The sequence below is a fragment of the Equus asinus genome, chromosome 7, assembly GCF_041296235.1.
Source record: "Equus asinus isolate D_3611 breed Donkey chromosome 7, EquAss-T2T_v2, whole genome shotgun sequence".
NCBI classification, from domain to species: domain Eukaryota; kingdom Metazoa; phylum Chordata; class Mammalia; order Perissodactyla; family Equidae; genus Equus; species Equus asinus.
Genome location: NC_091796.1, coordinates 59,590,458 through 59,692,294, shown reverse-complemented (window position 1 = coordinate 59,692,294; position 101,837 = coordinate 59,590,458). Strand labels below are relative to the sequence as shown.

General features: G+C 39.6%; 1 protein-coding gene across 6 annotated transcripts; it reads right to left on the bottom strand.

The window, feature by feature from the left end:
* Positions 1-16,519: 16,519 nt before the first annotated feature.
* Positions 16,520-92,141, bottom strand: PPP4R1 (protein phosphatase 4 regulatory subunit 1). 6 transcript variants are annotated; one of them, XM_044773443.2, is made up of 21 exons: positions 92,000-92,141; positions 91,800-91,844; positions 91,223-91,276; positions 61,267-61,402; positions 60,231-60,337; positions 52,894-53,036; positions 52,245-52,391; positions 48,799-48,906; positions 48,595-48,660; positions 47,783-47,941; positions 43,699-43,826; positions 36,593-37,116; positions 30,658-30,830; positions 29,254-29,349; positions 27,492-27,677; positions 25,651-25,812; positions 22,405-22,505; positions 19,555-19,675; positions 19,323-19,457; positions 18,474-18,615; positions 16,520-17,566 (listed from the first exon to the last, which is right to left on the bottom strand). In XM_044773443.2, exons 1-21 carry the CDS (start codon positions 92,004-92,006, stop codon positions 17,403-17,405), a joined length of 2,904 nt encoding a protein of 967 aa, XP_044629378.2. In that variant the 5' UTR covers positions 92,007-92,141; the 3' UTR covers positions 16,520-17,402. The 6 variants fall into 6 exon arrangements, with proteins under 6 accessions (XP_044629378.2, XP_044629379.2, XP_070369650.1 ...); XM_044773444.2 differs by having other exon boundaries at positions 61,267-61,351; XM_070513549.1 differs by lacking the exon at positions 91,223-91,276 and adding an exon at positions 68,800-68,946 and having other exon boundaries at positions 61,267-61,351; positions 92,000-92,024.
* Positions 92,142-101,837: the final 9,696 nt, after the last annotated feature.

The following is a 101,837-nucleotide window of genomic DNA, read 5'->3' as shown; positions in this document are numbered from 1 at the left end:
CAGCTATGTACTGGGGGACTTTGGGAAGAAGAAGAAGGGGGAGAAAAAAAAGATTGGCAACAGATGTCAGCTCAGGGCCAATCTTTAGAAAAAAGAAAAAAAAAACGATTTCATTTCTGGGAGAGCTGAAACTGTAATTAAGTCTCTAATTACATAGTGATGTGGGTTTAGCATAAATGACTCTGTCTTGGGCTGTTGTCTCTTTTAACAATTCCCCCCTTTTGATCAGACTCTCAGCCTAACTGAGAGAGGTGATCAAAATTTAAGGCATTAGAGCTACTCCCAGCTACTGCTCTGTAGTTATCGTAGTTTTTGCTGAATTGCTGTGTGGCATTCACAGGTCATGATGTCAGGCTGACATTCTTCTAAGTCAGTCCTTGTCTTTGTTCCTTTTTGACATTCTGTTCTCAGGGAGATCATGTGCGTGTTGGGTAGTGGCTGCAAACATGCCTTTAAAGCTTTTGCGAGAATACAGCACACTAAGACTACTGTGACTAGAACAGGCTATTTCCCAGTGTCTGGAGTGGACTTCAGAGCCATAGTCCTCAAGACCCAAACCAACCAGCAAAGAAACACACTGCTGGAGAAGTCACTGTTTAAAGCCCAGTGACGGGGCTGGCCCCGTGGCCGAGTGGTTAAGTTCACGCTCTCCGCTGCAGGCAGCTCAGTGTTTTGTTGGTTCGAATCCTGGGTGCGGACATGGCACTGCTCATCGAACCACGCTGAGGCAGCGTCCCACATGCCACAACTAGAGGGACCCACGACTAAGAATATAAACTATGTACCGGGGACTTTGGGGAGAAAAAGGAAAAAATAAAATCTTTAAAAAAAAAAGAAAAAGCCCAGTGACTTGTTCAGTGCTCTTATTTAGCTGAGTCACAACTTCCCCAGAAGTGTTCATCCAAGTGCAGCAAGTGGTATTGGCCGCCTCCCAGCTCTGCTAAACGCAATCAAGGGATATGCTGTTATCAAGAACTTCGGCGAGAGAGTCAAGGGACTTTTTGTTGGGCAGCTATTGTTTTAGCAGCAGGTTCTGCAATGTCTTCAAGAGTTAAGGAGAGGGCCCTTATCATGGCCTCATTTGCACTTACTCCTAGCCAGAAGAATAGGAGTCTGTTGAACCAAGTGAATTTTGAATCGCGAATGCCTCCTAGTAATTCCGGTTTGAGTCTGTGACTCAGGACTAGGTGACAGCCAAGGAGGCCAGTAAGATTTAAGGGTCCGTAGATTTACCCTTACCTTGTGTCCCTTTCTTTGTACAGAACTTGGATGCAAAGTTTCCTGGGTCTGGGGTTGTTAACCAGAGACAGGGAAATAGACCCTGGGGTTAGTGTGCCTGACATGATAGAGATGGGGCTGAATTTGTTCCAGAAAAACTGAGGCATTGGCAATCAGGGAGAAGTTGGTGATGAGCAGAACTGCAGGATCACCAGCATCGATAAATGAACAGTTGTTCAGAGGTTGGATTGCCCACTCCCTTGCGATGGCCTCAGATGGCAGTATCTTGCTGGGCCAGAGCAAGGCAAAAGAGGAAGAAAAGGATCATAAAGACGTTCATGGTGTAAGGATCACTAGAAGGAGGAATGGAAAGAAACAATCGTGATCTGACATCTTGGGAGAAAGCACTCTATTTCAGTGTCAGCTCCTTTTCTAGCCAGTTTGATTCGGAAGTCACCAGCACTTGCCAGGTGGAGTCTTCTTCAGTTGTAAAATATGCACGCAGGTTTCCACACTTTGTAATTTGGCAGCAGTGTCAATGTCAAGGGTACTTGGTAGGGTCCTTTCCATAAATCTCACTTGGAAAAAATCAGAGTAAAACAACTATCTGTAAATGACAAAAGACTTAAAAACGCCCATAGTCAAATAGCCGATGAGAGCTCATTTGATAAGGAAATGTAGTTATTCGTGTGGCGTACAATGATTTAGGATAATAATTGGACAATGAGAGTATTGACAAATTTCTAGAAACTTCAATTTCTGGAATACCTATATGTTAGTAACATATACCCATATTTATATATAACCTAAAAAAGTTTATCATCACTTCTTATTTGACAATGCTTCCCATATATTTTAACATGCCAAATAAACTTAATTAATTTAGCATCTCTCTTTTACAACATGAGACAAATCCTTTGAGATTTTCCAGGAGCCCTTTGGGAAATCTCAAAGTTAGTTTGAGGCAAAAAAAAAAAAAAGCTTAAGACTTTGATTTTGAGAAAATGTCAAAAGGTTTGAACATTTGATTAAATAGGATCACAGATCATTATGAAATAATACTTAAATTGTCTATGTAACCAGTGAAAATAGAAGGTGTTAAAGGCAAATACAGAAGGTTATATAGTTGTGAACAAAAGTCAGTTTTCTGAATATTGAGAAGACTGGGGTTTCTTAAGTAATCAAGGACCTGAGAAAGACACCATGAAGCACAGAAACTTATTTTGGTAAGACAGAAAATCTTCGCTGTCCAGGCAGATTACTTAAAAGGTAAACAAACAAACAAACAAACAAACAAAAAACTTTGACAATTTCTTAAGAGCAGACCGATAATCTAAGAAAACTTTGTTGTTTAACAGAGAGAAAACCAAATTCTAATTTTGCACCAGTGTACGTTGAAGTTAAACTCATTTTTTAAAAACACCTTAAATCCATTCCAATCTTAGCCAGCTTGACTACACATAAAATTCCTTTCACAAGATTCTCTATCTACAAGCTTACAACTTTTTTATATCCATTCAGATTTTGTCCGATGTTTTCTCCTCTTTCTCATTCTGGAACAAACAATCATTTTACTTTCCTCACCTACTTTTCATACACAGTTGTTTCCTTTCACCCTTATGATTTCTAAGTAGTTTTAATTACTTATGTTGATTAGAATTCTTAACCTTTAGAATCCTTAATTTCCAGTGAAAACTAAGAAGTAAGCAATTGTGGACTGTTACACTAGCATTCTGTGGATTGGCAAATTTATACATACTGTGCATTTCATAATTTCTAGAAGCATATTCTTCTTCATAGGAAATTTTCCAGTGTGGCACAAAATATATTTATTTACTGATACACCCAAATATCTTTAGTTCCTCTGTAAAAGGAAGCCAAAAGTGGATAAACCTGTGTTCAGTAATCAATGTTTCAGTATTTTATCTTATTTGGAAAAGATCTATATATTCAATGAATATCCATCATTTAATTTGTCTCTGTGTAACTTTAAGGTTTCAAGTTACCAAAAAGATTTTGGAAACTCTTTTAAGTAGACATATAATTATTGTTGAAAAGTTCATTTATAAACTTTTATTTACAGCTACATAATTCACTTGTTCTTAAGGTTATGCTTAGATTAGTCATGACAATTTCACAAGACGTTAAACAGCTAAAAGTTATCTTTCTTGCTGACAAATTCTGTAACGTGAGCTTATTTGATTTTTAGTAAACCTAAGTAGAATAAAAGTTGTATGCTTGCATTATATTTAATGCTGATAACTCTAAAGACATGCCTGTTTTAATTAAACCAACAAACTTAAACTAGCTTTTATTTATTGAAGATTATGCTAGATCATGTAAACTTGAAAAACATTTGGGTTAGTTCCTATATTTCTGAGAGTATACTTGATTTATATAACACTTACTTGTCTTTAAGCTAATTAAATAGAGCTCTTTACAAATTAATTTTGGCACTGCCATCTAGAGGTAGGAAAAGTCACACATTTAAAACTTACATACATAGACACATACAAACATACGGGCAGATGCAAACAGAGATCTTGTAGCTTTTGTTTTAAAATTTTAGCCTTGAGACAGGTATAATGCAAAACTCACTAGTTTATAAAAGAACAGTTGGATCTAAATTATGTTTCTGGCAGATGGAAGAAGTTAAGGTTAGCTACTCAGATGGCTTAAACTTTTCACTAATATATGTGGCAAAGATTTTAAAGATTTTTCATAGGCTGAGTTTTCAATGGCCTTTCCTTTTATAGAGAAGACTGGGTAGAATACTTAGATCTCAAAAGGCACAGAGAAAGAATGCAAGTTCCTCCAGAAAGGACTATTGTTCCCTAAGTCTGGATCTTTTACAATACCGACAAGCCTTTTGAGATGAACAGGGGAGGTTTCACCTTTGGGTAAAAAGGATAGGTGAGCTTTGGATTGTTTCTAGAGACACATTTCCATTCTTGTGAAGACTCAATTTGTAAGTCAAGTATATATATATATATATATATATATATATATATATATATATATATAGTTTTTTTTTTTCTTTTTGATGAAGATTAGCCCTGAGCTAACTACTGCCAGTCCTCTTTTTTTTGCTGAGGAAGGCTGGCCCTGAGCTAACATCATACCCATCCTCCTCTACTTTATATGTGGGACGCCTACCACAGCATGGCATGCCAAGCGGTGCCACGTCCACACCTGGGATCTGAACCGGCAAACCCTGGGCCACCGAGAAGTGGATTGTGCGAACTTAACCTCTACGTCACCGGGCTGGCCCCAAGACAAGTATATTTTTTAATTCCACAAAGATTTGGCTTGGGGCCGGCCCTGTGGCCGAGTGGTTAAGTTTGCCCACTCTGCTTTGGCAGCCAAGGGTTTCACCAGTTCAGGTCCTGGGCATGGACATGGCACCACTCATCAAACCATGCTGAGGTGGTGTCCCACATGCCACAACTAGAAGGACCCACAACTAAAATATACAACTATGTACTGGGGGGCTTTGGGGAGAGGAAGAGAAAAGAAAAAAAAAGGAAGATTGGCACCAGAGCCAATCTTTGAAAAAAAAAGATCTGGCTTGCAACCTGAATGATATCAAGAGGCTGACCTACCCATCCAACTACATTATCTTCAATTTGCTTCTTTGTATCAGGAAGATCTTCAACTAAGATGGAAATCAAAAGATTTCTATGTTCTCTATTTAGAGCTGTGTGTCTTTGGGATATTTTAGTAAATCCTTCCATAAACACTTAAGAATATTTTCCTTTCCTTCTGGGCACATAGTTTCATTTTAGCTTTGGAGAAAACGCCTTTAAAAAAAGTTTCTGTCAGCTCTGAATGTTAGTTTCCAATTTGGTCAACTTCTGATCATAGAGCTAGTTAAAAAAAATCTTTTCATATATCTTGTCAAGTTTCAGCCTGGACAAATTGTTAATATTCCTGGCAGTATTGAACAACCCCTGGATGCAAGAGGCATCCCCAAAGAGGGTGTAAAAGATACTATCCTCTCAAGATTCAGAGCCACTCCTAAAGATAGCTAATAAAAGGAAAGATTTAGAAAATTTCCCTGAGAGCTGGCAACAGTTGGTAGGACCCTAGCTGCAAATGAAGAGCGCAGCCCACATTTCCGTCCAGCCATGTCTAGCAAATGCAGTGCAACTCACATTTCCCTCCAGCCATGTCTAGCAAATGCAGTGCAACCCACATTTAGTCTGGCCATATTTTGGTACCCCAACCTGACAGTTGCCAAGCTAAGTCCTCAAGACACAAAAGGAGACAAATAAGAAGGCAATACAGATGTCAGCATCATGGCAGAGTGAGTTGTTCCCTTTGTCTCTCTTCTCTAAGTTACAACCAATCAGACATCCACTGACCAACAGATTCCTTACACAGCACAACAGGATGCCTAAGGGATCCATGCATCTATACATCTGAAGATGGGTGGACTAGACCTCCAGGAGGCAGCGGAACTAGGGGAGCAGCCTCCTCTCCCTCCCTTCGCAGCAGCAACCTAGGGCATGGATCCTCACACTGGCCTGCATACCTGCAAGAAAACAGGTGGGTCTTGTTCCCTGCCCATCTCCCAGCAGACCCAGCCTGCTCATCTGGTAGCAGCTGTGGCAGAGGCAGGAAAAGTTGGCTGGCTTGTTCCTTGCCCATCTCTCAGCAGATCCAGCATTTGCTCCCCCTCCCCCACCCCTGCTGCCAGTGGCCAGGTCTTTCCAACAGTGGGGATAGTATACAAAACTCAGATTTTCCCAGCTGGGGTGGCACACCCTGACCTGAATTTTCAAAACACTCTGGCTAGCACCACAGACCAGAGGCTGTACAGCGAGCAACAACAAAAACTTCTCCCTGCTTAGCCCCTGCTCCCACCAGCAGTGGCAGGACCTTCAGGAACTACAGCAGAACTGGTGATCCAGCTCTCAATGGCAGCACCTTCAACACCAGCTATACCAGCAGCAGGGGCTGCATACAATTCCCCAGGTCCCTGGGGCCCCAGCAGTGATGACAAGACCCATGAACCTAGCACCCTTGGCAGTGGTGCAATCCGCACCCCCAGACAAACCAGGAAGAACAGCCAGTGCACAAGGCAGCAGCATCTGAGCCCATAGAGAGCCCATGGGGAGCCAGTGGAGGAACACGAGACCCAGGTGACCCCGGAAGCAGAAGTGCTCACAGCCTGGTGATCATGGGGGCAACACCTGAGGCTGAAGCGACATTGCACGCAGCAAGGCACTAGCAAACCCAGAGGCACAAGCAGCACAAGGAGGGCACTGGCAATGCCACTGGCAGAGGCAGTGGAGAGTGGAAAGTGCAGGCTCTCAAATACAACCAGATCAGCTCAGAACCAAAGTAACCAAAGCTTTACGCAAATAAGAAAGGTGGTTCCTACCACACCTGTGCCGGCAGAGGATCAATTCATCAAACACCATGAAAAACTACAGTAACATAGCAGAATAGTAGAAGAATGACAGCTCTCCAGAAACCAAGCTTGAAATTACAGAAGATTACAATCTGACAGAGAATTCAAAATAGCTGTCGTAAAGAAACTCAACAAGTTACAAGAAAACTCAGAAAGTTCAATGAGCTCAGGAATAAAATTAACGAACAAGAGTACTTCACCAAAGAGATTGAAACTCCAAAAACAAACCACACAGAAATTCTAGAGATGAAAAGACAATTAATGAGAGGAAAAATAGTGTAGAAATCATTAAAAATCAAGCCGACCATAACGAGAGGAGAATTAGTGAGCTCAAAGATAGAAATCTAGAAATGATTCAGGTGGAGGAGAGAGAACTAAGATTTTTTAAAAATGAAGAAATTCTTCAAGAAATATCTGGCTCAATTAAGAAAAGTAACATAAGGATTATAGGTATCCAAGAAGGAAAAGAGAGGGAGAAAGGAACAAAGGGCTTATTGAAAGAAAAAATAGCTGAGAACTTCCCACACCTGGGGAAGGAACTGGACATGCAGGTACATGAAGTTAGTAGAATTCCTAATTACCTCAATACAAAAAGACCTTCTCCAAGGCATATAATATTAAAACTTTCAAAAGTGAATGACAAAGAAAAAATATTAAGGGCATCAAGACAGAAGAAAATAACCTACAAAAGAACCCCCATCAAGCTTTTAGTGGATTTCACAGTAGAAACCCTACAGGCTAGGAGAGAGTGGAATGATATATTCAAAATACTGAAAGACAAAAACTACCAACCAAGAATACTCTATCCAGACAAATTATCCTTCAGTTATGACAGAGAAATAAAAGCCTTCCAAGACAAAAAACACTGAAGGAGTTCATTGCCACTAAACCTGCCTTACAAGAAATGTTGAAAGGAGCCCTCCTATCTGAAACTAAAAAGCAAATGTTTACAAAACCTTGAGCAAGGAGATAGACAGAATCAGAAAATTGCAGCTCTGTATCAGAATAGGATAGTAAACACATAATTATAAAAGATAAAGGGAAAGAAAGCATCAAGCATAACTATAACCACTACAATTTGGTCACAAAGTCACAACACAACAAAGAATCATTGTGACAGCCAAAGCATAGAAGGGGAAGTGGAAAGGGATGGAACTTGCATAGGCTAAGGGAGAGAAGAGGCTTATCAGAAAAAGGACTATCTCATGTATGAGATCTTTTATACAAAGCTCATGGTAGCCACAGAATAAAAAAATCAGAGCAGAATCACAAATCACAAATAAAGAGAAAATAGAGAAAAACAACACAGAAAACCACCAAACTGAAATGGCAGACAGAAATACAAGGAAAAAGAAACAATGGAAACATAGAACAACTGGAAAACAAAAGATAAAATGGCAATATTAAGCCCTCACATATCAATAATCATTCTAAATGTAAATGGATTGAATTCACCAATCAAAAGACACAGAGTGGCTGGATGGATTAAAAAATGAGACCCAAGAATATGCTGCCTTTTTTTTTTTTTTAAAGATTGGCACGTGGGCTAACAACTGTTGCCAGTCTTCCTTTTTTTTTTTTAATGATTGACACCTGAGCTAACAACTGTTGCCAATCTTTCTCTTTTTTTTTTTTCTGCTTTATCTCCCCAAACTACACAGTTGTATATTTTAGTTGCAGGTCTTCAGGTCCTTCTAGTTGTGGGTTGTTGTGGGACGTCACCTCAAGGTGGCCTGATGAGCGGTGCCATGTCCGTGCCCAGGGTCTGAACCCTGGGCCGCCACAGCGGAGTGGGTGAACTTAACCACTCGGCCACGGAGCCAGCCCCATATGCTGCCTTTTAGAAACACATCTCAGCTCTAAAGACAAACATAGGCCCAGAGTGAAAGAATGGAAGATGATACTTCAAGCAAATGGCAAGCAAAAGAAAGTGAGCATAGCCATAGGTACATTAGATAAACAGACTTAAAGATAAAACAGATAACAAGAGACAAAGATGAGCATTATATAATGATAAAAGGGACATTCCCCCAAGAAGACATAACACTTATATAAGCACCTAACACAGAGCACCAAAGGGTATAAAGCAACTATTAACAGAACTAAAGGGAGAAATTGACAGCCTTAACACCCCACTTATGTCAATGGACAGATCATCCAGACAGAAAGTCAATAAGGAAACAGTGGATTTAAACGAAACACTAGACCAGATGGACTTAACAGATATACATAGAACACTCCATCCAAAAACAGCAGAATATACATTCTTCTCAAGTGCACATGGAACATTCTCAAAGATAGACCATATGTTGGGAAACAAAGCAAGCCTCAATAAATTTAAGAAGATTGAATTCATATCCACCATATTAGTATGAAACTAGAAATCAACTACAAGAAAAAAGCTGGGAAAGTCACAAACATGTGGAGACTAAACAACATGCTACTGAACAACCATTGGATCAATGAAGAAATCAAAGGTGATGTCAGAAAATACCAGAAGGCAAATGAAAATGAAAACACAATATACTAAGTTTTATGGGATGAAACAAAAGTGGTACTAAGAGGGAAATTTACAGCAATACAGGCTTATCTCAGGAAATAAGAAAAGTCTCAAAGAAGGCAATATAGCTGCCCCTGGGAGAGAAAGCATTGACAATCAATGGGTACTTGAAAGCAAATTCACGAGTTGCAATTCAAAGATCTAATTCTTAGAAGTGTTTCCTCTGTCACCTGAATTTGGAAAGGGACAACATGAAATTTTACCTTCCTTTCTCGACCAAGCATAACAGACAGAGATCTAGGAGACGAAACTTTGGTAAGAATTCTCTCCCATTGCTGGCTTCTCCCAGTTTTCCCACAATCCTGTCCGCAGACTGTGGAGAGAGTGGAGGGTCCCAGGTCTCATCCTGGCCACCAACGTTAGAGGAGGAAAAATAGTTTTCCCTCCACCCTTTATGATAAGTGCTTGGCTGAGACCCCTTTTTCTCTAGGGTCCCTTGTAAATGAATAAGCTTATCTAGGTTAAAAGTTCTCCACTGTGGCCACTATAATTCAAGATTATCTTGAATTATAAAACTCAGGTTTCAGTTTAACCTGTTTTTTCAGTCTTAAAATTTTATTCACTTGAGGCCTCATGCTGGACCCAATCCTGCTTAAGTCAGACTCAGTCTGACCCCAGACCCAGTCTGGTGTCCAGGTTGGACCAAGTCTAACTCTGGCTGGTTTCTGCAGAGCAGAAAAAGAAATGCTCAAATAAAGTCTGAAAGCTCATAATGCAAAAGCTGCAGAGCTGGGATCTGAGAAACTTACCCAGGACCTCCAGAGGCAGCGAGAAAGCAGCGAGCTCAAATGGCTCAACAGTACTTATGCCTGGTTGCTTATTGCTCTTGTGGCCACTTGGGGTTCTCCTCAAGCCCACTTCTGACACCACAACTGTTAAAAGACAAACTGAGGCATAGTAACAATTTTAAGAGTTTATTTGAGCAAAAATAAATTTGACTCGGCCAGCATCCAATCTAGCAGATAGAAAGGAGTTCCAAGGAGCTGTACAAAATGAAAGACTTCTATAGGCAGAAGGGAGCAGGAATAAGGAGGTTATACTAGGCAAAGAAGTGAGTTGGTTATAGTAAAGTTATTTTCCTTTAGGGGATGGCAGGAATCTATCAGGAAGATTACCTAACTAGGGCTGCTCAGATTCCTGAGTGACCGGTTTACGATTCCACTTCTCGGAGAGCTGAAAGTGTAATTAAGTTAAGACTTGGTTTGGTGACGTGGGGCTTAGCACATGTGATTCCATTTTGGGTCTGTTTTGTTTTCAGCAATAAACAGGAGACTGAGGCTCAAAGCAGTGGTGTAATCCACAGTTGGTTGTTGCTGCCTACACTGTCACCACACATCCCTGAGACCAAGAGAGAGTGAACGGCATGCGTGCAGGCACCCTGGGCTCAGAAGTCCCGATGAAGTCAAAATAGAGGGACATCGGAGAGGGGATAACAAGTGTGACTCTTGTCTGAACCAGAGTGCCTTGACTCCAATAAAAAGCAAGAAACTGCTAAAAATTCCAGCTACAATTACAGAAAGCAAGAGCCATTTCTTTGAGAGTGTCTGTAGCCTTCTGAAAAAGGTCACACCAAAAATTGAGTTTCTCACACGGGGATAAAAAAGTATATCATTTACTTCAATTAAGATTGTTCTGGGGCCAGCCTGGTGGCGCAGTGGTTAAGAGCACACATTCTGCTTCTCGGCGGCCGGGGTTCACCAGTTCGGATCCTGGGTGCAGACATGGCACCGCTTGGCAAAAGCCATGCTGTGGTAGGTATCCCACGGATAAAGTAGAGGAAGATGGGCATGGATGTTAGCTCAGGGCCCGTCTTCCTCAGCAAAAAGAGGAGGATTGGCAGTAGTTAGCTCAGGGCTAATCTTCCTCAAAAAAAAAAAAAAAAAAAGATTGTCCCAATGACAGCTGCTGTTGGCTTTCATAAGCAGGGGGTAGAGGTAGACAAAGAATGGTAAGTTTTCTGGAATGAAACATTAACTCGACCCTGGCAGGTGGGGCCACCCAGGCACAGCCCTACAGGCAACTCTTCCAGGGGCGAGGAGTCCAGAGGAGAAACAGTGCTGTGTGGCTCCCTGGGCTTCAATATGCCAACTTAGGTTGACCTTTCTGTGAGGTTGCCATGTAAAACACAGATACCCTGCTACATTTGAATTTCAGATCAATGGTGACTAATATTTGAGTATAATCCTTATTTAACTGAGTATCATGTTTGGGGTTTTTTTTTTTTTTTTTTTTTGAGCTTTTTTGCCTAAAGTAATGAGTGACCTCAATAACATACCCATTCCTGGCTTTTCTCTCCTTTTCCATATTTTTATTTTTTAAGTCTGGCCAACCTACCTGAGTGTAATATCTACTACAAAAGGTCAAAGTGATGCTTCAGTACCGTACAAATCAGAGCTGTAATTACTTGATGGAAGCAGAAGAGGACCCAATGCAACCAAAAGGAGGACAAAACGCATGAAATGCTGACAGTATCAAGTAGATGTAACTGGCGGGTGCGTGCAGGGGGAGGACGGCTTTAGAATTGACCAGGTTTGGTACTTTGCCTTGAACGTAAAATTGTAAGACACTTGCTAAGCAACTGCATATAGTCTGATCCCAACACCTCTGAGCCGTGTGGTATTGAGGCACAAAAGGAGGCAGCTCTCCTCTAAAAGATGGCAAACTGGGGGAGGCAGCCACACTGATCCCATGACCCCGTACCTAGCTGGCCCTCACTGCTCCAGGTCACCTGTAGGAAAGCTGCCCCTGGATATTTCTAGGCTTTCGGCTCCCACACCAGCTCAGTGGCTGGTGCTGCCATCGTAGCCGCTGGGTCATAACCACCTGTCACAATGGCCAGTCATCATGCGGGTGTCTACTCTGAACTCATCTTAAAGCATTGATTTGTAACTGAGGAAATGAAATATAAATATTAAATGCTTAATATTTTTGATTACTGTGCTGTTGTAGTTATCAAAATTACAGACAGAGTGTTAACCTGGAAAAGGTAAGATGCCACACCAACAGATTCGTCTAGGGCCTTGTTATTCAAAATTGTCACCTTGATTCTTGTTACGAGTGCTAGGTCTCAGGACCCACCCAGTCCTGTTGGAGCAGATCCTGCATTGTAACAAAATCCCAGGTGAGTGAGATGCACCTTAGTGATTGAGAAGCTCTGTTCTCAATTACCAACTGTTGGCTATAGATATTTAAAAGCCAAAACAATGGGCCGGCTCCTTGGTTGGGTTCCCACGCTCTGCTTGGGGGGCAGGGGCGCCCAGGGTTTCGCCGGTTCGAATCCTGGGCGTGGACATGGCGCCATTCATTGGGCCATGCTGGGGTGGTATCCCACATGCCACAGCTAGAGGGACCCACAACTAAAAATACGCAACTGTGTACTGGGGAGCTTTGGGAGAAAAAGGAGAAATAAAATCTTTAAAAGCCAAAAGAAAAAAGCTCAGAAAAATGACCATCCAAGTCAGCGTATACACACAGGCTTTGCACTACATTGTTCCGATTCTGCCTGAGCCATTAAGAACCCTCTTGTGCACTGGCAGTGGCCTGCTGTGAGGAGCAAATCCCTAGTCTGGTGGCCTTGGCAGTTAAATGTCAGCAGGTGTGGCCTCTGGGAAACAGCGGCGTGAGCCCAGAGAGGCTGTTTCCATGGCCCTGTGAGCAGCTCTTCCCTCAGCAGCTGCCTAGGGAATGTTTCCTAACAACTTCCCTTCTTCCAGTATGTTCATTCCCAAACTTGAACTTTCTTGGGGTCCTAGGCTAACACTGGACTATCAGACAAAGCAGAGTCTGGGGGTGCTCTTGGCTGTGAGAGCTCCAGGGCTGGAGCGGCAAGAACCCACTAGGCAACACGGCAGCTCAGCTCAGGAATCTCTAGGCGCTGCCTCCAATGTTCTCATGAAACATCTGAAAATACTACCTAATAGATGTTTTGTATCCAATTAACAACTATTGGTATCATTAAAACTAAATACAGCTGATCAGGGTTAAAGATTCATATGGTAAAATTATGGACTAAAACTCCAAGTTATCAAATCTTGCCAGACTTAAATCAGCAAAATTTGACTTAAAAAATAAGAATTGGCAGCAATAAACGTACAACAGCGCTGTAAAACGTCGCATGGACTAAAAGCTGGTCTCTGAATGGAACTTGTTGTCAAGTTTCCAGGAAATGAATTCTTAAGGAAAATAATTTCTGTAAGAAAACTAAGACTAGTTTATTAATTCCGTATAGAAAACGGATGCAGGAATAAAATTGGCTTAATGGAATCCACTGCAGAAAATGTCTTCCACAAAAATACATCACTGTTGGTATCTTTGTGTTTACAGCCAAAATGTTCCCAAGGTCAAAACCACCATTAGGTCAAAACATTCAAAGTATCACAAAATTACCTGTTTTGGAGTTTCTGGTGGGAGGACTGGAGGGCTGGGCCCCCTTCCACCCTCACCTGAAACACCATCTGGTTTTCTGGTGGGAAAGAGATACGTGAATTCAGCAGGCTCTGCCCCATGCAGGTCACTTAAACACCAGGAAGGGCCAGCCCCCTCTGCTTGGGCCCCCGCCTCCCCGTCGGCCAGCTCTAGTGCAGGGTGCGGCCAGGCTCCTGCCCCCACTGGCATCTTCCTCCAGCAGCCAATTCTTCCTGGTGGCCCTGATCTCGAGTTCTCCATCTAGCTTGACGAGTTTATAGAGCCTTAGGCAAGAATTCAAAAATACCACAAAGTCCACCAAGTCTTGCTTATTCCCGAGTATTTAGACTCAACTTCTTTCCCCAGGTTGAGTCAGAGGACCAGTAAAGAGGCCATTGGCTTGGTTGGAGTTGCTGAGTTTCCCTCTTTTCCTCCTTTCACTCAGTTTCTGCCTCCTGGAATCTTTCAGAGAAACCTTACCATACAAGGAAACCACGGCGTGTCCGGAGCCGGGGCCGCAGCGCTGCTTCCTGCAGGGGGTCAGTGGAGAACCTGCTGGCCCTCCTCCCCACTCCCCGAGGCCCTGAGCTGCACGCCTGCGGTTTCTGGCGTTCCACAGCCCCTGGAGAGCTGAGCTTGGAGTGGGCATGAGATTCAGGGCACGCTGCCTTCAGCACATTCAGCTTCCAGTATGCCAGGAAATCTATCACCCCGATTTAAAGCGGGACCTGGACCTAGCAAGTATAATATGACAGGCAGCCGCCCCAAGCGCCACCCAGGGACTGAGAGCCGGGGAGGGGCTCCGTGAGAAGACCAGTAGTGTGGCCAGCGCTGAGGGCGTTAGCATCGGGGCTCTCCCAAGAACTCAGCACTTGCCAACTCAGAGTTAGAGGGTTCCAGAAAAACTAAAGTGTTCTGGCACCACAGAAATATCTGCAAGACTTACGGACAAAGACCACTGGCAAAACGGAGACCCCCAAGCCACTCCACTAAACAGTCCAAGAGGGGGCTGGGTAAATTCAGAGGGACACTGAAAACTCAGGAAAGCTCACACATTCCTGCCAGCCCAGGGGAGGGAGGCAGGGATCGAGCAGGGCGGCAACTTGGAGGCAGGCAGGCTGGGGAGGAAGCTTGCCCAGGTGGGAGGGCGGGCAGGAGCAGGGAGAAACACCTGGCAATGACCAAGGACCCCCACGGAGCAAGAGCTCTCATGTTTGAAAAATAGTTTTCCTCTTCACCGTGGTCATTCAAAAGTCCTAAGACATCACAAAGTATCTTCTGAGATTAGCTACCCAATATTAAAAACCTATGAGGACATAATTATTACCATTTTCTTCACTTTTCTATTGTGAAACTAATACTTTGAAGACCAAGTGGTTTGCAGTGTTTGCCTCCTGGGGGATTTCAAAGAACAGCTGAATCATCAATTTTCTACGTTTGCTTGGTTTTGTACCGCCTTTGGAAGCTCAATTTCCTCCTTTTGAAGATCCTGTGCAAGGAGAGGCTGCACTTTAGACAGGACCCCACAGCCCTCACGTCCTCAGGATTTGGCTGCCACTGCTCTGTCACACACTGGAAAAAGGGTCAGCCACACCTCCCCAGCCTTCTGCAGGGAGCCACACAAGGACTGCCAAGGTCACTACCAGACAGAGCTGAAATTAAGAGGCGACGCTCCCATCTTTTTCTTATTTTGCATTTCACTGGAGATTATTCAAACTGGGACCGCCTTGGTTGAACTGTATTAAAGCTGCTGGCCAACGCAGGCGCCTTTGTGTGCACTGCTGGCAAGGTGGCTGAATTCTCAGGGAGGACCTGGAGCACTTCTCACCCAAGGGGGTCTGAGATGTTCCTCAGGAGGATGCAGGCAGCAGCAGGAGGGCTAGAGAACTGGCCAGTGCATTTTTAAGTTTACAGGTGCTCTAGCATACCCTAAATTCGAGTTCTTTATCCCAAAAAGTACTGTTATCATTGCCATGGCTTTAAACAAAAAATGCAGCTATTAGTGTATAATTCTAATGTAATTATGGAACTGAAATTTTGGGGGGCAAAGTGTATCATAATAACTTTATAGCAGAGAATATGCACCTCAAAAATTAGGCTAAATTAAATCAAGAGACAACCTCCTTCAATCTCTGCTCTGACGCTCCTTCACAGAGTCCCCCCCACCAGCCACCAGACCATCACCTTTCTATTCTCCCTGGCCCCGCCCTTACCTTACTGCCCGCCTTACACCTTATCCACGGTCTTACTGATTCACCTGTCCCAGTGGAATCTGTTCACGCTTATGTTCCCAGTGCACAAATATCTGGGTTATGATGCAAGAACAAGACACCAATGGCTGACTTGTAATAGTTTGTACTGGAAGCAGCCTATATATTCCCAAATCCACACGCCAAGGTTCAAGCAGGGCTACTCCGCGTACTGCAACTAGGAGTCCCCGCTAGCTGAGTAAAGACAACCGGAATGCACAGAGGCACCAAGCACCGAGGCCGAGGCCTTTCAACCTGGCTCTAAGCACAATCACCTTTGATGCACAGCCCTTCGCGAAAGCACTTTCACATCTGACTGCAAAACCACCCTGTGAGACAAGGCAGCCTGTACTTGTTCCCATTTCACAGAGGCGACTGAGCTGAGCCGCTCTCCTGTGAACAAAGAGCTCCGGACAGGCGCTGGCCCCTGCTCGCCCTCTGGCAGCTGCAGGAGGATGCTCGAGGAGCCTGGAGCCAGGACGCCCCTCCCGTCAGCCAAGAGCAGGGACTGCGCAGGGGCCACATGCAGATTGGGAAGAAATTACTAAACCAGTTAAAAGACAAATATTTTAATCTAGTTTTCCCATTTTATACTAAATCATTAATACAGGTCACAAATTGCATTTATTCGCAGACATCTAGAAAACAATCAAAAGTGTATATATCTCTCTATATAGATCTTATTAATAAATTTTATTTGGACAAGAGAACTTGTGCCACAACAGTTTTAAACAGCATGATGAAAGACTGCAACACTCCCAAGAGTGGTCAGACACGTACAATATGTGAAGAAAAAGCTGCACCTCCGAGCCGAGCATGATCAAGTTAAAAACACCTGACATACAGGATACGTGCTAAGAAATTCCTTCAGGTCATGACCAGCATGAGAACAAATCAGGACGCAGATACTCAGCAAACGTTCTGTAAATGTGTACAGCAATATGCTGCATTTAAGAGTTAAAATCAGATTCTACTTTAGTGTTAGCATCAAGCCCTTAGGAGAAATCCAAAAAAATTCTCCTTTCCCATTTACACACATCGAAAACTATTCACACTTAGGGCCGAACCGGGCAGCTGGCCGCAGAACCCAACAGGTCCTTGCCTGCACGGAAACAGTGAGGGTAACACTGAAGGTCTCTTTCACATCCTGGCTCACAGCCGCCTTCTGGCTATAATTCCATCTATCAGTCGTTAAATAAAACCAGCAGAAAGCAATGCAGGTCTCTGGGAATCTCATCCCTTCCATAAGAAAAATGCTCTGCCAATTCAAGTTTCATTCAGTCAGGAAGACGGAAGGATTTAAGGCTTCGGTGACAATTATAATCCTCTGAGAAATTATTTTCCCTTAAAGTCAAGATAAGATAATAGTGTTTACTGTACTTTCTCTTGACTCATAAAACCCCTGCTATCAGGGGAGGCAGCTTGCACCTGCAATCAAGTCTGCGAGAGAGGACGGCCTCTCCCCCTCCCAAAGGCTGGCCCAAGACCACACATGCGGGGGCGCTGTGCAACCTCGGCCACCGAGGAAGCCGGACAGACACCAAGGCTCAACTCTCTAGTAGGTCGAGGAAGCTGTACTCATGGCATCTTCAGAGATTTTGGTGCTGGCAGGGTGGATGCTTGCAAAGTACTTGACGTCGCTGTCGCGATCCATCTGAAGAGCCATGATGGCCTGCTCCACGGCTTCCTGATGGCAGCTGGCAGAGGTTAAGAAACAGTCTGGAAGTGACAAGTGTCAAGTACAAACAAAATCAGTCCAAGAGTTCAGAGTTGTGTCAAGTACAAGCATACAGAGTTCTCAGTCATTATAAAACATGATTTCCTTACGAGTATAAACACCAGCTATGTTGAATATAACTGATTTGTATTGTATGAAAAAAAATTCCCAAACCTAAGAGAACTGTAAGATTTACCCTGAATGTAGCAGACTAAATCTCACAGTATTCAACAGCAGGGAACCTAATAAATACATTAAAATTTATACCTGTTATAGCTATTAATTAGCTAGCTCAGTAAGGGGAAAAATACTTCCAAATACCAACCATACACACACTGAAAACCAGTCTTCTCTAGCCACTCCATCATAATTGCTATTAAAAAAAATTTAAGTGAATTCCAAAGGAGAAAAGAGAAGCAGCATTTATCTCCTATTTTTTGAAGTCTATTACAAACTCCTTTCTGTGCTTCATCCATCAGTTTATGCATTCAAATAATATTTACTAGGAATTTTGGGGGGATTACAATAAATAAAACCAGCTGAATCTTGAGGAGCTTGTAATTTGCAGCAAAGCAAATAGTATGGGGCATTTGTCTGCTGCCTGACACTTTATGAAAAGGGGGAGGAGACACTCATGCCACCCAAACAGCAGTACAGCCCCAAACAGCAGTACAGATGTCAAGCAAGGCGTGCCAAAGGCAATACCTTTCCATAGTCTTAAGAGAATATCCAATTTGTCAGACTACTAACTTGTGAATTACAAAAACAAATTCAACTAGAAGAGCAGGGCGATAACTGAAAGTCCCTGTCCTCGTCCTTTAATTTTCTGTGTCCTCTCCATGTGCGCACTCCAGGAATAGGAAGCTCCCCCACACCAAAGACGCATCTCCCCAGAGAGGCACCACCCACCTTTTTCTAGCAGGGTTTGTCTTAACGTCTTTGCAAGGAGCACTCTAACGTTTGGAACCCTGTCATTTGCTAAAGTCAGCAAATGTGGCATCAGATGCACAGCAAACTGGTCCATGGGGAGGCACTCGTCTTCAATGACAGTCTGGGAAAAGAAACGACTGCTTCAGACTTGCCCATGTCGCCTGGGTACCACGCCATAACACTAGCTCAAGAAATCTTTTAGTAACAACTTAAGCGCCATAGATTTCAGTTACTGCTTTTTAAACCAATATTCCAGGCAATGGGGACTCAACACAAAAGCGACATTAAGTCCCCACAGAGACGCACAGTTTCTAAACTGCTCCGCAGAGACCTGGGCGTTCACAGTCATGTTCATTTTCACACTTGTGCTACAGGCCAGGCCTCGAGCAACCTCTAGAGGATGGCTGCAGGGTGTTAGCTGTTTTTATTTTTTTGTGAGGAAAATTGGCCCTGAGCTAACATTCGTGCCAATCTTCCTCTATTTCACACGTGGGACGCAGCCAGAGCACAGCTTGATGAGTGGTGTGCAGGTCTGCACCCGGAATCCGAACCCGTGAACTGGGGCTGCCGGAGTGGAGTGCACAAACTTAACCACTACGCCATCAAGCCGGCCCCGGGTGCCAGCTTTTAAAGAGCTAGGTGGACTGAGGGAGAGAGGATGAACTAGGCAGACTGACACCCAGCTCTGAGGGAGCAGCTGATCCTACAAAGAGCCAGAGGGCAAGTTCTGTTCCTTAAGATAAGAAAGACGGTGTTGAGAGAGGCAAGGAGTGAAAGAAACAGTTCTAGATAAAAACACGTGTCACAAATGGGTAAGTCCTCGCCTACCTGGCAGACAAAGACGAAGGCCTGCCGACCAGACCACTTGGGACATCTACCGAAGCTTTCCACGAGCTCGTTGATGAGATCCACGCCAAACGTCGGCGGGGTCGCCATGTGCAGCTTCTTCACCATCTCACTGACCTGGCAGAGGGAGCATGGAGAAGTGAGACACGGCTTCTACTCTATGATCTTATTAAAAAATGTGCTGATCTAAAATGGTAACAGCTTTAACACATACCAACTTGTAGGAAATCCAACGAACAGAAGAAACTTTATCTGCACACAGATTCAGGGCAATGGGGCGTAAATAGTCATAAACATCTCTCGGACTATATAATTCTAGAAGTAAAATCAGCTGTCTACAAAAATGAATTATAAAAATAAAAATATAATTAAAATTTAAAAATAAATAGAAATGAAAACAAGTTAATCACCTGAATGATGTGTAATACCGAATACCATCTGTGAGATGAACACGCACAGACTAGTGATTGACCTGGTCTCTCATGCAAAGATTTACCTCCAGTCTCTGTGTATCTGGAAATGCACTTAAACATTATACAAGTTCAAGTCTCTCTTCCCCTCAGAATGTAAGGAAAACAAATGCTGTGGAATGGCGTCCACAGGGACTGAGACAGAGCAAAGTACTTCCTAGTATGTTCAGCTGGAACATGGAACACATTTTTTCCACAGTAACTGTTCTGAAAGTGCTGAGAAAATTCCATCTACAAATTGGTTATCTAAATAAGAAAGTTCTAGCAGTTTTAGGTAGCCTGGAGTGTATCTGTCAAGGCTATGAGCAGCTTCTAAGGGAATGCTCCATTTACCAGGGATAACTAAGAGGTTAAGAGGTCCTCCAGCAACTGTTCCGACGACACCTGAGGAGATAGGAAGACTAACAGATCCACCAGGCTCACCTGAGTACAAGCAACAATGCCCCTGAAGAAATAACTTGGATATGAATGAGACCTTTGCTTTTCAGATTTTATGGTTAACATTATTCACACCTGTAATCAGCAGGAAGTGAACTATACACATGAATATAATAATGTAGCAACAACAAATGCACCTGCATATATACACAAACATAAATCCTCAAGGAGAGAGGCACACTTATCAACTCTATTTTCTGACACTGTGAACTTTCTCACCGGCCTCCCCTGGGTGCACACGAGAAAGCCTGGGACCAGAAAAGCAAAGTGGAGAAAGGCCCCTTGGCAGGCAGTAAGTGACTGCCACATGTTGGGGGACAAATGTGAAACCCCACGCATTCCCCTGGGCCCTTCTCGCATACAAAGCAAAAGCCGTAAACTGCTGGTGCAGGGCAGCAGAGCCTGTCCACCCACGGACACAGGCAAGGACATACTGCAACTGGGGACAGAGAAGAAGCTATCCCGGGGTGGGAGGGGAGCAGGAAACCTTCTTGAGCTGAGACCCTACACGGATACCAAGCAGAAGTCTGCTCTGCTGGGGAGGGGCAGGAAACCTGTGCCCACACTGACCATACAAGGCAGAGACTAGATGCCACAGGGAGGCGGCGGGGATTCCGAGAAAGCCCAGGCACAAAGGGCCTCCCAAAGACAGACGCACACTCAGAATTCCAGAGATTCTCCCCTCTCTCAGGGAGAGGGTAGGCTACAGCTAGGGGAGAAGGACGAGAGCCACCTGCTTTGCAGGGTACAGGAGCAGCTGAAAGCTGAGGGTGGAATACTGACACACGAAGGGCCCACGAGCACCCTAGCTCCCACCCTCAGCAAAAGGCAAGAGCAGCCCGCAGCTGGACGAATTAACGCTCACAGTGCACACAACGTAACCGCAGTGACCCAAGCCAGCTTGCTCCTGACTAGACGGACTCAGCCCTCCACGCGAACGGCAGAAGCAACATGTCCACTTCTAGTCAGAAGCCAGGAAGCTGGAACTCAATGGAGTGACATCTTTAACATACTACAAGAAACACTGTCAGCCCCAAATTCTATACGCAGCAAAGATACCTTTTAAAAATGCAGGTTTGGTCTAGAATCCAGAATATATAAGGAATTCTTACAATTCAACAACCCAATTTAAGACAAACAACCCAATTAAAAAATGGGCAATGGACTTGAGTAGACATTTCCCTAGAGAACATACATAAACGGTCCTCAAGCACATGCAAAGGTGCCAACATCACAGTCATCAAGGAAATGCTAATCAAGACCACAATGAGATGCTACTTCACACCCACTATAATAATGGCTATAAGTGAAAAAAGGGAAAATGGAAAGTATTGGGGAAGATGCAGAGAAACTGGAACCCTTATAAATTGCTGGGAGGAATGTAAAATGGTGCAGGTATTGTGGAAAATGGATCGGCAGTTCCTCAACAAGTTAAACACAGAATTACCAGATGACCCAACAAATCTACCTCAAAAGAATTGAAAATATGTGTTCAAAAAAAACTTGTATGTGAATGTTCACAGCAGCACTATTCACATCAGCCAAAAGGCAGAAACAACCCAAATGTCCATCGATGGATAAATGGATTTTAGAAAGTGGTAGATTCATGGTGGAGTATTAATTATACAAAGTAATAATGTTCTGATACATGGTACAAGATGAACGAATCTTGAAAACATGCTAAGTGAAGGAGCCAGACACAAAAGGTGACACGTTACATAATTCCATTTATACAAAATGTCTACAACAGGCAATCCACAAGGACAGGAAGGAGATCAGTGGTTGCCAGGGACAGAGAGGGATGAGGAGTGACTGCCCAAGGGCATGGGGCTTCCTTTGGGACGATGAAATGCTCTAGAAGTAGCTAATGCCAATGGCTGCCCAACACTGTGAATGGGCTAAATGTCACCTATGGCAAATTTGGTTATATGTATTTAACCACGATTAAAAAAAACCCGAAGGTGAAACAGACCAAAAAAAAAACCAAACAAAACAAAAAATTCACTCCCGGCAAGACCCGCATGACAAGAAATGTTAAAGGAACAGGATACTAGAGAGAAACTCAGATCCACACAAAGTACTGAACAGACGCAGCCCCGGGACTGATGAATGCATACATACCCCTCCACACGGTCTAACACACGGTGAGAACTTACTCAGCCAGCTCAGCTCGAAAGCGCCAATTTCTACTATTATCCGTCACCAAAAACTCCTGAAGTTGATAAAGATATTCTCTTCTTTTGTCAATATGAAGGAGCTGAAGTAACAAAATAAAAATATTCACTAGAACAAGGTATAGACATTACTTCTTTTACTAGACTGCTTAGAAACGACTATACATAATATGGTTAGCTCTTCCGAAGGATAACCATTTTAAGAATTGGTATTAAGTTCATTTCCCCCTGATGATCCCATTTACCTTCAAGAGTCATTATCCTCTTTTGACATATTTACTTCTGGAGCCAGTGAGGGCCCTCTGCCGCCCTCTCCAGTGCCTTGGGCACAGCCTTACTATAGCACTCACCCACTCTGCTCATCTCGTTACCAGGAACTCCTTGAACACAGTCATTATGCTCAATAAATAATTTGTTGAGTGAAAAAAAAAAGAAATTTATCCCAATAATTGCTCTATAAATATTTAAAAGCAGGTTTATAGTCAACAAGGGGGAAAATCCTAACATTTGATATGAACAGAAGCAAATAAACATTAACTGTGTGAATAGGTAAGAATCATACAGAAAAAAAAGCCTCAGTTTTAACTTAGTACTGTAATCACACACCTTCAGGGGGTGTGCTCTACAGACAGAAAGTGCTGAAGGAAATCTTGAACATTACTTAGTTGACTTGATGTTGGAATTATTATTGGTGAACTAATTCTGAAACTATTTCATGTATGTTGTAGAACTGAGCAAATGACTAAACATATTAACGTTGTTAAGAACAGAGTTTTTACCGTGAGAAAAAATATGAGGTGAAGAAAAGAGAGGAATTGCTATTGGATTAGAAGTAGGGATATCAATATGGATTAAATAATTTAAAAAAACTCAAAAAACAAAAATCCTGGCTCCTCGGCCGAGTGGTTGAGATGACACGCTCCGCTTCGGTGGCCCAGGGTTTTGCTGGTTCGGATCCTGGGCGAGGACATGGCACCACTCACCAGGCCATGCTGAGGTGGCATCCCACATGCCACAACTAGAAGGAGCCACAACTAACAACATACCACTATGTACCAGGGGGCTTTGGGGAGAAAAAGGGAAGAAGAAAATCTTTAAAAAAATCCCCCTCCCCAGCTCCTGTCTTCCCTGAAAAGGCCTAAAAAAAATTACCCCCAGGAGAAATGTGCACATCTAGTGCCTGGATCTTGGCTTCTAAACACCATTCATCACTAAAAAAGACCAGGGCTCCTTGAGAAATAGCTGATTCCAGGCTGGGGCTGAGAAAGGAGAAGGTGGGCCTGAAGGTAAGGATGTGCTTTAAAATGAGGGGACAAATCAAAATGACACAGGAGGCAGCCGTAATGGCTCCCATTAGCCAAATTTGACGTTTAAAACAAAAAAACAGAAATGGATTACATTACACTGAATAAAAAAATAATTATAGAGTACACACTGATACTAAAAAAACTTCCAAAAAGGGGGAGGGAGAGAAGGGAAAGGTTATCTTTACATAAGAATGCCAGCTAGTAGGGCCGGCCCGGTGGCGCAGTGGTTAAGTGCGCGCGTTCCGCTTCTCAGCAGCTGGGGGTTAGCCAGTTCAGATCCCGGGTGCGGACACGGCACCACTTGGCAAAAGCCATGCTGTGGTAGGCGTCCCACATATAAGGTGGAGGAAGATGGGCATGGATGTTAGCTCAGGGCCAGGCTTCCTCAGCAAAAAGAGGAGGATTGGCAGCAGTTAGCTCAGGGCTAATATTCCTCCCTCCACCCCCCCCCCCCAAAAGAATGCCAACTAATAAATACAAGGAGGAACCGTAAAACAGAAAATCAGTATTTGACAATGAACACAGAAACAACTGATTCAGGCAAGAACCCAGTATAGATGCACAGATGCAAAAGCCTTGGGTGAAAGACTCGTGCAGGAAAGATGCTCAAGGAGTTTGAAAGCATCACCCCACCAAGTGGTTATTAATTACAAAGGTGAAAGGTAGTTTACAATGGAGAAAGTGAGCCAAAACTACCACAACCAAGCGACCAGACGCAGCACCACTGGTGATGAGAAGGCAGCATCAGTGACCCCTGGTGTGATGCACTCAGAACAACAACTACGTAGATGGTACTATTCCCGCAAAGAAAACCTGTTCAACCTGTGTCTAGCTGTGCAACAACATGCAGACAATTTCAAACTGAGGGTGTTCTGTGAAACAACTGGCTTGGCCTCTTCAAAAATGCCAACGACATTAAAGACAAAAAGTCAGGGAAACTGTTCTCAATTTAAGAAGACTAAAGAGACATAATATTTAAATTCAATTTGCAACTCCTGATTGGACTCTGAACCGAGGGGGAAGAAGCTATAAAAGACGTTACTGGGACAATTTAGAGACATTTCAATGCGATCTGTATAAAATACAATATGGTATCAATGTTTTTTAAAAAGATTACAGTACGTCTGTACCTGAAACCTTAGCACTATGTGAGAGCCAATTTCAAGGCCAAAGTCTAAAAACAATAGTGTTCCAGGACTGAACAAGCTGCAGAGTCACGGCTGTTCACCTTAGAGATCAGAGATCCCACAGCGAAGGAGCAAGGACTGAAGGTCAATGCTCAGCCCCCGGACCACCACATAAAGCCTCCACATTCCATGTTCACGCAAAGTTTTTACATATATTTAATTTGATAATTTTGAGAAAAGGTAGAGATGTTTGTAACCATGATCTCGTATCATTTAAAAATGAAAATTAGTGTAATTATTTCTAAAGTAAAAATTACAGGGGCTGGCCTGGTGGCATAGTGGTTAAGTTTGCACATTCCACTTTGGCGGTCCAGGTTTGCGGGTTTGGATCCTGGGCACAGACTTACACACTGCTCATCAAGCCAAGCTGTGGTGGCATCCCACATACAAAATAGAGGAAGACTGGCACAGATGTTAGCTCAGGGACAATCTTCCTTAAGCAAAAAGAGGAAGGTCGGCAACTGATGTTTGCTCAGAGCCAATCTTCATCACCAAAAAAAAGAAAAAAAGAAACAAACCAAAAAAACGAAAAAAAATTACAATGACACCAGCAAAACTGATCAGAATAACACTATTTCTTTTTTTCTATTTAAAGTCATATCTCACCAGCAATTCGTGACTACATTTTCTTACATAGAACATACAGAAATCCATCTTGGTGGTAGCAGAAAATCAAAATTTTAGATCTACAGGGAATTTAAGTGTGTTTTTATGTAAAAGAATTAAAAAGTTACCTTCAGAAAATCATGCAAGTGTTTAAGGACACCTATCCTGACTTCATCGAGGTCTTTTAAAAATCCATTAAAAATCGGAACCAGATCTGCAGCCGTCAGCTGGTCTCCAAGAATGACCGCCAGCTCGTGAATGGAGAAGGCCAAGGTCCTCCGCACCTTCCACTGCAGAGACGAACAGACTCAGTGAGGGAGCTGCGCACACAGCGCTCAGGGCTCTGACTTCTACAACGCATGGAGGCGATTTATATCTGAATGGTATTCATCTCAAAACATTAAATCAGAATAAAAGTAACAGTAAGCAGATTTAAACATGCCTCCTACGTAATAAAACCTGGAGGAAGAAACGTAAATCCCTGCACAGTCTGTATCATCTCCTTTTCATTTAGGAGGAAAATAATGCTTGGAAAGCACTACGTAGCTTCCGTAGCTCTCTGAACACTGGCTGCCTGGTTTACCGATGCCCCACATCAATCAAGGCAGCCTAGTGACATCCTCACGTCACTGTTCCCCTTCCGCTTCCTGTACAGCCTATCCTGGACTAAAAAACAACAAAATTTGCTTTTAAGGAATTGGCAATTAAAGAAATGAAAAATAGGAAAATCTTTTGCAGAGAGCCCTGAAAAAGAACTCCTAAACAGAAATGGCTTGTGTTTACAGGCAAACTTTACATCAAAAACATCTTTTTCTTCATGTTGCCTTAATTTAAAAATCTTTACTTTGTTACTCGTAAGCTTAGAGCTTTGCCTGCTAAGAAGTGTTGTGAGCAAAGGTTTTATTCTTGCCCGCAAACATCAGAACCCGTTCTCGAAATAAAATTTTATACCCACGTTTGTTCTATCAAACAGATGAAGGCAGAGCCGTTCCGCTGGAGGGGAGGGCACGGGGAAGGCAGGGAGCCCTGCCATTCGGAGCCTCCCTCGTCATGAGGAGCCCTGAGAGCTCTGAGGAGTAAGACTGCAAATCCACCAATAATAGAGAAGGACTATAAGGAAACTGGGCTTTTGTGGTCCCTGCCCAGTTCCACTGCTGAAGAAGTGCGTGAACACTGGTTACCTAACCTCATAGGTCCATCAATTATGCTCTCTTAAGATTAATTTCAACTTCTAACTTGCTGAGTCAATGGCACTGATTCTTTGAAAAGCGCAGTAATTACTAAGACATTTAAGGGAAAATCATTCATATCTCCATATAAATTAATCTAACCAGACTGCTTTCTTAATAACTGAGAGATTAATTTTGCTGCAGGAATAGGCTTTGTGGAAGAGTGGAAAAATTCCGGTATACAGAAACCAGACCATAACAGCAGGGGAAGTTAAGTCAACAAAGCCTAGGAAAAGAACCCTCCCAAAGTCTCAGATATGCAGGCAAAATGACGTACAGTCAACACTTCACATCTGTGTTCTTCCAAGGGCTGGGGGTGGGCACAGGGCACTCAGGGCCCCAAGCCCGGCAGCGCCAGTCCGGCCACAGGACCATTAAGGTTTGAAAAAGCCCAAGAGGCGCCGATAACACTGTTTCTAGGGGGGAAACGAAACCTTATATTCCCAAGAATTAATCCATACATAAACTCTAGACAATAACACATTTGAAGTTAGGAACTTTAGGCATGTCAAATGTGATGATAATTTCTAATACTTTAGATAAAAAACAAGCCACAAAACTGTGGACCTCGAACCATGCCAAAAGAAAGCTTTGTTATTACTTTTAAACTCTTCTGCACATAATTTCCTGTAATACCAAGTACTTGCTAGAACATGAACAGAAATTCTACTAGGTTCTGAAAGGTGAAACACTGTGCCTTCCCTATGCACGTCGGTTAATTCCTCAGCGGCCTCGCTCACCTGCATGTCTGACGCCAGTGTCTCGTAGGTCTCTCTCAGGCAGTGCCAGTTCTGCCTGCCGAGCGTCAGGGCCACTCCCGGAAGGCTGTATGCGCAGTGCTTAGCAATTTCTGTGTCGACCGTCTGTGCACGAGAGGGGTCCGTCATAGACAAATACTGATCTAAGAGAGCCTGAGGAACAACATCCTGAGGAAGAGAGGCATGACAGTGACGCATTAGGAGCAGTTTAGACATAAATTAGTCTTATTTTTAAATATATGGATTTAAGATAGCATCTCAAACAGGGGAGAAAAACCAATCTCTATTTTTCAGGTATCTAGTAACTGAAAAGAGCCAAGAAAAATATGCTAAGGGAAAAATATATATAAATAAATAAGCAACTCTAGGAGAAAAATGATGACTCAGATGCTAAAAGAGACAACAGCTAAACAGAGGATTAGAACTGATTACTAAATGTAAAAGATACACTAAAGAAAAGAACAGCAGCTTTTCCTGTTGGCAAAGACCACAGAGTTTAGAGTTTGATGGAACCCGGAGAACATGGGAAACAGGCACACCCGTGCACTATTATCAACACGTATTTTTAGAAAACAACACCCACCTTTAGATGGAAATTTAGCAATTATTATAAAAATTTAAAGCGCATGTATCTCCAACCATTTGTATAAACGTGAGGGAAAAAAGAACGTATGTATAATATAGCTTGGGAAGGAGACACACAAGAAAGGTAAAACTGATTGCTTTGGGGGAAGAAAAGTGGATGGTGGAGGAAAAAAACAGAAAAAACATCACTGAATGCCTTTGGACCTTTTGAATTGTGAACTATGTAAACTTATTAGCTATTAAAAAAATAAACTAAAATTGAAATAAACTCATTCACAGAATAAGACAATCTTTATGTCTCGACTTGCAAAGCTGCCTACACGTAAGTGATAACAGCATGTTTTATGACATCATGAATACTGGTTCCATTTGTAATAAGCAGATCAAATGTAAAGAACACATGCCATCTGACCTAGCAAACCTTCTTACAAAAACATATGGTCCCAGAAGCAAACACCGCACAGAATGATGATGAACGGAGCACCACGTGTAATATCACAGCGAAGCTAAACCCGGATGCGCACAGCGCTGGGGAAGCGCGGCGCCTCCTCAGAGCAGACAGCACACGGCGCCGGCGGCTGCTGTGCTGCTGAGGGGCAGGGAGGCCTCACGCACTCAGGGAGAGACCTCCAAGAGAACAATTCTTTAAAAAATAGAAAAAACAGAGAGGCAAGGTACAAACGATCATATTCCAGTGATTCCAAAAGCATATTTTCCCACATTAAAAATCTCTGAAACTGCAGTTCAACTTGTCTTGATGCACTTCATAATGGCTCTGAGCTATTTTTTCATGTTTTCATCTGAAATCAAGCTGTATCATACTTCGTGGCAACTTAGGCATGGTGAAATATCTGTATGATGGGATGATCCTATTTGTCTTCCAAAGACAAAGTGGGGTACATAGGCACCCACCAAAAAATTCATGAAGAAATACAGAAGGCACGATGATCCGAGGGGACTCTGACCAAGGTGTGAGAAGTGGAACGTTTCTGCTTATATTTCACTACCCTATTATTTGAATTTTCTTATCACAAGTATGATACACTGAGTCTTAATTTCTAAAAAACTTCATTATAAGAAGGACCAAATTCAGTGAGAAATGGGTTTCAAAGCAGAATTAGCAACATCTACACAAAATAAAGGACTTTTTGTCACTTACCTGTACTTTAGATCTCCTCTCCTCATCAGGACTAAAACTGCTATTGGTGCTCAAGTCCGAATCATTGTGGATATAGCAAAGGGTGGAGTCCATATTCTGTCAGGAAAAAACATTTACTTAAAGAACTGTCCTGTCTGCAGGTTTCCTTCATTTAACTATCTTATCAAATGACTTACCTTTCAAGACTACCAAAAGATACAAATTCAGATAAATTCTTCACACTTTTAAAAGTTTATAAACCTACCTAACCTCATAAGAACTTCTGCTGCCTTAAATCAAACTTGCCGATTAGGTTGCTAAACATGTGAAAATGAATTCCAGAGTGAAACTTACTAAAGAGTAAATTTAGAAGTAATTTTGAAACAGTTCAGATATCTAAAATTACCTTATTTATCAAACAGTATCTAGAAGGTGCTTTCAGTCAACTGTTTTAATAAAGGCCACAAGATGTTACATACAGTTTTTCTTCTATGTTTCTACTCTTGGCTATTTCTAATTTTACAAATATATTTTTTAACAGCCCCCAAAAAACCCCACAACAAAACACTTTCTAAAATGCAATGGTATCATAGTGCTCAAATCTCCAATGATGACAAGCGGCCACTTTCATCCTGATGCCAGTGCATTCTACAAGATTTCCAACTATACCAGATGTCACCTCTAAAAAGCAAAACAGAAATCCACTACCGTTCTAAGAACCCTCTTGCCATCCCCATGTGTACACAGCCACTCTTTCCTGAGCTTATCATTTAAGCCTCTGTGATCTGCAACCATTTGATCCTGGCAGTCAGTGGTGTATTCCTTCTCCCTGTTTATATAAACGAGGGAGAAGAAATACTGATACCAAACAATGCTGCCTTGGCGGGATGTCGTGGGAAATCAGGGGAGGATCATACAGAACAGCTCCAAGTACACAGCGAAGACAATGCTGGTGACAGTACCCACCCTCACACTCCAGAGTCCAGATATGCCACTGGCCCTCCGCAACATGGCCTCAAGTCCCGATCTTCTGCTCAGAACACTGTGTTGCTTGCTGCAGTGAAATGGTCCGATCAGAAACAAAGCACCTCTCCAAAAAGAAAAGGGAAGAGTTAATTATTCTTGATAAAGGGCTTTGTTTCCAGTAAGACTATTTCACTGCAGTAAGCTACATTATCGTTGCGGCTCCTCAACTGGTCATGTAGACAGGAACGGGATTTACTTTTCCAAGCACTGAACATGACACTTAATGTCACACAGATAGGATGTGGTGACAATTACTTTTATTTTATTTTAGATGCAAAGAGAAAATGAGCAAGAAACAGAAGGTACTAACTAGACAATGATTAGCTACAACTATTCCCTAACAAAAAGACCTCTGATTCAAACTGCTCTCACTTGATACACACTCCATGGAGCCCTTACCTCCACAGCACTGCTGGCGAAAGGCACAGAGGCATCGGGACTCCTTCTGCAGTTTGCTAGTTCACTGACGCCCAGCGCGTCCTGCGCATCACTTCTCTGTTCTGTACTGCTGGCCTCTTCAGGAGCATCCAGACTGGAAGCACGCAGTGCAGCAGACAGCACGTCCACTTGAGCTGTGGGGAAACGGCAAATGAGTGGCAGAATTACAACAAGCTGACAAGTTTTCTTCCCTTTGCATTATACATTATCAATGAAATGTACACTTTTTTGACACTGCCATCAAAAAGCTGGAAAAAAACTCTACTGTGGTGAATCATTAGTTCTCCAGGAGAAAAAGTAGAAAACTAATATGCTTTCACGAGATTAAAAATGTTTGTCTACTACTGTACATTATTCTGCGTTAGTATGAAAAGAGAAATGCTATCTAGTTTTGAAGGTGCTTCCAGTTTATTAAAAGAAGTCAATTTCAGTATAAGTTAACTATGTTTTGGTAGTGCATGAATCGAACTAACAAGGCTTACTTACTAATCTATTTTAGCAGAAGAGCAGTCACACAAACCCTGCCAACATAAAACAACGGTAATTACAAAGATTTTTGTTGCAGTTACATTTAAACATCTCATATCTTACTCTAGTTTATTTTATTCTTCTCTAATTCTTTTTGAAAATGAAATGAGTGAAATATCTCAAACATAAAGATCCCAAATAAGCAGTGTGTTGCTTGCAGCAAGCCAAAATGACAACTTACCAAGGCGTGGTTCTTAACTCAGGCAAATAGCATTGTCTATGATTTGAGTTACTCCTTCATTATAGAAGTGATTCAAAACTAGGATTCTTCCTTCCCCCAAATAAATGAGAAATTCAGCAAAAAATATTGCTTAGCATTACTTAACAATCCAACTGGATGTTGAAAATAAAAAATTCATAAATTTTAACTTCAAATTTATTTAATACAAAGATTAGAAAGTGTGTGCCTACTCCAGTTAAAGATTATAAAAAAAGCAATCAGAGTAACTGTTTTATTAAGATAAGCTATTACTAAGCTGCAGCATTTATAAAATTCTAGTCTAAGTTCATTAGTTACTTGGCAATAGAGATATAAGAAACATACAGGATGAGGCTTTATTCTATGAGGTCATTATTTGCTAAATTAAGTAAGTAAACTGAAGGTCTTAATCATGAAAAGTATCTTCATTCTTTTGAGAATTTCAGCTGCAATTTGTACTAATCCTTTTAATCACTTTCACTCCCCCTTTTGGAATCTTTTAATTTTCCAAAACGAAATCAAAATCGTACTAAAGGAGATTGCACAATACATAAAGGTTAAAATGTTTTGTCTCCCACAAAACGTACGGGGGGGTGTGTGTGTGTGAGTGATTGCTGACGCATCTCAATTCTGTAAATCAGAGCCTTTCACAGAAAATGCCTTTAAATAGGTCATTTATCTCTAAACAGATTACATACTTCTCTTTGTCTACATTAATTTTTATTTTTAGGTTTGTACCTTCATAAAAGTTTAAATGAGTTCATTGTGAAGTTACCTTCTTCAAAAATTGATATAAAGATCAAGAAGAGTGAGCCTAGTGCTGAATGCCGAGGAAAGCTGATGCTTACATTCTCCAGCCAGAGAATGAGGTAGAACCTAGCGCTTGACTAATACGGAAACTTCAGCAGGATATACCACCATGCTGAATTTAAGAACGCTGAACACACAGGTCTTCACCAGACCCGCATTTTACTTACAGTGTGGACTGAAATCCCAGCACCAGAGCTCAGTGAACCATGGATGTGAGAAACACAGTCCCTAGTGACTCATGCTCAGAAACAGGGACCACCTGGAAACTGAATTTTACACCTTCCCTGAACAAGCTGGTACAGCTGAGCTAAACCTTTATAATCTCTAACTCTTCCACAAACTAAACTGGTGGTTAGTCGCAAATTCCTAACAATCTGTTGATTTCAATCAGTGAACAATATGATTTTTTAATCATGACTGCTAAAAGGGTCTAATTCTTCTATTGAGCCTAAATTGGAAAGGAATCTGTGTTTTGTGAGCTTGGGCAGTTTTTCTTTTTGTAGTCTATGAACCTACCTACGGTAAATCAAGCTGGCATCAAGAACTCTACTGAGCCACTGCTCAGGTGCTCAGGTCCACTCCTGAAGCAGCCTGGCAATTCCAAATGCCAGGGACTCTGAAACTGCTCTAGAGGAAGACGGGAAAACCTCAAATTCCCTAGGTAAGTATTTTGGAAAAGGGGATCTTATACACCTTCATTTTTACTACTTCCCTTTCTGGCCTTCCATGTAGGATCTATTTCTGTTCTATAACCAAGAAAGGGCTTTCTTTTTCTGACAGGAATATCTCATTCTAGTCCCTGGAAACACTTAAAACTTTTGACCAAAAATCTGCACACAAAAAAACCCCCTATCAAAGCTTCGAGGAAGGTAAGAGTTAAATTACAGGAGTGTGAAGCAAAGCCTGCCTTAAAAGAGAAAAAACAAGTCTTACTATTGTTTCCCACGGCACTGAACGGCAACATGGGCAAGCCCAGGTGAGCGGAGGCTTGGGAAGCTGGCTCGCGCTGCAGAGGGTACGCCCTAAGGGGGTCCTCTGGGCGGGGCCTCCCCACAGCTCACCGCCCAACTGTCAAGAGAAAATGTACACATGCAACATAATGAGTTTAGTCCCCAGTCAGAATTTAGTTTCCAATTTTGGATTCAAGTTCTGCCTTTCAAAAAGGTAGATATTTTCTGACAGTTCGAAGGAAATGACTGCCCGCAATGGCAGAATTAGAAAAGGCATCCAAACTTAAGCTATAACCTTTAAAAACTCAAATCACCTTCCAGCACTACAGAAAACTAAGGCAGCATTACTGAAATTAACATACCCTCAGATTTCAATAAAATCAAATGCTTGAGAATTCTGCAGCCTAAGCAGCAAATGCCAACACGGCCCAGCGATGCTGTCCAGCAGCATGCGTGACGCACAGACAGTTTAGCACTGCCTCACCTCCTGGGCTCTCTGAGGCTGCGATTTCTGCCGGGGTCACTGCTGCTCTACACCTAGTGCCTAGGAGAGGATCTGGCACATAGTAGGCCCTGCATAAGTAATGCTGAATGAAAGCCTTGGTCAACAGACATGTTATGGAAGGATCATCATCATGAACAGAAAAAATATCAGGACAAATTTACATCATGGCACATTTAAGAATTGATTAAATCAAAATAGAGTACTTGTATTGAAATCTCTCAACTGCAGCCTGTAAATTTACAATACAATTTTAAGTCAAACAGTATTAGCCATCTTCATATCCTGAAACTTATATGTATGTGTAGGTCTTTTTAAAAAGCAAACTATGGGGGCCGGCCTGGTGGCGTAGCAGTTAAGTTTGTACTTTCCACTTCGGCAGCCCAGGGTTCGCCGGTTTGGATCCCGGGTGCAGACAAGCCATGCTGTGGCAGGCATCCCACATATAAAGTAGAGGAAGATGGGCACGGATGTGAGCTCAGGGCCAATCTTCCTCGGCAAAAAAAGAGGAGCATTGGTGGTGGACGTTAGTTCAGGGCTAATCTTCCTAAAAAAAAAAAAAAAGCAAACTATCCATATTACCTTTAGCTTATTTTTAAAAAAAGAATTTAAAGCAGCATAGTCAATATTTCAGTTCCTATTTGTTGTGTGCTTACTATGTGTCAGAGAACTAGCAGGGACTGTAACACAGCGAGAGCTCCCAGAACAGGCTTAAAGCCCAGTTAACAAGCTTTTTTTCATGAAAATGGAGTATAATAACCCCAAAATATGAGTTCTTGAAGTTTGATCAACTGAATATAGCTTAAGTTGATAAATGATAATAAAATTTATTTAAACAAAAAGCTGAAATCTGTAAAGACAAACATTTCTGAAGAGTTGACTGTCCTAAGCTGCACACACTCTCAGGTGTAATTCTCTGTCTCGATTCTCCTCATCTGGGGGTGGAAGAGAGTGGGAGGGATGGAGGCAGACTGTCAAACAAAACAAAAAGCTCAGTACTTGCTACATCATCAAGGTGCCATAAAATGCAGAATAGTGGTTCATGGAGGGTAAAAATCACTGACAGGAGCCACAACTGACGAATGAGTAAAGAAAGTAAAGCTGCAAGGTTTTCACAAAAAATAATCTGCCATGAGAGATAAAGAATAGGATTTTTTTTTTTTAGGAAGATTAGCCCTGAGCTAACACCTGTTGCCAATCCTCTTTTTGCTGAAGAAGACTGGCCCTGAGCTAACATCTGAGTTCATCTTCCTGTTATTTTATATGTAGGACGCCTGCCTCAGCATGGCTTGACAAGCAGTGTGGAGGTCCACGCCCAGGATCCAATCGGTGAACCCAGGGCAACTGAAGCAGAGTGCACAAACGTAACCGCTGTGCCACTGGGCTGGCCCCAAGAATAGGATATTCTATTGAAAATATTCAGTCCTCTGTTCTTGCCCTTGTTTCAGAATATAATAAAAAGGAATGGACTACTGATACATGCAACAACAGCGTAAATCTCAATACATTATGCTATATATTGCTTGATTCTATTTATGTGGCATTATGGAAAAGGCAAAATCACAGGGACAGAAAACAGATCAGTGGTTGGAAGGAAAGACTGACTAGAAAGGGGCACAAGGGAATGTTCTGGGGTGGTGGAACTGTTCTGTATCTTCACTGCGGTGGTCACACACAACTGTATGTGTTTGCCAAAGTTCACAGAACTGTCCATTCAAAAGGCTGAATTTACTGATATAAATTAAATCCCAATAAACCTAAAAACAAGGTTAAAAAAATAAAACTGACCATCTGCCAGTTACATTAAAATAACTTTCAACAACCAAGGACATGAATTTACCTTTAGTCAAATCATTTACTTTTCTCCAAGTGTAAAATTATGATAGGAAATCTTTAAAAATCACAATAAATTAAAGCCAAATAACGATAACCGCTTACTTTACCACAACTGATGCAATTTGCAAAGTTTAGACACAGTAAGGTTTTGTATGTTTCAGAAGAATACTGAAGATATCACTTTATCTGCTTTAAAAATGTTTATACTTCCTAACACTGAGAAAACTGACAGTTCAGAAACTTTAGTTTTTGGAACCAGGAAAAAAAATCCACAAAGTGATATAAGATCTGAAGACTTGTAGTTGTGGGATTTTTCAGAACTGTTCTTTCTTTTAAATAACACTGCAGCTTTCACTGAATGGCTGTGCAGAGTCATTGGGAAGGCTGCGGTCGTCAGAGGAGCAGAAAGAACACTGCATCAGGTTCCAGCCCCACGGACCTGAAAGCAGCTCCAAGCCCAGCAAGCGCAAGAACTGCTCCAGGACATCTCATTCCGGCCCCGACTGACTCAGAACACACATTCCACTTAGCAGGAGGCAACTGCTTATTCAAGAAAGAACCACCTCGAAAGCTGTTGTTCACAATGAAAGAGTCTAGGTGATACATGTGTAACCCAACGGAAAAAAGTCAAAACTGAGAAACAAAGTTGTGAGCATCCACGGCTCTTAAAACATCATATTCAACAAGAAAATAGATAACTTTGTTTACTGTTAACATAGTCTTTCCTCAAAAAAGAACACTGCACCCGCTGCTATTTTATAAAAAAGCTAATGAGACCCAGAACAAAAGAGTTAAGGCTCAAGATTTACAACTGTAAACGTACAACCTTTGTTTGAATGACTGCGACAATTTCAGAGTGATTTGTGAATCAACAAATCTGTATATGCTACAGTTACGAACACAGTGATTAGCTTATCAACAAAACTTCCTAAAAATCAGATTTATCATATTCATCAACATAAGAATACATAACAACATAATGGTCAAAAAAATCTTTTAAAGGCAATTTTTCTGGAAAAATAACATTTTCTATCAGCTTTAGAATAAAGAACTTGACTGACTCTCCCATACCTTTAACATCTGGATCATCAATATGTGGCTCTAGGTTTTCTATCATTTCTTCAAGCTCCTTTCTGGTGGCCATGGTGATACTTGGAGAACCCGGGGTGGGGACTTCAGGCGCTGCTTCTGCTGTTTCTGGGCTGAATTGATCCTCAGAGCCCTGTTCAAGCTCTATGTCTACATCTATTTCAGGAAGAGGAGTCCTCCAGAAATGGAAGGAGTTGTACAATTCCTGATCTAAGAGAGCTGAATCTTGGGAACTGGTGCCAACTTCTGGCCGTAATGTAGATTTGTGGTTACCAGGTTTTTTATCATTCTCATTACTAGCGGCTTCCTGATGAGACTCTGAGGACAAAGTACAAAGTAAAGAGCTGTCCACTGAAACACTTATTTCACCTGGAGATTTGCTGGATGTTTCAGCATCATCTTCCATCGTGCTTTCCAGTTTGACACTGGAATTACTAGTACTGGGATCTGAAGTAACATCCTCTGGCCTGATTAGTATATCCTCCGGAACTTCTTGATCTCTGATCCTTTTATTGTTTCATTTGGGGGAAAAAAATGAAAGTATAAAAATAATTACTGAAAAAAAATCAATGAAAGATACTACACAAAACATTTAGATAAGTTAAAATATTAAAAATTAGATTATCTGTACAATTGAGTAGTTTGTATCTATTACTGATAATGCTTCTTTTTCCATCAGTAGTTGTGTTCAGAAATGTAAACATCTGTTGAATGTAAGTCTGGATCTTAAAGCATTACATATTAGTTGGCTAAGAGAACATTTGAGAACCCTGGGATTCTACAATGCAATGTGAATTTCAATAATAAAAATACTAAAGAAAAATAGTAGAAAGATAAATTTCTACAACACATTTTAAGACAGACACATTATAAAAATTATCTGAATTTTAAGATTACGGTATTGCCACTCTGCTCCAATGACATTGAAAAGTTGAGAATTAAAACCTATTTGTTTACATAAAAAAATAGAAAAACTAAACCTTCACACAGCATTAGAAAAGATCCTTATCTACTACCTCACAAAACACATTAAAATCCGCTTCAATGTAAATAAAAAGTTATTTTTATTTCTTCCGTACTTTCCAGCTCTACTTCCAAAGGTTTTCCCAAAATGGAGTCATGACTTAATTGACAAGGACAGATGGTGCGAGTCCCTCCATCAAGCCCATGGGTGGCCGCCACCCGCTAGCTACACTGAAGCACCACAGGAGGTGGGACGTCCATCTCCTCTATTTCATTTGACTCAATTAAATTTAACAAACATGTACTGAGCACCTACTAGGAGCCAGGAAATGATACCGATATTGCAGATTCAGATGTGATGAGATGTAGCTCTTGCTCGGGACATTACAATTAGAGGCAAATAGGAGAAATGAACATATCAGCAAACAATCCCCAGAGTGGTAAGTTCAGATGGATGCACAACGAACATGCACAGCAGAGACAGGAGTTGAAATTAAAAGGTTTTAGAGGAAATGACATGAGTTGTGTTTAGAAGAACTAACAAATGTTCATGACACTAAGGGAAAAAAAATGTATTCAAAGAAGAAAATAGCACATGCGAAGGCAAGAGTGACAGAAGTGTAACATCCAGAAAATAGCAATGAGTTTATCGTGGCTAAGAGAAGGAAAGGATGGACAACAAGAATGAAAAACTTCGCAGGAACCACTGTACTCCATACTAAATACCTCTACAATTTATCCTATGGGCTACAGGAAATAATGTAGGAATTAAGAGAATTACATTTCTAGATGAAATATTTTTGAAAGACCATTCTGGAAGTAGTATGGAAAATGGGTTGGAGGTAAGACAGGAGGCAGGAATTACAGAAGAACAGGTGAGAGACAGTGATGACTTTCTGAATGAATGCAGTGTTCTGGGTGCCACAGAAAAAGCGAACACATTCAGATGATGACAAAACCAATAGGATCTGTTTACTATGGCATGCTGGAGATGACAAAGGGAGGCATCTAGGAAGATTTCCAGTAAGAGCAACTGAATAGATGCTGGTAGCACCAACTAAAAGCGAAAAATGCAAGAACAGTTTAATGAGAAAGCTAACGAGTTTCAGTTCGGGCAGGCTGAGTTAGGTATCTATGTCAAATTCTAGGTGGTGATGTGCATGGGAACTGGGCAGACACTGGAGACAGATTTGGAGGTCATGAACTCAGAAGGACATGCGCAGGGCTTAGATGTGTACGAGGCAAGAAATATGAATGAAGGAAAACACGACAGTTGTGTAGAAAGAAGTCAAGGTATTTTTCTTGTATAAAAGGATGGTAAAGATGAGCATATTTTTAGGCTTAGAGAAAGAGGTTAGAAGAGATGAAGGAATTGACATAGGAGACTGAAGAAATAACTGATAAAGCAATGTCTTTCTGAGAAGAAAGGATATGGACTGAACAACACAGGCAGACAGAGTAAATGAGTGAAGAGAGACCTCTTTCTAAGAAAGATGAAAGGGAAATAAGGATAGATACATACGTAAATTTGTAAGCTGAGTGTAGGGGAAAAACTAAGGTGCTCCTTTGAAACATCACGTGCCTTTAGATATACCCAATAAAAGATATTAAAGAGGAGGCTTCCTAGGACTGTGCAAACAAGGGGATGTTAACGCCTATGTAACACCCCAGTTCAAAAGCCACGATACGTATTCTCATGAAATTACCACCTTCCCTCCGATTAGGCTTCAACTCATAGTAATGTTCATACTGTTTCAGAAACATATTTTTAAAAAGATTTAAAACACAGATAAAAATATTTAATAAGTCATCTGAAAACATACCACACAGTGATAGCATTCTAAATTCTGGTGTTTATCTTCCACCTTATAACTACAAAATACATAGAATGCACATGCAGTAAAATTGTTACGACTATGACAGAACTGGACTGCAAGCTCTTAGATTCTTATCCCAATGCTGGCATTACATTAATATCAAACTCTGAGCCTTTTAAGGACTCAAGATTCCACAATTACTCCTTATTCATAAAAATGGGGGATTGGCCTAGATGACTGATAAGATCATTTCCCTCTCCAAAACAGCTCTTGAAGCTAGTGCTATTACACAAAATGAATGTCTTCTATATGTGCATGAATTATATATTTTCCAATCATGTTTGTCCTTATTCAAAGTTTTTTTTGTTTTCTTTTAAAGAACATTAGTGGGATAACTGGTGAGATTTGAATGAAGTCTCTAGATTAGATGACAATATTACATCTATGTTAATTTCTTAATTTTGATAATTGGACAGCAGTTCTGTATTAATGTCTGTGTTTTGAGGAGATACACAATGAAATAGTTAAGAAAAGTAAAAAAAAATCCTATCTAAAATTTATTCTAAAAGAATTGAGAAAGAAGAAGAATAAAGCAAGTATGGTAAAACTTTAACATTTGGAGAATCTGGATGAAGGGTATCTGGATCCTTTGTGCTATTTTTGCAGTTTTTCTGATATCGTGAAAACAAAATTTTAAAAATTACAGTAACAAGATATTCTCTGGTGGGATGGGGAGCAAATGTGTAAAACTTGTAAGACTTCATCTATTATCTGATGAATTTAAGAAACTTCCATTTAAAATACACAAAAAGAACCCAGTTAAAAAGCCATTCAGTAGGTAAAACTATGCCAAGGGTCTGGAGTTCTTTGATCTCTCTCACCATAGTATTAACATTAAATTTTAACATTCTTAGCAGGAAAAAAAAAGAATGACCGGCAAAGTCATTCTGTCTGTCTAATGTAAAATTACTAGTCTGTCCAAACTTAAAGCTCCTAGTACGGTTTTAAAGAGACAAAATTTTTTTTCCTAGTATTAGATTCTGGGAAGCATTACTACATGGATAAATAACAGCTGCTTTAAACTGTCAAAAATATAAATCCTCTAAATACTGATTTTTCCTGGAGCTGGATAATAGTCAATGCAAGATCAAGCTGCTAAATGCCAAAATTCTGATATTCTTAACTGGCAGACTTTCAAATGCTATTATACAAGCAAAGACTGTTTTGAAAATTGAGGAGACTTAAGATTCTGCATAACGAGAGAATTATCCTATCTCCTAAGAGATTGTAGGAAACAAGAACACCAGAGAGTAGGCCAGAAATTTCTCTCCAAAAGAACCTTAAGTTTCCTTTAGTGTCTACATAACTTTACAGGTAATATCTTCAGAGTTCTTGACTAAACCCCACAGGCCTAGGAACATAAGTCCCTGTATTTCAAGGAGAAAATGACAGGTGGAGCGTCTGGTTAAAGCAGCACTGTACCCTGAGATGAAAGCAAAGAACGCTCCAAGACACATCTTTAAAATACTGTGAATTAACTAAGTGAAGGGTTAACACCAATGAAACGCTTCCAAATGCTTACCAATATCAACCAATTTACTTTCACATAGTTGGCATTAAGTTAAACTGACAAAAACCAGCATAAATTGTTTAGTTACTTAAGGCTTTTGAGATTAAATCCATTCTTTTCTTACAATAATTCATTCAAGATTTATGATGTGCCAACCACATGCCAGGCCCAGTGAAGGGGTTAATATACACAAAGATAAAGAACTCGATGGCTACACTCGAGGGACTTGTAGTCTACAGGATGATATATGCAAACATACAATTAAGAAGATGATTACAATTAGTGCTCTCTTTCCAGTGCTCTTGATGGCTGAGACACAAAAGCTCTGAACTTCCTGAAAAACTCAGGAAAAGGTTCATGGAGCTGGTGAGTCTAGAGAGGAAACACGCTGAAATTCACTTTGTTAATGTGAGTATGGACGCAACAGGATGGCTTCCCAAACGGACAGCAGGGAGAACCAAAAGAACACAGTGCACTCAGAGAATAACATAATCATTGGTTTCACTAAATAGAAAATAGAATGCTTATTTTACGTAATTTAAAAATACAAATTTGAGTGTTTAACTCTGCTTCTGGAAGTAGCTTTCATTAACACCTTCAAAGAAGCATTAATAGCTTGATCAAGGGTGACCGAAAGATAAATCTGGCATATAAAGTCAGAGGTTTATAATCAATAAAAGCTTCAAAGAGTATTAAGGGCTATTAAATGTTTCCAGGATCAGATGAAACACTATATAATAAATAAACAGTAGTGGAAATATATTGCCCAAAACTTGCTTACTTTGTAAGATATTTCTTCGAGAAATCTGAATTCTAGGAAACTAAGAGGACCTTGAGAGCAGGAACGAAATTCTACATTTCTGTCTACAGTAGCTGGTTCATAGTAGGTGCTCAATTAATTTTTGCATACTCAATCAATCTTAAATAACAAAACAACAGTTTTAAGAGTTTAAAACAAAAGCCATTGCAGTATTTAACAGAGGGTAAACAAACTAACGGCTCTGACATTAATGATATACAGGACTACTCTTTTTGAAGCTAGGAAGGAAACTATACAAAAGCTTTTACAATATTTAACACAACTCCTTCCTTAGGTAGGAACTCTCTCTTCCCTCCCCTACACCATTAACATAATTCAATAAAGTCTAATAATATAATCCAATGCTACAAATACTATTGATTTGACATTAAGAAATACCTCATGACAATGGAAGAGGAATTAAGGTTTGTAGCTAAAAGATAATTACGTTTAAATAGCTCTTCCAATAATGATCTATACCGGCAGCCAGCAAAACTACCAGCCATGATAGCCACACAAACTCTTTTTGTCAATCAAGTTTTATGGGCACACAGCCAGGCCCACCCAATGACATACTGTCTACGGCTGCTTTCTTACTGCAAAGGCAGAGCTGAGCAGCTGTGACAGAGACCCAAAGTATTTATTATTTGGCCTTTGACAGAAAATTTGCTGACCCTTGTCCTATACAATTCTGTGTAAATTTATCTCTTCACTCACTAGACTCTGCAGATTTAAAAATAAATAAAAGTTACATAATAGTCTTTGTACAATTAGATAATGAAAAGGTATGTGGACTTTAAAAACGAAAAATAGAGAACACTTCCCCCCTTCATCATTTTTGTCAAACTCCTTGCAGCAGCTGTTTTCAAAAGAACTGACAGACTTTGCTTGCTAGGAAGACAGGCTTAGAGTGATTTTTCTTCCTTTACAAAAAACAGTACCTCAGGTTTGTTTGGCTATTCAGCAGGACAGTAGGAGAACAGGCAAAAAGGTAAAACAAGGCAGCAGAGAAGAAAGGAAGAACTGCCAAATCAAAACACCAAGAAAGCAAATACCACAGTATCAAGACCTACAGAAGAAAATGTCCATTAGCATCATGACAAGGGAGGGACAAGACTCTACGGTAACTCAAGCATTACAACAGGGACTGTTTCAAGAACAGCTACTATATTATTTCAAGTGCACGCCTGTAAAAGTTCGTGCGTATTTCCCACGCACTACATTAGGTTAGAGTAATTTTTTCCCTATGTATATAATAAATTTTAAAAACTAAAACAAAACTTTTTAATGCAAAAAATTTTAGAACAAAAATTAGAGTTGTCTTCTTTAAGCTTTATTTTAAAATTTGGTTGCCCTATTAGATTAATACACTTAAAATTGGTATTCTAGTTAAAAAGTACAGTAATTTGGTGCTAACCATTAAAATACTTTCCCGGTACCTAAGAGATTACAATTATCATTCTGCAGACAGAATCCAAGATCCACAATTAAATCGACTGACTGAAAGGAATAATAATAGTAAGAAGTTGACTATGTACTAAAACAAACATATTCCTAAATTAGGTTTCACTCCTTAAAAACAAACCCTTCAAACTGCATAACCATTATCTTACATTCTAAATGTCAACAGATTATTTATGAGTTATGTAACTTATTAAACTTACCCAAAAATTATTATCCAATCTACCATTTATAGTTTTCTATGTGCCCAGCATCAAGCCAAGTGTGTTACATACATCTTCATCTTCTCGTTTAATATATAACTAACCAAAGAGGTGTTTAACAAATGTATTTAAAATAAAACTCCATAAAAATATTTACCAATTTTTATAATCAAGAGAAATAGTAAACTCTCCAAAAGGACAATTATAAAATAGCGGAAATGAAAAAAATGTTCACAAGCAGTAAAACTGGAATGCAAAGTTTTAAAAAATTATACCTATTTTTGTCTTCTACTGACGTATCTTCTGAACTTTTGCTTTCTTCTTTAAAATACTGGCCTGAGCTAGATGGGTTAGCGAAAGTAGATATGAAAGGCCCCAGAGACTGGAAGGCCGCCTGGCGAACCTGGGAAGGAAAAAGGACAGTAACAAAACATAAAAATAAGGGGTTATTAAGAAGCTACTTTCCACACACTGAAGGATGGTTAAGATAATAACAGTTTTTCTAAAAGAAACCCAGATTCAGAACTATAAATCACTCTTTGGCTAGGATTCAAAATTCTTTATAAACAATTTTTTTTCTTTCGGTTTTTTAAATCCTGGCTTGAATATTTAAACCATGAGAATATGAATATGAGATCCTATAAAACACGTGCATGAAACAAAACTAAAGAAAGTCCTGTTGTGTTATCAAGAACAAAAAAAGTGAAAAAAATCAAGATTGCCAAACAGAAAAAATAAAGAAATAAAGTCAACAAAATGTGATAAATCTATTTAATGTTTTCAGGTAGGAAAGACTGTAATTTGCTCACTACAAGAAGCAAGACAGCTGTACCAGAACTATGCACACAGTCATCAGAAATATAATACTGACTTAAAATAACACTTCACAAAAACCTGGAAGCATATACTACTGTTATCAATGAATATCTCAAGTAGGAGAGTTGAAAAGGAGGTTATAGAATTTTACCTTGCATCATATTCCTGCATTATTTTTGTAACCAAGATTAAAAAAACAATTTGGAAAGGAGAGGTTTTACGAGAGGATGTAGAATCTGACAAAGCAACTGCGATGGGAAAAGCTACAAACCAATTTCTCTCAGATTAGGCCTTTAAGGCATAGCAATAACCTTTTCCAAGTTTTAAAATGAGGATTACATGATATGTGTAAATTTTACAAAGGCAAATACATGTAAGGATGCCTATTATTAGTATTCATCTACTTGGAGAGGCATATACAAAATGATTCAATTGTTTCAAAGAAGGGCTAGAATTATATGCACGATAGCAAAAAAGAATAGTGTGTATGTGTGAACTTACAGATTTTTTTCCCCTTTATAGTCAATAAACATTACTTCCTTAAAAGTGTAAAAGGTAACTTTCAAAACTACATGCATGAATTTAGTCTACTCTGATTAGTGTGAAAACTCTGAGCTTGTCTCAAATAGACATAGGATTTATATATACCTCAAATGACTGAGATTTAAGGAGCTCTTCATTTTAATATAAACATATTCCCAAATTAACAGGAAATATTGAACGTTATGGAGCCCAAACAATGACAAAGTGCTGAAAGTTTAAAAATGAAAACTTGAAATAAGCTACAGAGTCTTTTCTAACAATCTTATATAAGATACGATAAAAACATTAAAATAGTACCAAGGCTTAACTGTCTTTCTCTATACGTAGACTTTGTTTTGAAAACGAATGTGGTAAGGTCCTGAGCTCAACTTCTGGAATGACTTTGTAAGGAACTCCACTGACACACTCCCCAGTGTCACTGAGGAAATGGGTGAAAGTGGGAAAAAAAACCCCACCATTCAACACCTCTAGAATCAGTCCTAAGGGCAAACAACAAATGAAGGACAATCTATTCAAGAAAATCTACAAAACTTGAGTAAAAAAAAGCTGAGAGTCTGTGGTATTTGAACTAAGACCAGCCCAGGGAGGCACAGCCTCCACTCCAGACCATCGCAGCCAAGAACACTAGGCTCCTTTCCCCCAGCTCCCAGCCAGAGGGCCTTCTCATGCTGTGCCCACCTACCTGTTGCTGAGGCCGGGTCCTGGGCAAATGCAGTGGCGAGGGGTGGCTCCCTTCTTCTGCCCAGTGCCCATTAGAGGAATGGTGGCTCTACCTTGGACATGGCTCAGAATACCGGGGCCCCAACAGCCTTGGCCCCAGCTTGTGAGGCCAGGAAAGACAAGCCAACAGAAGCTCAGGCTGCTGGCCCTCCCATTCCCGCCAAAATGCTGTCATCCCAAGGGTGGCTGTGGGCATACTCAAAGCTGAACCTCTTGGAAGGAGGAAGTAAGAGTCCACTAAAGAATTCCAACTAGTCACTAAACAAACAAGCAATTAACAGTAAGCCCCAGAGAGGAGCACCAGTACCCAAATTTGCTACAATATAGTATCCAAAATGTCCAGTCTTTAACAAAACATTACAAGGCATGCAAAGGAACAGAAAAGTATGATCCACACAGTGAAAAAAAATTAGGTAACAAACTCTGTGTGAGAACAATAAGATGTTGGACGCGACAGAAAAAACTTCAAAGTAGCCATTATACACTGTTCATGGAACTAAAGGAAAGCGTGATTAAAGACGTAAAGAGGACAATGTCATATCAAATAAAGAATATTAATAAAGAGACAGAAATTATAAAGAGAACCAAAAGGAAATTCTGGAGCTGAAAAGCACTGTAACTAAAATAAAAAACTGACTACATGAACTCAACAGTAGATCTGAACTGGCAGAGAAAAGAATTAGTCAACTCAACATATATCAATACAGATTATGCAAGCCAAAGAATAGAGAGAAAAATGAAAATAAGGAAAAATGAACAGAGCCTTAGAAAAATGTGAGACACCAACATACGTGTAATGAGAATCCCACAAGGAGAGAAGAGAGAGAGAAAAGAGAAGACAAAATATTTGAAGAAATGATGGCTCAAAATTTCGCAAATTTATTAAAAATCAATAACCCACACATCCAGGAAGCTCAACAAGTAGGATAAACTAAAAGAAATCTACAAACACATCATAGTAAAAATGCTGAAAGTCAAAAGCAAGGAGAAAATCTTGAAAGCAGCAGAGAAAGCGATACATCACTTACAAGGGAGCCCCAACAAACACCTGAGAGAAGAAACAAAGGAGGCCAGAAGGCAGTGGGGATAACATTCAAAATGCTCAAAGAAAAAAACCTGCTAACCAAGAATCCTATACCTAGGAAAGCTATCTTTCAAAAATGCAGGCAAGATAAAGATATTCCCAGATAAACAAAACCTGAGAATGTGTTGCTACCAGACTCACATTATAAGAAATACAAAAGGAAGCTCTTTAGGTTGAAAGCCAGTTACCCTATATGTTAATTCAAAGAAGAAAGATCTCAAATTAATAACCTAACCTTCTACCTCAAGACACTGAAAAAAGAAGAGCAAACTAAACCAAAAAGCAAGCAGAAGGAAGGATTTAATAAAGATTAGAATGGAAATTAATGAAACAGAGAATAGAAACAGAGAAAATCAGTGAAACCAAAAGCCTTAAAAAGACCAACAAAACTGACAAATCTTTAGCAGCCTGGCCAAGAAAGAAAGAGACAAGACTCAAATCACGAGAATCAGAAAGAAGGGACATTACTACTGACCTTACAGAAATAAAAAGATTATAAAGAAATACTACGGATAATCATACACCAATAAATTAGATAACTTAGATAAAACAGGAGGATTCCTGGAAAGACACAAACTACCAAAACTGAGTCAAGAAGAAATAGACAATCTGAAGAGACCCGTAAGAAGAGATTAAATTAGTAATTAAAAAAACCCTACCCACAAAGAGAAGTCCAGGCCCAGATGGCCTCACTGCTGAACTCCACTAAAGATTTAAAAGAGAATTAACACCAACTCTTCGCAAATTCTCCCAAAACATACAAGAGGAGGGAACACTTCCCAACTCACTTGACAAGGCCATTATTACCCTGATAACAAAATCAAGCAAAAAAGAAAATAGCCATTACAGAAAACTACCCACTGTTATCTTTTATAATATAGACATAAAAATCCTTAACAAAATACTAGCAAACTAAATCCAGCAACACACCGAGAATTATTATACTATGACCGTGTGAGACTTATCCCTGGGACTGAACATCTGAAAATCAGTATAATACATCACAGCAAGAGAATGAACGTGATTTATATTTGAACAAAAATTTTGTCCAGTAAAAAAAGTTAATATAGTAGTCTATTGTCTACTCCTAAAAGGATTAATAACGTACCTTAAGTTATAGATTATTTCTTAAATTATGAAATCAAATGTTTGCCATACAATGTACTATTTTACAAAAATAGTAATTAAAACCCTACCCAACGTGAAGGATCACTGATCAAATTAATAAATAGTGCTGATAATTTAGTCCGTCGGATTTCTTGACATGTTGCACATGAAACCGCCATGAAGCATTCAGCACAAGCCTTCCGGACTCCCCACACGTTATCAGAACAAAGCTGGAAAAACCTGGGCAGCTATGCAAGGGAGACAGTGTTTTGTTAGGCAGACAAAGCAGGTTTCAGTAGTTACTTTTACTTCATTCTGCTTTCACAGTGTTTTAAACCACTAGATTTTCTTAACAAAATTTAGAAGACTTTAGTATTAATACTCAGTAATTTTAAATAAATCACACTTAATTCATAACACTATTGACTATAGAAAAGCAAAAACACTCCCAACAAATATAGCTTAAATGTTATCCAAGAGCTTGTGTCTACAGAAACTCTTCAAGTATGTTAATTTGTACATTAAGCATATATATTCCATGTACTAACTACTAATTAAAAATAACATGCAGTAGATTTAATGTCACTAAAATACTTGAGGGTTGCAATAACATGAAAGATTCATCTGAATAAATAAGAACTGATTTGTCTAAAAAAAACGGGAGAGGTAAAAATAGATCAACGGTTCTTACACATATCTGCACTTATAACAAACGGTCGTTATCAAAATAATTCAAGTGCCCAGATTATCAGAATTGAAACTCAAACTCCACACCATACTATCTTTCTGGTTTACATCCATGGGATTGTGTTAATAAAATTTTGGGGTAAATGTGGGCATTTCAAACTCTATGTACCACTTTATAATCCACTGCTAACTGCTTTATTTCTACAAAACTTACCAACATTTCCTCAGTAGCTTGCTGGCCAACTACACTGCAAATATCTCCAAAATTCGCAGCACAGACCTGACAACAAAAGCATCACTGACATTTCAAAATATTACATATAGAATTCCTTAAAAATAATCTTTTAAATTTCACATATCAATACAGTAACCACTAGAACCACGTGTTCTTAAAAAAAAAAAAAAGACTAAACAATACCTTTCGAACATGGAACATTCTGCAGTCACAGCACATCTCACAGAACCTGGGAAGGATAAGACGCTCTGTGATGTCCTTTCCAACCATGGGGGCCATTTTGCACATTATCTAAAATAAAGAAGAACAAAAATGCACTGAAAATATCTTCAAAACTAAGACTTCTCCAGTTAAGTTTGCTAGCTTATTAAAAGTATTTAATTTAAGGAAACATAAAATATGACATGGTATCATTACACTACATACATCACAAAAAAATTCATTTTATCTGAATTGAAAAGTAGAGATTAACAAGTACTAATAAAATCAACTGATAATTACTAAATGCATGGTAAACCCAGAGAAAACCCTAAAAATTTCATTTTTGTCTATAGTTTCAATATTATTAAATCATTTTGCCTGACAACTTTAAAAGCAAAGACTCCTACATTTTCCCAATGAGAATATAAGTGGTCACTGTTCAAAGGGAAAAAGATTATCATAACAAAAGATCTGGGTTTAATAATATATCTGTATTGCTAGGAAAAGCTATACAGGGGCAGTCCCTACCTTGCTAAGTGCCATTTTAACTGAAACGTGTGCCTATGGGAACGGCATCCTCCCTCTGCAGAGCTTAGGTTACGTGGAAGGCAAGGGTATGATTCTGGCACGCACATGTTTCAGTTAACACACTGCCAGGCAAAGTGAGGATGAACTGTGTTTGAAAAATAGCCCAAGTTATTTAAATAAATTCCTCCCACAGTTAGTAGAGAAAGAAATCCCATGGTCTGTCATCATTTATCTGTTACATGTACTCCCAGCCAGTGCAAATATGACAAGAAAAAAGGCATACAGATTGGAAAGAAAAAATCTCTATTCACATATGACATGATTGTCTACAAGGAAAATCCCAAGGAATCCATAAAGAAGCCACTAGAACACGTAAGTGAGTTTAGGAAGTTAGTAGGACATATGTCAGAACACAAAAATCCAATGTATTTCTATAAATTAGCAATGAACAACTGGAAACATTTCAAAACAGTATCATTCACAATAGTGTTAAAGAACACGAAATCTAACAAAATACATACATGAACTGTCTATTGAACACTACAAAACACTGACGAGAGAAATCAATGGAGAGATCTACCCCGCTCAGGGATTGCTAGGCTGACCATCATTCCCAACCTGATCTGTAGTTTCAACACATTCCCTGCGAAAGTCTCAGACCTCAGAACCGCGACTACACCTGCATCTCCCAAACCCCAAAGCCAGTTTTCCTTTTGTTTGGTTTTGATTAAAGTTTTCTTTTTTTTTTAAATTTTTCCTTCTTCTTGCCAAACCCCCCAGTACATAGTTGTATATTTTAGTTGTGGATCCTTCTAGTTGTGACATGTGGGATGCTGCTTCAGCGTGGCCTGACAACCGGTGCCATGTCGGCGCCCAGGATTCAAACCCATGAAACCCTTGGCTGCCGAAGCGGAGTGCGTGAACTTAACGACTTGGCCACGGGGCCAGCCCCTGGTTTTTGTTTTTTGACTCCGTACTACTTCTAAGCTTTTCCAAGCTCTAGGTAAAAACCCAAAGCTATACTGTATCACCAATCTAGTATAATTAAATTTATCAGAATGAACTATTCCCAACAGATAGAAAAAGTGGGAGGCCAGGAAATGTAAAATATGACAAAATAAACATACAATCAATTGTAAGAGAAACATGGTTACATGGTTTTCATACTAGTGCGGGATATAGTCTTTTGATTATAACGTTTTATTATTGTTAAATCCCATCAAAAATTATAATAGAGCAAGTTAAACCCCACTCAATAAAAATAACTATGCCAAAATTTACTTCCTGCATTGAGGAACTTATGAAATTAAAAAAAAATCTGTGTGGAACTTGACAGAGATGGTGACTGTACAACATTGTGAAGGTACTAAATGCTACTTAACTATAACTTCAAAATGGTTAATTGTATATTATGTGAATTTCACTTCAATAAAAATGATATTACTGGGAAAAAAGTATCTAAATTTATTATCAGCCAGCCCTAGCAGTCTAGTGGTTAGGATCTGGCACTCTCAACTGCCACGGCCCAGGTTCATTTCCCAGGCAGGCAACCCTATCACCTATCTTTTGGTTGTCATACTTGGTGGCTGCATGCTGCTGTGACGCTGGAAAGCTATTCGACCAGTATTTCAGATACCAGCAGGGTCACCCACAGGGGAGAGGTTTCAGCGGAGCTTCCAGACTAGACAGACTGGGAAGAAGGACCTGGCCACCCACTTCTGAAAAAACTGGCCATGAAAACCCTGTGAATAACAGCAGAGCGCTGTCTGATACAGCACCGGAAGGTGAGAGGATGGCACAGAAAGACTGGGCAGGGTTCCGCTATGCTGTCCACAGGGTCACCAGGAGTCGGAAACGACTTGACAGCATTAACAACAACAAAAATTTATTATTAACTGGTACCTGAGTATCCAAAAATAAAATAATTACATCAAGGAATTTCCAAAGGAAAGGAACTACAGAGATGATCTAATTCATCCTACTCATGATCCAGAAGCACTATAAAATTCTGGTGTAATTTTTTTCATATCAACAAAGATGCAATTATATTATTTTAGGTTTAAGTAGTAAACTTTCACTAGCCAAAGAGATTTGAATAAATTTTCAGATGAACTTACCACTGTCCTAATTTATTATCAGAATTCTTACTCATTGAACTCAGGAGGCACAGATGTGAACTGCAACAGATACTACTATATTCTAATTCATGCCCTATTTACGGATGGCTCTCAAATAATCAAAATATTTGCTAACCATGTCAAAAACCCAGAAAGCTTAATATTACACTTGACTTAATTATGTGCATAATGACTTAATCTGTTTATTCTTCTAATAATCATAATTTCTATCATCTATCATATCACAGTATAATGACTCGCCTGACATCCTTCCCCCAAAGACCATAGTGTCAAGGGCAGGAGCCAAGTATTATTAGCATTTTTCCTACCGTGCTTACACAGTGCTGGAAAAGTGTTCAACAGCAATTAAAGAGGTTCAAATGTTTCTTCATTCAATACAGGGGTTTTTTTACACCTGTTTTTTTTTTCCCAACTGTACTGGTTGTTTCTCCTGTCTTATTTTTCCATTTTGACATAATAATAAATTTAGTTACTTATTATTTTCTTGCTGCATATCTGGCTTTCTCAGAGGTCCGTGATAGAGCCATCTAATTCCCAGGTGCTTAGCACAACATGGCACCCACAGAAATACACCTCTTCCTTTGTAAGCTTATGTCCCTTTCTATCCTAGAATTATATTTCAAATTTAATGATTTGCACCTACTTTGATAGATAAGATGTATAAACCCTATAGTAATATAGCATAATATTTCATGAATACCCCCTATTAGTCAATATAGTGACTAATTTTTTACCTAAACTGAAAAATCATGTTCTACTTACAGCAACGGCTTCTGTTTTCACATCGTCGTTGCTATCTGGGGCAGTTAGTTCTATGAGGACGGGGCACACTTTTGTCTCCACATCAAATCGCTCAATTAACTCCTGCTCCAGCAGAGCCAGCAAAGCTGCCTGACTTGTTTTTCTTACCTAGGAAAAAATTAACAGCACAACAAAGTACATACGTGATATAAGAAAACTCTATTACTTGATTTTCACAAGTGTAAAGACTTCTCATCCCAAGTTAAATGGATTCATAACTAGCAAAACCTTCCAAATAAAAATCTGTGGCTATTTTCCTCAACTATTGCAAAAACTGAACTTGGCAGTCTGTGTTATGATAAATGAAGTGAAACCGAAAAGCCATCCTTGTAAAAGAAGTCTCACAAGGTAACAAATTTTTTGAGGGTCACCTATGAAGGTACCAAATGAGAATGCAGCTACTAGGCACTGTCTATAAGGGCATTAAGGAGGCCTCCTAGATTTGCCAGATTCTCAAGACATATGGGTCTAAGACAAATGGTCATTTTGAAAAACAGAATAACGAAGTCAACGAGGAAAAAAACATTCAAATGAGACCCCCTAGGGTAGGCCACTCTACATACATCATACTGCATAAACTTTCTTAAGAACAGGTAAATGGCACTCTTACCTGATTATTCTGATCTGCGAGATATCTAACCACAATAGGTAGTAAATATTTGGAAAAAGCATATGGGATTGAAGGCCGGTTTTCTTGACAAAACAATGCAATATGAGGCACCTGTTCCATCAGCTCTGCTCTCACAGTTGGTTCTATCGAAATAATAGAAATGTGAGCAAACACATTCTCCCATAGGAACAAAATTTTCGCCTGCACTTGAGACTATTAGGAAAGCTTTGGAGTCACTTTCACCCTCAACAGAAAAGGGGCTTAAAAAATGTTCTCTAACTCTATGATCCCTTTCACCCCCCCCGAGTGAAAGGACCTTCCCCTGTCCCAAACTTCTATCTTCACAATGCAATCATTTCCTATAATGATTAGATTTATTCATCACCTATGTTGTGCTACACTGTGCTAGGGGTTAAATATCCGAAATTCACAGCAACTATAATATGGTATTATCTTTACACTCTACTATTGAAGAACCATCTATGACAAATTATAAGGACTGGCTCCTAATCTAAATTTAGTTAATGAACGGAGGATTTATAGTTAGACTTAACTAAGACTAAAAAGGGTAAGTGAATATTAAAGGAGACCAATAGATTTAAACAAACAAAAAGCCTGAAAAGACCCAAGTATATATGTTAATTTAAATATGACAAATAAGGCATTTCAAATCTCTGGGTTTCAAAAGGATGAACTATCCAATAAGTAATGAATGGCAGGAAAATCAGCTACTTATGTGAGAAAAAAAGATAAGATTTATACACCACACACCATACATTATCTCTGGGTGAATTAAAGTTCTAAACATTTTTCTTAAAGATCAAAAGCACTAAAAGATAACACTTTAAAAATGTTTAATCTTGAGGTGGGAAGCTCCTTCAAGGCAAACAAACCCCAAAAACCAACTAAAAGATGAGTTAATTTCACTTTATAAAGACGTTATTATTGGGGCCAGCCTGAGGGCACAGCGGTTAAGTGCACACGTTCCGCTTCGGCAGCCCAGGGTTCGCCAGTTTGGATCCCGGGTGTGGACACGGCACCGCTTGGCAAGCTATGGTGTGGTAGGCGTCCCACATATAAAGCGGAGGAAGATGGGCATAGATGTCAGGGCCAGTCTTCCTCAGCGAAAAGAGGAGGATTGGCAGCAGTTAGCTCAGGGCTAATCTTCCTCCAAAAAAAAAAAGACGTCATTATAGATAACAGATACCACATTCAGTTAAAAGGGACAAGAGCCTGGGAGAAAATACACATATAACAAAGTATCAATAACTAAATACACAAAGAACTCATTGTTCAAATGAATACATCAAAGAAAACAAGGATAAGAACAGACAATTCACAGGAGAAATGCAAGTGACTAAACCACATACAGACCTGAGGATTATCAACACAAGTCATCACATCAGACCTAATCAGAACTTGGTACCTATTAATGATTATATTAAAGTTACTTAAGGTAAATATGCATGAACATGTCCAGAGGAACATTAGATTTCAACAAATAGAAATTAAATTATCAGTACAAAATGTACTAGCATTTTACAAAGCTAAGAATCTTATCAACAAACCAATATTTGGAATTTCTACTACATGGCTGTGCCATTTGAAGTTAAACAGTATTTAAATAAAATAGAATGCTTCTGTTTTGAAAAACAAAAACAAAAGAAAAGTAGACACATAAGCCTCTACTTTTCCTCACTGACCCTGAATTCGCTAACATTGACCTAATACCTATATTTTTGAAGCAAAAGGACATAAGTTACAGTTTTAGTTAAAAATGAAATCAGTAACTTTTCTTTCTTCAAGGCCCTGCTTAAGCAAAGAGACCGATGGAACAAAACCAAGTCCAGAAACGGACTTATGCACATACAGACTACAGATTTATTCAAAAGTGAAAGGGAAAGATGGTCTTTTCAATAAAAGATGCTGTGTTAACTGGATACCCACATTAAAAAAAAGAAAAACAAAATAAAACTTGTCGCCCACTTCCTATCATACATAAAATAAAGCCCAGGTAGAATGCAGATCTACGTGTCAAAGGTAAAAACGATAAAGCTTCTAAATCATTTAACACAGGAGAACACATTCATGACTTTGAGGTAAAGAAAATATGGGTAGTACACAAATAGTACTACCCATAAAAGAAAAGAACTTCTTTTCTTTAACAGGTACCACTAAGAGAGTGGAAAGACAAGTCAGAGTGAAAAAGGCACCTACAATACACACAAACAACATACGGCTCACATTCAGAACAAAGAATTCCTGCAAATCTGTAAGAAAAAGATTGTCAATTTTAAAAAAGGAGAAGAGACTAGAACAGATATTTCAAAAAAGAAGATGCCCAAAGAGTCAATAAGCATGTAACCAGCTGTTCAGCTTTACTGGTTATTGAGGAAATATAAATTAAAACCACAACGAGATATAAATTTAAATGAAAACTTTAAAGAAGTGTTGGTGAAGATGTGAACCAACAGGAACTCTCATACACTGCTGGTGGGACCACAAAGTGTCGCACCACTGTGAAAAACTCTATGGCCTATCAAGAGGAATATAAGCATACCCTATGACCTAGTAACTCCAATTCTAGGTATATACTCCCAAAATGTATGCATATGTGCTCCACGTGACTCCTTGGCTCACAGCAGCGTTAACAGCCTAAAGCTAGAAGCAATCCATATGTCCACTAACAGAACACTGGATAACTAAGTTGCAGTGTATCCATCCATACAGCATTGTAATATATTCATACGCTAATCACCAAACAACAATTTAAAAAACCTATAAATAGGCAATGGCCCAGCGGTGCAGTGGTTAATTTGTGCGCTCTGCTTCGGCAGCCTGGGGTTTGCAGGTTCGGATCCTGGATGGGTGTGGACCTACACACTGCTCATTAAGCCATGCTGTGGCGGCATCCCATATATAACATAGAGGAAGACTGGCACAGATGTTAGCTCAGCGACAATATTCTTCAAGCAAAAAGAGGAAGATTGGCAACAGATGATAGCTCAGGGCCAATCTTCCTCACAAAAAAAATAATTAAAAAAATCTATAAATATAGTTACGTGCAACAACATGATGAGGTTTAGAAGTATAAAGAAGCTAGACACAAAATAATACATTCAGTATGACTCCATATGAAGTTCAGACAAGCAAACTACACGTTTAGTTGTCAAAATGCTGATTACCTTCAGGGAAGAAGGACAGGACAGAAATAAGGAGGTACACTGAGACGGTTTCTGGGACGCTAGTCCTATTTCTTGATCTGAATGCTAATTACATGGGCCTTCATTTTGTGATACTTCATGGAGCTGAACATTTATAGTTCATGTACTTTTCATACGGTGTTATATTCAATATTAAAAGAAAAGGAAAAAAATTTGCTTCAAGTATGTCATTTCTGAAACCCTAGAAATATACTTATAACTGGTTTGGATTCCAAATTTATACATCCAGGAATAGTCTGAGAACTGCCTCCCACTTCCCTCCCCTCACCCTTAAAATAAGCACAAACATACACACATGCAAGAAATTTACATGAAATTACTCCTGGTTGCTAACAATCCTGAGTCTAGTAGAACAACAAAGTCACTTGAGGGTCACTCCCACTCCCACAACGAAGGTTGACCAGAACACCAAATACCTATGAAGATCCACTAAAGATGAGCTCACAATCCAAAACTATAAAAAAAAAAAAGAGACGAGAAATGATCCTTCAGGGCCGAGCGGTTAAGTTCACGTGCTCTGCTTTGGTGGCCCAGGGTTTCACTGGTTTGGATCCTGGGTACAGACATGGCACTGCTCATCAGGCCATGCTGGGCGGCATGCCACATGCCACAACTAGAAGGACCCACAACTAAAAATACACAACTATGTACTAGGGGGCTTTGGGGAGAAAGAGGAAAAATAAAATCTTAAAAAAAACCAGTACAACTGAAATCTCACAAGGTTGTAATCTATCATAACATTAATTAAAAAAAAAAAAAAACAGAAATGATCCTTCAGTAGTAAAAATATTAAGACACGACTCACGGGATTATGACATCAAGAACTTCAGCTACTACAAACAATCTTTAGAAGTTATGATCATTTTAAACATTCTGTTTTAAAGATATAATAAAAGGAAACATACTGAAAAGAAACATACTAGGGAAAGAAAAACAGGAGGATCTGAAAACAAAGCACTGAAGACTCTTGAAAATGAAAAATGAAGTGAACAGAATGAAACAGTCAACAGTCAGACAGCAGGTCAGAATTGGGTAGCAAACGCTTTGTGAGAGAAATTACCAAAATGTAAATGGGAGACAAAGGCCTAGAGAGTTCGAACAGGTAAGAGCCATGGAAAACACATTTATCTAACAAGAGTTCTATGTTCTGAACCACGTACAAAATATCTACTCAAACAGAAAATAAACTTGAAAGGGAGTTTGAGATGGAAGAGAGGCAATATTCAAAACGTTAAAGGTTGAAAATTTCCCGTATCTGATGGAAAGACAAGAATCCTCAAATTGAAGAAGCAGGGTAAAGTCCTGAGTAAAATAAATAAAAATAAACCCGTACTTAAACACATGACAGCAAAACTACAGAATGTCAAGAAGAAACAGCCTTAACAGCAATCAGAAAGAAAAAACGGGAGTCCCACAAAGACTAACTTAGACTAGCAGACTTCTCAACAGTCACAACAGTAAGACGAGAATGGAATATTGGAACTATCAACTAGATTTTCACATTCAGCTTAAGAGTAATGGTGAAATGTCCCTTTCAGACAAAGGAAAAAGGGCATGTCACTGCCAGACCCTCATCAATACACGTCCTTTCAGAAAGAGGAAACTGAACCAGAAAAGAATCAGATAAAAGATGTACTGATGAGGGGAAAAAGCTTAGTAGATTTAGCAGTAAATCTAAACAAGCATTTACTATACAAAATCATAGAAAATATAAAAGATAAATTTAGGGAAATTAAAAAATCAAGGTAAAAGTTGATAAAGATAAGGCAGAAGAAAGATTTAAAAGTTCTAAGCTCCTTATTTGTTTGGGAGGATGGATGATATGCCTTAACTTTTAGAGTTGTGTATTTTTCAATAGTCTTTATCTTACTCGAACATCACAACGGATCCAGCCTACCAAGTTAGAAACCTTAGGTCAACTCCCTCTTCCTCCCTTCCCTTCAACTACCATAGCAGCCCTGAAACCCCTCCCTAGCACTCTGCAATTCTCTCAAACAACTCCTAACAATTAGTAGAGGCTCCCAACCAGCCTTCCTGTCACCCATCTTTTTTATTATCAAGTCAATCCATACTGCTATTGTTCTAAACCACAAAAAAACTCTAGCATCGCAGTGTATGAACCTTTACAATCTAGCCCCTCAACTACCTTAACAGCCCCATTTTTCTAAACTGGAGACTCAGTAAGGAAACTCACTGTTGACCAAATGGGCCACTATCTTCAACTCTTCCTGCCCCTAAACCTGTGCTTTTCTCTGCAGAGTATGCTCTTTCCCTCTCTTACCTTATCATTCTATCAAATCCAATTCAAATGTCACTAACTTTCTGAAGAGAGCCCCAATCCTCCCCACTGTGATTTCTTCTTTATATATTGGTTGCATTCATTACACTGTTAATTTGATGACAGGAATTCTTACTCATCTCAGTAACGGCTCTAGCTTTCAATCTAGAACCTGGCACTGTTCTACATTTACTGAATGAATAGAAAGCGTAAATGTCAAGAGATACTTATCACGAACTCAACAACTTGAGAACATATTTTAAGAATATATATACACATATTTAATAAAATCAGGACTATAGTTGGTAAACAGGTAAAGAAAATAAATTCCTCTTTAAAGAATATCTATGTCTCTACTAAGAAAGGAATGAGATGCAACAGAGCCAAAAATTTAAGTCAAATTGTTGCATCTCTGCCAAATAAAAAAATAAATTATAAGTAAAAATTACAACTGATGAGACTCTCCTAAAACCATTCTAGAACAAGCACGTACTTGGAGCAATTATGCACACAGAACATCATAATGAGACAGATTATTAATAAGCTTACAAATGTTTTTTCTACTCTACAAGAAAATAAAAAATATTTAAGGCTTATGTAAAGAGTAAACATATTCCCATAAAATGAATTGCTTACCAAAAGATGAGCTCATCTAAAAATTAAAAAATCAGACTTGTTGACACGCCAAAAAATTTGTTGGAAATTGAAAAATAACACATTTTAATTGAGAGTTAATAGGTTTAAGAAAAAAATTTTAATTTATTTTTGAATGTTTCTAAAATCAAATATAACAATATGCTTAAAATTTAACATTAGGGGGGCCAGCCTGGTGATGTAGTGGTTAAGTCTGCATGCTCCACTTCAGTGGCCTGGGGTTCTCGGGTTCAGATCCCAGGCGTGGACCTACACACCACTCATCAAGCCATGCTGTGGCAGTGTCCCACATACAAAAAATAGAGGAAGATTGGCACAGATGTTAGCTCAGCAACAAACTTCCTCAAGCAAAAAGAGGAAGACTGGCAACAGATGTTAACTCAGGGTCAATCTTCCACACCAAAAAAAAAAGAGAGAGAGAGAAAAGAAAAAGCAATATTATGTTAAAATGGTAAATTTTATGTTGTGTATATTTTACCCCAACAAAACATTTTTTCAAAATTTAATATAATTGCATTCTAAGCCTCAAATCAAGTTTACTTCTTTCTTAAGCAGACCCTCCCATCTTTACTTTGGAGACAAACAGCTTTAGTTTCACAATGGGTGATTGACCTTTTTTTGGCAAGTGAGCAAGCAAACAAAAGAAAGTATTTTCGGGGCCGCCAGATGGCCCCATGGTGTAGTAGCTAAGTTTGGCATGCTCAGTTTTGCAGGTTCGGATCCCAGGCACGGACCTATACCACTCATCAGCCATGGTGATGGCAATCCACATATAAAGTGGAGGAAGATTGGCACAGATGTTAGCTCAGGGCTAACCTTCCTCAGCAAAAAAAAAAGAAAAAAGCATTTTATATTTGCTTAAAAAAATTTACAGCCCACTTTTACAACTACCTTTTAATTTATTCAAAATTACTTTTTAAGTTTTTATTAATCCTAAAATATCAATGTACATGATGGAAAACAATGTTCTTAGATTTTTCTGATGAGAAATTTCCAAAATTAAACTAAATGGACCTACTATAAAATGTGTGGATCTTAGTAAGAGGTTTTTATTTTCTTGTTACTGATAGGTTTGATAATTAGGAAATCTTTTAAAGAAATCTCATATCACACTAAGTTTTTCATTAGTTTTTAGAAACACAAACTTGGTAAAGGAAACTTTTCTCTGCATAAACATATACCTGAATCGTCAGCTAATCTGCTAATTCTTTCCAAGACAGCAATACAATCTCTTTCATCATCGCAGACTTCCCTCAATGTATCCAGCAAACTCCGGGCCACCATTTGTCTACACAGAAAAAGAAAATTATATAGTGTTCAGTGGCGTCATAGTTAATAGAGGCATATCCAGTTTTATTGTGCTTCACTTTATTGCATTTTGCAGATACTGAGATTTTTTAAAAAGACCCTCCACCAGCAAAAAGATTACAACTCACTGAAGGCTCAGATGATGGTTAGCTTTTTTTAGCAACAAAGTATTTCTTAATTAAGGTGAGTACATTCTTTTTTTTAGACATAGTGCTATTGCACACTTAGTAGACCACAGTACAGCATAAATACAACTTTTATACGCACTGGGAAACCAAAAACCCATGTGATTTGCTTTAGGGTGATACTCGCTTTATTGCAGTGGTTGGAACCAAATCCACAATATCTCGGAGGTATGCCTGCATTTAGAATGTCAAAAGACAGAATCCATACAGTTTTAAAGAAAACGTTTTTCTTAATACATTTTATAACACATATTAAGTCCCTAATTTCCTAAGTGACAAATGCCAATATGGGTTTTATTTTAACAAGGCGAGACTGAATATTTACCAAAATATTTTTCATTTTTATCTAACTCATTTGACAAATTTCTAAGGTCATTTCAAACAGTTATCTTCAATTATCATAATAGGAAAATATACTCATTCTTCATTATATAAAAACATTATCTTTACATCTTTTCCTAAATGAGTTTTATACATCTCTACTCAAAAAATTTAAGCGAAGACTTCGATTTCCCAGTCGGATACAGGTGGTCTGGGGACCATCCTTGAAGAAACATCAGGAAGAGTGTTAGCTCTTGGTCACTGCTGCGTCCCAATCCCCTGAACATCACCTGGCACACAGTAGGTATACCTACTGGAAACTGGATAATTTTATTTTCCCTACTGAAATTAATGCAATAAAAACCATCCTTCCACTTCCACTTTAACGAAAATATGCACATACCTGTTAAATACGTTCTCACTTGCAGCATACTTGTCCAATCTCCCCAGTGGCGTCAACATTTCATCTTGTGAGACAAAGTCCAGTGCTGAAGGTATAATAATCACATCAGACTCTGAGCTGTAGTCATCCACACCAACTATCAGAGACATCAGAAATACTCCTTATAACGCTTTGAAACTAAAAAGCACCCCTTGCCTGTCTGAAGTAGCATAACTAAAACTGCCCTCAATGTTTCTGGAGTAGTACAAAGAATCACAAGAGAATCTTAGAATCAATTCAGAAACCATGAATAACTGAAGGATGCTTCCTCTCTTTTTACTACAGATATGTTCTGTCTCTAGATGCATAGGGGTTGTAGAAACTCACTATGGGATGATCACAAAACAGAGTGAGCAGAGAAGACTGATCACAGAGATCTAAGAACCTACACATTCAATCAGAACACTAACTACTTGTAAATAAATAAAATGTCAAACACTGACACAGTTAATACTGCAATGCAGTCAGAGAAAAATTCACATTATATGCAGAGGAACAAGGATAAGAATTACAGTAGACTTCTCATCAGAAACAATACCAGCTGGACGACAGTCGACCCAAAATCTTTAAAGTACTGAAAGGAAACACTGTCAACTGACAGCTCTACATCCAGTATACAGACGTCTTTCAATGGCTTTGAAACTTCTATCTTTCAAATATGAAGGTGAAACAAAGGCTTTTTCAGACGCACAAAAGCTGAGAGATATCATCACCAGCAGATGTACACTACAAGAAATATTAAAGGAAGTCCTTCAAGCAAAAAGAAAATTACACCAGATGGAAATGTGGATCTACAAAAAGAATGAAGAGCATCAGAAATGGTAATTATGTGGGTAAATATAAAAGCCTTTCCTTATTTAAAAAAATCTCTTTAAAAGATAATTGACTGTTTAAAGCAAAAATATGTACTCTAAAATAAAGAGAGAAAAAATGGACTGTGGGATTCATACCATACATATAAGAGAAATGTACGACTACAGAAGTACAAACACAGGAAAAGGGTAAATTATACTGTCCTAAAGTTCTTACACAGTATGTGAAGAGATATCTATTACTTGAAGGTAGACTGTAATAAGTTAAAGACATAAACTAATTATAAACCCTATAGCAAACATTAAACATCAAAAACCCACCAAAGATATACACCTAGTAAGCCAATAAGGACCATAAAATGGAATCATAAAAAATACTCAATCCAAAACAAGGCAGAAAAAGAGGATAAAGGAAGGAAGAGCTAGGACAAATAGATGGGAAGTAGCAACATGAAAGATTTAAACTCAACCACATGAATAATCACATTAAGAGCAAATGATCTAACTACCCCAATTAAAAGGCAGAGATTGTCAAATTGGATTAAAAATAACACCTAACGTGAAAATAATTACACAGTGAAGTCATTTTATACAGGTTATTCTGAGCTACAATTCACAGCAAAGTACCTTATCTATTATGAATCAGAGTTGTAAAAACCATTCAGACACTCTCATTTGGCCTCAGTTTTCTCCTTTGTAACAAAGGATTGTTGAGCTAGCATGACCTCAAAGGTACTTCTTTATGCAGGCTCTAGAATTCTATGACTATGACCAAACTGTTTCATCAGCCTCACAGTTGTTAATCTTAAAGATAAACATTAATAATATTGATTCTGGTCCATAGAAAGCCAGAGGCAGTGGAGGAGGAGCCTAGAGCAGCGACTGTCAAACAGCGCTGTGTTTAAGATTTGGAGCGCTTACCTCTAAAAATGCAGGTTCCCAGATGTCATATCCAGATACTGATTATGTAGATTTGGAGTGAGGCCCAGGAGAATTCATTTTTAATAAATACCCCCACTAATTCAAATACAGATTGTGGAACAACCACATTTGAGAAACATATTCCTAAAGGATAACAAACTCATATTTTTGCTTCAGCTTTTGTTATCACTCTATCGATCATGGTTGACAATTACTAGTATACAAAGGGAGGTATTCGACTCTGGCATAAGCACTGGTGACAAAGGTTCATTTCTATTTCCCAGTACTACTGCATCCTGCCAATATCTGTGGAATCATTCTGGCCTGAATCACCCATTCCAAATTCAAAATTTCCTCATCCATTCTTGATTGGACTAATAAGACTCTGGATTTCATCTTTATGGAGGCCACAAGGATTTAATTACCATGGCTACAGACCACACACTTAAGTCTTACCCAGTCATCCTGCAAATACCAGCCACAGGTAACAAGAAGGAAAAAAATAATAATAAAAAACTATCACCACTAATGAAGAGATGTTACAGCATATACCCTAAGTGATGGTGCAGTCAATAACATCCTTAGATAAAACAGACACCACAGAGGGAATAAATGTAGCTATATTGCTGCAAGGATCCTATAGTTTATGCAAAGTAGTACATTAACTTTGAATAGATTACGATAAATTAAAGATGTGAATTACAATCCTAAAACATGCAACAAAGGATAGCTAAAAAGCCAACAGAGGAATTAAAATGAAATACTAAAAACTATTCGGTTAACCCAAAGGAAGACAGTCAGGAAAGGAGCAATAGACAAAAAAGAGACAAATAAAAAAGGCAAACCTAAATCAGATCAGTAATTACATTACATAAAATGGACTAAATGTTTAAGTTAAAAGACAGAGGTTCCCAGACTACTAAAAAAAATAACACCCAGAGCTAGCCTTGATGGCCTGGTGGTTAAAGTTTTGCAAATTCTGCTTCGGCAGCCCAGGTTCGGTTCCCAGGTGTGGAAGCACACCACCTGTCTATCAGTAACCATGCTGTGGTGGCAGCTCACACTAAGAACTACAAGGACTTACAACTAGAATATATAACTATGTACTGGGGTTTTGGGGGAGGAAAAAAAAAGAGAGGAAGACTGGCAGAGATGTTAGCTCAGGGCAAATCTTCCTCACCAAAAAAAAAAAAAAAAGTAAGTGTGGTGCAAAGAAAATAACAATAAAAAAAGCATTGCTAAGTTAAAAAAAAAAAAAAGGAAAGAAAGAAAGCTGGAGGGTCTATATCTTTATCAGACAAAACAGACAAAGACAAGGAGTATTACCAAAGATGAAAAGACACATTTCATAATTATAGAAGAGTCTACTCTTAACCCCTCACCTGAGTGCTTTCTTTTGTAGTTCTTTCTTTCTGGAAAATTAACTTAAGTTTCTGGATGCTTGGATACTATAGCACTAACAGCCCTTTAGTGCTCTACCATTTTAAAAATCTAGTCTCCTCAAATGAGAATGAAAACACATCATATCAACTCATATGGGATGCAACAAAAGCGGTCCTAAGAGGGAAATTCATAGCATTACAGGCCCACCTTAACAAACAAGAAAAATCTCAAATAAACAATCTTAAACCACACTTAACAGACTTAGAAAAAGAACAAACAAAGCATAAACTCAGCAGAAGGAGGGAAATAATAAAAATTAGGGCAAACAATGAAACTGAAACAAAAAGACTACAGAAAGGATCAATGAAACGAAGAGCTGGTTCTTTGAGAAGATAAACAAAACTGACAAACTCTTAGCTAGACTAAGAAAAAAAGAGAGAAGTCTTGAATAAATAAAATTAGAATGAAAGGGGAGAAGTTACAACAGATACCACAGAAATTTAGAAGATTACAAGAGAATATTATGAAAAACTATATGCCAACAAATTGGAAAAACTAGAAGAAATGGATAAATTCTTAGACTCTTATAACCTCCCAAAACTGAATCAAAAAGAAATAGAGAATCTGAACAGACCAATCATAAGTAAAGAGATTGAAACAGTAATCAATAACCTCCCCCAAAACAAAAGTCCAGGACCAGATGGCTTCTCTGGAGAATTCTACCAAACATTCAAAGAAGATTTATTACCTATTCTTCTCAAACTATTCCAAAATATTGAGGAAGACAGAAATATTCCTAATACCTTGTATGAGGCCAACATCACCCTGATATCAAAGTCAGACAAGGACAACAGAAAGAAGGAAAATTAGAGGCCACTATTGCTGATGAACATACATGCAAAAGTCCTCAACAAAATATTGGCAAACTGAATACAGCCATACATTAAAAAGATCATACACCATGATCAAGTGGGATTCATACCAGGGACACAAGGATGGTTCAACATCTGCAAATCAATCAATGTGATACACCACATTAACAAAATGAGTAACAAAAACCTCACGATAATCTCCATAGATGCAGAGAAAGCATTTGACAAGATCCAACATCCACTCATGATAAAAACTCTCCATAAAATGGGTATAGAAGGAAAGTATTTCAACATGATAAAGGTCATATATGACAAACCCACAGCCAATATCATACTCAGTGGGGAAAGACTGAAAGCCACCCCTCTGAGAACAGGAACAAGACAAGGGTGCCTACTCTCACCACTCTTATTCAACATAGTACTAGAGGTTTTGGCCACAACAATTAGGCAAGAAAAAGAAATAAAAGGAATCCAAATAGACACTGAAGAAGTGAAACTCTCATTGTGTGCAGGTGACATGATCTTATATATAAAAAACCCTAAAGAATCCATTGGCAAACTATTAGAAATAATCAACAACTACAGCAAAGTTGCAGACTACAAAGTCAACTTAGAAAAATCAGTAGCATTTCTATACTCTAATAATGAACTAACAGAACAAGAACTCAAGAATACAATCCCATTTACAATCACAACAAAAAGAATTACATATCTAGGAATAAATTTAATAAAATAGGTGAAAGACCTACACAAAGAAAACGAGAAGACGTTATTGAAAGAAATCGATGACAGAAAGAAATGGAAAGATCTTCCATAAACATTGATTGGAAGAATAAACGTAGTTAAAATGTCCATACTAACCTAAAGCAATCTATAGATTCAATGCAATTCCACTCAGAATCCCTATGATCTTCTTCACAGAAACGGAACAAAGAATCTTAAAATTTATATGGGGCAACAAAAGATCCCGTATAGCCAAAGTAATCTGGAGAAACAAGAACAAAGCTGGTAGCACCATAATCCCTGACTTCAAAATATATTACAAAGCTATAGTAATGAAAACAGCATGGTACTGGTACAAGAACAGGCACACAGATCTAAAGAACAGAACTGAAAGCCCAGAAGTAAAACCACACATCTATGGACAGCTAATCTTCAACAGAGGAGCCAAGAACATACAATAGTCAAAGGAAAGCCTCTTCAATAAATGGTGCTGGGAAAACTGGACAGCCACGTGCAAAAGAATGAAAGTAGACCATTACCTTTCCCCATGCACAAAAATAGACTCAAAATGCACCAAGACTTGAAAGTAAGACCTGAAACCATAAAACTTCTGCAAGAAAATATAGGCAGTATACTCTTTGACGTCAGACTTAAAAGGATCTTTTCGAATACCATGCCTAGTCAGACAAGGGAAACAAAAGAAAAAAAATAAGTGGGACTTCATCAGACTAAAGAGCTTCTAGAAGGCAAAGGAAACCAAGATCAAAATGAAAAAACAACCCACCAACTGGGAGAAAATATTTGCAAATCATATATCTGATAAAGGGTTAATCTCCATAATGTATACAGAACTCACACAAATGAACTACAAAAAAACAAAAAATTCAATCAAAAAGTGGATAGAGGGGGCCAGCCCGTGGCCGAGTGGTTAAGTTAGCGTGCACCAGTGACGTGGCCCAGGGTTTCACCGGTTTGAATCCTGGGCGCGGACATGGCACCACTCATCAGGCCATACTGAGGTGGCATCCCACATGCCACAACTAGAAGGACCCACAACTAAAAATATACAACTATGTACCGGGAGGGCTTTGGGAGAAAAAGGAAAAATAAAATCTTAAAAAAAAAAAAAAAGCAGGCAGAGAATATGAACAGATATTTTTCCAAAGAAGATATACAGATGGTCAATAGGCGCATGAAAAGATGCCCAACATCACTAATTATCAGGGAAACGCAAATCAAAACTACACTTAGATATCATCTTATGCCCATTAGAATGGCTATAATCATCAAGACAAAAAACAACAAATGTTGGAGAGGTTGTAGAGAAAACTGAATCCTCATCTGCTGCTGGTGGGAATGCAAACTGGTGGAGCCATTGTAGAAAACAGTATGGAGATTTCTCAAAAAATTAAGAATAGAAATACCGTATGACCCAGCTATCCCACTACTGGGTATTTATCCAAAGAACTTGAAATCAACAATTCAAAGAGACTTATGCACCCCTACATTCACTGCAGCATTATTCACAATAGCCAAGATGTGGAAGCAACCCAAGTGCCCATCAACTGATGACTGGATAAAGAAGATGCGGTGTATACATACAATGGAATACTATTCAGCCATAAAAAAAGATGAAATCATCCCATTCGCAACCACATGGATGGACCTTGAGGGCATTATGTTAAGTGAAATAAGCCAGAAAGAGAAAGACAAACACCATATGATTTCACTCATATGTGGAATATAAACAAACTTACGGACAAAGAGAACAAATTAGTGGTTACCAGGGGAAGGGGGGTGGAGGGTGGGCACAAGGGGTGAAGGGGCACACTTACATGGTGTGTGGCAAATAATAATGTACAACTGAAATTTCACAATGTTCTAAGTTATTATGACCACAATAAAAAAATTCATTGTTTATCTGAAATTCAAATAAAAAAATAAGTAAATAAAAATCTAGTCTCCTAGATTGATGAAGTAAAAAAATCATGCCATCTTTTAATGCTATCTGAAATTTTTAAATGACCAAGAAGCATAGAAAAACAATGATCACTCTGAAAAGCCTTGTCAAATTCTATCTGTTCTCCCCAAATTCCAATAGTCTCTCTTCCTATGTAAATTTACTGAGAGCTGAAGGGGAACCAGGATGAAAAGGAAAAAGGAAGATGGCTTGTTAACATAAGAGACAGAATTCCAATAAATACTTAAGTAGGCAATCTTCATTTTTCAAAACCTAATATTTAATTATAAACTAAAAGCTTCCAGGAAGAAGCAATTGACACATCATTTAATGAAAACTTGTGGTTTCTAGTAAATTCCAATAGAATATAATTCCTAATAGGAATAGAAACTAAAGCCTTATACTTGAGGCTTAGTCCATTCTATCTCAAAAGTCCTAAATATTAGACTCAATATTTTCTTCGAGGGGCCAGCCCCGTGGCCAACTGGTTAAGTTTGCACGCTCTACTTCGGCGGCCCAGGGTTTCACCAGTTCGGAGCCTGAGCGCAGACCTAGCACCACTCATCAAGCCATGCTGAGGTGGTGTCCCACATGCCACAACTAGAAGGACCTACAACTAAAATATACAACTATGTACTGGGTGCTTCGGAGAGAAGAAGGAAAAATTTTAAAAATCTAAAAAAATACATATATATTCTTCTAGTTCCAAATCATGAGAAGAATCAAACACTACAATGCAAATAAAGAGAACATCAAGAAAAAGATGACAAGAGAAACAAAAGAATAACATTTATCTTTGTTACTTATAAAAGTGAACACTTGCCTTTGTATAAAGCTAGGAGATCACACAGTAGAAGAGACAAAATCATCCCTCCAGCTCGAGAAGGATTCTCTACCTATCTGCTCTCAGGTCGCTGGACCAGCAGCATCAGAAATCCAAAGTAGCAGAAATCAACATCCCAATTTTCAGCTGTTTAAATTTAAGGAAAAGAATGTTTATCTAAAATGTAAAAGTTTAAAAGTTGGACCCACTTTGGAATTTTAAAGATGATTAATTTAATCACTATGTAGTCACAGCAAAAGTGGTGTGAAAACGGCAGGGGCTCTTTAAAGTAAGAAGGATCTGGTTCAAATCTCCTACTCTGCTACTTATAAACTATCTATGTGAACTTACACAAGTACCTTAACTAATTTGGGTCTGTTTCCTCACCCACAAAATACTTGTTTGTTGTTGAGAGTTTTAAGACACACATACAAAGATAATGTCTATAAAATATCTAACATGGTGTTAGGTAAATAAGTAAATGTTCCTTCCCATTCCGCATTTTGGTTTTTTTCTAGATAGAGAGAATCTCAATGAGGTTTCCATGTGTTTTTAAACGTGAATTTTCATTCATTTCATTCAACCAGTAAGAGAACAGCACATATACTGGAAGTGCCAGACAATCAGAAAGGAACACAGATATAGAAAGTATATGCATGTAAGTATATATGTACACATATATGTACATGTGTGTGCATATATATAGACATATATATTCCACTAAGAAAAGATACATGATATACAAGTATATACATACAAAATACGCTGTTAATTATCATACGTTGTTACCTATTATACTTCTAAGTCTGCCCTGGTGAATAAGAGAAGGCTTTAAAGTCAAGCCAAGTCATGGCAGATACACTGGAATTTGCCAAGCAGGACAGAGGGCAGGAAGAGGTTACTCTAAGCAGAGAAACCCAAAGACAGGGAGTCAAGGAAAACCATGTCATGTTGAGAAAACTGTAAGTAATTTACTACAGGTCGGACACAGGGTTCATAGAGAAGAAAGGCAGGAGGAATAGGGGAATGGGACCAAACAATCAATTTAGCCTTCTTAATTTTAAAGAGTAACATTACTACATTTTGCAAAATCCTCTTACCTGGCTAGAGAAATCACATTACCACCCTGTAATTAGAAATGGCATTTGAGATATTCTAAGCAACAACTTAGTTAAATTCAACAATTATTTCCTTTGAGGAATAGACAATTCCAGGCAGTATATATACTTATTCAACCATGCTTTAATAAAATTTGATTAAAATGATCAAGTACTAATTAAAACCATAATGTATATTTTAAAAATTAAGAAGGAAGCAAAGATCATGATGTCTTTTCCAAGATGAGAGACCTCTTTGTCTTTACACAGCATTCTAGGAGAACCCCAGGCCTCATTTCACTCCTCTTCCAATTATCCTACACTCTTAGCCGTCAAAGAGCAGAGGAGGGAAGGAGCCCATAGAAGCCCTAGGCCCCTCAAGAATACAACACATTCTAATTCAATGGAGACAATTCTAGTTCTACCTGCATCAATACCATAAGTAGGCCTCTTTACTATTCCTCCTTAACAATGCTCAGATACATTACCAATTCGTGCTAATTGCATGCTCACTCAATACGAATTTTGTATTTGTAGTCCCCCCTTATCCGCAGGAATACGTTCAAAGACCCCGAGGATGCCTGAAACCTCGGATAGTACCCAACCCTATATATACTGTTTTTTCCTATACATACATACCTATGATGAAGTTTAATTTGTAAATTAGACACAGTAAGAGATTAACGACAATAACTTTGGCATATCCAAATTGCCAGCAACACTACTCTTGCACTTTGGGGCCATTATTAAGTAAACTAAGCAGTACCTGAACACAAGCACTGTGATACCACGACAGTCATCTGATAACCTGATGACTACTGACTGACTAACAGGCACGTAGCATACACAGCACGGCTATGCTGGGCAAAGGGATGGTTCATGTCCTAGGTGGGAGGGAGCTGGACGGTGCAAGGTTTCATTATGCTACTCAGAATGGCACCCAATTTAAAACTTATGAATTGTTTATTTCTGGAATTTTCCCTTTAATATTTTTGGACCCAGTTGACCATGGGTAACTGAACCTGTGGAAAGTGAAACAATGGATAAGGGGGAACCACCACCCTAGTCTTAAATCTTAAAATTCTCTCAGAAGATGTTCCAACTCTCTATTGTATTGTAAGTCCCCAAAACTACCCTCAAAAAAAAAAAATCAACTTCATTCCTACCTTACTACCACTACATGCATTTGATGTACTCTATAGTGCCAAGTCAGGAATAAAAAGTGCCAGCGACCACGGGAACAAAAGCAAGGGAGAGAACAGTTCAGGTAGTGCACCTGACCAGCATTCTCTCCCTGACCACACATATGCTCACGAGCACCAGAAGGAGATATAAGAGCACATCCGCCATTCTCGTGTGCTTCTCAAAACGCAGCACCCCATTCCTACGGTCTAAAGACACTTTTCCAGCAGGGCCTTTAAACATCAACCACCTCATTTATGACTCAACTACAGAAAGAATGTTACAATGGCCAAGGGAAAATATGGCTGTTAGACTTGTAAATATGGCCATATATGAGCAATATAAAGGTAATTAAGGGCAATTCTGACCACATGAGGTTTTCCCGACACACTGAATCTAGAACTTAAGCTTGCTATTCCGTAAAATGACTTTTTCATCCAACTTCTTAGAGGTATAGTTCCCTTTGCCGCCTTCACCTCCTCTTCAAGACAAATATTATCTGTCCTACTTCTCTTTCACTCTAGGACTCTTTTCAAAGAAGAGCAATAATTTGCCAAAATTTGAGGGCCCTTCTTAGACCTGTTGTCTTACTTCTCTACAGCATTCAACAAGGCTGACTCCTCCTATCCCAACACCCATCTCTTAAATACTCTTTTCTTGAGTTCTCTGGAAGTATACAATCCTGAGTATTTTTCGACCTTTCTGGACTATTCCTCCTTACTTCTTTCTGACCCTTTTATGTAGGTAGTTTTCCTCTATTTTTGTCCTCACACACACATACTATCCTCCCCTTAATAATTCATAACTTCAACTATCACTTGGAATGTAGGTGACCTCCAAAATTCGCCTGCCCTGGTCCCCAGATCCATATTCGCAGGTACTTCATAGAATCTCCACCTCAACGTCACATTCGTTCCGAATAATAAACTGTCCAAACCAATCTTACAGAAATGAGACCTTCCTCACGACTTTCCAATCACCACTATTATCTTCCTCACCCAGAGTTCTCAAACATGAGGTCTTCAGTTATTTTTTTAACTGTACCTTTCTTGCCCCCGTATCTAATCAGTTGCTAAGAACTATAAATTCTACTTTTATAAAGTATTCTGTATTTCCACCTCTCAGTTCCCAATGTCCTAATTCAGAGGCTATTTTTTGCTTAGAGAAAACTGGGGCATTCAAACTCCATGAGGTACAGTAAGATCTTCCTGGTATAAGTCAGGATACTTATTTACGTGAAGGGATAGCCCAGACCCCAACTTCCAGGAGCACCCTATCACCAACATGTGCCCGGAGAGTTAGAGCTATCCCTTTCCCTTCCACAATCTCCTGCCTCCCATCTCTCTGAACTCTCTCAGGCTACCTGCTGCAACGCCCCAAGGCAGGAAAAACTAAAGAAGGACCCCTCGGAGATACTGATGAAAGTGTTAAAGAAATCAACTCTCTAAAGACTATAATAAATACTTTTACAAGTCAGCTATTTTTCAATCCTTTGCTTTTCAAAAACACTGAAAGACTGACAGCTCATTAAAAATAATCTTTGGTACATAAGCTGGAAGAGGTTCAAGGAAATTAGTGGCACTGCTAACAAAACTCTTTCCATCAACCTATTTATGTCAAAAAAAATCTCAGTGCTTACAGTTCTCAAAAAGTAGAAATTGATGCTAAATATTGTCTCATTCTAGTAGTAAATTATATTAACCCATGAATACATAAGTTATTTTTTAAAAGCCACATCTGTTGCATTAAGAGATGCATGTACAATAAAATTTTGTTAAAAAGTTTATCATAATTTGTACTATATTCTGGTTGATCAATTGAGTATTAATAATAATAATGGAAAAAAGATTTTTAAAGTTTTATGGCCACAGGAAATTAAAATTTTCAACTTTTCTTTATATACATATTTTTGGCACAAAAAAATTGTGATAGGGTAAATCAAGAAAACTTTCAAGCATAAAGATATTGGGAGTCCGGCCTGGTGGCATAGTGGTTAAGTTCGTACACTCCACTTCAGTGGCCCAAGGTTCGTGGGTTCAGATCTGGGGTGTGGACCTACACACTGCTTATCAAGCCATGCTGTGGCAGTGTCCCACATACAAAATAGAGGAAGACTGGCACAGGTGTTAGCTCAGGGACACTCTTCCTCACCAGAAAAAAAAAAAAAAAAAATATATATATATATATATATGTATTAGAGCAAAATTCTGTGTAGGAAATGGAAAGAGATCAAGAAAAAAAAGAACAATGTAAAATTCCCTCTTTAAAGAAATTATTTTTGAATTTTTGAAAATGGATGATAGTGGGTATCAAAGTGCTATGATATTTGCATTCTGTTTTTAAAAGTGATGACAGTTATATTTTAAAAATAACTTTAAACTTTAAAATGTATGAGAAATAAGGAGTTTTCATAATTATTTTAGGAGTAATTAAGTTTGAAGACCACTGCCCTAGACTATTACAACCGCCTCAATCCACCTACTTTCAGGCTCTCCTCATTCTACTCCAGTTTACGTACCAGAACCACTTCAATCTTCCTAAAGCACTACTCTGTTCAATATATTCCCTGCCCTTTCTCCCTTCCTCCATTCCCTCCCCACCCCAAAACCTCCCAGGCATCTGAATGAAGGTACAACTGTCTCATGCTGTAATTCAAGGGCCGCCATGATCTGGCCCCCACCTCTTTTCTTTCCCTGCACACAGCCCATGCTGGGGTCCATTTTCTGCCCCATGCCCCACTACTTTCTTGTCTTATAGGATTCTACCTGTCCCATTTCTGCCCTCTTTATCCTCATCTCAGTTTACATTAACCTATTTACAAATACCATCCTGGAAGCATTTCCTTTTCTTTCTAATTAAGATCTCTTCCTCCTTTGAATTCCCCACAGTCTCTGGGTGTCCTTGCTTTTACTCCACCAGCAATTACAATGCTTGACTTCTTTTTCCCCCATTTTCTTCTACTTCCCCCATCCCAAACACAGATAAATTCCCTGAAGACAAAGATTGTCTTGCTAATCTTTTTACTACCTAAAAAACAGAATCTAATGCTCCTGAAGAATGCACATTCATTAATATTTATTAATGAAAAGACAGTCCAGAGAGTACTTGGGGGACAAGGGAAGGTCCTTTAACCATACTTTACCCTTGCCTAAGATAGTCACAATACCATCAGCATATTAATACATTTGAGAAGTACTACACCAAAGAGAACTGATTAATTAATACAACCCGACTTAAACCAAGCTTGATCAAAGCATCCTCCTTTTCCCCACATAGCCTCTAATAACATCCCTAAAACAGAAAAAAGCTAATAGTCTGCTCCCCACCTTCAATTTTTCTCTTGATATTGCTTAGGGCATAATAAACTTGCCAAATTTTCTTTTGTTTTCCAAGTCTCTACATCTTAGAAAATGAAAGATAAGATATATTATAGAGATTTAATTATTTTTATAAGAGTTATCTTAAGATTTGGGGCTTCAAAGTGATATTTTAACAAACAAGACAACAAATAAAAAGGGAGGAAGGACAAGCTCTTCTGTAAAGCAGAATACCAGCTAGTAAATGTAGTAGATCCAGGTAAGGACCATCAACACGTTCTAACACTAAAGGGTTGATAAGAGATTATAAGATATTGAGGTATATGGGGTAACTATTCCAGTTCAAAACTGATTCGGCTTGAACTACAAAACCTGACTTATGGCCTGTCAAACATACATTGTACATCTGCTTATCCATTAAAGTCAGGAATCTCTCTTGAGCTAAAGAATGCATACTTCCCCTCCTATGTCCTATTGGTAACACCCAGATTAGTCCCTTTCCTGGCATCATGGTCACTTGACCTGCTAATTTGCAACTGAATACCTCTTTAAAAATGTATCCTGGGTGTGTTTAATGTATCTTCTTTGTTCTAAAAAGATATAAGACTGTACTGAAACCCATGTTTCTCTGGAGTGCCTTCTAAGGCCTTCCCGGGTTATAATCCTCACACTTTGGCTCATAATAAACTCACCCCAATTTTGATTTATATCTTGGTTATGGATTATTTACGTCTACAGGGTAAAAGTTTGTTTGGGATTGGGATTTCAGCATCAAACTATTTTCTCCTTACTAATTACAAAAGGACAAAACAGAATCCTTAGGTGGAGAAATCTGGCAGACATCACCTTAACCAAGTAGTTAAAATTACCCCACCAATAATGGACGACGGACATCAGATGACTTTTGACATGAAGCACTGAGAATATCCCAGTCTTACTTACAATAGTATTCCTGTCAAAAAAAAAAAGCATGGACGGTCACTAAACTTTTGGTGGTGAACACAATGCAGTCTATACAGAAATCGAAATATAGTGATGTACACCTGAAATCTACATAGTTACAAACACTATATGCTTATATTAAATGTTATAAAACCTCAAGAAAAAATTGTAATCTGAATCAAATCATGAGGAACCAGAGAAAACCAAATTGACTCTTCAAAAATAAGTATCAAGAAAGATAAAGGGTGAGAAATTGTTCCAACTGAATGCAAAGCAGGAGCCCGGACTGGCAAGACAGTTGCTATAAAAGACATTATTGGATAATTGGAGAAATTTGAAAATGGACTACATATTACACATTTGAATTATCAGTGTTACATTTTCTGAATTTGATTGTTGATTGTGAGAGAACGGCCTTGCTCTTGGAAGGTACAAGCTAAAAGGTCATGATTTCTACAGTTTATTCTCAAAAGGTACAATGAAGAAGTTAAGATGAAGAATAACAGGCCAGCCCCAGTGGCCTAGTGGTTAAGTTTGGTGTGCTCCACTTCAGCGACCAGGGTTCAGTTCCAGGGCTCAGACCTACACCACCTGTCTGTCAGTGGCCATGCCATGACAGTGGCTCACAAACAAAAAGAGGAAGATTGGCAGCAAATGTTAGCTCAGGGTGAATCTCCCTCAGGAAAAAAAATATATATACACTACATTTTACATGTGTGTGTATATAGGTGTATAGAGAAAAACAGAGCAAATTGGCAAAAGGTTAACAAGAGTTGAACACAGGTGAAGAGTTTTAGGAATTGACCATAATACCTGTGCAAGTTCTGTGTAGGTCTGAAAATTTTCAAAGTAACAAGTTTAATTTAAAAATAAATTATTTCATTACTTGACTGCAAGTTAGGTTTATGGCCTTATTTAGCTTGGCCAGAAAATCAAAATTCATCTCTCCAAGTATATACTGAAGGCCTACTGGGTACTGGGCAGTCCGCCAAGGGTAAAGAATAAGACTGTTACAGACCTTGGACTTACAGTATAGCGCAGCGTTAGCAAACTATGGCCAGCAGGTTAGACTGGCTCACTGTTTTTGTAACGTTTTATTGGAAGACAGCTAAGCTCATTCATTTATGCACTGTCTATAGCTGCATTCACCTTACAATGGCAGATCTGAGTAGCTGCAACAGAGACCACGTGGCCCACAAAACTAAAATGTTTACTATCTGGCCCTTTACAGAAACCTTACAACCCCTGGTCTGGTGATGTAGTGAAAATGCAATAAAGTCACTGCTTTGGGAAAAAAATTAATAGAAAAAGATAAATAACAAATTTGAAGGACCATGTAACTTTGTCCTTATAAATATAGCCTTAAGCAACAGGTCTGTCAAGTTCCAACTTGTAATTGTGACAATGTAATGTTTAACATAAATCTTTCCTTCAAACATAAATATTAAAAGTTTACTAAAGGAGTGACATCAGCATCATGGCAGAGTGAGCTCATCTCTTAGTCTCTCCCTGCTAGGATACAATGAAAAGGACATTCATGTACCAAGAAAGGACATTCACAAAACACAACAGATGTCTGAGAGAGCCACACAGCCATACGTCTGAAGATGGGGGTGCTGGACGCCCCCTCAGGAGGCAGTGGAAGGAGGTAAGGGGATCACCCCTCCCTCCTGTTCAGCAGTGACCTAGAGGCAGGAACTTGAGAGAAGAGAAATAAGGCAGCCCTCTGCAAGAATGCTTGTGCTCTTGTAGTTACCTCTCAGCCTGTGGGAACACCCCACACCAAGGCAGCTAAGCAATCATGGGGACGTCCTCACCAAACCAGTCAGACAGTAAGCGCAGAGCCAGAGCGCTCAGGAATACACACAAGAAAGAAAGTGCCCCTCCCCACCCCACCTGGAGCACCAGCTCAGCCCAATGGCCTGAGTAGGGGATCCCCACCAGAGCTCGTGTGCATATGCTGGTAAAGCAGTGGCAGTGAGTGGGCAAATACAGACAGGCCCTGTCAGTGGAGCTTCCAAGGGACAAGGCACAGCTGCCAGAGATTGTGGTGGGCTCAGAATACAGAGCTCCTGCCCAAGCCCCAAGTGGCAGCAGGTGGAATCTGCAAGCAGATACTACTACTATGCAAAGGCACAAATCCACCCCATCAAATAGTATGAGGAGGTATATTAATACTCCAGACCAGGAGGAAAATGACAGGCACACAGAAATCAATCCTGAAGGCAAAGAAATTTACAATCTAAATGACAGAGAAGACAAAATAGCTATCATAAAAAACTAAATGAGTTACAAGAAAACTCACATAGACAGTGCAATGAAATAAGGAATATAATTAATTGACAGGGGAAATTCTTCACAAAAGAGATTGAAATAATAAACACAAACCAATCAGAAAAGTCAGAGATGAAAAACACAATGAATGAGATACAGAAAACTCTGGAGTCCTTAAATAACAGCTGATATTATGGAGAACAGAATTATCCATTTAGAGGACAGAAATACACAAATGCTTCAGGCAGAGGAAGAGAGATAACTAAGACTAAAAAGAAATGAAGAAATTCTCCAAGAAACATCTGACTCAATTAGGAAATGCAATATAAGGATTATAGGTATTTCAGAGAGACAAGGAAAGGAGAAAGAAGCAGAGAGCTTGTTCAAAGAAACAATAGCTGAGAACATCCCAAACCTGGGGAATAGGCCAGCATTACAAGTCAAAGAAGGTAAGAGAACTCCTAATAACATCAATGTAAAAAGACCTTCTCCAAGGCATACATAATTAAAACTGGCAAAAGTCAATCACAAAGAAACAATATTAAGGGCAGCAAGACAGAAGAAAATAACCTACAAAAGAATCCCTATCAGGCTTTCAGCGGATTTCTCAGAAGAAACCTTACAGGCTAGGAGAGACTGGAATGATAAATTCAAAGTTCTGAAAGACAGAAAGGTTCAGCCAAGAATACTCTATCCAGTGAAAATATACTTCAGATATGAAAGAGAAATAAAAACTTTCCCAGATAAACAAAAGCTGAGGGAGTTCATCACCACAAGACCCCCCCTACAAGAAAAGAAATGATCAAGAAGGCCCTCATACTGAAAAAATAGGAAATGGTTAACAAAATCTTAAACAAGGAGATAAACATGCAGACAAAATCAGAAAAATGCAACTCTCTATCAGAACAGGTTAGCAAACACTTAATTGAAACATTAAGGATAACAAACATATATAATCAAATATAATATACAAGATAAATATAACATATAAAACAAATATAACCACTTCATTTTAACGCAAACTCACAACACAAAATGGAATAGGTTGTGACAACAATAACTTAGTTGGAGAAGAGGAAAGGAATGGAACCTGCTTAGACTAAGAAAATAAGAGAGTATCAGAAAATGGACTATCTCATCTACAAGATCTTTTATACAAGTATCACAGTAACCACTAAAAAAATCAGAACAGGGACACAAATGATAAGTAAAGAGAAAACCATCATAGAGAACCACCAAACTTGACTGGCAGTCTGAAATACACAGGACAAGAAACAACGGAAATACAGAACAACCGGAAAACAAGTAATAAAATGGCAGCATTAAGTGTTCATATATCAATAATCACTCTAAATGTAAATGGATTGAATTCTCCAATCAAAAGACACAGAGTGGCTGGATGGATTAAAAAACAAGACCCAACAATATCCTACCTCCAGGAAACACATCTCAGCTCTAAAGACAAACACAGGCTTAGAGTGAGGCAGTGAAAGATGATACTACAGGCTAATGGCAAACAAAAGAAAGCAGGTGTTGTGATTCTTATATCTGACAAAGAAGACTTCAAGATGAAAAAGGCAATGAGTGACAAAGAGGAGCAACGTATAATGATAAAAGGGAAACTATAGCAAGAGGACGTAACACTTATATATGCACCTAACACAGGAGCACCAAAGTACATAAAGCAACTATTAACAGACCTAAAAAGATATATTAACATCAACACAATAATAGTAGGGGACCTTAACAGCCCACTTACATCAACGGATAGATCACCCAGACAGAAAATCAAAAAGGAAATAGTGGAATTAATTAAAAAACTAGACCAGATGAACTTAACAGATATATATACAACACTCCATCCAAAAACAGCAGAAGATATTCTCCTCAAGTGCACATGGAACGTTCTCAAAAATAGACCCTATGCTGGAAAAAAGGCAAACCTCAACAAATTTAAGAAGACTGAAATCATAGCAAGCATTTTTTCCAACCATAATGCTATGAAACTCAAAATCAACAAGAAATATGATGGGAAAGTGATAAATATGTGGAGACTAAACAACACACTACTGAACAACCAATGAACCACTGAAGAAGTTAAAGGAGAAATAAAAAAATATATGGAGACAGATGAAAATGAAAATACACCATACCAACACATATGAGATGCAGCAAAAGTGGTCCTAAGAGGAAAATTCATAGCAATACAGGCCCACCTTAACAAATAAGAAAAACTTTAAATAAGCAATCTTAAACCACACCTAAAAGAAACAGAAAAAGAAAAACAAAGCCAAAAGTCAGAAGAAGGAGGAAAATAATAAAAACTAGAGGAGAAACATGAAATTGAAATTTAAAAAAAGTAGAAAAGATCAATAAAACTAAGAGCTAGTACTCCGAAAAGATAAACAAAATTGACAAGCCCTTAGCCAGACTCACTAAGAAAAAAAAGAGAGACGGCTCAAATAAATAAAATTAGAAACAAAACAGGAAAAATTACAACAGATACCACAGAAATACAAAGAATGATAAGAGAATACTATGAAAAAATATACTCCAAACAAATTGGACAATCTAGAAGAAACAAATAAATTTTTAGACTCACACAACCTCCAAAAAATGAATCCAAGGAGAAATAGAGAATCTAAATAGGCCAATGACAAATAAAGAGATTGAAACAATAATTGAAAACCTCCCAAAAAATAAAAGTCCAGGACCAGATGGCTTCTCTGGAGAATTCCACCAAACAAATAAAGAAGATTTAGCATCTATCCTTCTCAAACTATTCCAAAAAAATTGAAAAAGATGGAACATTTCCTAACACATTTTATGAGGCCAACATCACCCTGATCCCAAAAACAAAAACAACACAAAGAAGGAAAATTACAGGCCAATATCGCTGCAGAACATACATGCAAAAATCCTCAACAAAATACTGGCAAACTGAATACAGCAATATATCAAAAGGAGCATACACACACAATGAAGTGGGATTTATACCAGGGACACAGAATGGTTCAACATCTACATATCAATGTGATACACCACATTAACCAAATGAGGACTGAAAAGCACATGATCATCTCAATAAACAGTGAGAAAGCATTTGACAAGAGCCAACATCCGCTTATGATAAAAACTCTCAATAAAATGGGTATACAAGGAAAGTACCTCAACATAATAAAGGCCCTATATGACAAACTCACAGCCAACATCATACTCAATGGGGAAAAACTGAAAGCCATCCCTCTGAGAACAGGAACAAGACAAGAGCACCTACTCTTACCGCTCTTATTCAACATAGTACTAGAGGTTTTGTCCAAAGCAATTACGCAAGAAAAAGAAATAGAAGGTATCCAAATTGGCAACAAAGAAGTGAAACTCTTGCTGTTTGCAGACAACATGATTTTATATACAGAAAATCCTAAAGAAGCCACTGGGAAATTATTAGAAATAATCAACAACTACAACAAAGTTGCAGGATACAAAATCAACTTAGAAAAATCAGTAGCATTTCTATACCCTAATAATGAACTAACAGAAAGATAACTGAAGAATACAATCCCATTTACCATCACAACAAAAAGAATAAAATATCTAGGAATAAATTTAGCCAAGAAAGTGAAAGTTCTATACAATGAAAAACATAAGACATTACTGAAAGAAACTGATGATGACATAAAGAAATGGAAAGATTCCATACACATCGATTGAAAGAATAAACATAGTTAAAATGTCCATACCACCTAAAACAATCTCCAAATTCAATGCAATGCCACTCAGAATCCCAATGACATTCTTCACAGAATTAGAACAAAGGATCCCATAATTCATGTGGGGCAACAAAGACCCTGAATCGCTAAACCAATCCTGAGAAAAAAGAACAAAGCAATCCCTAACTTCAAAATATACTACAAAGCTACAGTAATCAAAACAACATTGTACTGGTACGAAAACAGACACACAGATCAATGCAACAGAAGTGAAAGCCCAGAAATAAAACCACACATCTATGGACAGCTAATCTTCAACAAAGTTGCTAAGAACATACAATGGAGAAAGCAAAGTCTCTTCAATAAATGGTGTGGGGAAAACTGGACAGCCACATGCAAAGAATGAAAGTATGATTATCTTTCATCATACACAAAAATTAACTAAAAATGGATTAAGGACTTGAAGGTAAGACGTGAAACCATAAAACTCCTAAAAGAAAATATAGGCAATACACTCTGACATTAGCCTCAGAAGGATCTTTTCAAATACCATATCTACTTGGGCAAAGAAATCAAAAGAAAAGAATAAACAAATGGGACTTCATCAGACTAAAGAGCTTCTGCAAGGCAAAGGAAACGAGGAGCAAAACAAAAAGGCAATCCACCAACTGGGAGAAAATAGTTGCAAATCATCTAACAAGGAGTTAACCTCCAAAATATAAAGAACTCATACAACTCACTAACAAACAAACAACCGATCAAAAAATGGGAAGAGGATTTGAACAGTTTTCCAAACAAGATATATGGATGGCAAACAGGCATATGAAAAGACGTTCAACATCACTAATCATCAAGGAAATGCAAGTCAAAACTCCACTGAGATATCATCTTACACCCGTTTGAATGACTACAATCACCAAGACAAAAAATAACAAATGTTGGAGGGGATGTGGAGAAAAGGGAACCCTCATACACTGCTGGTGGGAATGCAAACTGGTGCAGCCACTTTGGAAAACATTATGGAGATTTCTCAAAACATCAAAAATAGAAATTTTTTTTCTAGCTATCCCAGCTATCCCAGTACTGGGTATTTATCCAAAGGACTTGAAGTCAACAATTCAAAGAAACTCATGCACCCCTATGTTGATTGCAGTTTTATTCACAATAGCTAAGACATGGAAGCAACCCAAGTGCCCACTGACTGAAGATTAGATAAAAAAGATGTGGTGTGTGTATATACATATATACACACATACAATGGACTACTACTCAGCCATTACAAAAGACAAAATTGCCCCATTTGCAACAACATGGATGGACCCTGAGGGTATGACATTAAGCGAAATAAGTCCAACAGAGAAAGACAAACACCATGACTTCACTCATCTGTGTAAGATAAACAAACACACGGACAAAGAGAACAGATTAGTGGTTACCAGAGGAGAAGGGATTTAGGGGTTGGGCATTAGGGGTAATGGGGCACATACATATGGTGACTGACAAATAATAATGTACAACTGAAATTTCACAATGTCATAAACTATTATGAAAATAAAAAAAAGTGAAAAGGATTTTATAACTTTTGCAGGTAACGTTTTTGGTGTTTGTCCCAAAGGAATACCTATTGCCATTTCAAAGTTTCCAAATAAAACTCTGGTTGTCCTCCTCACAAAAAAGAAAAAAAAAAGATCAGCAGATCGTGCCACTGCCAATATCCTAGTAGTTACAGTATACTATAGTATGGAAGATGTTACTATTGAAGGAAACTGGTAAAGGTACACAGGATCTCTGTATTATTTCTTACCAGTGCATGTGGATTAACTATCTCAATAAAAATTTTAATTAAAATTTTAAAAAGTTTACTAAATCCTTAGAAATGATCTTTACTTGTAGGTGTATAAATGTCCTACAGCATGTTTAATCTCACAATTGAATTTAAGCAAGAATAATTTGCTAAAGTTCACTCTGTGACTATTTCAAAAAACAGTTCCCTAAAGTATACGTGTAAATAAAAGCAGCAGCGATGTATTTATCTATTTTCAAATTAGTTACCGAGATCATCCTTTCTAAACATTACTTGACAGTCAGAGGTATGCAGCATATCAAAGCACTTGCCAGTGTGGATGTTTCATACATTATAGATGTGTTGTCTGTTCCTTTCAGTGAGTAAACATCTTCCTTACAGTCTTATTAACCCAATTACTTTGGTTAGTAACTCTTTTTTCCACAGGTAATCCAAACAAAATTTGAGCTAATCCAGGTCCAAATTACCACCAACCCTCAATAAATGACGTCTTCAAGTTATCTGAAGTCTTGAAGTTATTTCTACCAAAAACTACTTGATAGATTTAAATGTAAAAATGATTTACATCAAATCTGACTTGCGGTAAGATTTTGGAATGATCACTTTAGGTAATTAACTAGTGACAGGATCAGACACATCAGATCACACTGACGTTCGTATCCACTTTTACTCCAGTGACTGGCTCCCTCATACATGAGTGGTTTAAAACACAAAGAAAAAGGGTATATTTTGCTTCTGACATTCCCATGACAGACAGGAGCTACCCAGGACGGAAATTATTTTACCCTCCAAATACTAAGGGCATGCTATTTATATCCTCCAGGACCTTTAGGAGGTTAAATAAACTACGTAAGTGATAACTTAAGGGAAGCCAAAATCAGAAGGCAGTAAGAGTGCAATAATAAAATAATAAAGTAATAAATAAAGACTATGTCCGACAGGTCTAAATTTAACCTAACATCTCTAAGTTAGGTGACTGAGTAAATTACTTAACCATTAGATAAGTCTCATCAGGTACCACTTTTGTAAATTTGTGGGACTACATACCTCATAGCGGAATACTATAAGTAAGATTATAGCACAATGCCCAACACACAGTTTGACAATAAATGGTAATTTAAAAAATAAACAAAATCCAGAAATTTCTCCCATCTCCCTTTTGTAGTGAGTTAAAGAGCTATGTAGATGATATCTAGGAAAAGAATATTAAAACCCAGAAAGTCTGAATTGTATTCTCGCCTCCACCACCCCTGCCACCTTTATTTATGGGACCTTGGGCCTAAACTTTCTCATGCTTAAAATGAAAAGGATGAATATATAGTCTGTCCTCTAGCTCTTGATTTCTGTAATTCTGGGATCACTGGCTCACTGGAGGTATAGCACAACCCAGATTTTAACAGGTTATGTGATCTTCTAGATGATACAGCAAACCAATGTAAAAAATAAAATTCAACTTTTCTTTACCAATATTCTTTTGTTATCATTGAGGCTGACCAGAAAGGGTGAAAAGTGCTTCATGTCATAAAAATAAGATGTTGCTTCTCTTGACCTGGTGATCAATGTGATTAGGATGAAAGTGAATTTAGTCACTATACGGACATGCTTTATTACAGTAGAACCAGCAAGGCAAATGTCTACAGAATTTAAATTTTCATAAATTACCATACCTTACCATTACCCTAGATGTCCTGTTCAGAGATTAAAATATCACTCTTCAAGTATAAGCCTTGTGAAATATTTATAGTTAAATATGGTTAAACACACCTGGGATGGCTTTAAAGCACTCTGGCTGCCTTCTCCCTCCCCCCAAAAATGTTCAGACTTTAGAGGGGGATAAATGAAAGCTAAAGCTAAGCGGTGGGTGTGCAATGTCTCATTTGCTTTGTCTATGTTTGTGTTTGTCTATGTGTGAAATCTCCCATTAAAAAAATTAACAGTATTTACTTGAAAAAAATCAGTGTTGTTCACCATATTAAAAAACTAAAGAAGAAAAAAACACAGATGGAGAAAAAGCATTTGGCAAAATCCAAGATCCACTCCTAATTTCAAAAAAGCTCTCGGTAAACTCAGGGAACTTCCTCAACCTGATAAAGGGCATCTGTGAAAAAATAAGAAGTTGAACAACAAAATTCACAACTCTTGCTCTTTAAATACATTGTTAAGACAAGGAAAAGACAAGTCACAGGCTGGAAAACAGTATTTGCAAATCACATATCCGAGAAATGACATTTATCTGAAATATATAAAGAACTCTCAAAACTTATTAAGAAAACTAACAAACCAATAAAAAAAATAGGCAAAAGATTTGAACAGACACTTCACCAAAGAAGATATATAGATGGTACATAAACACATGAAAAGATGAGCATTATCAGTCATTAAAGACATGCAGATTCAAACTACAAAGAAAAACCACTACACACTTAATAGAATGGCTAAAATAAAGACTGCCAACACTGAGTGTTGACAAGGGTGAGGAGCATCTGGAACTCTTTCTGCTGGTGGGAGTGTAAAACGGCACAACCTCTTTGGAAAACAGTTTGGCAGTTTCTTAAAAAGTTAAACAGCCATTCTACTCTTAGGTATATACCCAAGGGAAAGAATGTTTGTGTCCACACAAAGACTTGTACGTGAATGCTCACAGCAGCTTTATTTATAAGTCAAAAACCAGAAACAACCCAAAGGCCACCAACATTTTAAAGATAGAAAACAACTGAGAAAAGTTACCTTGCTCAAAATTATACAGTGAATAAATGGCAAGAGCCAGAATTTTGTGTGTGTGTGTGTGTGAGGAAGATTTGCCCTGAGCTAACAACATTCATTGCCAATCTTCCTCTACTTTGTATGTGGGATGCCTCCAAAGCATGGCTGATGAGTGGAGTAGGTCTGTACCCAGGATCTGAACCTGCAAACCCAGGCTGCCAAAGCAGAGGTCCTGGAACTTTAACCATTCAGCCACAGGGCCGGCCCCAAGGGCCAGAATTTAAATGCAGGTCTAAAGGTCTACAAAGCCCAGTGCTCTTTCTTCTAGACAGAACTATACTAGATATATTTCAGAATTATAGCATAATAAATGCTCAGATATCAAACTGATACCAACTAGGCCACAAAAGTCTGCTCCTAAGTCTAGAGAGATAAGGAGCTAGCTAAGAAGACTTGACTCAAAAGTTAGGAGAGTCAGGGGGACAGATGGGGAGAGGGGGAAACAAGTGATCTGCCAGCTGAAAGGTCTGTGCAAAACTATCCTCCAAGAAATTACAGAGCACATCAGCCCTTTAACCTCCTCAGCCAAAATTCCATGGGTGTGCCACCCACTCTTCTTCCCAAAACATTAAATTAGGATTATTATCAGATGCAAGTTAAAAACAAAACAACACCCTAACTGTTGAGAGACTGCCCTAATAAGTTGAGAGACTGCCCACACTATCATGCAGCCGATGGCAAAAATTCTTTGCCATCAGGAGAGAAAAACCCAAAATACAAGGCAAATGTAGGAGTCAAGCAAGAATAGATTAATAAACAAACATAAATTGTGTTGTGATGAGCGGAAGAACTGAGGCAAAAGGACCAGAAATAATAAACCAGTGATTAAACAAGTTGGGAGACTAGCGCACTTTACCTAGCAAGGGCTATTTATCTTTCACAGGAAGAATAAACAAAAACCTATGCATTTAGGTGGGGTTTTTTTTGGCCGTGCACCTACAAGCCCAGGCAGCTGATATGCATATTTACAAAGGGTTTTCTCCCTTTGTCTTTCTTTTTTAAAAAAATTCTGTACAGGGAATTGTTACCCAAGGCATCATTGACTCATTCCGTACACATGCAGATACCATGAAAACCACTTTTAAGCACTCTTTTCTAGGATATAAATCATATTATCTCTAAACAAAGATTTCTCCTGTCCATTCTTGTGGGTAGCAATCAAAACACGCTACCAAGTCTCATGACTCATTCTTTTCCAAATCCCTATTTAACAACACTTCTAAATGTCATGACTTCCAAGGGCACCTTGCTAGGGTTTCTTTCTTTCTTTTTTTTTTTTTTTTTTAAAGATTGGCACCTCGGCTAACAACTGTTGCCAATCTTTTCTTTTTTTCTTTTTCTCCCCAAATCCCCTGGGTACATAGTTGCATATTTTAGTTGTGGGTCCTTCTAGTTGTGGCATGTGGGACACCACCTCAGCATGGCCTGATGAGCCGTGCCATGTCCACGCCCAGGATCTGAACCGATGAAACCCTGCGCCGCCAAAGCGGAGCGTGCAAACTTAATCACTTGGCCACAGGGCTGGCCCCTAGCTAGGGTTTGTTTTCTTTTTCTTTTTTTTTTTTTTGAGGAAGATTAGCCCTGAGCTAACTACTGCCAATCCTCCTCTTTTTGCTGAGGAAGACTGGCCCTGAGCTAACATCCATGCCCATCTTTCTCTGCTTTATACGTGGGACACCTACCACAGCATGGCTTGCCAAGCGGTGCCATGTCTGCACCTGAGATCCAAACCGGCGAACCCCGGGCCGCCGAGAAGCAGAATGTGCGAACTTAACCACTGCGCCACCAGGCCGGCCCCTAGCTAGGGTTTCTGACTGATTGCCTGGCTGCCACTGGACACAGCCCCCATTTTTTTACTTCTCACCTCCCCAGGTGGCAAGGACTTTAAGAAGCTTATCAAAACTAGTTTTCAAAAGTAGTTGGAGGGCCCTGAGTCTCTAGTCAAGGCAGTTACACCCAATTAGTTCTGGATCCATTATTAATTCACTCTATTTCAATACTGCTCTCAAACCTGAAAAACAATATAGAGTAAAAGGATTCCAAAACTTCAACAAATATGAAAAATTCTGGGGTATGGCACATTCCATAACAAAGCTCCAAAAGCTCTTCCAAGCCATGCCAGTTACAGCCAAAGGAAAAGTTCCCATACAGACTCAAGCAGCCGGATCACACCCAAGCTTCGTTCTAATTCTCTCTCTCTCTGGGTTAAATTACACCATATGCAGCATGTTAGATTAATCTTTAAGACTACTTTAAGCATGGGTTCAAACTAACTGCCTATTCAACAACCTTGGGCTGCTCCATGTTGTAAACTGGGCAATTTAAGAAAAGACAATGTTTAAAATACAGTATTTAGAATCACAGGGCCTTGCTCAAAATTCTGGCTGCTACCTAGGAGTTCTGTTTCCTGAGAAAATAATTTAGTCCCTTTGTGCATCAGTTGCCTTACTGATATCAGATTACCACAGCCTACACATCACAGGACTGTTGTGAAGAATAATCTGTGTATGAAAGCTACTGTAAACTATTAACTGTTACGTAATCATTCTTCTGAAATAATATTCTTCAATGAATTACTTTGATAAAAACTTAAATTTTAATCAAACTCCTTCAGTTAAATTATTTTTAAAAGCATTAACTCATCAACTCTTACTGTATTTTAAAAATCTAGCAACTTAGATGTCAATCAAAATTGTATCTTTGGGACACGGACAATAGAAATTTAATATATCTTTCTCTGAAAGTCTGTCTGTAATTCTGCATTACCTCCCACTATTCAAGGAACAGAAAGGGTTTACCTAACTCTGAAGTCACTCTGCTGAGATATCTAATTCTAAGTGACTCACTGCCTTGCTTTCACTTTGAAATTCAAAGTATGTTCATGACACAGTATTGAAAGTATCACTTTTAAACTAAAATAAACTTATAGTTTTTCACTGCATTATTTTCCGAAACTTAATTTTAACAATACCTAATAGTAATGACTTTATTTACCTACCTTTCTGACCTTTTGATAGGCACCATTTTTCACATATAGGATTTTCTTTCTTTTTCTCCAACCCTTTTCCCGATTCTAACCACTATTCTACTCACTACACAGAGACTTTGGGGCTGAAAACAAAACAAATCAAAAGACCTGACAGCTTATTAGGGTCTGGCAGTGTCCCCCTTGCAAGATCTAGACCCCATCAGGTCCTCTCCTAGTCTCCACAGCTACAAATTACCTGCACAATAGTATTTACTCTCTGTCTCAGTCTAGGCTCTCCATTTAGGAAAGCAACCAAGCTTCTAGGGTTTCACCAGAAAATAGTTCCTTCCAATCTAAGGGCCACCTTAGACCCAGCTTGGCTGAAGTGGCAGGACCTGGTGCACTACTACTCCAGAGGCTTGTCTCCACACCAGTGCTGCCTGAGGCAGAAAACCGGGCTCAGAAGATGTGGTCTAGTTGTAAGAGCAGCCCAAACTCCATCTCTCTAACATCTCTGGTCCTCTACCTTCTCCAGCTTCTCCAAGATGTGACAAGCTTTTTCACTCCCTTACCAACCATCTTGCCCTCGACCTAGGCACTATGGCCATTTTCCTCTCAATTCTTTCTCCCTTCACAGGAGACTACAAGTGGTCCTTCGACTGGCCATATGTTCAAAGATTCCTTGTTCCTGAATATTCTGGGTAAAGATATCGCCTGTAAAAACTTTAACAACTGAGAACAATAAGCAATTATTCTAATAAAATCTTCAACCAAATTATAAATATGCAAATAAACTATTTGTGCCTTCAAATGTCTAAAATTTTATTCCAAATTAAAACACAGTGGGAACTAAAAGAACCTTAAAAAACTTAATTACAAGCATTAGCAGCATCTGTAACTGTATTAATTCTGTAGGGTAATGTTCAACATCAGTATTTCCTTCTCTGTTCTTTAACCTTCCCTTACTCTTTACTCTTAACAACAATAACCAACACATAACAGTCACCTTTTACCAGGTCCTAAGTGCTTTATATGCCTTAATTCATGCAAGGCTCTAAATTCTACAAGGTAGGTAATACTTATTACGCCTATTTACAAATGACAAAACTTAGCCACAAAACGGTTAAGTGAGTTGCAGGAGTCTGTCCAAAGTGACAATGCCAAGACTGGAATAAAGCAGTCTGGCTCTAGAGTCTTGTCTATTAATTACTGTGCTATACTGCCTCTGATACCATCATTATTACGCTTACACTAAAACTGCTTGTAAACCACTAGAGGGCACAGACTGTGACCAGTCTTCACACAGCTATATCATGAGTACTGAGCAGAAGTCTTTAGGCTCCTGAAGGAATCACTGTTGAGCTCTTCGCAGGTATGCCCTCCCCTCTAGACTAAGCTCCTTAAAGGTCAACGATGGAACTGACATTATGGCTCATCCCTAAGAGTACAAACAAATAAGGTGAAATAAGATAAATAAAATAAAGTGAAATAAAGAAAAATGCAGAAGATCTTGTTCTGGACATTCCTAAACACCTGCTGAATGAATGTATCTTCTTTTCACAGAGACTTGACCCTAAATACAAGAACAAGAAGCCCCGTCTCAAGATAACCATCAGAGCCACCTCTCCAAGCCTAACTTTTCAAGAAATCAATAGGTGCCTTAAACAACTTTTTAAACTTACTAGTAGACAAGTAAGTGGCCTAAAGTAAAACATCAAACGAAATGTAAAACTTATCATTCACCACGAGTACTGATCCCCAAATGAGAGCTTTTTACTTTAAAAAAAAAAAATCCGGATTTAAAAAAGATAAATTTGTATATGGTTCATTCACTTTAAAAATTACTACCCTTTTTAGAGAATCCTTCTAAATAATACAATTCTCCTTACTTCACTCAAAACACCCAGAAATTTAAAAATTAAGCTTAATTTGGGCAAGGGAAACCACATCAGACAATGCTAAGGATTAAGGACACAGTTTTTAAAAGAGCGATTTCAAACTGTAGCCATCTCTGAATTACTTACACAGGCACTGGCCACAGCGAACCTCAGCATCAGGCAGGCCTTCTCCTAAACACACCACAAAGTCTACCATGGGTATCATTTCAACTCAGACCATTTCCAAATTATCCTCTGATGCTCAGAAAAGCACATACGAAAAGAACAATTCCTTTCTGAAAATATTCTGGAAACAACGTCAAAGTTTGATTTTTTTAAAACAAAAAAATCAACTTTTAAAATGTCAATATCTCCAAGAAAAGCTGAAATCTTAATATCTACGGAAGTCTGGGTGGTTTATGAACATCTGCATATAAGAATTATGCTCTCTAAATCTAGTTAACTCCCGCCAAAGCCACACCTTCTTACCTTCCTGTAATCCACAAATCAGCTGGACTGGGGACAGGTAGAGGCTGCTAAGAGCTACAGTGAAATCACAGGTAGTCACGTCCACACGGCCAGAAACGGGGCGGCCAGCCCGCGGGCTCGCAGGGACCGGGCCCCGCAGCCGGCCGCCGGGGAGCAACCCTCAGAAGCACACCTGCCCTCCTCAGGGCCTCTTCCTTCCTCGGGGGAGGGGGGGCGGTCCGCGGAAGGCGCTCGAAGGGAAAAACACACCCCAAATCCCCATTTCAAATTTCTGCCCACCAGTTCCTTCCTCACAAGGGCGCCGGGCAGCTCCCGAGCCCACAGAGATGCCGCGGGATGCGGGCGGCGGGCGAGGGGCAGAGCCCGAGCCCGGCATTACGCAGGGCGCCTCTCCCGCAGCGGGACCTGGCCACGCCGTTCCCTCCAGGAAGCGCGATTTCCCCTCAAAATCGCCCCCGGCCGGCCCCCGGCCACGCCTCGCCAGCCCGGCCCCCGGCTGGGCCTCAGGCCGCCGCCGCCCGCCCTCCTCCCCGGTCGCTCCCGGGGCCGCCGGTGACGGCGCGGCGGGCGCACTCACATCCGTCCGCGTCCTCCTGCAGATCCTCCTGGAGCAGCGAGAGGTCTGCGCCGAGGGGAGAGAAGAAAGGCCGGGTCAGCGCCCCGGAGCCGCGCCCCGCCCCGCCGCCCGCCCTCCCTCCCCGCGCCGGGACCCCGCGCTGGCCTCGGCCGGGCCGCCCCTCGGGGCGGCGGCCGCCGCCGGAGAGCAGGGGCACGTACCCGCCATCTTGTGGTCGCCCCCTCCTCCGCGGCCGCCGGGGATCCGGGGCTACATGGAGCGGCGCGAGCCGGGGAGCCGGTGGACGCGCGCGGGAGGGGCGGCGGGGAGGAGGCCGGGCCGCGGGGGCGCGCGCGGGGCGGGCCGAGGGCCCAGGCCTGGCCGCGCGGGAGCCGCTCCCGGACGCCGGGGGCGGGCGGGCGCCGCGGGCCCCGGCCTCGCCCCGCCTCGCCGGCCGCTCCGCGCGGCTCGGGGGCGGCGGGCGCCTGCTCCTCGGTCTCGCTCCCGGCCCGGCCCGGCGGCGCGCGCTCACAGCCTCGGCCGGAGGGCCCTCACGCCGAGCGCCGCGGACGGGGGCGCGCTGGCTGCCGCCCGCCGGGCCCCTCGGCGTGTGCCCGGCGCCGGGCGGGCGGGGCTCGCGGCCCGCCGCTTTATTGGGTCACCGGCCTCGCCCCGCGCCCCCTCCCCAGGCTGCACGTACGGCGGCGGCGGTCCGAGGCGGCGGCGGCCCGGGGGCCCACCCTCCGGGGAGGAAGCGCCGCCTCCCCGCGCGCCGGGCCCTAGCGAAGCGGCTGGTGACAAAGCCCGGGCGGCGGCGCGGTCGTCGAGCCGCAGCCCTGCGTTCGGCCCGCTTTCACACGGGCCCGTTCCGGCCTCAGGCTCGGGTCGTTGCCCCCAAGGCCTGCCAGTGCCGAGCTGAGCGGACGCCGAGCGCTCCCGCGCGGGCGTGGGCCGGCCTGGCCGCGGTCTCGATGCTGCCGTGCACCTGGGCGGGGGACCCTTTCGTCAGGTGAAGGACGGTACCTGCCTTTCAGGATTGTTGGGGTTAGTGGGGAATGAAGGAACCCCTCACAGTACTTGATCTCTAGGAGGTACTTGACGAAGGGTGTCTGTGATTAGTTTTTGGTGTTTAAATAATCTTGGTAGCATTTGAGGTGCTCAACTGACCTCTGTATCGCTTTCTTATTCCCATTTTTTACAGGTGGTAGGTGATCAGCACAAGCTTCCAAGTGCAGAGCGGGGCCCCGGCCGGGTGTTCCAACGCCGGCTCACGCCGTCCAGTCTCGGTGACTCCCCTTCACCTCCAGCCGCACCCGAGGCCTCCGCAGGGGTGATCTGCTGAGGTGGAGAACACACCAGGGCTCGTCGGGGCCGTGCCGCCCTGGCGGTCTGGTCTCTTGGCTGGGAGAGGGAATTCGAAATTGGTAATTAGCTTGTCCTTTCTGGTTGTAGTCATAACCAAGGACACTATACTGGCGTGTAATGCCTTTGAAGAATCAGTCTAAGGAACTGGATCCTCTAAAATTCATAATTCTGTGTAATAATATAGGTTCTACATAGCCGTTCCAAAAACTGCCCTCTCAGATATCATGAGATGGAACGCGTATTGTATGATGTGTACATATTACATTTCTTAGAGTAATAATAATTGGAATGGAATCTATAACGCTAGGGGGGTGTCTAATTTTCTCAAATATTGAATAACTAAAACTATGGGTCAAACTGTCATGTGGTATTTCCCTCCTTCCCTTAGCAGAATGCCCTTAGGTGAATTCAGCTGACGCTAGCTCTAGACATACACGGAATCAGAAATTCGCAAACTGTGAACAGAAACCAGTCCCAGCTGACTCACTCCCCACAGTTTTGCTTGTCTGAGATACTCGTCTTGTTGATGCCTACCCTTCAGCAATTGTGGGAGGAAGGAAGAGTGAAGAGGATTTGCCTCTTGACACTAAATGATGATCTCGCAACAACACAAAAGCTACAGCGTGCCAACCATGCCTCAGCCACTGGACATAGAAAGACAAAGAAAGCTATCTGGTTGATTTACCTAGTAAGTCAGACTTAGAATTCTCAGTGCTCGTGATAAAGTAGAGCTTATGTACCAAATGCTAGCCTGGGATGTGGAATGGCTCACTCTGCCTTTGGTAGCTAGGCCTCAGTGGGTTTTATTTCCCTCTTCTCTGGGAAGGCAGCAAAGGAGGAGGGTCTGTGTAGTTTTGTCCGTATAGTTCAAGAGCTGTGCCTTTGGCTATCTTACCTGCATTACACGTTACAGCAGGTCCCTCTAGGCAGTACAGTGTTTAGACATTTCAGTGGGGATATCTTGCTTTATTCATGGTTCAGCTCGAGTACCTGTTTTTTGACATTTGATTTTCTCTCTCTCCTTTCTCAAAGATACGGTAAATGGTTTTTAAACCAGTATTGACTCTATAAAATGAACTCTGTTCCCTCCTTATAAAAAATGATATTTAAACAAAGAATAGCAATCATCATCCTATGTATCCTTACCCTGGTTTCACTTACAATGTCCCCTCTGGATGCTAGAAGCTGTGTATTGTCTAGTGGTCAGAACACAACACAAAGTCTGAATTCTCAACCAGCTCTGCCACTGAAATCTGTAAAATAGAGTGTCATAAGTCAGTCTTTTAAAAAGTATTATCCAGGCCTGGCCCAGTGGCGCAGCAGTTCAGTGCACATTCCGCTTCAGTGGCCCAGGGTTCGGCCGTTCAGATCCCGGGTGCAGACATGGCACTGCTTGACAAGACGTGCTGTGGTAGGCGTCCCACATATAAAGTAGAGGAAGATGGGCATGGATGTTAGCTCAGGACCAGTTTTCCTCAGCAAAAAAAAAAAGACGATTGGCAGCAGATGTTAGCTCAGGGCTAATCTTCCTCAAAAAAAAAAAAAAGTATTATCTCTTTTTCTTCACATCAGCTAAGGATACATTTACTCACACCATCCTAGGAAAAAAAGAAAACAGAGAATGAATGAAAGAATGGAGGGAAAAATAGCTACAAACTGAGCCCCTTCCAGAGTTATCCCTATTCAGGCTGGTTTTTCTCCACTGAAAAGAGTTGAAGGCTGCCCATAGGGTGCAACAGAACATGAGCTCTGTTCCACAGCTGGCCGCGGCTGCAAGTTTCTTAGCATAGGCTTGTTCAGAACGGAACAGTGCATGGTGTTAGAACCACCACTGTACACCGGGCATAAAGGAAAATAAACCCTCTGTTTCTTATCCACCATGTTAGGTACTCCAGTGCTTTTCACAGTGCTCCAGATTAGTGGAGCCAAAAGGATTCTCCACTGAGAAATTTTGTACTTATTCCAGCCAAGTTATTCCACCACATCCTATACAATTTGTTCTGTGCATTTTAACTTCATTAGAAAAACTACAATGTGAACATAGTGAGCGTTAAATGGATTAAAATGGCAATGTTAATTTTCTTTATGCCTTTCTCTTAAAAAGCAGAAAGCATTAGTTACAATCACATTTAAAGCAAGGTGGAATAGCCTACCCCAACGTCTGGCAGAGTTTGTACTGAGGAAACATTTATTATTCTGAATCTGAATGGATGAGTCAAGTTGAACCAGGAAAAAGCCATAAGCAAACCACATATTCAAACCCAGATAACCTAGTGATTAAACCATTAGACTGTGTCTTGATTCCAAGGTCCTTTCACACTGCCACTGGCCTATGGTTCTATGATTCAAGAGTAATTGCTTTCAGTCTAATTTCACTTCTGTGTAACTCATAACAAGATTGCTTGTGTTCCTGGTCCTCGATTCCTTCATTTAGGAAGAAAAATATTAGCACAATGACACAATATAATTCATACGCTAGATAGCTAATACATTTTTTAACTTTTTTTAAATAATTACAGATTCACAGGAAGTTGCAAAAAATGTACAGGAAGTTGCAAAACATGTACAGGGAGGTCCAGTGTACTCTTCACCCAGTTTCCCCCAATGGTAGTATGGTATCTTTTGAAACATTTTTCGGATATATGTCCCAGGCATTATGCTAAATGTTTTTGTGTACTTTCTGATTCAAACCTTAAAACAATGCTGTGAAGTAAGTATTGATATTTCCATTTTAAAAATAAAGGAACCCAAAGCTCGAAGAGGTTCAGTATTTTGACAAAAAGACAGCAAGAAATAGTGGAGTTGGAATTTAAACGTTGGAATCCTGATTCTAAATAATGGTAATAGCCTTTGTATATCATCACATTCATGACTTTTCCAACAAAATTGTCCCATGGTCAATTTATCTGGCATCAAGAAAGCCTCTGTCCTTTTATATGTACAATCTTGGTATCATCTTTAATTCCAATTAGGCTTCTCTCTCTATTTCCTGCTGATTTTCCCATTGAAACATTTTGAGTCACCTTTTCACTTTTTTCTCACTTAACATCCTGATCAAGGTATTAACCACTTCAAAACCATATTAGCAACTTTCTAACTAGCTTTGAGTTTAATAGCTTTCAGTTTATTCTGGCCATGGATGCAAAAATTGTTTTTCTTGTGTAATATTTTGCTCGTGTGAATTCTGTGAAAATCCCAAGCACGTGCCTTAGTATTTTCTTCCCACCAATGCCCTCCACTTCCTTAGCAACTGTTTACCATCATTTAACTCCTCTGTTTTAAGCCAAGTCATCCAGAGTTAAGACAATCTTTTTCTTTTATTTATTTTTTTATTTTTATTTTTTAAAGATTTTATTTTTTTCCTTTTTCTCCCCAAAGCCCCCCAGTACATAGTTGTATATTCCTCGTTGTGGGTCCTTCTAGTTGTGGCATGTGGGACGCTGCCTCAGCGTGGTTTGATGAGCAGTGCCATGTCCGCACCCAGGATTCGAACCAACAAAACACTGGGCCACCGGCAGCGGAGCACGTGACCTTAACCACTCGGCCACGGGGCCAGCCCCGAGATAAGATAATCTTGATCTCAGGTGCCAACTCATTTCTCCCTCAAACCATGTTCTTGTTTTTTCTGTGTTTTGTTGTTGTTGCTGCTGTTGGTAGGGGGAGGAGATTCTACATCTTGGTAACACTGATTCTTTTTGATTTTTCCTATTATAAAAATACATGTTTTTGTAAAAACCCAAAAAAGTATACAGAAAAATTAAAATTGCCCCAAATCCCCCAATTCAGAGATTATGCCAAAGAACATTAGTGTGTCTTTAACTCCTTCTTTAAACTTTCAAAGTCCTACATAAAAATTTTTAAACATCTTTACTGAGATATAAATCACTGGTTTTTAGAATATTCAGAGTTGTGCCGCCATCACCACATCTAATTTGAGAAAATTTTCATCACCCTCCAAAGAAACATGCCTGTTAGCAGTCATTCATCGTTACTGCCCACACACACCCCTAGCCCGAGGAAACCACTAATCTATTTTCTCTCTGTATGGATTTGCCTGTTCTGGACATTAAATATAAATTGATTCATACAACATGTGGTCTTTTTTGTCTGGCTTCTTTCACTTAGCATAATGTTTTCAAGTTTCATCTATGTTGTAGCATGTATTTCATTCCTGTTAATTGATAAAAAGTACTTCATTGTACATTTACGCAACATTTTATTTACCCACTCATCAGTTGGACTTTTGGGGTGTTTCAAATTTTTAGTTATTATGAATAGTGTTGCTGTAAACATTCATGTACAAATTTTTGTGTAGATGTATGCTTTCAATTCTCTGGGGTATGTACCTAGGAGTGGAATTGCTGGACCATATGGTAACTCTATCTTTAATATTTTGAGGAATTGCCAACTTTTGCGCGAAACAGCCACACCATTTTATATTCCAACTGGTAATGTATGAGCGTTCCAATTTTTCCACATCCTCCTACATAAAATGTGCCTCTTCCAAAGCTCTCATTCACATATGATGTGATTGTATATGTGGAAAATACAAGAATCTACAAATAAACTATTAAAATTAAGAGGTAAATTTAGCAAAATCACTGGATACAAGGTCAATTCTACATCAGTAGATCAGCACTCAATAATTATACGTAGAATTTTAAAATTTAATGCCGGGGCCAGCCCCATGGCCAAGTGGTTAAGCTCACACGCTCTGCTTTGGTGGCCAGGGGTTTCACCAGTTGGGATCCTGGGCACAGACAAAGCACCACTTGTCAGGCCATGCTGAGGCGGCGTCCCACACAGCAGAGCCAGAAGGACCTAAAACTAGAATATACAACTATGTACTGGGGGGCTTTGGGGAGAAGAAGAAGAAGAAGAAGAAAAAGATTGGCAACAGATGTTAGCTCAGGTGCCAATCTTTCAATAAATAAATAATAAAATGTAATGCTATTTACAATAGCCTTTAAATTCAAATCCTAGGAATGAATGTAATGAAAGGTGTGCAGGGCCTTTATAGAAAAGTAGAAAAATTATTGAGATAAATTAATTTGTTAAATTCTTAAGTAAAATGTAAGGCTACATGAAGAGCATGGATTAGAAAATTCAATGTCATGATGTCACTTGTCTTCTAAATTGATTTATACATTCAATTAATTCCCAACGAAAATCTGAGCAGTTTTTTAGCATGTGTGGATATCAACAATCTAATTCTAAATGTTCTAAATGTCTGTGGAAATGCAAAGGGCCAAGGTAAGAATAGCCAATAATTTTAAAGACAACAAGAAAATGAGAGGAACTTACTCCATTGGATATCCAGACTTATATCAAAGCTACAATAACTAAGACAGTGTAGTGTTGGAGTGAATATAAACAAATAGACTGATAAAATGAAGAGTTCAGAAACAGACCCACACATATACAGATGCCTGATTTACGAGAGCAGTGGAGACATGACAGGAAGAGAAAGACAAAAGTAGGACTGTTGAGCTGCGAGAGAAAGCCCAAGCTGGGTCAGCTGGAATGCCATATGTGGAAAAAAATGAAACTGGATCCCTACCTCACTCTATATACAAAAATCAACTCCAGAGGGGTTGAAATACAAATGTAAAATATAAAACAATAAAGCTTCAAAAGATAACAGGAAAATATCTTGGCCTTGGGGTAGGAAATGCTTTCACTACAGACACACTAACACCACATATGAGGGAAAAAGATAAAGTGGACTGTATCAGAAGTTCTGCTATTCAAACACACTATTGAGAGAGCCAAAACACAAGCCATAAAGTGGAAGATAATTGCAACACAGATAACTGAAAAGGGTTTCTATTCAAAATATGCAAAGAACTACAAATCAATAAGAGAAGGACAAACCATATAAAAATGGGCAATATAAATGAACACAGTTCATAAAAAAGCATATCCACATGGCTAATAAACACATGAAAAGGTGCTCAATCTCATTTCTCATCAGGGAAATATAAATTAAAACCATGGTGAGGTACCATAACACACCCACTGGAATAGCAAAACATTTAAAAGAATACCAAGTGTTGTGGAGGATGTAGAGTCTATTATTTTCTATTGATGCTGTAACAATTATTACAAATTAGTGGCTTAAAGCAACTCAAATTTATTATCTTACAGTTCTGTGGGTCTGAAGTTCATCACAGGTCTCAAGGGGCTAATATCAAGGTTTCAGCAGGGCTGTGTTCCTTTCTGGGGAGAAGAGAATGCGTTTCCTTGCCTTTTCTAGCTTCTAGCGATTGCCATGTTCCTCTGTTCTTGTCCTTCTTCCTTCATCTTCACAGTAGCCGTGTTGCATCTCTATGACCATCCCTCCACAGTCACATCTCCCTCTAACTCCCTTCTTCCTCTCTCTTCTACATTTAAGGACTCATGTGATGACACTGGGCCCACTGCTTTTTTTTTTTTTTAAAGATGTTATTTTTCCTTTTTCTCCCAAAGCCTCCCAGTACATAGTTGTGTATTTTCAGTTGTGGGTCCTTCTAGTTGTGGCATGTGGGATGCCGCCTCAGCATGGCTTGATGAATGGTGCCATGTCCACACCCAGAATTCAAACTGGTGAGATCCTGGGCCACGAAAGCAGAACGTGCGAACTTAACCATTGGGCCACCGGGCCGGCCCCATGGGCCCACTTCTGTAATCCAGGACTATCTCTCTATGTCAAGATCCTTAATTTAATCATAGCTGCCAAGTCCCTTTTGCCGTGTAAAGTAACATATTCATAGGTTCTGGGAATTAGGATATGAATGTCTTTGGGGGGGGAGGCATTATTCTGCCTACCGCATAAAGCAACACAACTTTCATACAATGCTCTTGGGAACGTAAATTGGTACAACTACTTTAGAAAATAAGCGGCAGTATTTACCAAAGCCAAACACAGCAGAACGCATGAGCCCGCAATCCAACTCCAAAAGTCACGTAAATATTGACATTATTTGTAAAAAACCCAAACTAGAAAAAATCCAAGTGTCCATCAACATTTAGAATGGAAAAATAGAATTCTAGTCTATTCATATTATGGAAAACAATGTAGCAAAGAAAATGAATGAACTACTGAGATACACTATTCAATGAATGACTCTCATAGACATGACATTAACTGGAAGAAGCCAGACACTGAAGAATACATTCTGTGCGATTCCACCCGTACAAAATTTAAAAACAGGCAGAAGGAATCTTTGGTGTTAGAAGTCAGTGTAGAGGTTCCCTCTGGGGATGGTGGATGGTGATCAGATGAGGACTCCAGCAGGGCTTCTCAAGAAGTGGAAGGGTGTTAGTACCATTCCACTTCTTAACCTGAGTGGAGGCTGCGAACGTGTGAACCCTCTGTGATAATTTTTCATGCTGTATCTTATGATTTGGGCATTTTTTTTCTGTATGTATGTTTTACTTTTACTTTATAAAAGTTTATTAAGCATGTAAACAGTGTGAATATACTTAACACTATAGAGCTGTACACTTAAAAATGGTTAAGATGGGGCCGGGCTGGTGGTGCAGCGGTTAAGTGTGCACGTTCTGCTTCAGCGGCCCGGGGTTCACTGGTTCGGATCCCAGGTGCGGACAGGGCACCGCTTGTCAAGCCATGCTGTGGTAGGCGTCCCACATATAAAGTGGAGGAAGATGGGCACGGATGTTAGCTCAGGGCCAGTCTTCCTCAGCAAAAAGAGGAGGATTGGCAGCAGTTAGCTCAGGCCTAACTTTCCTGAAAAACAAAAACAAAAAAGGTTAAGATGGTAAATTTAATACTGTGACTTTTTTTCCACAATTAAGAAAAATTAAGAGAAAAAAAAGAATTTGCCTTTTCTGGAAAAACCCAGGCGACAAAATCTAACCCAGCACTAGCACTTAAAAATTTCCAATACTCTGAATTTTTCTCTATATTATCTTTAGGGAGAAATGAGGAGGGAGGGGGAGGAGGAAGAAGAACAAGAAAAAGGAGGAAGAGGAAAGGAAAATTTTACCTGACTTACTTTATTTAATAATAAATTATTTTATGTTTTGAAACAAAGTGTTCTCCTATGAGCAAGGTAAACCTAGCATCTCCCTAGGCAAATGTGAGGAATCAGCATGCGCCCTTCTACCGTTTCTCTCTTACCCTTCGTTCCTTCCCTCCCCTTTGAGTCTTCAACCCTCCTTCCCTTGGCTGCAAGTTTAGGGTTCTCATCTCTCCCTGCACCTCCAGGCCACCAGGGTGGCAAGCACTGGCAAAAGTCTCCAAGCCTGAAACCTGAGAAAAAAGGAAATCCTTGATGCCCGTCATGAGACAACCCCTCCATCTCCAAGACTCACACACGCCCAGGCAGTGTGGTCGAGTCTGCAGGGCCTGCGCTCTGGATCCTGGCTTTGCCACTCCGTGTCTGTGGATTTTGAGCAATTGCTTCACCTCTTTTGGATTGGGTTCCTATATTTGTGAAGTGGAAATAATAAAATAAAAGTGCCTTTCTCACTGCTGTGAAAGATTGAAGGAGTTGATACAAGTAAAGTGCTGAGACAGTAGCTGGCACATCCTAAGGACTCAATAAGTAAACTCAACAGAGAACTCATTGAATTATCATCTGTTCTGAGCACGCAAAATTACTGATGTAAGGAGTCATGTTAGTAGATCTAGCTGAATTCCAATTAACTTTGCCTCCGATTGCTTTCTATTTTTAGCTGTCACTGTTCTCC

Coding starts and splice junctions, on each gene's coding strand:
- PPP4R1 (XM_044773443.2), bottom strand. Junction 61,403..91,222: donor GATTTGTGGATTACAGGAAG/GTAAGAAGGTGT, acceptor TGTCTCTGATAG/TTGGTGTGGATGACTACAGC. Junction 43,827..47,782: donor TCAGTGATCCTTCACGTTGG/GTAGGGTTTTAA, acceptor TTTCCTTCCCAG/GTTCGCCAGGCGGCCTTCCA.